Raw genomic sequence first — 122769 nt, forward strand, 5'->3', positions numbered from 1 at the left:
TTGAATTTAAACGTGCCCCATTTGTTGCAAAGTGTAAATCTATACAATTAATTGTGCAACCGCAAAAGGTTTTTACAGTGGGGAAAATTACCGGTAAAAACGATGTTGCAGAGTTTCACCCTTACCAAACCCCAACTCCCTGGAATTTTGACAATGCAATAATCTATTTGTCGCATTTGCATTGTCTGCATTGAATTACATTTTGCCCAAGTACGCAAAATGTATCGGCGTAACATTTGCGCGCATTTCAATTCCCACTGGCGCAATTCTACGCGTGCATTTTACACGTTAGAACTGGTTACAGTAATAATAATAATTGCGTTACTTGCTCTCAGTATTGAAAATACAGCGACACGTTCGCCGGCGTTGTTGGCGCTTTCAGCACCAGCTCCACGCCGTGGTTCTCACGGTGAAGTCGCACGGTGGGTAGAAACACAATAATAGATCACGTGACGTTTCCATCGCAACACGAGCAAGCGTCTTGTTCTTACCTGCTGTGCGACGACGTTGCCGAAAGAACCAGACGGCATGGATTCCTGCAGTCACGAAAGCTTAAAATCAAGAGTCATTACACGCTCGTTATGGAGACGCGTGCAATGATACTATTTTGTTCAATGTTTACTTTTCTAAGGCCGCCTTTCAGAACAAATTAACTATATGGATACCTCTAAATTAAGGGAATATATTTACGTGATCAATAACTTCCCCCCACCCCCCATAAAAAAACGGCGGCCCAAACAGATCCATAGAATGTGGCCAAATTCCCTTTCCAGTTTACTAGACGAACAAATCTTTAATTTTTCCCGGTAATGCCGACCGAGCTAAATGACCGCTTTTTCAGAAGTTGACCGGGCGATCACAAGCGACAGTCTCAGTTCTCATCCTCCTGCTTCACGGCGACTACATCCACCAGGAGGTCGCCACCTGGAGTCGAACCCTGACCTTCACGCTCCACCGTTATCTCCTCTTCACACTCCACCATCACTCTGGGCCACGTAGCGAAGTTGTCATTTTCTTCCGGTTCTTGTTTCATGAGAGATGGGCTCATGGCAGCGGCGCTGTGGCAATCGCTTTTTGTGTCAATGAGTGCCGTTCCGTCCACAGGACACCGACTGTTGGGGTACCTCGACACCAAATCGGGCCGCATCTACCGCTTGCCTGTAAATTCCCCGCTTATCTTTAACTAGAATTGTTTAAAAAGACCAGTGGATACCTTCTGCGAGCACAGGCAAAGGTTTGTTAGGTATTGTGTTTACATGATGGATGTATTTGCAATGTTATAATGTGCGCCAGGTGTAAAAGTAATGCACGTTGGGCAATTATTTTTAAAAGTGCATAATTCCGGTGGCTTATCGGAAGTCAGAGCGTTCCAGACGGCCGCAAGGGCCCGCCAGAAGCCGCTGATGTGAGGATGACCACCGAAGTTTGCGTGACGGTGGTTTTTTGCTCTTTGACGAGACCAGCGAGGTTACTGCGGCTAATTCGTGGCAAAGCGCTTTGCGTGTTAAATGAGTGCCGTTCCGTCCACGGGATACCGACTGTCGGGGTAACTCGACACCAAATCGGGTAGCAACTACAGCCCGCGAAACACGGAGGGGATGCCACGGAACCCCCACGCGGAGAGGCGCGCCGGCCGAGCGCTTGGTCCGGGGCCGTGCGAGCGTGGCGTGGCTGGAATCTGGGGTGACCGCTTTGTACCCACGGATAACGCTACGGGTCTTCTCGGTCGACGCTCGCATTCCAACATCTATTTAACTCTTTACGCGCAATCTCTGTAAACTTATTATATATGCAGGGCTTGGTTTCTTTAGAGCGTATATGCTGTCAGTTTCCTGCCAAGTCAACTGCATTTTCATAAGTTTAGAACGGCCAGGTATAATTGTATTGGTATTAGTTTTTTTACAGGATCTGATTGGTTGTCTGTATGCACGTGGTGGATTGTAGAGAAACCTTTCCTAAACCCACTTGCTCACCCTGTGCTTGGTTGACATCTAAATTTACACCAATAAAATATACATGCAGTAAAACCTTGGATTGCGAGCATAATTCGTTCCGGAAACGTGTTTGTAATCCATCAATAAAATATACATATACTCGTATATCAAAGCACTCGTATATCAGTTGTGATCACGTGACGCTCCGCAGACAAAGCGTGTACTGTACGTACTGCTCGTATTGCAAGACCTCGCTCGTTTATCAAATTATTTACTTAAAATTTTTGCTCGTCTTGCAGACCAAGTTACTCGCAATCCAAGGTTTTACTCTGCTGTATGCAAAGGGGAGATAAAGGAGACAGTTTCTCCAACGTCAATCAGTGAAATGAACACGTGTTGCAGAGACAGCAATTCATTTGGTGGCAGATCTGGAGCAACTCTAAAGCAGTGTCTGTTGTGTCAATCAGTGGCCCCTCGCAGATAGAAAAAACAACGAAATCCAGGCCCTCCATCGTTTCTCCAGGAATTGATCAGAGATCCCTCCAATCACAACTCAAAGCTTTTCATCACATAATAAACAAGGATCTATTTATATTCTTGGTTCTTTCGGTAAAGTCACGTATAAGGGAAACTTCTACGAGACTTTACCGAAAGACCAAGAATATGAATCCCTTCAGTCACGAAAGCTTTAAATCAAAATTTAAAGGCTCTATTTGACAATGTAAATCAAGTAGACGCCTTGTAGGTGCAATGGCCGAAGGGCTTTGTGAACCGATGTTTTTTCAGCAGCAAACTTTGGACCAATTTAGATTTTAGGATTCTCAACTGCAGGACGTGGCCCGTAAAAAAGGTCGCTGGGCTAATCAATGTTATGGGGTCAGCGGCATTCTCGAGCGAACCCCGCGGATGATCGCGGTCAGTGCTCGCTGCATGTCCTCGTGAAATGTTCTCAGGCACAAATCGCCTTGCTGCTCAATCCATCAGCGAGGCGGCGGCAGTAACAGGAGCACTTCACCCCCTACACTAACAAAGGCGGAACAAAGAAGTGGCGAGTAAACTTTGTTTAAATCAAGCCGACGCTTTATTTCTATCTCTCCACGCCATCGTCGTCGTCATCATCAAACAGCAGCAGCGGCCAACGCAAAGATCGTGATCGCAATCATCGCGATCATTTATCAGTCGCCGTATTTCACGTGCGACTGCGGCCTCTTCTGTCAACCCGTCTGCACCGATTTGAGCAACGCGATTTTTTTTGTTGCTCCGAAGTTTTCTGATGATTAAAAAAATGTCCCTGGCACCCCCACCCCCACCTGACAGCGTGAACCACCACCACCACGACAAGACTGCACGGGGAGCAACTCCTCAGTGCCCAGGGGCACCGTAGCACTGCGCCCTTTCACCCCGGCCGTTGTGGGCCACCCTCAGTCTGCGGGAGTGAGTAGAGACACTGGAGTGTTCTAGATTTAAAGCTTTCGTGACTGCAAGGATCCACACTCTTTGGTTCTATTGGGTAAAGTCACGTAGGTAACAAAAATAAAATAACAAAAATCACGACGTTTCGGCCACAACACAAGCAGTCTCGTCCCTTCACCTGATGAAGGCCGCTTGTGTTGTGGCCGAAACGTCGTGATTTTTGTTATTTTATTTTTTACCTACGTGACTTTACCCAATAGAACCAAAGAGTTTAGAGACAGAGTGGTTCGATGTTCAATTGCAAATGCGGCCGTCATTCCTGTACAAAGTGGTGGAATGTTGACCACAATCGAAAATGAATTGGACCTTTTAATCGTCTGATTATCTTTTTAATGTAAAACAATTACAATTTTGGCATGACATCATTCACGTGTCTACATTGCTATTGTAAATAAAAGGCTACTCATCTTGTTTCAGAACAATACAGACAAGATGCAAAAAAGTGTTACCAAAACGGAATGCCGAATTTATATTCGTCGCGTTGACAGATAACAAAATCCATTTAAGATGTTAGAGAAGTAAATTAACGTGTACAGCGGAAGAAATCTGGGATGCGAATCCCATGCGTGAAGATGAATTTCTAAATGATCTACCGTGTTCTTTCGTTGCTGTCATTCTGTCAATCGCAGGAAGCGCCTGCTACGTAAAATGAACGCGTTCGGTGGTTACACAAAACTAGTTAAACCCCACGTAAACTATTACAAACAAACTACATTCACGTCCATCACGCCGACTTTTGGTCAATGATGACCTGGACACAGGCCCAGGCACGGTCCACAAAACTACGATTCAGTTTAGCGGCAAGAGAAGCACGTGCGGGACGCGGCCTGCTCGGCATTCTGGGTAGCTGCGTGAAAAAACGAAGTTGTGCATGTCGTGCGGCGGTCTCTCCGGCACTGCGAGCTCGGCTCGTGATGGTGTCACTGTAGAGAGTGGAGCGTGATGGTGTCGCCGTGGAGGAGAGTGGAGCGTGATGGTGTCGCTGTAGAGAGTGGAGCGTGAGGGTGTCACTGTAGAGAGTGGAGCGTGATGGTGTCACTGTAGCGAGTGGAGCGTGATGGTGTCACTGTAGAGAGTGGAGCGTGAGGGTGTCACTGTAGAGAGTGGAGCGTGATGGTGTCACTGTAGAGAGTGGAGCGTGATGGTGTCACTGTAGAGAGTGGAGCGTGATGGTGTCGCTGTAGAGAGTGGAGCGTGATGGTGTCGCTGTAGGGAGTGGAGCGTGATGGTGTCACTGTAGAGAGTGGAGAGTGATGGTGTCACTGTAGAGAGTGGAGCGTGATGGTGTCGCTGTAGAGAGTGGAGCGTGAGGGTGTCGCTGTAGAGAGTGGAGCGTGATGGTGTCACTGTAGAGAGTGGAGCGTGATGGTGTCGCTGTAGAGAGTGGAGCGTGATGGTGTCACTGTAGAGAGTGGAGCGTGAGGGTGTCACTGTAGAGAGTGGAGCGTGATGGTGTCGCCGTGGAGGAGAGTGGAGCGTGATGGTGTCGCTGTAGAGAGTGGAGCGTGAGGGTGTCACTGTAGAGAGTGGAGCGTGATGGTGTCACTGTAGAGAGTGGAGCGTGATGGTGTCACTGTAGAGAGTGGAGCGTGAGGGTGTCACTGTAGAGAGTGGAGCGTGATGGTGTCACTGTAGAGAGTGGAGCGTGATGGTGTCACTGTAGAGAGTGGAGCGTGATGGTGTCGCTGTAGAGAGTGGAGCGTGATGGTGTCGCTGTAGGGAGTGGAGCGTGATGGTGTCACTGTAGAGAGTGGAGAGTGATGGTGTCACTGTAGAGAGTGGAGCATGATGGTGTCGCTGTAGAGAGTGGAGCGTGAGGGTGTCGCTGTAGAGAGTGGAGCGTGATGGTGTCACTGTAGAGAGTGGAGCGTGATGGTGTCGCTGTAGAGAGTGGAGCGTGATGGTGTCACTGTAGAGAGTGGAGCGTGATGGTGTCGCTGTAGAGAGTGGAGCGTGATGGTGTCGCTGTAGAGAGTGGAGCGTGATGGTGTCGCTGTAGAGAGTGGAGCGTGGTGGTGTCGCTGTAGAGAGTGGAGCGTGAGGGTGTCACTGTAGAGAGTGGAGCGTGATGGTGTCACTGTAGAGAGTGGAGCGTGATGGTGTCACTGTAGAGAGTGGAGCGTGATGGTGTCGCTGTAGAGAGTGGAGCGTGATGGTGTCACTGTAGAGAGTGGAGCGTGATGGTGTCACTGTAGAGAGTGGAGCGTGATGGTGTCACTGTAGAGAGTGGAGCGTGATGGTGTCGCCATGGAGGAGAGTGGAGCGTGATGGTGTCGCTGTAGAGAGTGGAGCGTGAGGGTGTCACTGTAGAGAGTGGAGCGTGATGGTGTCGCCGTGGAGGAGAGTGGAGCGCTCGTTGATCCCTGCACCGCGACACGCAGGAGATGCACTGTGCACGTTTTTCTCCGTTAGCCTGAATAACAAAAGCCAAACGCATTGGTCCGTACCAACCGTGGCCTTGAAATGCAAAATGTTATAAAGAACAGCTTTAAATTGGCATAGGAACTAGTTGCCTGTTGGTAAATATTAAGGTAACAGACAAACCCTTCAAAACGTACTAACACAAACTAATTTGTATTCAAATGTGAAATGTTGCAGGCACGTGGAATCCACGCACATTGCCTGGTCCGGAAGATGGTGTGTGTGTGTGTTGCGCTGGGGATGGTGTGTGTGTGTAGCTGGGGATAGTGAATGTGTGTAGATCTGGGGATGGTGTGTGTGTGTGTGTGTAGCAGGGGATAGTGAATGTGTGTAGATCTGGGGATGGTGTGTGTGTGTGTGTGTAGCAGGGGATAGTGAATGTGTGTAGATCTGGGGATGGTGTGTGTGTGTAGCTGGGGTTAGTGAATGTGTGTAGATCTGGGGATGGTGTGTGTGTGTGTGTAGCTGGGGATAGTGAATGTGTGTAGATCTGGGGATGGTGTGTGTGTGTGTGTGTAGCTGTGGATAGTGAATGTGTGTAGATCTGGGGATGGTGTTTGTGTGTGTGTAGCTGGGGCTAGTGAATGTGTGTAAATCTGGGGATGGTGTGTGTGTGTGTAGCTGGGGTTAGTGAATGTGTGTAGATCTGGGGATGGTGCGTGTGTGTAGCTGGGATTAGTGAATGTGTGTAGATCTGGGGATGGTGTGTGTGCGTGTGTAGCTGGGGTTAGTGAATGTGTGTAGATCTGGGGATGGTGTGTGTGTGTAGCAGGGGTTAGTGAATGTGTGTAGATCTGGGGATGGTGTGTGTGTGTGTAGCTGGGGATAGTGAATGTGTGTAGATCTGGGGATGGTGTTTGTGTGTGTGTAGCTGGGGCTAGTGAATGTGTGTAAATCTGGGGATGGTGTGTGTGTGTAGCTGGGGTTAGTGAATGTGTGTAGATCTGGGGATGGTGTGTGTGTGTAGCTGGGATTAGTGAATGTGTGTAGATCTGGGGATGGTGTGTGTGTGTGTGTAGCTGGGGTTAGTGAATGTGTGCAGATCTGGGGATGGTGTGTGTGTGTAGCAGGGGTTAGTGAATGTGTGTAGATCTGGGGATGGTGTGTGTGTGTGTGTAGCTGGGGTTAGTGAATGTGTGTAGATCTGGGGATGGTGTGTGTGTGTAGCAGGGGTTAGTGAATGTGTGTAGATCTGGGGATGGTGTGTGTGTGTGTGTAGCTGGGGTTAGTGAATGTGTGTAGATCTGGGGATGGTGTGTGTGTGTGTGTAGCTGGGGCTAGTGAATGTGTGTAAATCTGTGGGTGGTGTGTGTGTGTGTGTAGCTGGGGTTAGTGAATGTGTGTAGATCTGGGGATGGTGTGTGTGTGTGTAGCTGGGGATAGTGAATGTGTGTAGATCTGGGGATGGTGTGTGTGTGTAGCTGGGGTTAGTGAATGTGTGTAGATCTGGGAATGGTGTGTGTGTGTAGCTGGGGTTAGTGAATGTGTGTAGATCTGGGGATGGTGTGTGTGTGTAGCTGGGGTTAGTGAATGTGTGTAGATCTGGGGATGGTGTGTGTGTGTGTGTAGCAGGAGTTAGTGAATGTGTGTAGATCTGGGGATGGTGTGTGTGTGTGTAGCAGGGGTTAGTGAATGTGTGTAGATCTGGGGATGGTGTGTGTGTGTAGCTGGGGCTAGTGAATGTGTGTAGATCTGGGGATGGTGTGTGTGTGTAGATGGGGCTAGTGAATGTGTGTAGATCTGGGGGTGGTGTGTGTGTGTGTGTGTAGCTGGGGTTAGTGAATGTGTGTAGATCTGGTGGTGTGTGTGTGTGTGTGTAGCAGGGGCGGAGTCCCCGTTCAAAGCCTGAGTGCCGGAGCTTGGGGATAGTGAATGTGTGTAGATCTGGGGATGGTGTGTGTGTAGCTGGGGTTAGTGAATGTGTGTAGATCTGGGAATGGTGTGTGTGTGTAGCTGGGGTTAGTGAATGTGTGTAGATCTGGTGGTGTGTGTGTGTGTAGCTGGGGTTAGTGAATGTGTGTAGATCTGGTGGTGTGTGTGTGTAGCAGGGGTTAGTGAATGTGTGTAGATCTGGTGGTGTGTGTGTAGCTGGGGCTAGTGAATGTGTGTAGATCTGGTGGTGTGTGTGTGTAGCTGGGGTTAGTGAATGTGTGTAGATCTGGGGATGGTGTGTGTGTGTAGCTGGGGTTAGTGAATGTGTGTAGATCTGGGGATGCTGTGTGTGTGTAGCAGGGGTTAGTGAATGTGTGTAGATCTGGTGGTGTGTGTGTAGCAGGGGTTAGTGAATGTGTGTAGATATGGTGGTGTGTGTGTGTGTGTGTAGCTGGGGCTAGTGAATGTGTGTAGATCTGGTGGTGTGTGTGTGTGTGTAGCTGGGGCTAGTGAATGTGTGTAGATCTGGGGATGGTGTGTGTGTGTGTGTAGCTGGGGCTAGTGAATGTGTGTAGATCTGTGGGTGGTGTGTGTGTGTGTGTAGCTGGGGTTAGTGAATGTGTGTAGATCTGGGGATGGTGTGTGTGTGTGTGTGTAGCTGGGGATAGTGAATGTGTGTAGATCTGGGGATGGTGTGTGTGTGTAGCTGGGGTTAGTGAATGTGTGTAGATCTGGGGATGGTGTGTGTGTGTAGCTGGGGTTAGTGAATGTGTGTAGATCTGGGGATGGTGTGTGTGTGTGTGTAGCAGGAGTTAGTGAATGTGTGTAGATCTGGGGATGGTGTGTGTGTGTGTGTAGCAGGGGTTAGTGAATGTGTGTAGATCTGGTGGTGTGTGTGTAGCAGGGGTTAGTGAATGTGTGTAGATCTGGTGGTGTGTGTGTGTGTAGCTGGGGCTAGTGAATGTGTGTAGATCTGGTGGTGTGTGTGTGTGTGTAGCTGGGGCTAGTGAATGTGTGTAGATCTGGGGATGGTGTGTGTGTGTGTAGCAGGGGTTAGTGAATGTGTGTAGATCTGGTGGTGTGTGTGTAGCAGGGGTTAGTGAATGTGTGTAGATCTGGTGGTGTGTGTGTGTGTGTAGCTGGGGCTAGTGAATGTGTGTAGATCTGGTGGTGTGTGTGTGTGTAGCTGGGGCTAGTGAATGTGTGTAGATCTGGTGGTGTGTGTGTGTGTGTATAGCTGGGGTTAGTGAATGTGTGTAGATCTGGTGGTGTGTGTGTGTGTGTGTAGCAGGGGCGGAGTCCCCGTTCAAAGCCCGAGTGCCGGAGCCGGGACTCCTCGGCGTCGCCGCGGCCCCGGCCTGCGCTCCGTCTTGTGCAGCGGGTCGAGCTCCTTGAAGGTCGCCGCCCCCTCTGGCTCTCCTTCATCCTCATGCACCTCGTCTGATGAACACCACCAGGGCCCGGTCAACCGCCCGCAACGGGCAAAACCACAGAGCGCGTCCCGCCAACAACGCAGGGCCCGCCGATCGACGCGCCGCCGAGCACGGGGGGCCCCGCTCCTCCACCGGCCGCCTCCGCCGCGCACTCAAAATCCGACGCGGACGCCCCCGCGGGGCGGCCGAACACGAGACGGCGGAGCGAGGAATGTGGACTCAATGGGTCGTACACGGTCGCGCGTTGGCCATCTTTGTCCACGAGGGGTACGGGTGAAAGGAGAAACCCCCCCCCGTACGGCAAAACTGGTTCACGCGAGCTCACTTGGCCGACTCCAGCAGCAGACAGAGAGAGAGAGAGTTGACCGCCGTGAGCTCGTCACTCCGACCGGATGATTAAAGAAACGACCTCGGGGTAAAATCGAGCGACAAACCTGCGTCGGCCGCTCCGCGGGCCACGATCGACTCCAGCTCCGTGGTGCACCTGTCCAAATGCTCCACCGCCGATCGCAGCTTCTCGCCAACTGCACGGTGAAATTCCCGACACGCACGCCAACACGCAAACACGCCCAGGCGGGGGATCATCAGGGATGCTCGTGGAATCGTCCTCCGCGGAGCCTGGAAGCCCGGAACGCCGTTTTCCCATCGCGACAAACCACCAATGCACCGGAACGAGACGAATTATTTGGCGATGCTGCGCAGAGCACAGCCTAACAAAGAAAAACCTCGCGTTAGTCACGGCCTCAAAACGTATCTACGTAACGCGACGTTTCAGGCAACGGCCCTCCTTCACAGCGCTGAGAAAGCGCCGGTAGAGGTCGTGTTAACAATTGCACGTCACCCTGCTGCGCACCGTGGCAAACCGGCCGTGTGGCTCAGTGTTGGAGAGAGGGGGGGGAGGCTCGCGATGGCTGCGAGTTCAAATCCTGGTTGGCGTTTCCTCTCCTCTCCCCGCGTGAACCGCCACCTCAAGGTGCTTGCGCCGACCTCTAAGGCCTCATCATCGCAAGCCTCCTCCGCGGAGGCAGAGCCGCGCGCGATGCCCCGCTCGGTCAATCCGAGGCCTCTAAGGTTGCGTTCGCATAAGCGGAGGGGATTGCCGAGAGGCGTCAGGGTCGGGATATAACCCGCGACCTCCTGTATGCCGGGCGAGGTAGTTCACATCTCCTAGCCACCGAGGCGCCCCATCACGAGGCACCGTGACCGGGTCTGAGTGGCATCGCGGGTTTGGTGTTGCCCTGATGCGGTACTGGAGACCCGGCACCAAGGAGTCCGTGATCCGATGTGAAGATGCGGTGCTCTCACCGTCTTCGGATTAACGACCACACGGATTAATTTGCTCTGTAAGGTTCCATCTGCCACAAGATGGGACCGCAAATCGCATTTATGTTTAGGGAGTTAATCAAGTAAACGGTGTTCAAAGTAATCTCTTTAAAAAGGAGTTAGGAGCCTTCACTCTGACAGGATACAGTTTTGATTACAAAGCGACGCTTCTCCAAGATCCATCATCAGCGGATGCGATTAATTAATAAACCGCATCCGCACAGAGCGGGGGCAGAAGCAGATACCTGATGCAGAAATGGAATATTAAAAACTCTCCTGGATGCGACTGTGGACATGTAACGACGCAATTCCCGATCATCCAACAAATACGCAGAAGACATCGTTACAGCGATACACCCGGTGTTCCTGACGCGATTGTCCGGCTTGACCCCCCATGCACGTCAAATTGTGCACGTTGCTCTGCATCCATATCGGCAGCCGTACGAATGGAAAATAAAAGATCGCCGTGATCAATCCACCGCCGAGTGAAGGCCTCCCGGGGCCACTGCCACCGCCCGCGCAATCCCGCGGTGCAACAATCTCGATCTCGTCGCTCCGGTGGACGCGACCTCTCTCTCTCTCTCGGACGCAATGTCCCTTCGCCGCTTGCTCCGTTATCGGCGTCGACCATCGGGTAACCGTCGTTCCTCCCGGTCCGTTGACGACGCGTCCTGCCCAAGCCCCCCCAAGCTCGCTTCTCCTAGCAGCAGCACTTTGGATGTCTTTTGCTGGTGTTTTTTTAATACTTTGCCCAAGCTTTGATAAATACGAATACAAATTATCACTTTTGATTTAAAGCTTTTGTGATTGCAGGAATTCATATTCTTGGTTCTTTCGGTAAAGTCACCACGTAGAAGGGAAACAATAAAATAATAAAAATATATAAAAAAATTCTCACGACGTTTCGACTGCAACACAAGCAATCATCATCAGGTGTGAAAACCACAGCAAGAACATTTGAAAAAAAAAATTATTGCTGTGGTTTTCACACCTGATGATGATTGCTTCTTGTGTTGCAGTCGAAACGTCGGGAGAATTTTTTTTAAAAATATTTTTATTGTTTCCCTTCTATGTGGTGACTTTACCGAAAGAACCAATAATACAAATGATCACTAATTTATATTTAGTGAATTGCTTAACCATCTTCTCAGTGTTGCACTCCTATCGGTTTTTATTGCATTGATTGCTGTTGTAACTGGCTGACCCAGCCCCCCCCCCCCCATTCTGGACATCCGCGGGAAAGAGCTCCACAGCTCACCGGATTCCTCCTTGCAGTCTAAATTAAGATTCCGATCGGACGCGGCGAGCAGGAAACCGAGGAGGACATCTTGGTAAAACAAATCAAGGCGAGCGGATATTTAAACCCCCGATAGCCGTGCACGCGACGAGGAGGAGCAGCGACCCTTACCATCCCAAAGCACGCCGGTGCGCTGCTCGCGCTCCAGCAGCTCCACGCGCTTCATCGCCTCCCTCAGCTCCTCCCGACGCATCTCCAACCGCGCGCCGGCGCGCCCCTGGCGGCGCGGCCCTTCCGACCGCCGGAGCCCCGCCGCCGCCTTCCGCGTCGCCGGATCTACCAGGCGACGGAACTCGACGACGTAGGCGTGATACCGCTCCGTCCCGGACGCGTGGCCCCGGGACCCGTAGTGGCCGCTCGCCGAGACGCCGGACGCGCCGCCGGCGGCGGCGTCGGCGTTGGCGTCCCGCTCCTCGGCGAAGCTCACGCCGCACACGCCGCAGCGCCCCTGGGTCAGCCGCGCGGGTCTGAGGACCGTCTGTCCCGTGGCTTCCTCCCTCAGCCCGGCGCTCAGGGCCACGGCAAACTGCAGGGCCCGCCGTGCCGCTCTCCACCTGCGCCGAGCCTTCAGCCGCGTCCGCTCCTCCGTTTCCCGCCGCGCGGCCAGATGACGCAGCAAGAGCAGCTCGCTCCGCTCCTCGTCCTCGTCCTCCTCCTCCTCCTCCTCCCCCCTCTCCTCGCCGCCGTCGCCGTTCGGGAACCGCCCCGGGCTCGAAGCGGAAATCCCCGGCTCCCCCGGGTCGCGCTCAAATCGCTCGGGGAATCGGGAGGCCGACGACCCGCGGTGGAGAAAGAAGCCGCGCCTCCGCGAGCTCCACACGCAGTCGTAGAGACGATCGCCATCCCTCTGCCGCAGAAGCGCGTCCAGGGCAGCCGCCACGTCGCCGGGTCCTTTGGCCGCGTCGGCCGCTTCCAGGCAGCGCAGGAGACGCGGCGGCAGCCTGTCCCGCCTCTCGGGCGGGAGGCCCTCGCCGGCGTTCCTGACGGCCGCGCGGATGCGGGACTGGAGCTTCGCCCTCCTCAGGATGTGGACGTTAACGAGCATGACCAGGCACAGCACGACCAGGCGCTCCGCTGCCCCCGACTCCACGCAGGGGTCATCGCCGCAGGCGTCGAGCAGGAACTCGTTGCGCTCGCCGCACACCATGAGGGCCAAGTGGTCGACGTGCCTCAGCACTCTGTCGTGGCCGGAAGGTTGCTGCTGGCCTCTGCCGAACTCATTAATAGCCTCGAAGACGTCACGGTGATGTTTCGCCTGAAGGGGGGAACGATGAAACAATCTTGATTTTAAGCTTTCGTGGCTGCAGGAATCCACACTCCTTGATTCTTTCGGTAAAAGCCCACGTGGTAGGTAGAAAATAAGACGAAATAAAACGAATCGCGACAACAGGTGGGACAACCACAGCAAGAAAGAATTGCTGAAGTGGGCGAGAGGTCTTCCGTGACAAGAGGTCATATAGGTAAGAGAGGGGGGAGGAGAGAGAAGCGCTAGGGGAAGAGAGGACCTGAGACCGGGGGGGAAGTGGGCAGGGCTGGGAGTGGGAGGCTGGGGAAGCTGGAGATGCGGATATGAAGGCAACAACCATGAAGCAGTTAAGTTTTTTACCTGGTTAATAACATCCTTCCAATGATTGCTCAATTTGTATCCAAACCTTAACTGCTTTATGGTTGTTGCCTTCATATCCGCATCTCCAGCTTCGCCAGCCTCCCACTCCCAACCCCGCCCACTCACCCCCCCCTCTCTCTCCCCCCTTACTCCTCCCCCCTCTCTTACCTATATAACCTCTTGTCACGGCAGGCCTCTCGCCCACTTCAGCAATTATTTCTTGCTGTGGTTGTCCCACCTGCTGACGGACGCCTGTTGTTGTTGCGCACGAAACGTCGTGATTTAATTTATTTTATTTTCTAACCACCACGTGGACTTTACCGAAAGAGCCACAGAGTGACAATTAAACGGCGTGAGAGAGCGAGCGTCCGGAGCATCGCGCTCACGTGCTCCGTCAGCGTGTGTCACGTTGCGAGAGCCGTACGATGATACAATCGCACCAAAACGCGTCGCCAACTCTGCGCCTGAGTTGCCGTGGCCAATCTCCTCGTTGAGTTTTGGGCTCGGAGGCGGTTGCTGAATTTGGTTGTTGCGGATTGTCCGTCAGCTTACCGGTGAGCCGCAACTTTAAAAGTTTGCGTGCCGCGCCCGACGTTCAATTTGTTTGGCCGTGTGCGGCGGGTGCGGTGTTTCTAATGACACGCAGTTGGCCAGATCAACAATCGATTACGATTCAATACACGCCAAGACTCCGTCCACACACACACACATACACACACACACATACACACACACACGTACACACACGTACACACATACACACACACGCGCCTATCTGCTTGGTGCCGGCTGTTATAGCCACATCGTGGGCGCTTAAACTTTTCGATCAACGGGGACGGTTTTCTCACGATCAAATTCCGTTCGTGTCGGATCATTCTCAGCAGGAGAGAGCCACCGCAACCCCCGCGTTACAGAGAGACGGACGGACGGACGGCCGGACAGAGTTGACGCATGACTAACTTTCACTCTCCGTTGGAAAAGCCTCACGGAAAAACGTCCGGGAGGTAAATATCCGCGAGGCGCCCCCCCCGGTCCGCGCGTGGCGCACCCACCCGCGGGTTGGGCGGATGCATCCAGCTCCACAGGTTCAGCGTGGCGAGGTAGCCCTGCGGCAGGCAGACCGTGTTCACGTCGGGGCGCGCGCTCGCGTGGACCGCGCAGACCAGCACCAACTGCAGCTCCGCCATCGCCGCCGCGTTGGCCACGCTGGGCGCGAGGCCGCCGCCGCCGCCGCGACGCTGCCGCCGCGTCCCGATCAGCTTGCGGAAGCGGCAGAAGGCGTGGATCGAGCCCAGCACGTCTCCCCGCGCGAACGCCTTCTCCGCCGATTCCGCGAAGAGGTTGAAAAAGCTGGCGTAGCGTCCATTGGGCAGGACGAGCATGCCGGTGGCGCCGCCCGGCCCCGACCTCTTCCGCTCGACGCGCCGGCGAAACGCTTCTTCTTCTTCTTCTTCGGCGCGCAGGAGCCTGCCGGGCTCCGTCGGAGAATTGACGGCGCGCGCCGCGCGGTACGCCTCGAGCCAAAGGTCGGTCGATTCCCTCCGGCTCTCCTCGCCGCGGGAGGCGACTTCCCGCGCCACGAGCTCGCGCATCGCGGAGCCGACGTGAGGGTTGCTCCGTATCGGCGCCAGGATGTCCCCGCAGGACGCCGGGCTCTCCGACAGCCCTCGCGGGTGGAAACGGCTGGGGAACAGCAGGGCGAGGAGGTCCTCGCAGTCAGCCAGCTCTGGCTTGGGAAGGAGCGCCTCCACAAATTTTGCCGCTTCGGGGCTCCGGGACTCCAGTTGCGGGATCGCTTCCAGGAGAATTCCGGACAGCGTCACCAGGTGAACTTTGCTCGCCACCAACTTTTTCAATTCCGCCCCGCCGGCCGCGCCGCCGTGCGCGCCGCGGCAATCTCGGAGCGGGCACGCCCCTCCCGTCGGGTGGCGCCCGCAGACCCCCGGCGTCTGGCGCGCGCGGGACTCCGCCGCCCGGGCGAGGCGCTCGCAGCGACCCAGCAGGTGCCGCGCGAGGACGCGGTCCGCCTCGGGCGTGGGCACGCGCGGCGGCTCTCCGTCGCCGTGCCTCGGGCCGCCGGGCACGTCGAGGAACCTGGAGCCCTCCTGCGTCAACACCCTGCAGGACCCCTCGCTCCGGCTCAAGCCGTAAAACTCGCAGCTCTGCGCCAGCCACTGCTCCCGATGAGCCGCGGCCTCCCCTGATCTCGCGCCGCCGCCGAGGAAGCTCGCCACGAGCCGCAGCAGGGGCTGCAGCACCTCGAGTATGATGGGGACGACGTGCGGCGACCCCCCGCCCTCGACGTCCAGCAAAGCCGCGGTCGCTTCGGCAGCGCCCACGACCACGTCGGCCTCGAGGAAGAGCGTGATTGCTTCACGCAGGAGGTCTTCGTCGCTTTCCAACTTCCCAAGCATGTAGCAGGCTTCGGCCTTCCCGCTCACAAAGTTGTTATTCTCGCACGTTTCCCTCACGCTCTGGAGTTCTGCTTTTATTTCGCGCAAAGCTTCCTCCTCCTCCGCCTCGTCTCGTCGGCTGGCGCGTGCCCGCAACGCCCGCAACGCGGCACGGGCCTTCGCCAGGAGGCACTCGCCAGCGAATTGGCTCCCGGGCCTGGCGAGCCGCAACGCGTCGGTAATCATCCCGTGTTCTCGAAGCATCTTCCCGGCTTCTTCGACCCTGCCCCTCTGCTCGAGGAGGGCGACGGCCTGGGCCAAAAAGTCGTTCATCCTGAGGAAGGCGAGCTGCTCCTCGAAGGCGACGCGGGACAGCGAGCTCATCATCGCGCCCTCGTCGCCCCGCTCCACGTGACGCCTGGCGGCCACGAAGCGGAGCTCGCGCCACTTCCACGGGAAGTCCACGGGGGCGAGGCCTCCGTCGGGGCTCTGCTCGGCCTCACACCTGGGCGCACCGCACCGTGGCACGGGGGGGGGGGGGGTCCAGAGTGACGGTGGCACCACGCCGTTCAACACTTTTAAACGTATGGCCGATCACGTTTTGATTCCATACAGCCCCTTCGCTAAGGTGCCCAATGGAGAATTGGCAATGATACATACAAGTGTTTTTTTGGGTTAGGTCACTTAATTATAAACGTGTCCACGTTAAGCCGGCCACCACCTGACACAGCCAATTGGTAATGTTTGGCACGTGAACAGAACGTGGAAATTGGTTACTAGTACAGCACACCGGTGTGTTGGGAGAGTAAATCCAAAACAACATTCATTACAATTCGTCATCAGGCGACAGCCAGATTTATGGAAAAATCCTGCTGTTTCGCCTGATGATGCTAGTTGTAATTAATGGCGAAACGTCACTTGGATTGTAAATGTGGATTTACTCTCCAACACACCACCGGTGTGCTGTACTAGTAACGAATTGGCGTGTTCTGTTTAACGACACATTTATATTTACGCGATTTAACCCCAAAAAACCCCTGTATTATGAACGATATTGGTCGTGAAAGCCTACGTGTTGGAAATCGAACGGTGCGATGAGTAGCCCGTGAATATGATGAGTGCAATAAACGATGATGAAAGTGACAATCAGTAGTTGATGATGAATGAGTGTGATGAATGGGTAGGGAAGTTGGGAAGAGAGATCGTGTAAAAGATGGGGAATGGATGGGGAAGGGGAGTTGAGGGTAAGCAAGGGGATATTCGTGAGTTTTTAGAGAAGAGTGAAAAATAACGACGCTGATTGTTTGGCGATAATGCGCAAACCGTGGTTTCTCAATCATCCAGCTGTAAAAACACGCCAAACAATCTCTCAGAAACTTCACGAACTGTCTAACCGTTACAACAACTGATGCAGCGCCAAAATCGAAGCGTACCAGATTGCGCAGCGACACAAGAAGGACGACGACGACGGTGGGTTGTCGTACGACTTTAACATGCGAAGAGGGCAACCTGGTTGAGCGGATGAAAGTCGCGCGATTGAAATGCAACCCGGGGCACGGGCGGAGTACAAACCGTTCAATGAGCCTCGCGGCCTCGTCGTAGCACGAGCTCTTCATGTACCACCCGACTGCCTCTCGCACCTACTCGCACACCACGTGCAGCACGCGAGGTCAACACGAGGTCAACACGAGGTCAACGCCGGGTCAACACGAGGCAGTCCGACAGCGCTGCTGCTGCTGCTGCTGTCCTCGCATCGCGACGTCATCGTGCGGTCACTGGGCGACCCATCGGCTCGCTAACACTTGAGAACCCGCATTATTCACAGGTGGCTGCAGCCCGGATTCGAATCCGGTTCTTCTCAGGGGTGGCCATCGCAGCGTTTGGGAACTCTTTGAGCCACCCGGCCACTTGGCCCCTAGCCCTGTATCATTAACGAGGCTCCAGCTCGTGCCAGGCAGCTCGGGATAGGCAACACTCGGTGAGCACGTGACACAAAGCCACGCCGTCCTTCAGGACGTGCCTCCTGCGTCGCTTGGCAATTGTCGCGATATCAATAATGGGGCAGGATCCAATGTCGTGGCTTATAATAACGGGCGACGTACTTAAGATGATGAATAACTTTTGATTTAAAGCTTTCATGACTGCAGGGATTCATATTCTTGGTTCTTTCGGTAAAGTCACCACGTAGAAGGGAAAAAATAAAATAGTAAAAATATAAAACAATAAAATTCTCACGACGTTTCGACTGCAACACAAGCAATCATCATCAGGTGTGAAAACCACAGCAATAATTTTTTTCAAAATTTTCTTGCTGTGGTTTTCACACCTGATGACGATTGCTTGCGTTGCAGTCGAAACGTCGTGAGAATTTTATTGTTTTATATTTTTATCATTTTATTGTTTCCCTTCTACGTGGTGACTTTACCAAAAGAACCAAGAATATGATGAATAACGTTTACAGGCGTGGGATGAAAGATGGTAAGGGGGGGGGGGGGGGTGGTGGTGGTGATGATGCCGGAGGCTCACCTTGCCGAGACGCTCGCACAGCCTGCCGCAGAGGGGGTAGCTCTTTGCGTTCTGCAGGCACTTGAGCGCCATGTGGGGCAGGCCACACTCGAGGTACGTTTTGGCCAGGGCAAGGTAGTCCTGGGCCTTGCTGCTCGCAACACGCGGGCAGCAGCAACAGCAGCAGAGGGGGAGCGTCGTTGCATACCGAGAAGCGGCGACGTTCTGTGGTGCTCAAGCCTGGCTCGGTATCCTTTAAAGCAGACGTGGGAAAAGTACGGCCCCCGGGCCCTATACGGCCCGTTGGGCTTTTTAATCTGGCCCGCCGAACTTGTCCAAATATTATTATTAAATTAAATTTTACCTTTCTCCTGTAATGCCCCCAGTTTCCCCATTAGATGGCGCACTTTGACCGGGAGTGTGGTGTATAGGCCCTATGTTCGTGCAATTTGTTAAACTGCCTTGCAAATAAATGCTTTGCTACCTGTTAAAGGCCAAATCCTTTCACGTAATGATTTTTAACACGTAATTTTTATTCAGTTCACACAGACACTCCATCCATCTGTTCCTGGCCCGGCCCCTCTGTCAAATTTTAGAAACCATCGTGGCCCGCGAGTCAAAAAATTTGCCCACGCCCTGCTTTAAAGTCATGGGCAGTGACAAAGGCTCGTGAGTTAGAGTTACAGTGTTAATGTGCGTCCCATTGTTTAAACAAAACTAAATATCATCGCCGGCTGTGTTCTATCAACCGTTAAATGAAGGCCTCCCCGAGCCGCCGCCATTCCTCATTGTCTAACAATTCAGCAATTAAATCAGCTTCTAGCACAAAAAGCCGGTAATCGTGGCTCCGTCTCCCACGGCGGTCGCCCTTCACCGGCGTTGCGTTCTACCCGGGACAATTTACTCTTTTCCGGTCAACTTGACGTCTCTGATTTCTGTCTCTTCTCTGATCCATGCGTTTTACCTTTTAGTCTCTCAGTGTAATTCCCCCACCCCCCACCCCCATGCACCTCTGCACACTTCTTTGCGCCTTTCGTAACAAAAAACATTTGGAGGATTGGGAAGCGTGGAACCGACTCGCGGGTGGCACGGAACCGGCTTCCCCGGGCGCTCTTCCCCCCCAGGCGCCGCCGACGCCGGCTTCCTCGCTACCGAGCGCCGACCCCCCGCCTGGCCCTCCGCGAGGGAGCGGCGCAGGTGCGGCCGTACCCGGGGCTCCATCCGCTGCTCTGCGTGCGCAGCGCCGCGTCGTGAGCCAGCGCCAGCTTCTCCTTCGCCGCAACCCCACCCTTGCGGTAGCACTTGGCTGCCACCTGGACACAAAGACAAAAATCTGTCGGGGCGAGCGCTGGTTGCGAGCGCGCTACGAAGCTCCGGCACGGCGCACGAGAGGCCGGTTGCCATCGCGCCGCCGTTTCCTTATCCTGGAGGAAACTTCCTTGCGTGGAAGCAAGCGCTTCTGTTTGTTTGCCTGCGTCATCACACGTGCGTGTGTGTGTGTGCGTGCGATTCCTCGCGTCTTATTTTGCGTTGCAAAATATGAACGCCTCCGGTATAATGCCAGCAAGGGTAAAACCTTGTTTTTTATCATCTCAAAACTGGCAAAAGGGTCGCCGTGGAAATGTTTTAGCTCTGCTATGTTCTGAGTGGGCCACCTCTGCCAAAGGCCTTGGGTTACAAGATGTTAAATACCTCGCCTGGGATACAGGAAGTTGTGGGTTCAATCGCGACCCTGATGCCTGGAGTTTGCATGTCTCCCTCCCTCTATCTCTCTCTCTCTATTCGTGGACGCATGGAGTTTTCTCCGGGCACTCCGATTTTTCCCTCCACGTTGATCAATGTGCGTTAACAGGATTTGGCTGCTAGATTAGCCAGCGCATTGAGCTTTGATTTGTGGCCAGGTTGCTTCCGAAAAAGAGCTCTACAACTCAGTGGGCCTTGCCTGGTCAAATAAAAAAGCTCAGTTTAGTGAAATTGGTAACCGCGAATTCAATAACAAGCACTGGCAAGCGACGGCTGGACTGCCACGCTGAGGCCCAGGTGTCCAGACCGAGCTGTCTTGGCACTCACCTTCCAGCGACGATGCTTGAAAAAGAAATCTCCCTGAGCGTTCCACTCCTCCGGCGTGGAAGAGCGCACAAAGACACCATCATCCAGGCCTGCAGGGCATAAGACAAAGGTCTCCCGTATAGCCTTAACAGACTGTTGGGGAAAGTGCTGTTAAGCGAGCTAAATCTTACAATGAGAGGAGAGAGGCAGGAGAGAGCGTGGAGGGCGGTGGGGTGAGATGAGAGGGGAGAGGCGGGAGAGGACATGGAGGTGAGTATGGTGAGATGAGAGGGAGAGGCAGGAGAGGACATGGAGGTGAGTATGGTGAGATGAGAGGGAGAGGCAGGAGAGGACATGGAGGTGAGTATGGTGAGATGAGAGGGGAGAGGCAGGAGAGGACATGGAGGTGAGTATGGTAAGATGAGAGGCAGGAGAGGACATGGAGGTGAGTATGGTGAGATGAGAGGGGAGAGGCAGGAGAGGACATGGAGGTGAGTATGGTGAGATGAGAGGGGAGAGCAGGAGAATGGAGAGTGCCGTGGAGTGAGACGAGTGCTAGTCAGTGGCTGAATGGAGGCTCTTGGGACAAGCAGGATCGTGCGAGCGCAAGTTGGACGGCCGATCGGCTCGGGAGCCGGCGGAGCGTTATCGCCGAAGCGGCGACGCGACTCCGCCACCCACCCTCCTCTTCGCCCGGGGTGGCACGGACGAGCGTGACGAGGTTCCTCCCGACGAGGTAGCGGAACATGGGCGTGCGCTTCTCCTCGTGGTCATCGAACACCCACAGGTTGACCCGGGCGCGCGTCACCGCCGTGTACAGGCGCTTGAGCTCGCCGACAAGCACCTGGGGGAATGGATACGGCGCGGTGAGCCGGCGCGCCGGCGTCGCCGCGTGGCCTCGGTAAAACCCCCTTGGCAAGTGGAAACCCTGCCGCTCGGTGTAGCCGCCGCCCTCCGCAGCGTGTGTGTGCGTGTCTGTGTATGTGTGTCTGTGTGTGTGTGTGTCTGTGTGTGTGTCTGTGCGTGTGTCTGTGTGTGTCTGTGTGTCTGTGTGTGTGTGTCTGTGTGTCTGTGTGTGTGTGTCTGTGTGTGTGTGTCTGTGTGTCTGTGTGTGTGTGTGTCTGTGTGTGTGTGTGTGTCTGTGTGTGTGTGTGTCTGTGTGTGTGTGTGTCTGTGTGTCTGTGTGTGTGTGTCTGTGTGTGTGTGTCTGTGTGTGTGTGTCTGTGTGTCTGTGTGTGTGTGTCTGTGTGTGTGTGCGAGAGACGTGCCGAGCGTGCGGAGGCGCCCGGCGCGTAGCGTCGAACGTCTTTCACGCCGTACGTAGCCAACCGACCTTCGTAGGAGGCGCGTGGGATGAAGAACAACGAAACTGAACAACGCGAGAAGCGGTCCTGAAGAAGGAGGGGCGTTTCAGAGAGCTGTGAAAGCGCACCCTGAAGGCGCGCGATGCGGCGGCCGTCTTTGTTCAACGGGCCAGCCAAAGGCCGCTGCAAGAGTGGGGCGGAGTTTGCGGCGATGGTTTGCGCTCGGTGACGAGATCAGCGATGGTTTTGACACAAACCGTTCCAGCTTGCCAATTTTCACGAGGGTACAAAAAAATGAAACCCCCGCGCCAATTTTCACCCCGGGGGATTCTTCAAATGCCTTTTCATCGAACAATGTCGATGACGGCAACGGTTTGCGTTTGACAGAGTGCCACCTCCCTCCTGTACGCTGGGTCGTCCCAGAGTGCTGTACACCTTACATCTATCTATATTCTTGGTTCTTTCGGTAAAGTCACCACCACGTAGAAGGGAAACAATAAAATTATAAAAAAATAATTAAAATAAAATTCTCATGACGTTTCGACTGCAGCACAAGCAATCATCATCAGGTGTGAAAACCACAGCGAGAAAATTTGAAAAAAAGTGGTGCTAACGTTAAAAATAACCGCCACTTGTTTCAAATTTTCTTGCTGTGGTTTTCACACCTGATGGTGATTGCTTGTGTTGCAGTCGAAACGTCGTGAGAAATTTATTGTTTTATTTTTTTTATTGTTTCCCTTCTACGTGGTGACTTTACCGAAAGAACCAATAATATGAATCCCTGCAGTCACGAAAGCTTTAAATAAAAAATCTTACATCTAATCTCAGATGAGGTCAAGCGCCAATTCACAAGGTGACTCGGCACTTGACCCGCCAACAGGCATGAGTCTGCCAGTCGCGGGCGATGATTACTGCCACGTGTAATCGCCACTGAGTAATCGCCTGGAATATTTGCTCAATATGCTCATCAGTTCTAAGAAGCTAAGCTGGTATTTGGGCCTGGCTAGTGCTTCCACGCGTGACCGCCATGCATAACACGTGCTGGAGGCCGCAGAGCTCCGTGATGAGCAGCAGTGGGAGAGGTGTAGCAACATCAAATTGTTATACTGCGCTTCCATGCTCACACGTCTAAGCTCCCCGACTTCGTCAACTGACGTTGACCGGCGTGGTGAAGTATGGTCAAATCACCCCCCCCCCCACCACAGCCCGCCTGGCCAATGGGGAGGCCCTCATCCAGCAGCGGAGTGACGAGACGGCCGAATGTGCGCACGGGGTTCAAGCGCTGCTCCGAAGTCGACTCGGGTTTGTGAACGTCAGGTGGAGAGGCCCTGTGGGGGGGCGAACGCTCGGCACGGTCAGCGGTGTCGGTGGAGCCGGCTTTGTGTGCGGCGGCAACGACGTCAATAACCGGACGACGCGTCCCGTTCAACCAGATCTGTTGCCGCCGTGTGAAAAATAAAGTCGCTTTTAAAAACTTCCTGTCTACCGCAAGGCACTCTGGGAATGCGCGATCTGAGAAGCGTTGCGTGACGGGGAATGTGAGAAGTGCTTTCACGTGGAGGACAGGGATGTGCGGGTGCCACAGTGGCGAGATGTTAACTATCTCGCGTGGTACAGAGAAGGTCACTGGTTCCATCCCCAAGCCTGGCACCTGTGTATTTGGAGTTTGCCTGTTTCTCCCCCGTGGGCATGTGGATTTCTCTCCGTTTCCACATTTAGAAACATGCATTTGGAGTATTTGGCTGAGGAAAAATGAAATCCACATCATAAGCTAATTCACTGAGCTATGATTTGTGGCCAGGCCGCTTCTGAAAAAGAGCTGTGTAGCTCAGTGGGCCTTGCCTGGCATGATTTGCCACAAGTACTGTGTGTGGTGGTTAATGCAGACTTGATGCCTTGCAAAATGTTTCTATTTTTAAACCTCCTGTTTAATTTCCCAGAAAGGGTTAAAACCTTTTCTTATTTTTAATTATGTAAAAAAAACATCTTTAAAATATCAACAAAGGAGAGGTATCGTCCGCTTGCTTTGTGTTGTGCAGCGATAGCTGGCCAGACAAGCGAGCGACCGTTAGCGAGGAGCCGACCTTGTGGGCAATGGGGTCAAAGTTGAGAGGGCGGGAGCCGGGCAGCAGCACCTCCTCCTCCAGCAACGTCTCCTCCAGCGGCCGCGGCGAGGGCACGGTGCCGGCGTCGTCGCTGCGGGCAGGCGCCTCGTACGAGTTCACCACCCGCCACTCCTTGGTTGCCTGCGCACGGCCCCCCCCGCGGGCGTAAAGAACGCGGCCGGAGCGAGGAGGGTCGGCGGGGACGCGCGCACGCCAGACGCACGAGCGAGAGAACGAGACGAGCGGAAAGAGTTGAGCCGGCGTGACCAGAAGGAGGGCGAAGACGTGCCGCCAGGGCATGATGGCCGCACCGAGGAGTCCCCTGACAAGGAGGGAAAGGTGGCAATATCGGGGACACGTGCAACGGGCACCAAGCGGAGGCCGTGGGGGGGGGGGAAGCTCGCCTCCGAGTCGGAGAAGAAGTTGTAGAGGAGAACGTCGTCAAACTCCAGCCCCTTGGCCTCGTAGACGGTGAGCACCAGGCCCAGGCTCAGCTCCTCTGGGAGCTGCTCCTTGGCTTTCTCATTACAAACCAGGATCACCTGTCGCGCGCAAGAGGCAAAGGTACCCCCTGTAGCGGCACCACGCAAGACTATTGGGGCGAGTGGCTCTGCTGAGCACGAGGGGGGTGGTGGTGGTGGCCAGCACCACGCCCGGCCGCCTTTGTTTCCCAAGCGCTGAAGTTTACACGCTGCACAAGATGGTCCTTTAAGGCTGAATCGACCAGTAATGGAACCCAGGTTTCCGGCTGATATCCACTACACCATGCGTGTTTACCTGTGTAATGACTCGCGTGTAAGGGGGCATACGTGCACACTCACAAGCAGGCGATAACAATGCGCTACGTGTAGACGAGCCCTAACCTGCACCGAGCACTCCTTACGCTCGAGTACGGGCTCGGCTTGGAACTGCGAGGCTACATCTGAACACTAGCACGGTTGGTTACGTACGGAGGCGAAAGAAGTTCAACGTACGTTACATCCAGAGGTATCTCGGTAACAAATCGTTCGGGCCCATTTCTCAAACGAGGGTGCCATGCGCTTCGTACGCGAGTGGAAAGCTAAGACACGTACAAACCGCTGTTGCTAACTGGTAACTGATCCGATAACCGGCTTGAGCAACGATTACCGGTTATGAAAGTTTAGGAAACGGCAACCGATTCCAGTGGAACTTTTAAGTAACGAATGCACCGATTGGCGCACACGCGGACGTACAAACCTCACGGCGGCCTAGATCACCCCTCGGTTACATTTGTCCTAGTTACTGGGTCGAAAAGAGATAGAGGGGCAAGCCCTGCAATTGATTTATTGCTCATGCCACTTCCGGAAGAAGGGCTTCCAATAGAGGGTATCTGGCATTGTCTCCTAAGCTAACGTCTTGGAAGGAGGAGGCGTACCCTCACTTGATCCCACCACGCGTAACCTGCCAGTCGACTGCGGTGTGCCCGTGTGTATTGCAGAGTGGATAGTGGGGGAGGGGAGGGATTTGAAAAACCTGCTCCATTGTTGCAGCTGCTGTGCCCCGGAATCAACGACCGCTGGATTGCAAGTCCAGCGTGCTGCCTATGACACCCACCGCGGCAGGCAGCTCCCTTCGTTCCCGAGTTTAAAAGGTTACGTTTACTGCTGCAGATATCTACACGTGCCGAAAACCGGTTCAGACCGCTTTATACCGGTTTCATACCGGTTTCCACCAGGTTGTACACGGATTACAGATGACAAAAAAAACAAAGCCGACCTCCGCCGCCCAATGGCAAACAAACCTGGTGCGCCCCGAACTCTATGGGCTGGGCGCGGCGCTGGTGGCCTCGCAGCAGGATGGCCAGGTCCTCGGAGCTGCACGAGTCGAGCAGGACGGGCAGCGGCCCCGCGAACAGCCCCTGGTCCCGTGGCAGCCAGTCCAGCGACTCGGGGAAGAAGTGCTGGAGCAGGTCCACGACGCTGGAGGCGAACGCCAGGATGCCTGGCGCGAAGGGACGCAGGGGGCACGTGGGAGAGGAAGGACCGGCGGTGGTTACGTGGGGGGGGGGGATCGTGCGGAGGCCGCGTGTTAACGGACCAAGTGTTTAAACTCGTGGTCCCGACCTGAGAAGAAGGCGCGGCTTGACTTTGCGCCGAGGTTGTCGCGTTTTTAATAGCATTACGAGAACCGGCGATACTCAGCAGCAGTAACTAATTGGCACGTTTTGATTACGTGACAAACCTTACCAATTTGCTGTGTTGGGTGGTGGTGGGTTTAATGACGCATTTTCACATTTACGCAATCTAATAATGGTTGCGAAAAGCCTCCATGTTAAACTATCTGCTGCAGGCTTCACCGTTCAATGAGCCCGACTAGTTTTGCTCCCGGCTGCATTCACGGAAGGGCGGCGGTGTACGGCAAAAAAGGGCCCTTCCCCAATAACCACAGCGGATTCATTAGATGCCGGTTCAGAGCCCGAGTCCAACCAGCTCGCTCAAGCCGACTCTGCCACACGGAGCCAAGGAGAGTCACCGAACACGGGCGGACGCCCCCCCCAAGGGCGCGTACCTCGCGCCGGGGACATCCGCAGACCCGGACCTCGGTGGCAGCGACGGCGGCTCGGCGTGCCACCCGCCTGCCCCCCCCCCCCCCCGCCCAGGCGCAGGCCTGTACGTGTTCGCGAGCGCTCACCCGAGTGCGAGCGGTAGTTCTGGCAGAGCTCGTACAGACGCTTGGGCTTGCGCACGTCGATGCGCGAGCGACGCGCCGCGCCGCCGCCGCCGCCGCTTGGCGGGAGGCTGGCGAAGTGGAAGAGCGAACGCAGCTCGCTGAAACGGAACGCCACGCCGCGCACGATGCTCTGGGCCGTGTCCCCCGTGAGGAACATGGCGTTGGGGTCGGCGCAGCAGCGCATGAGCAACGCCAGCTCGGCCTGCGCACGGGACACGGTGGAGTGGTGGTGGGTGGAGGGGGCGAAGGGGGGGCGGCGGTCGCAGGTGACGGCGCTCGGTCAGTCGGCACCTACTTTGCCGTCGTCTCTCCACCGTCAACGTCCTCCCGCTGCTGGGCAAACGCCTCCCGGCGGTGTCGGCGGCTCTTCGCCGTCGCTTCTCCGAATCGCCGTCGTCTGTCTACACCGCTTTCTCCTTCCTTGGAACCTCTACTCCGCCGTTAGTCTCGCCCGTCAGTCCCCCGACGTCCTAGCCGGATGTCCCGGCCCAGGGTCTATCTCAGCGTTTTTATTTTGTGGGAGACGTTTGTTCCGCTCTTTTTGATTCCCAAGTGTTGCTTCACACTTTGGCCCGTCGCTCCTGGTTATTTTCACCAATGGCGTGCTGTACACCTCCCTAACCTTGCTATTTAGTTATGGACCCGGTTAATGCTCTGTGGGTCACCGTGGTGAAATACAAGAATCCACACGTGCGCAATGCAGTTTAACACGTCACGTAGGCTTTCGCGACCAATATCATCCGTAATAGAGGTTTTTGGGTTAAATCGCGTAAATATATAAATGTGTCGTCAAAACAGCCAACTAGTAAGGATTGTCACGTAAACAGAACGTGGCCAATTCATCACTAGTACAGCACTAGTGTGTAGTGTCATGTATAGTAGTGTAGTGTATAATGTAGTGTATAGTGTAGTGTATAGTAGTGTATAGTGTAGTGTATAGTGTAGTGTATAGTAGTGTAGTGTATAGTGTTGTGTACTAGTACAGCACACCGGTTGTGCGTTGGAGAGCCAAGCCACAACATTTACAGTCTGAGTACCGTGACGTTTCGCCAGTAATTACAATTAGCTTCATCAGGCAACAGCCAGATTTGTGGAAAAGTCTTACTGTTCCGTTCCTTATATAGAGGCATAGATGTGTTGACCACGCAGCTGGGCTCTTGCACAATTGACGGGGGGGGGGGGGGGGGATTACTGAGGCAACGTACATTATGCATGTGCATTATGCGAGGCCTTTGAACTTGTCCTTCCTCTTTATTATTCATTGTTTATTAAAATAGCCCTACCAATGGCAATCCCTATTGAAGTACGCTGCTCTTTGTAGGCACGCATTTAAATAACGTGTTATTTGATGATTCGCTAACCACGCAGCACTAAGGCGGTAGCGAATCATCAAGCTCGTCCCTTGGTGTGGACCAATCAGTTTCAAGGACAATGCCACATATATTATCATAGTGTGTGTTTTTTGTTTGCATTTTGACTGCAGGTATTGTGGTTAATGCAGTAACATTAATCCTTGTAAAAAGGTTTCAGTTTTGTTGCCAGAAAAAAAAGGGGAAAACCCTATTATTTTATTTTGGTACTGGCAAAGGAGGTCTAATGATGTAAATTCTGATCTCGTCCGAAATTCTTATCTAGGTACCAATTTTCATAATTTTTCAGATGCATCCAAAAATCAGGAACACATCTCCAAATGTGCCCTGAGATCTGGAGATCTGTAAAAAAAAGAGCTTTATAGTTCATATTCTTGGTTCTTTCGGTAAAGTCCTTTCATTTCGGGTCTTAATTGATTGTTCACGCTTACGGTGGCTTTCAGACCGCATCCATTATTTTCGTCTCCCCCCTCCTCTTTTCCAAACATAGATGGACTCGTCCATCTGAACAAACTTGTCAAATCGCTCTGCGTGGTGCTGACGTTAAGAAAAAAACGCCACTTTTTTCAAATTTTCTTGCTGTGGTTTTCACACCTGATGATGATTGCTTGTGTTGCAGTCGAAACGTCGTGATGGTTTTATTTTTATTATTTTATCGTTTCCCTTCAACGTGGTGACTTTATCGAAAGAACCAAGAATATGAATCCCTGCAGTCACGAAAGCTTTAAATCAAAATTTAGCTTCATAGCTCATCGGATTCCTCCAATGCAAATAAACGTTCCGATTCCGACCGACTTAACGCGTGCACCGGCACGGTTGATTTTGCACCTGCGTGAAGTCCTGGATCTCGTCCCCGTAGAGCTCATGTATTGACCAAGGCGTGACCTCGAGCCGGCAGAGGCGAGAGTAGATGTGGAACACCAGGTCCTCCTCGTCAAAGAAGCACCTCTGGGACTTGACGTGCTGGTAGGCGCGGAACAGCCGATGCACCTCGCCACGGTCCCCGGTGAAGTTTGGCGCCCGCTTCCGGCCCAGCTCCTCGTAGTGCTCCAAACCGAGGACCCCGTTGGGGCTCTGGAGGGCCTCCACGGAGCCCTTTACGAAAGACTTGATCTCCATCCACACCGTGGCAGGGTTATACGGGCTCTTCCCCTTCACCATGGCGGGCCAGATGTCGCTCGTGAACACTTCGTACGTCACGAACTTCCTGGGGTCCTCTTTTTTGGATTCGTGAAGTTTGCCGATGTCCGCCCGGTGGTCTTCCTCGTCGTCAGGATCCTCTTCCATCGCGTCTTCTGCGTCGCCGAGGCCCAAAATGTCGTCGTCCATGGACCACCCGCGGACGGCTTCCTTTAAGCTCCCGTCTCCGTTCCTGGCAAAGAACGGGTTCGCGAGCGACGCGTCGAGCAGCAGGAGGAGTTGTCGCGAGTTCAAGAAGAGCGGAAAGTTCTCGTCTTTGACGTCCTGGAGCCTGTACACGCCGCTGATGTCAACGGGCGAGTAGTGCCGGGTGCCGGTGGTAGATTTGGACAGTTCCACAAAGTTCCTTTGCGCCTCTCGAGACAGCACGTGGTTCTTGGTGACAAACAGCTGATGAAGATGTTCACAAATTGGAGCGGCGCCTCCCTCGGGCTGGTGACTTGCGAGCCGTGCGGCACCGAGCTCGGCCGCAGGTTCCAAGAAATCATTTCCTCGGTCGACGTCGAAAAGCTCTGAAGCATGGAGGCAAGCTTCTCGTTCCGGCTCGCGCGTTCCCTTTCGGCCGGTATCACCTACACAGCCGTTCTTCACGGGGCAGTCAAACGCAACGTCCTCCCCGACTCCCGCGTCGTCCGGCAACGGAGGCGGCGGAAGCGCGGCCTTCGGGATCCACGGCTCTCCCCGGAGCGCGGTCGTCTGCCAATACCTGTCGAACGTGTTCCACAGCCGGTACATCAGGCACGTGGTCTTGCCGGTGCCCGAGCGGCCAACGAGGATGATGGCTTCCGAGGGCGTGGGGTTCAGGTTGATGACCGAGTGCTCCAGCTCTCCCACGCGGAACGGGTATTCGATCGTCTGCTCGGGGCAGCGCAGGACGTTGAGCGCCACGGTCGTGCCGAAGGTGTGGAACTTCTCGATGTTGTACTCGTTCTCCATCGTGCTCGCCGGAGGAAAGTAATCCCGGGCTTCCGCCGACACGGGCCGGGCACCGGTGGAGCCGCCCGCCTTGACGAAGAGCAGCGGGTACCTCCGCCGCACGTTCTGCTGCGAGGGGAACGATGCTCGCTCGATGCCCTTCAGCTTGCGGCGGAGCGAGCAGGACGTCCCACGGTCGCAGGAGGAAATGATCCTCTTTATTCTGTGGTCGAGTTGCTTGTGATCAAGGACAATGTCCCAAATGCGGATGATCTCGCTGTAGACTTCTCCAGTCGTCTCTCCTCCCGAAGTAGACTCTTCGGAGCCGGTGATTTTCTCGGGCTTGGCACTGCAACGTGGCGAAAAGTCGATCGCCAATTCCCAAAGCAGCCTGGCGGCCCTGTCTACCCTGGCCTCAAACAGCCTGATCTCGCTGGACTCGGCGACGCCTTTCACTTTCTTGATGCGGTGAAGGTGCCAGTCACCGTTGCCCAGCGAGTAAATCACCCTCACGATATTCCTCCTCGCGGCGCGCGGGAGGCTCTTGTCGTTGAGGGTTCTGAGGGCGTCGCGAGTGCACTCGATCTCCCAGGTCAGCGATTCGAAGTCAGGGCCCGCCGTGCCATCGTCACCGTCGTCGTCGCCGCCGCCGTCCCCGACACCGTCCTCGTCGCGGGCGTCTTCGCCGTCGGACAAACCGTCCGCTTCGTCGGGCGCATCCGGAGGGCCGCCGCCGCCGCCGGCTTGGCGTTCGGCGACGCTCGGGGGCGGCTCGGCGGCCGTCGGCGCGGGAGACGCCGGCTCCGCGGATCTCGCCGCCCGCGTCTCCGCGGGGTCGTACTCCTCGATGAGCCCTTCGATTTCTCGGGCCAAGGCGTCTCGGGCCAAACTGACCGCATCCTCCTTCGCGGCGTCCACTTTTTCCACGTCGCCGTCGTCGTCGTCCTCCCCCGCCTCCTCGACCGTTTCGCCCACGGGATCGGAGGCGAGCGCCTCGGGCCCGGCCGCCCTCCTGCGCTCCGGCGGGCGCCTGCGTCTCCCGCCGTCGCGTCCGCTCCCGCCGCCGCCGCCGCCTTTCTGCTCGCGGGCGAGGCTGTTCCACGTCCGCACGCGGGGGTCTTTCGGCCCGACGCCCCAGAACGCGCGCCTCCCCGCCTTGTTGCGGCACGCGCCGTCGACGCGGCACGCGGCGAGCAGGCGCAGTATCTCGTCGTGGCGCTTCGAGGGCGGCGAAGAGAAGACGAGGTGCAGCAGGGAGTTGCCGCCCGCGTCCCTCGCGTTGACGTTCGGGGCTTTCTCCAAGAGCAGCTTCAGGACGCGCAGCCCCTCTTCGTCTGGCGACAGATAAAAAAACACGGCGCAAACCGATAAGCAGCTCCTGAGAAACGCGGTTCTCTGCGCCAATCGCCCGGAGGCGCGCCTCCCGACCCTGTCGGTTCTCGCGAGCTAAGCAGGCGCCGAGCCCGCGACGTGGCCCGGGTGGCGAACTGACGTGCCGGCCAGTTTGCCCGTAGACGGCCGCTCACCGCCACGTGGCGGAGTTAGACTGATGGCCTTAATCTTAGTTGTCTTGTGGTTGTTGTTGTTGTTGTTATTTGACTTGCATCCCACTGGGATTTTTGCACACAGCGTTGGTGTACGGTGCTATTTCAGGAATATTTTGATATTTTTGTTCCTGTATTTTCTGTTTGCACAGTCAACACAAAGTCACTTTAAGATGTTTTCTTGTTCATGTTTTTTGTTTGTTGCGGTTGCACCCGATTCAAGAGCCGAATGGCTCACAGGGCTATACCAAATAAATGAACTATGAACTATGTACTGTAATAAAGAAGTTGCCTATCCAAAGTGTCTCCAGAACCCACCACACATAACGGCGCAAAATTAATTAAACATACGTGCAATACAATAGCACCCCTGGGTTAACACACACTCTTACGCGTTTCCCACTTGCGCACCTCGAAGAATCACCGCGCACTTCTTGCTACTTACCATCAATGCCCTTGTAAAGGATGAGGATCATCGCGGCGTGCAAGGGGTTGGCGCCGATGGAGGCGGGCTTCGCGCCGTGGCTGAGGAGCCACGTGACCAAAACGGCGATCCACTTCTCTTGACCCGGGGCCAGCAGCTGTGGCAAGAGGACACTGGTCAAAAAGTACACGGGAGGGCCCTCCACACGCCAGTTCACCACGGGTCTCCTCCCTTGAAACCGTTCTCGCTTAGGTTAAGTCAAAAGTGATTTGCCTACCCCAAATTAGTTGAAGCGGTGCTCATCTGCTGTTTCACGGCCCTAGCCAGCGGTGTAAACTCTGCGTTTCTACGGTGGGAGGGCGAGTCGATCCACACGCCAACTGCCGCTGACATCCTCACAAAGTGGTTGCTCATTTTAAAGTTTTGATTTAAAGCTTTCGTGACTGCAGAGAGAGATTCATATTCTTGGTTCTTTCGGTAAAGTCACCACCACGTAGAAGGGAAACAATAAAATACGTGACTTTACCGAAAGAACCAAAGAAGATGAATCATTGCAGTCACGAAAGCTTTAAATCGAAATAAAATTCTCACGACGTTTCGACTGCAACACAAAAGCAATCATCATCAGGTGTGAAAACCACAGCAAGAATTTTTTTTTTTCAAATTTTCTTGCTGTGGTTTTCACAGCTGATGATGATTGCTTTGTTATCAAACGGTTGAGGGGTGATGATGATGGGTGAAGTGAACTCCCAACCAGGATTAGAACTCACAGCCCTCTAACTGGGAGCCGTTTGCTCTGCCACTGAGCCACCCGGCAGGTTGCTTAGATCACAATCACCGCCTAATAAGACACGGATGAGAAACGCAGAGAGCCGCTGGGAAAACACCGGAAAATAAAAGCTGGAAATTACGCAAAAAATCACAGCGAGACATCCGTTGGAATGCACCGAGAGACAGGGAGAGGGAACAACGTCGATTAGAGAATAATCACGCGTTAGAGGCTGCTGTATATTTGACTTTTCCAAAAAAGAATTAAAAAAATGCGATCTTGTCTGTCCCTTGTAGACATTTGTGTGTTATCTTTGAGTTCCAAGAGTTAAAAAAAACAGATGCAGCAAAAAATAAATTAGCACAGTAGTTGGAAATCGAACAGGCTTGGTGGCTTGGAATGATAACAAGTTCACGTGAACCTGGGAAACGCCTTCCTCGAGCACAGGCATCACCAGAGAGGCCATACCCTGCTGTTTGAACTGTGCCCAAGACAGGGAACTGGCCACACTCAGTATCTGAACATTAATTTAGAATACATCCTGGTGATTGGAGTCGAAACGTTGATAATGACAGCCACCGCATATGAATATTCTTGATCATGGTATTAAACTTAACTTTGATGAGGACATACGACTACATGGCAATGCAGCTCAGGGTAAAAAAGGTTTTGACTATTTTGCATGACCTTATGAACAATCACCGACAGGTTGAGTCAGCCTACAGTGCGAATGCACTAGTGGCCACGGAAGGTAATGACAAGGGTATCAGTTATGAGTGTGAAGGGACTGGTGGCTACAGGAGGTAATGACAGGGGTATCAGTTGTGAGTGTGAAGGGACTGGTGGCTACGGGAGGTAATGACAGTGGTATCAGTTATGAGTGTGAAGGGACTGGTGGCTACAGGAGGTAATGACAGGGGTATCAGTTGTGAGTGTGAAGGGACTGGTGGCTACGGGAGGTAATGACAGGGGTATCAGTTGTGAGTGTGAAGGGACTGGTGGCTACAGGAGGTAATGACAGGGGTATCAGTTGTGAGTGTGAAGGGACTGGTGGCTACGGGAGGTAATGACAGGGGTATCAGTTGTGAGTGTGAAGGGACTGGTGGCTACGGGAGGTAATGGCAGGGGTATCAGTTGTGAGTGTGAAGGGACTGGTGGCTACAGGAGGTAAGGACAGTGGTATCAGTTGTGAGTGTGAAGGGACTGGTGGCTACAGGAGGTAATGACAGGGGTATCAGTTGTGAGTGTGAAGGGACTGGTGGCTACGGGAGGTAATGACAGGGGTATCAGTTGTGAGTGTGAAGGGACTGGTGGCTACGGGAGGTAATGGCAGGGGTATCAGTTGTGAGTGTGAAGGGACTGGTGGCTACAGGAGGTAATGACAGGGGTATCAGTTGTGAGTGTGAAGGGACTGGTGGCTACGGGAGGTAATGACAGGGGTATCAGTTGTGAGTGTGAAGGGACTGGTGGCTACGGGAGGTAATGGCAGGGGTATCAGTTGTGAGTGTGAAGGGACTGGTGGCTACAGGAGGTAACGACAGTGGTATCAGTTGTGAGTGTGAAGGGACTGGTGGCTACAGGAGATAATGACAGGGGTATCAGTTATGAGTGTGAAGGGACTGGTGGCTACGGGAGGTAATGACAGGGGTATCAGTTGTGAGTGTGAAGGGACTGGTGGCTACGGGAGGTAACGACAGTGGTATCAGTTGTGAGTGTGAAGAGACTGGTGGCTACAGGAGATAATGACAGGGGTATCAGTTATGAGTGTGAAGGGACTGGTGGCTACGGGAGGTAACGACAGGGGTATCAGTTGTGAGTGTGAAGGGACTGGTGGCTACGGGAGGTAACGACAGGGGGAGTCAGCTGTGAGTGTGAAGGGACTGGTGGCTACGGGAGGTAATGACAGGGTTATCCGTTGTGAGTGTGAAGGGACTGGTGGCTACGGGAGGTAACGACAGGGGTATCAGTTATGAGTGTGAAGGGACTGGTGGCTACAGGAGATAATGACAGGGGTATCAGTTATGAGTGTGAAGGGACTGGTGGCTACGGGAGGTAATGACAGGGGTATCAGTTGTGAGTGTGAAGGGACTGGTGGCTACGGGAGGTAATGACAGGGGTATGACCAGAAACATTCTACGGCCACATCGCAAACTCATCGACCCACCTGAAAGAGGGAGTAGAGACTCACTAATGACGCCGGCTCCACTCCCACCACAGAATTTAGGGGTCGGAGGTCATCGGGCGTACACGCCACTATGTACATCTCCTGTTATTTGCACACCGGACACAAATAAAAACCAACATCACCCACACACGTTCCACGACAAGAGGGCTATCCCCCCCCCCCCCCCAAGCATTAACGTCGGCCAGGTTAAAACCAGCACGAGTCGTTGGAAAACACCGCCGTTAATTCGAACAGGGCACGATCACTACGGGAACTGGGCGTGCATCGAACGGATCGCGCAACATTAAAACGCCGCTCGTTGAGCGTTCGCGCGCGTCTAAGACGGCGCGAACGCTGCGCGTGCCAATTCACACGCGCCAAGCTGACGGCAGAACGGAGCGCCGTAAAACCCCCGTCGTTGTGCCGTACGATGCTCCAGGGTGCCCGCAAACGTCGCCTTGCTCTCAGCAGACGCGTGACACGATCCCACGAGGCCGAGCGGGAGATGCCGCCGCGCCCGTAGGGGCATCAGACACGACTGGCGTGCGCGACTCGCGGTCGGCCGCACGTGCCTTCCAGAGGCCCTGCTCTGCCATCTCGCGCAGCAGCTGTTGCCACACTTTCTCCGTGTGCAGCAGCGCTTCTTCTTGAAGCATGCGGAGAACCCCTACGAACAGGCTCTTGTTGTCGGTCTTGCCTGCGGCCAACACAGACAGAAAGGCCACCAAGTCAAGCGTGGGAGCATACGTAAAAGACAAAAACGTAGCAATGTCACACCGTAGGGTGTAAAAACGAAGGGAACATTTACGTGAAAAAAACTACCATTTGTGTGTGCGCGTGTGTGCGCGTGTGTAAACGTGCGTCAGCTGCTGGTGAGAAAAGTGGCGTTCGTGTGCGTGTTGATCATACGTCCATGTGTGTGTCAGCTTCGAGTGAGGAATGCGGTGTTCGTGTGTGTGCGTTCCCAATGTGTACAAAATAACAACGCGCACCGTCCACTTACAGCACCTTGAGATGAAATCACATTTAGATGCACGCTACACAGATCCACATTATCTAGGAGGTGACCTCTGTGTCTAAAACCACACGTGCCTAAGAGATCAAATCACATTTAGATGCACGCTACACAGATCCACATTATCTAGGAGGTGACCTCTGTGTCTAAAACCACACATGCCTAAGAGATCAAATCACATTTAGATGCACGCTACACAGATCCACATTATTTAGGAGGTGACCTCTGTATCTAAAACCACACGTGCCTAAGAGATCAAATCACATTTAGATGCACGCTACACAGATCCACATTATCTAGGAGGTGACCTCTCTGTGTCTAAAACCACACGTGCCTAAGAGATCAAATCACATTTAGATGCACGCTACACAGATCCACATTATCTAGAAGGTGACCTCTGTATATAAAACCACACGTGCCTAAGAGATCAAATCACATTTAGATGCACGCTACACAGATCCACATCATCTAGGAGGTGACCTCTGTATCTAAAACCACACGTGCCTGTGTTGCGGTGTGCCCACAAACCGTATGACATTGCGCCCAATGATCCCAAGGCATACTAACGGTTCATGGCCTTGAACATTTCCATGAGGAATTCAACGGTGAGGTTGACAGTGTGGCCAGAGGAGACAAGCAGGACAGCCAGGCCATGTTGCAGCGCAGCGACCGCTTCCTTTGCCTCGCCCAGCCCAGCGAGCGCCGTGCCCAGCTGATAGTAACCCTGCACACAAAGACAAAGATCCCCCCTTGGAGCCTCAACAGACTTTTGGGGAAAGTGCTGTTTTGCAAACCACCTATGAAGACCAGCGTGGCACACGAGGGGGTGGGTGGCCAGCACCATGCTGGGCTGCCCGTGTCTCCCTAAGTTGCGATTATTTACACAATGCACCAGGTACTCATTTGAGGTCGAATCGAACTCGGCGGAAGCCTAGGAACGGTTCGGATAATGGTCACTGGTGTTGGCAATGAGTGTGGGATTGTTTCCTGAAAAAAACTTTCTATGAAATTGCAGTTCATGTGGGTAGGCAAAGAATTTACCTTGTTTTTTACTTTAAATTTTACTGTGCAACACAGTATAGTAATTAATAAATACATACACTATATAGTTTATACAGTACGGTACTGTAAATTGCTCTGTTATGCTAAATTATCACCATTTCTTGAGACTCCTGGGTAGGGCTAGGCCATTTTTCGACTTACGATGGGGGGGGTCGTCGTAACGCATCTCCGTCGTGAGTCGGGGACTACCCTGTACACCGGGGCAAGGGCCCAGGACAAGTGTGGATATCTCTCACGACAGTTTTAACTGTGGGTGGACATTGAACACAGGTGGTGGGGTCGTTAAGAGCAACGCGCTAAACCGCTGAGACGCTTACTCCACACGTAACACGATCGCCTTCGCCGGGGCTGTGCCAGCCTTAGAGAAGGTGCTTGGTCGGAGCACGTGCACCAACAGCATATGCAGGTTATCTAGGAAATATTTGATACGTGTCTAGATTTGTGTCTGTCTCTGTGTGTCCCTCCCGTCTCTCTCTCTCTGTGTGTGTGTGTGTGGCTGTGTTTCCCTCAACTCCCCGTCTGCGTGACATCCCACATTGCTGTTGAGCGGGCCTATCTCTCCCTGGGGGCTGTAAAACAAATTCCGTTGGGGGGGGCCACATGATGGCACAACTTCCAAATGCATTTGAAAAGCAGTTGGCAATGCCAAAAGGATTATACCAAATATGAATTAACGTAGCATCTGACCAGCGTACATATTTACACAGACGACAATTCGCGTTGTTGACTATGATGATGACTCGTGCAAAGGTGTGGCTTGCCGCCTGCAATGAATACCTTGCACCATTGCCGGTCAGCGTCGATGGACTTGCACGACATGGTCACAGCATCTTCGAATCTCCCCAACTTGACGTAAGTCATGGCCATGTTGCAGAAGAGCAGGGAAACAACTCTGCCAGGAGTCACACGTCAGCTGTCGCTTAATGCCACGACTCGGGGTTTGTTTCACTGAAATCCACTCGCAGCGATTAATGAATGAATGTCATGATTTACAGCAAAGGTCTCTAGTTTTTTTTTTTTAAAGGGCATTTACTGCCAATGCAACAGTTCATCCCACGAAAGCACAAACACCTCCTGGCATAGGCCTGGCCTACAAGGGGGAGCATTATCACCCGTTATTACATCTCGGACCCAGCTGATGCCTGTCTCTATGTGTAGTGGTTGGTGGCACTGTGCCATGAACTCAGTTACCCGGGTTCGATTCCCAGTCACGGCCACCACCAGTGACGATTATCTGAACCGGTCCTGGGCCTCTCCTAGGTCGACTCAGCCTCAAATGAGTACCTGGTGTGGTGTGTAGTAAACATCGCCACTGGGGAGACAAAGGCGGTCGGGCGTGGTGCTGGCCACCCACCCCCTCTTGTGCGGTGCCGGCTTCGTAGGTGCTCGCTAACAGCACTTGCCACTACAGTCTGTTAAGGCTACACGGGGGATCTTTGCCTTTGTATTTTGTCTTGCTGTCTCTCCTGTATCTCTGTATTCCTTTGTCTACCCTCGGTGCCTGTCTCTATTGGTAGTTCTCTTCACTTTAAGTTAATTTCACGAGTTATTTACTGTGGGTACTTTATTTAATGCAATTACACTGATTGTTTTTGGTCTCAGCCAAGAATGATCGGTACAAGTCTAGGCCTAGCCTAATGCATGGTAAATAAACAGTCAAAAGTGACTACTTTCTGTTAAAACAATTACTATTAAAATGTTTCGTGGTATTCATAAACAAGACGGAAGCTTGTGTTGCCTCCGAAACGTCGCGATTTCATTTTTAGTCGTTTTCATTATTTTATTTTTTTACCTAACGTGGGACTTTACCGCAAAAAAACAAAGAGCACGAATCCTTGCAGTCACGGAAAGCTTCAAATCAAATTCTAGATTTGAAGCTTTCGTGACTGCAAGGATTCATAACTCTTTTGGTTTCATTCATGTGTCGGGAGCACAGTTCAGAGACGACCTGGATTATATATACACAGGTTAAGGGAGGGGCTGGGATAAGTTACCCCTTTGATAGCGATCAAAGGAGCACTTGCCCTGAAACGTGAAGCAGGCGTCTTCTTTGGTTCTATCGGTAAAGTCACGTAGAATGAGAATAAAATAATAAATTGATAAAATAAAATAACACAATAAAATTCTCACGACGTTTCGGCCACAACACAAGCGGCCTTCATCAGGTGAAGGGACGAGACTGTCTGGTAGGACAGCGCTGGAGTGAAAGAGCCACGTTCAGATCACGACTTTTAAGCTGTGTGAGAGGAAACAAAGCGCCCTCAACTTTAGCACCACGGATAGCTACGGGCCCCGTTCAGACGGACGAGTTCATTCATGGTCGGAACAGAGGAGGGGGAGAGAGACAGCTTAGAGTCGCGGCATCTCTTCAGAAAGGTGAGAGACTCGATTAGTTGAGCCTTCTTATCCCAGGCGGTTGAGGGAAGGGCGGGGGGGAGGAGTCAGCAAATCAAAGTTCAAATAAAATCCCGACTCGGGATGGTTGCGCAACAAGCGCCGAGTCTCCATCGCACAACGCACAGCAGCTGCTACCTCGCGACCGCGTTCCTTGACCCTGTAACAATCTCACGTTGTGACCTCCAGCCGATCAGCGCCACCACATTGATTATTCTTCTTTGGTTCTTTCGGTAAAGTCACCACCGTCACCACGTAGAATGAGAATGAAATAATAAATTGATAAAATAAAATAACACAATAATAATATTCTAACACGACGTTTCGGCCACAACACAAGCGGCCTTCATCAGGCGAAGGGGACGAGACTGTCTGGTAGGACAGCGCTGTAGTGAGAATATTATTATTGTGTTATTTTATTTTATCAATTTATTATTTTATTCTCATTCTACGTGGTGGTGGTGGTGACTTTACCGAAAGAACCAAAGAAGATGAATCCTTGCAGTCACGAAAGCTTCAAATCGAAATTTAACCACGTTGATTATTATTATTGTCAACGCCGGGGCAATCCCGTGACGACGTACGCGTGTGACCAAGCTGAGATGTCACAAATTCCATTTGGAACCTGCCCGTTAGATGTCACGATATGCGTCTGCATTTGACGATACCTGCCGACAGAGGCGGAGTGGCAGAGTTGCAGGGACAGAGCCTCCTCGTAGATTTTGAGGGCTTCAAGGTAGTAGCCCATGTGAAATAAATCCTTCCCCATCCGATTCATTACGATGGAGAGCGCATCCACTTCTTCTACAAATTCAGCCTGCACACATCACCCAACACAACATCAACACATCACCTGCACACATCACCCAACACTACATCAACACATCACCTGCACACAACATCAGCACATCACCGACAAACATCACCCAACACAACATCAACACATCACCTACACACATCACCTGCACACAACATCAGTACATCACCTGCACACATCACCCAACACTACATCCGCACATCACCTGCACACAACATCAACACATCACCTACACACATCACCTGCACACATCAGTACATCACCTGCACACATCACCTGCACACATCAGTACATCACCTGCACGCAACATCAACACATCACCTGCACACAACATCAGCACATCACCTACACACATCACCCAACACAACATCAACACATCACCTACACACATCACCTGCACACAACATCAGTACATCACCTGCACACATCACCCAACACTACATCAGTACATCACCTACACACATCACCTGCACACAACATCAACACATCACCTGCACACAACATCAGCACATCACCTACACACATCACTCAACACAACATCAACACATCACCAACACACATCACCTGCACACAACATCAGTACATCACCTGCACACATCACCCAACACTACATCAGTACATCACCTACACACATCACCTGCACACAACATCAACACATCACCTACACACATCACCTGCACACAACATCAGTACATCACCTACACACATCACCCAACACTACATCAGTACATCACCTACACACATCACCTGCACACAACATCAGCACATCACCTACACACATCACCTACACACAACATCACCTACACAACAACATCACCTACACACTACATCACCTACACACTACATCACCCACACAACATCACCTACACACTACATCACCTACACACTACATCACCTACACACAACATCACCTACACAACAACATCACCTACACACAACATCACCTACACTACATCACCTACACAACAACATCACCCACACACCACACCACCGTGTGAACCACGTGGTGCACCACCACCACCCCCTCTCCTCTCTCCCCGTGTGCGCCCTCCTACCTGGCTCATCGTTGCCTGCTGACGGGTTCCGCCGATGCCAGCCATTGGCGAGGTTACACGCGAAAAACTATTCCCTCGCGTGGCGGTGCCGGCGGGCTGATAGGAGGGGGAGGTCCGACGTTTCGCGCCGCCGGGCCCGGGGTGACGCGACCCCCAAGCTCGTTTGCGACCACGTGCGAGGCCTTAATAGGGCGCTTTTAGAAAACGTAGCGCGGATAAGGCGACCACGTGACAGCGAGGCTAGAATTCCGTAGAACTGATAAGTGCTGCCCCTCCCCCGTAGACTCCTGTTAATACGCACTGTACTTTAACACGCGCAAGAGTACTGTACCTGCCCCCCTGTTACAGTCGTCCACAAACCCCCCCCAGCTTATAACCAATTTGGTTTCGCCCTCCCCCCCAGCTTGTAACCAATTTGGTTTCGCCCACCCCCCCAGCTTGAAACCAATTTGGTTTCGCCCACCCCCTTAGCTAGTAACCAATTTGGTTTCGCCCACCCCCTTAGCTAGTAACCAATTTGGTTTCGCCCACCCCCTCAGCTTGTAACCAATTTGGTTTCGCCCACCCCCCCTCAGCTTGTAACCAATTTGGTTTCGCCCTCCCCCCCAGCTTGTAACCAATTTGGTTTCGCCCACCCCCTCAGCTAGTAACCAATTTGGTTTCGCCCACCCCCTCAGCTTGTAACCAATTTGGTTTCGCCCACCCCCCCCAGCTTGTAACCAATTTGGTTCCGCCCACCCCCCCCAGCTTATAACCAGAATCAGAATCAGAAAGGGTTTTATTCGCCATGTAAGTTCACACCGACACGGAATTTACTTTGGCAGGATGGTGCATACATTCAACATATAGGAATCTAAAATCTTAAATAAGTTTTAAACAAGTCTTACTATAATAAGGGTTAAAAGTCTAACACTAAGGGGCTGAAGTATATAAAATTAAATAAATATCGAATATAAAATAGCTTTAAGATATAATTTAAAAATACAAATAGGGAAACATAGTTAATATCAGCAACGTGTCGTTATGTAGATCAAATGTTAAAAACAGTGTTAGCCCTTGGCCTTGTTTAACAGGCCAGCAGCAGATGGGAAGAAACTGTTTTTATGGCGTGAGGTTTTGGTCCTGATGGACCGAAGCCTTCTGCCGGAGGGGAGTAGCTGAAACAGAGAGTGTCCAGGGTGGGAGAAATCGGCCATAATCTTCCTCGCTCGCCTCATAGACCTTGTCGTGTGCAGGTCCTCGAGGGTCGGTAGATTGCAGGCAATTACCTTCTCAGCCGTGTGGATGATACGCTGCAGTCTGCTCTTGTCCTTGGCAGTGGCAGCAGCGTACCAGACGGTTATGGAGGAGGTGAGGATGGATTCAATGATCGCTGTATATAACCAATTTGGTTTCGCCCACCCCCTCAGCTAGTAACCAATTTGGTTTCGCCCACCCCCTCAGCTTGTAACCAATTTGGTTTCGCCCACCCCCCCTCAGCTTGTAACCAATTTGGTTTCGCCCACCCCCCCTCAGCTTGTAACCAATTTGGTTTCGCCCACCCCCCCCCAGCTTGTAACCAATTTGGTTTCGCCCTCCCCCCCTCAGCTTGACACCAATTTGGTTTCGCCCGTCAGCGTCACGATTTTGGTTCCACTTCACTTTGTAAGATCTCGGCTGGCCTTGGGAGTTTGCGGCTGAGGGAGTTTGCGACTGAGTGAGTTTTTTTTTAAACTTCCATCTTAATCCACCCGCACTTTTAAACATTTAAAACAAACAAAATACAAAATGTACCGACCGAGATTAATCGATTAACCCCTCGTTTTAAAAAGCGATCGAAACTAAAAAAAAGCCGGCTTCGGGGCCTGCAAGTCTGGGGGCCTTTAGCCGATTTCTTCCCTTCAATCGATCGAATGATCGATCGATCGAACTCGTGGTGGTGGTGGTGTTTAACGTCGTTCGCGTGGACATCGTGAAACAACACGCCACGTGAACACAAAGACAAAGATCCCCCGTGTAGCCTTAGCAGGCTGTAGGGGGCAAGTGGTGTTAGTGACCCCCTTCACATTCTAAAGATAAACACGTGTACACACAGTGTACACACAGTGTACACACACAGTGTACACACACGTGTGTACACACACTCAGTGTACACACACTCAGTGTACACACACACACACGTGTATACACACACGTGTACACACACAGTGTACACACACACAGTGTACACACACACACACGTGTACACACACAGTGTACACACACACAGTGTACACACACACACAGTGTACACACACACACACACGTGTACACACACACGTGTACACACACACACAGTGTACACACAGTGTACACACACACACACGTGTACACACACACACGTGTACACACACACACAGTGTACACACACACAGTGTACACACACACACGTGTACACACAGTGTACACACACACAGTGTACACACACACACATGTAGCAAGAACAACAACAATAACAACAACACTTATTTGCCCTCTGCTCGTCTCGTTGTGATCGTGCATGTGTCCGATTTGCTTGTGTTCACCGCCTTTGTATTCCTCAACTGTGTTGCTTAATTTTATTTTACGGGAAGCATATTAAGATATATTCTTAGTTCTTTCGGTAAAGTCACGTTGAAGGGAAGCAATAAAATATATATATATAAAACAATAAAAATAATATGAATTACTGCAGTCACGAAAGCTTTAAATCTAAATTTAAGCATATTAAGAGTTTACATTTTAACGTAAAGTAACAAGAAAATGTTGACACTCGTGAGAACTTTCAACGAGAAATGTGTCTCTGGGGAAGGATTCCAGAGGCACGCGTTGACCAACGAAGGCGGACAAGTGGGGAGGAGAGATAATCTTTTTGACTTTGTGAAGATATTAACATCACGTTTGTTATCATGTTGCAAGTGTGTTAACCGTTCATTTATTTGGGTTGATAGTATTTCATTAAAAAGCATACTTAATTTTTTTTTGCTGTGAATCACATTTTAAATATATGTATACACAATGTTGGGCACGTTATTGTTAGAATGTTTAATAATTGCACCACACAGTGGAATTAAAACCTTTAATTTGTCAGTACGTAAAAAAATATTTGTTACAAGTTTAAACGGAATGCATTTAAGAAAAACACACGAATGTAGTTTGCTTGGAAATAATTAATGAATATTGATATATTTTTTATTTAAAGCTTTCGTGACTGCAGGGATTCATATTGTTGGTAATTCGGTAAAGTCACCTGCACGTAGAAGGGAAACAATAAAATAATAAAAATATAAAACAATAAAATTATTGTAAAACAATAAAGTTATTATTCTTGGTTCTTTCGGTAAAGTCACCACCACGTAGAAGGGAAACAATAAAATAATAAAAATATAAAACAATAAAATTATTGTAAAACAATAAAATTATTATTCTTGGTTCTTTCGGTAAAGTCACCACCACGTAGAAGGGAAACAATAAAATAATAAAAATAATAAAACAATAAAATTATTGTAAAACAAAATTATTATTCTTGGTTCTTTCGGTAAAGTCACCACCACGTAGAAGGGAAACAATAAAATAATAAAAAATATAAAACAATAAAATTATTGTAAAACAATACAATTATTTTTCTTGGTTCTTTTTGCAAAGTCACCTGCACGTAGAAGGGAACCAATAAAATAATACAAAATATAAAACAATAAAATTATTGTAAAACAATAAAATTATTATTCTTGGTTCTTTTTGTAAAGTCACCTGCACGTAGAAGGGAACCAATAAAATAATACAAAATATAAAACAATAAAATTCTCACGACGTTTCGACCGCAACACAAGCAATCATCATCAGATGATTTTATTGTTATTGTGTTATATTTTTATTATTTCATTGTTTCCCTTCTAACGTGGTGGTGACTTTACCAAAAGAACCAAGAATATGAATCCCTGCAGTCACGGAAGCTTTAAATCAAAATTCGTTCTTTTTTTTCTATTAAAAGCGACAGCCCCGTAATGTGTTAACATTTTTGTTGAAGCCCTCTATTGTATATTGTGTGCCGTTGTATTGATATGGGCAAGGATAACTTAGGCGACTATCTCTGCGAGTCTCGGTGAAATCCCCTAACCCCCTTCATCTCGTGAAACGTCGTGGGAATTGTATCGCGTGATTTTATTATTTTATTCTCATTCTCTCACGTGGTGGTGGTGACTTTACCGAGAGAAGCAAAGAAGACGAATCCTGTATCATTATCACTTAGGGGCCGCCCATAAATGACGTCACGCACCTATGGAGGGCGTCAGACGTTTGTGACGATGTGTGACGTAGGGGGGGAGGAGGGGTTGAGAAATGTGACGTCACATCAAAATGCGCAACTTTAAATATCTATATTCTTAGCTCTTTCGGTAAAGTCACGTTGAAGGGAAACAATAAAATAATAAAAATATATAAAACAATAAAAATTCTCACGACGTTTCGACCATAACACAAACGGTCGTCATCAGGCGTTATGGTCGAAACGTCGTGAGAATTTTTATTGTTTTATATATATTGTTATTTTATTGTTTCCCTTCAACGTGACTTTACCGAAAGAGCTAAGAATATGAATTACTGCAGTCACGAAAGCTTTAAATCAAAATTTAAATATCTACTTAATTAAATAGAATTGTTATAACGGCACTAATTTTGAATAATTTTCATTATTAACTATTTGATGTTTTAAATTTACTAAGGTCACCTTTTATTTATTCCATGAAGGAGCATTTCGCTTCTCCGTGGGAGAATGGTGATGCATACATTTAGTAAAAAACATTTTGAATGATTGTTATTAAACATTTTGATTTTAATGATTCTACCAGGGCTTTTCATTCTGTGGAATGAATATGTAATTGATATTATTGTACTCTCCATTTTGCTTCGTTCTACTGCAAAGTTTCAAGTATTTTTTTAATAGAATTACTTTTAATATTTTATAATTCTACAAATGTTTTCTCCTACAACATCAGAGTGCAGCGCCACATTAAATACGCACTACAATGACAATAGTGTAAAGCGATTTGAAGCGTGTTTCATTTTAAAATGGAAATATGGTTTGGGGGGTGTGGGGGGCAGAACTTTGTGACGTCATATTTCAGGGGCGTCTGACTTTGTGACGCTGTGTGACGAGGGGGGCAGGGGGGGGGGTCAAAAATCGGCCAAACTCGTGTGACGTCATTTATGGACGGCCCCTTATGGGAACATTGCTTTTGACATACACGATTTTGAGATAGGCGTGCTTTTCGCGTATGCCAAGGAGTGCCTGTGGGGAGCGGTTAGTGTAGCGGTTAGTGCGCCGAGCTACAAACCTGGCGACCCGGGTTCGATTCCCACTCACGGCCAACACCAGTGACGATTGTCTGAACTGCTCCCGGGCCTCCCCTAGGTCGACTCAGCCTCAAATGAGTACCTGGTGCGATGCGGAAACATTGCCACGAAGGAGACAAAGGGTGGCCGGGCGTGGTGTTGGCCACCCACCCCCCTTGTTTGCTGTGCCGGCCTTCATAGGTGCTTCCCTAACAGCACTTGCCCCGACAGTCTGTTACAGGCTACACGGGGAGGGGGTCTTTGTAATGCAGGGGTCGGGAACCTTTTTGACTAAGAGAGCCATGAAAGCAAAAAATTTGGAAATTTATTTCAGTGAGAGCCATATAATATATTTTAAAAGTGAATTCAACTAAATGTCAGTATAATAAGCCTCTGAATTTATTATTTTAAATAATGTTGTTATAACACTCACCATTAATGCGACTTCTGGTGCTGCATGGATTTGCTGATGTCTTTGTAGTCGGGTTGGTACTTGGTGAGGTTAAGCTTCATGCAAGCGTTGAGGCTTTCATCCGTTAAACGTGATCGTAGGTTGGACTTGATGTTTTTAAGATGTGAGAATGACTGCTCACATGCATACGTAGATCCAAACATGGTCAATACAGCAATACTCACACGCTGCAGTGTGTGGTATGTGACAGGAAGCGCGTTCCAAGTTTTGAGAATCAGCTGGTCTTCGGGTTGGAGTTTTTTCATTTCTGTCCACATGTGCTTGCTCGCTAACTCCGTTTTCTGTCGTGTGATTCTTTCCAAATCTTCATTCAGTGACTTGAACTTATTCACCCACATGTCTGAGGCCTTCAGGTCAGCCACTTCTGCTTCAAAATCTCTGACGGAGACACCAGGGATGTAATTCAGGTCGGCTGTGTTCAGTGAACACTCGTTTGGATGGGTGATGAACTTAAAAAGACGAGTGTGCTCACGAAATTCTCCAAAGCGTGCTTTGAAGGACTGTAGGAGACTGGACGTGCAGCCAGCTAGCTGGTGGAGATCAAGGTTTTGAATGGGCTCACTTGCTGTGCATGCATCTTTAAATTGGCTCAGTTTTTCAAAATGTAGTAAACGACCTGTTTCAAGATCCGTGATGAAAAGCTCCAGCTTGTTTTCAAAAGCAAATACAGCTTGTTGAAGGGATAACACTGTATTTCCAATGCCTTGCATTTTCACGTTGAGCTGGTTCAGATGTTCAGTCAGATCTACGAGATAGTAAAACTTGAGGAGCCACTCGGTGTCGGCTAGCTCAGGATGCCCGACGCCTTTCATTTCAAGGAAAGTCCGGATTTCGTTCAGGCAAGCCGCAAAACGGCTAAGCACCTTCCCTCTTGACAACCAACGCACATTGCTGTGCAAAAGCAGACCAGGATAGTTATTTACAACTTCATCCAGCAGTGTTTTAAACTGGCGATCATTTAAGGCTCGGGCAACAATAAAGTTGATCACACGAATGACCAGCGACATCACTTCGCCAAACTGCCTGTCACACATCTGAGCACAAAGTGCCTCCTGGTGTATAATGCAATGGAAACTTAGGATGGGTCTATTTTCATGTTCACGGAGAAGCGCCACAAATCCTTTGTTTTTCCCCACCATACACGGAGCACTATCAGTACACACTGAGAGAAGTTTATCCATAGGTAGACTTTTTTCTTGAGCAAACTCCATGAATTGAATAAATCCTCACCTCTTGTGGACCCTTTTAATGGCAGAACAGCAAGACTTTCTTCGCGCAGTGTGTCACCAACAGCATATCTTGCAATCACGCTGAACTGCGACAAATGGCTCACGTCTGTTGACTCATCCAAAGCCAGAGAAAAGAACGGCGCTGCATTTATGTCCTTCACTTGCGTTTCCTCCACTTTGTTTGCCATCACGATGGTACGATCATGAACAGTTCTTGCCGACAGAGGCATGTCTTGTATCCGTTTGATTATCTTGTCTTTGTTCGGAAGATCATCAAAAAGTTCATTGGCTACATCCAGCATGAACGTTTTAGCATACTCGCCATCTGTGAATGGTTTTCCGTTCCTCACTATTGCTAAAGAACCAGCAAAGCTAGCCGAATTATAGTCACCTTGCCGGGTCCATACGCGGAGTTGCTGCTGGCTAGCTTGCACCCTGCTCAGAAGCTCTTGGCACGCTTTCTTTCTGCTGTCTCCCGCAGGGTATTTTGATGCAAAGGTAGCGTGGCGCGTGTCGAAGTGCCGCTTTACATTCGACCGTTTCAACGATGTAATTTTGTCATTGCAAATTAGACACACCGCAGAACCCGCTCTCTCCACAAAGGCAAATTCTTCGGTCCATTCGTCCTGAAATGTACGATACTCGTCGTCTTTTTTTCTTTTCGCCATCTTCTTCGTCGAAGGGTTAGCTTTGAGCTAATGACCGAGCAGACGCAGTCTCAGACTGATTCAAAAGGGGGCGTTTACCTGTTTTACCCAGCAACGGCAAACGTAGGCCAGTATCATCCAATTAAAATAATGGACAATTGCTCCTGCAGCCCTGAACAGGACATGCGCAGTGGAAAATCGATGGATGGATTAAAACAAGTGAGAATATTTTGTTTTATCTGCGAGCCATATGCAATCATCAAAAGAGCCACATCTGGCTCGCGAGCCATAGGTTCCCGACCCCTGTTGTAATGGAACAAATTCTGAATTAAACTCTAAGAGACAGGGACAGGAGCGTGTGTATGTTGAGCGTCTTTCGCACCGTACGTAGCCAAACCGTGCTGACCAGAGGCGTGGGGGAAGGGCAACGAACTTCAACGCAAAATCAGCTTCAAAGAAGTTTGTTTTCGGCATAGAGAAAGCACATTGATTAGAGAACGTACGAAAAGGTAAGAGACACATTGTCAAGAGAGAGGCGAGCGGGATTGTGCAGGGCGTTGGCGTTCTAAGGCACGGCCAAGGGCAGTGTCAGAGAATGTAAGTGTGTGGGCACGTCTAGTAGAACCTCTTTTGCACTGCACGTAGCCACCCGTGCTAATCGGGACAGCGGCCCAGCCAAGAGGAGAAAACGTGCCTGAGACCATCCCACTGCCGAGTTGGGAGCGATGAAAATCGGCTCATTCATTGGTTACGTTTTTTTGAAGCCAGCTGGCCAGGCGTTAGGGCAAAACGGAGCCCAACCTTTCACCCAGGCAACTGGCGAGCACGGACTAAGCTTGTGATTCGCATGCACTAACCTACGTACCCGCTCACCTACCCACCCAACCTATACAAGACAAAGATCCCCCGTGTAGTCTTAACAGGCTGTTGGAGGAGGTGCCGTTAGCGAGCACCTATGAGGGCCGGCACGGGTGGGTGGCCGGCACCACGCCTGATCGCCTTCGTCTCCCGAGTGGCGATGTTTACATACTGCATTCGGTAATCATTTGAGGCTGAGTCGACCTAGGAGAGGCATATAATCGGTTCAGATAATTGTCACTGGTGTTGGCCGTCAGCGGGAATCGGGTTCGTAGCGCAGCAGCATGCTAACCGCTACAGTACCGCTCCCCATATCTACCTGTGCACCTCCCTGCCCACATGCATGTCCACCTACATGCCTACCTACCTGCCTGCCTGCCTCGTCACGCACTCGCAAACCCACTCATATACTTGCCCACCTACACGCCTACCCGTGCGCCTGCATGCACACCTATCCGTCTACCCGCTCGCCCACCCACCCACCCACACACCCACACGCCCACACACCCACCCACCCACCTAACCCGCCCGCCCACCGGTAAATTAACGCTGCCCCCCACGTTCCTCGCTGCGTTTCGGTAGCAAGGGGGGGGGCCGATGCAGCGCCTCACCGTGCGCAAGAAGGAGACAGCGGAGGTGGCGGGCGCCGAGATGTCATTTGCGCTGTTGCAACGGGCGCGCCACGCCGCCCGTGTGCTTCTGCAGCGCTTCCCCGACACTGGCTCTGACCCAGGTTCGTTCCCGCTTTGGAGTTGCCGGCGACGTTTTTTTTTTCTGTGGTGCTCCATTGGTGCCCTCTATCAACTAATCTATTCAGGCATTATTTTACCGGGTAAGGCTGCGCTGAGCTGCGTAGCCATTTATCAGCAGCGACCTGGCCACAAAATGATTGCTCGAATGAAGTGGCTTATCACGTGGACGTTCGCAGCAGCCAAATACGCTCAACGCACGTCGATTCGAGAGAGACACCGCAAACTCCAAATATACAGCAGCAGATGTCGTGGTTGGGATCGAACCCACGACCTCCTGTATACCAGGCGAGGGAGTTAACATCTCCTAGCCACCATGATGATGATGAGAGAGAGAGACACAGACTCCAAATATACAGCAGCAGATATCGGGGTTGGGATCGAACCCACGACCTCCTGTATACCAGGCGAGGGAGTTAACATCTAGCCACCATGATGATGACGAGGGAGAGAGACACAGACTCCAAATATACAGCAGATGTCGGGGTTGGGATCGAACCCACGACATCCTGTATACCAGGCGAGGGAGTTAACATCTAGCCACCATGATGATGATGAGGGAGAGAGACACAGACTCCAAATATACAGCAGCATATGTCGGGGTTGGGATCGAACCCACGACCTCCTGTACACCAGGCGAGGGAGTCAACATCTAGCCACCGTGGCACCCGTGACGCTGATGCAATTCGACGCGTGTCACTCACAGGGGCGAGACGCGAGGCGAGCAGGCCGAGCGGACGGCTCAACGACGGGATCGCTCAGGTCCCGCCACCGCGGGGGCGATCGGAGCTGGAGGCGTTCCGCCAGACCCTCCCCGTGGCCGCGTTCCGGGAGCAGTTGCTGGGCACCATCGCCAAGTCCAACATCCTGCTGGTGCTGGGCGAGACCGGCTCCGGCAAAACCACGCAGGTGCTCGCAGCACAGTCCTAGAACTCGGCGCTCCTTCATTCAGCATGTCGGGCTCATTTCCCCAGGACCACCACCACGACGAGCGGGGTGAACGTGGATTATTATTTTATTTTTTACCCCCGAATTGCGATCTTGAGGACTGCCTCCGATCACCGCTTAACACTCGGCGCGCGCCGCCGCCCGTGTCGTCCCCCACCCCCCCGGCAGATCCCTCAGTACATCCTGGACGAGGGCAGCCGCCTGGGGTCGCCGTGCCGCGTGATTTGCGCGCAGCCGCGCCGAATCTCTGCCGTCGCCGCGGCCGAGAGGGTGGCGGAGGAGCGAGGGGAGGGCGTCGGCCAGACCGTCGGCTACCAGATCCGGTTGGAGAGCAAGTGCGTGTACGCGTGTTGGCGCTTCCGTTGTGCGCGCGTGCGCGTGTGTGTGTGTTCTGTTGTTTTTGTTGTTGTTGTTGTGTTTTCCCTCTGGGCCGTGTGCTATTGTAATTTTTCTCGTCGTTTCATTCCAACTGTGCTAGTCGCGCCCCCACGATTAGCGCGGTCGGCTGCGTACGGTGTGAAAGACGTTCAACGTACACACGCGCACATGCACACATACGTTTGTTATTGTGTACTTTTACCGCTGTGTCCTGTCGTGTTTCTCCCTGCCCTGCGCCGTGTCCTTTCGTTGAGTTGTGTGATTTTTAGGGTTGTGTTCGGTTTGCGTTTCTCCGTCCTGTCTGAGCTCTGCAGTGACACAACTCTACGAAAACCGAGCCGGTGCAACAATATTTACGGCACATTTATTTTTGGTTAGGCAACGAAGAAATTATCTTGACAAAAACAGCTGTCGTGAAATCCTTCCTCTGCACGATGCAAGCCAAACAACAATTTGCCATGGGTATGGGTGGGGGTGCAGAACAATTGTCACAAGGAAATTTAGCATATCGCTTTATAGGCATTGTATACGATTGCTGAATTTGTGTTGATGGAATTGTTCTTCAACTCAACTGTCGGTGGTGAGCTGAAACAATCTTGTTGGGCGCACAGTGAAACACTTTTACCACCATGTGGTAATTTAATTGGTTTGGCTGTGTCGGCTGGTGGGGGGAGGACTTCACACACTTTGGACCATTGAGCACGGTTGGCTACGTACGGTGGTGCGAAAGAAGTTCAACTTGCATACCTACGTTAAATTTACGAATCGTAATATTGACTGACAACCTAGATGTTAGGTTAACAGGAAAACACCATGTATGTATTTGAGATCCCTTATACCTCAGCTTATCACTCAGCTATTTCAATGCTAAATTCTATGCTAATTCCTTTGTCAAGGGGTGCCTCTGCGGATGTGTATACTTTAACTTAGCTATTTCAATGAGCCATTTCAATGCTAAATTCTATGCTAATTCCTTTGTCAAGGGGTGCCTCTGCGGATGTGTATACTTTAACTTAGCTATTTCAATGAGCCATTTCAATGCTAAATTATATGCTAATTCCTTTGTCAAGGGGTGCCTCTGCGGATGTGTATACTTTAACTTAGCTATTTCAATGAGCCATTTCAATGCTAAATTATATGCTAATTCCTTTGTCAAGGGGTACCTCTGCGGATGTGTATACTTTAACTTAGCTATTTCAATGAGCCATTTCAATGCTAAATTCTATGCTAATTCCTTTGTCAAGGGGTGCCTCTGCGGATGTGTACACTTTAACTTAGCTATTTCAATGAGCCATTTCAATGCTAAATTCTATGCTAATTCCTTTGTCAAGGGGTGCCTCTAGCGGATGTGTATACTTTAACTTAGCTATTTCAATGAGCTATTTCAATGCTAAATTCTATGCTAATTCCTTTGTCAAGGGGTACCTCTGCAGATGTGTATACTTAAACTTAGCTATTTCAATGAGCCATTTCAATGCTAAATTATATGATAATTCCTTTGTCAAGGCGCTTAGTGTTTTTCTTCTCACACAGCTTAAAGGTCGTGATCTGAGCGTGGCTTTTTTCACTCCAGCGCTGTCCTACCAGACAGTCTCGTCCCTTCACCTGATGAAGGCCGCTTGTGTTGTGGCCGAAACGTCGTGATTTTTGTTATTTTATTTTTTACCTACGTGGTGACTTTACCCAATAGAACCAAAGAGTATCCCTCATTAAAGGTCGTGATCTCAGCGTGGCTTCTCTCACTCCAGCGCTGTCCTCCAGACAGTCTCGTCCCTTCACCTGATGAAGGCCGCTTGTGTTGTGGCCGAAACGTCGTGATTTTTGTTATTTTATTTTTAACCTGCTACGTGGTGACTTTACCCAATAGAACCAAAGAGTATCCCTCATACCGTCGCGTTCCGCACGCGGCGTTGCGCGCAGGGTCTCGCCAAAGACGCTCCTCACGTTCTGCACCAACGACGTGCTGCTGAGGACCCTCATGGCCGGAGACAGCGCCACGTCTACCGTCGTGACGCACATCATCGTGGTACGTGCCGAGCTACAGTCGATCCACCACACACCGGTGCTCAAAAGTTTTCTTTTCAGTCTAATCTAGATTTGAAGTTTTCGTGACTGCAGGGGTCCACGCCCCTGGGTTCTCTCGGTAAAGTCACCGTGGTAGGTAGAAAATGAAATGAATTAAATCACGGCGTTTCGGGCGCGCGCACACGCAAGCGTCAGTCAGCAGGTGGGACAACCACAGCAAGAAAGAATTGCTGAAGTGGGCAAAAGGGCTGCTGCTGCTGTCACAAGAGGCTATCGAGGCCTGTAGATGTGGTTGTCCCACCTGCTGACGGACCCTTGTGTGTGCGCTCGCTCGAAACGTCGTGATTTTAATTTATTTTATTTTATTCGGTCTAACCCAAGATGTGGCCAGTTCCGGTTTCTGAGTTTTTGTTCGGTTTTAGTGTCTCAATCATTGGATTGACAACGGACTGTATGTACATGGTGAAGTTTAATTATTGTTATGAAGCTGGTGCTGATGCTGTTGCTACTGGTTGGTTAAAGGTGATGATGGTGGTGATGCTGGTAGTGTTGTTGCTGCTGCTAAGGGTGGTGGTTATTGATGGTTCTGCTGGTGGTGGTGATGGTTAAGGGTGGTGATGATGGTAGTGATAATTGTGGTGGTGGTGGTGATTAGGGGTGGTGATGATGATGGTGGTAGTGCTGGTGTTGGTTCTGGTGGTGGTATTGGTGGTGGTTCTTAAAGAGTGGTGCTTGCCACCCACCCCCTTGTGTACCGTGCCTGCCTTCATAGGAGCTACTCGCTTACAGCACTTGCCCCAACGAGTCTGTTAAGGCTATACGGGGGATCTTTGTCTTGTCAGTTGGTCATGATAGATTTTTGTTAACTGGTGGTGGCGAAATTGACAATGGTGATGATGGCGGTGGTGGTGGTTACATTGACGATGATGATGATGATGGCAGCGTTGGCGGTGATGTATCCACTAGGACGAGATCCATGAACGCGACCGCTTCTGCGACATCCTGCTCATCAAGCTGCGCGACATTCTGGAGCGGCAGTGCAACCTCCGCGTCGTGCTGATGAGCGCCCCCCTCAACGTCTCACTCTTTTCAGAGTACTTCGGCGGCTGCCCCGTCGTCAGACGTGAGAGACGGCTAAATCCATCCGTCGGTTGAACACGTAGCGGTAGGCTTTCGCGACCAATATTATCGATAATGTTTTAGAGGTTTTTTTGGGTTTGATCGCGTCAATGTAAATGTGTTGTTAAACCCGAGGGCCAATTTGTAAGATTTTGTCACGTAAAACAAAATATCGTTACTAGCACGGCGCACCGTTGTGTTGGAGGAGTAAACCCACAACATTTACCATTGGAGTGCGACATTTGCCGGTTGTAATTACCGAACGGTAAATGTTGTGGGTTTACTCCTCCAGCACACCGGTGTGTGCCGAATTAGCAACTCGTTGGCCACGTTTTGTTTACTTGACAAACCTCGCTAACCTGCTGCTGCGTCGGGTGGTGGCGGGTTTAACGACACAACATTTATATTCACTCGATCTAACCGTGCGTCGGCGGCGGCGGCGGCGGTGGCGGCGGCGGGCCAAACGCAACGGCGATGTTGGACGTGGCGGTGTGCACGCCATGTTGCCTCTCGTCCGTGGGCCAGTGCCTGGGAGGCTTTTCGAGGTGAAGCGGTTCTTTCTGGAGGACATCCTGCCCACCACTGGTTACAAGTCTAAGGAGATGGAGAGACGCCAGAAGGAGAAAGATCAACGTACGTACAGCCGGCAAAAACCACCCCCCCCCACCACCCGCCCGCCCCCCGCATTGCTTGAGAGAGCCTCCCATTGTGTTGAGGCGGCGATCTCCAACTGTATCGGAATCAGGAGAATATTGATAGCGGTAGGAACCTCCTGGTTACACCACCAGCCCACACGGGGATTATTGTTGTTGTGTCCGTCCGTCGTGCATCCAAAAATGGGAGAGGTGGGGCTGGGTGGAGAGGGGAGGGTGGGGAGGGGCTGGGTAGGGAGGGAGGGGCTGGGTAGGGAGGGGAGGGTGGGGAGGGGCTGGGTGGGGAGGAAGGGGCTGGGTGGGGAGGGTGGGGAGGGTGGGGAGGGTGGGGCTGGGTGGGGAGGGGAGGGTGGGGCTGGGTGGGGAGGGGAGGGTGGGGAGGGGCTGGGTGGGGAGGGTGGGGCTGGGGGTGGGAGGGGTGGGGCCGGGGGGGCAGGGGCTGGTCACCCCGTGGTGCCCTTATAAAACTCAACGTTTAACCTACTCACGCCGGCTTGTGCCCGCCCTCACAGTCGGGCATATTTGCGGAATACACCACGGAGCCGCCGTTGACCCTGGTCGTTGACCAAGCAACCCAACGTTCCTACCGGCTCCCTCCGCAGGAGAATGTGTTTGTTCATATTGGAGGAATCCAATCAGCCAATGTCAACTGGGCTCTTCCGTCGCTCTTCTTCTTCATCATGATTGTGCAATCGCATCGCCACCGTAGCCGTGTTGTTATTATTAACACTGTGAATGTTGTCGTTATTGTTGTGTGTTGTTGTTGTTTTATAAACTGTCGTCCGTGTCGTTGTTATTATTATTAACACTGTGAATGTTGTCGTTATTGTTGTGTGTTGTTGTTGTTGTATAAACTGTCGTCCGTGTCGTTATTATTATTAACACTGTGAATGTTGTCGTTATTGTTGTGTGTTGTTGTTGTTTTATAAACTGTCGTCCGTGTCGTTATTATTATTAACACTGTGAATGTTGTCGTTATTGTTGTGTGTTGTTGTTTTATAAACTGTCGTCCGTGTTGTTATTATTATTAACACTGTGAATGTTGTCGTTATTGTTGTGTGTTGTTGTTTTATAAACTGTCGTCCGTGTTGTTATTATTATTAACACTGTGAATGTTATCGTTATTGTTGTGTGTTGTTGTTTTATAAACTGTCGTCCGTGTTGTTGTTATTATTATTAACACTGTGAATGTTGTCGTTATTGTTGTGTGTTGTTGTTGTTTTATAAACTGTCGTCCGTGTTGTTGTTATTATTATTAACACTGTGAATGTTGTCGTTATTGTTGTGTGTTGTTGTTTTATAAACTGTCGTCCGTGTTGTTGTTATTATTATTAACACTGTGAATGTTATCGTTATTGTTGTGTGTTGTTGTTGTTGTTTTATAAACTGTCGTCCGTGTTGTTGTTATTATTATTAACACTGTGAATGTTGTCGTTATTGTTGTGTGTTGTTGTTTTATAAACTGTCGTCCGTGTTGTTATTATTATTAACACTGTGAATGTTGTCGTTATTGTTGTGTGTTGTTGTTGTTTTATAAACTGTCGTCCGTGTTGTTGTTATTATTATTAACACTGTGAATGTTGTCGTTATTGTTGTGTGTTGTTTTATAAACTGTCGTCCGTGTTGTTGTTGTTATTATTATTAACACTGTGAATGTTATCGTTATTGTTGTGTGTTGTTGTTTTATAAACTGTCGTCCGTGTTGTTGTTATTATTATTAACACTGTGAATGTTGTCGTTATTGTTGTGTGTTGTTGTTTTATAAACTGTCGTCCGTGTTGTTATTATTATTAACACTGTGAATGTTGTCGTTATTGTTGTGTGTTGTTGTTGTTGTTGTTTTATAAACTGTCGTCCGTGTTGTTATTATTATTAACACTGTGAATGTTGTCGTTATTGTTGTGTGTTGTTGTTTTATAAACTGTCGTCCGTGTTGTTGTTATTATTATTAACACTGTGAATGTTATCGTTATTGTTGTGTGTTGTTGTTTTATAAACTGTCGTCCGTGTTGTTATTATTATTAACACCGTGAATGTTATCGTTATTGTTGTGTGTTGTTGTTTTATAAACTGTCGTCCGTGTTGTCGTTATTATTATTAACACTGTGAATGTTGTCGTTATTGTTGTGTGTTGTTGTTTTATAAACTGTCGTCCGTGTTGTTATTATTATTATTAACACTGTGAATGTTGTCGTTATTGTTGTGTGTTGTTGTTTTATAAACTATCGTCCGTGTTGTCGTTATTATTATTAACACTGTGAATGTTGTCGTTATTGTTGTGTGTTGTTGTTTTATAAACTATCGTCCGTGTTGTCGTTATTATTATTAACACTGTGAATGTTGTCGTTATTGTTGTGTGTTGTTGTTTTATAAACTATCGTCCGTGTTGTTGTTATTATTATTATTAACACTGTGAATGTTGTCGTTATTGTTGTGTGTTGTTGTTTTATAAACTGTCGTCCGTGTCGTTATTATTATTAACACTGTGAATGTTATCGTTATTGTTGTGTGTTGTTGTTTTATAAACTGTCGTCCGTGTCGTTATTATTATTAACACCGTGAATGTTGTCGTTATTGTTGTGTGTTGTTGTTGTTGTTTTATAAACTGTCGTCCGTGTTGTCGTTATTATTATTAACACTGTGAATGTTATCGTTATTGTTGTGTGTTGTTGTTTTATAAACTGTCGTCCGTGTTGTTATTATTATTATTAACACCGTGAATGTTATCGTTATTGTTGTGTGTTGTTGTTTTATAAACTGTCGTCCGTGTCGTTATTATTATTATCACTGTGAATGTTATCGTTATTGTTGTGTGTTGTTGTTTTATAAACTGTCGTCCGTGTCGTTATTATTATTATTAACACCGTGAATGTTGTCGTTATTGTTGTGTGTTGTTGTTGTTTTATAAACTGTCGTCCGTGTTGTTGTTATTATTATTAACACTGTGAATGTTGTCGTTATTGTTGCGTGTTGTTGTTGTTGTTGTTTTATAAACTGTCGTCCGTGTCGTTATCGCTAATGTCTGGTGGGGCCACGTGATGGCTTGTCAATTCCCACTGAAGTGTTGTGTTAGGCCATGTAACGATCTGGCCAAATCTGTGTCGTCAAGACCCCCTCCGCCACCCCGAAGCAGCCAAACTAATTAGACCGTCACGTGCTGCAACAGGCGCTTCACGATGTGTCTGTTGTCATTGTTTCAGTTGTCCCACCGGTGAGTTGAAGGACAATTCCCGTAGCCGGATTCAGCGATTTAGATACGCGGCGTTTCGCTTGAAGCTACGTCAGGCGTTGCCGGGACGGTACCCAGGAATTCATATTCTTAGCTCTTTCGGTAAAGTCACGTTGAAGGGAAACAATAAAATAATAAAATATATATGACAATAAAAATTCCCACGACGTTACGACCGTAACACAGGAAGTCCGAATAATCGCATCACCTGACCGGGCTTCTTCATAGCTGCCATGACCTGTGAAGGTGTAGCGCCATGGATGGAACGGTACCTCGAACAATCAGGGGAGGGACTGCAGCACCAGCCCAAGAGCGGAGGGGCTGCTGGGGGCTCAGGATCCCCAGATAGTTGTCGTTGTTGTTGGCTTGCACCACATTGTGATTTTTTTGCACGCAGCGTTTTAATAAGTTTTTTTTGTGCGCGTGGAATATTTGCTTTGTTGAATTCCAGGATGTTTGTGTTGCGCGTCGTCGCTTTGGGATGTTCCGCGTTCAAATTTAGTTTGTTGCGGTTGCACCCGACTTAAGAGCCGCATGGCTCACAGGGCTATACCCAATACATGAAAATGAAAAATGAAAAAAATTAAAAAGGGCCGGGACGCTGTGCGGGCCGGTGGTGGGACTCTGGGCCAGTGGTGGGACTCTCAGCCGGTGGTGGGACTCTAGGACTGCCGGGGCCAAGGAAGCCAGAGTCTAGACCCGCACCTTGGCTGGGTCGGGTCAGGCGTAGCCTCCCCTAGGGTCATCATAGCCGGAGGAGCCGAGAGCGTAGCCAGTGTCAAGGCACGCTAGGAGTAGGCCGTGTCCCCTAGGCTGTAGCAGTGTATCAGGAGGACTGCTGGGAGTACCGTGTTGTCATAAAGAAGTTGCCTCTCCGAAGTGTCTCCGGAACCCACTACAAAGGCGTGTACACTGCTGTGTGTGTGTGTCTCTGCCTGCGTCTCTGTTTGTGTGTGACCCTCGTGGTGGGGAGCGGCGGTGCAGCGGTCAGCGCGACGCTGCGCTACGAACCCGGCGACCCGGGTTCGATTCCCGCTCGCGGTGATTATCTGAACCGGTCCCGGGCCTCCCCTAGGTCGACTCAGCCTCAAATGAGTACCCTGGTGCGGTGTTTAGTAAACATCGCCGCTGGGGAGACAAAGGCGGTCGGGCGTGGTGCTGGCCACCCACCCCCTCGTGTACCGTTGCCGACCTTCATAGGTGCTGCTCGCTAACAGCACTTGCCCCTACAGTCTGCTAAGGCTACACGGGGGATCTGTGACCTTTGACCCTCGTAGCCAATATCAGTGGCGGTTATCCGAACCAGTCCTGCACCTGCCACAGGACCAGTCTTGCACGGTGGGCGCCACTGTGGCTAGGAGATGTTAGCTACCTCGCCTGGTATAGAGGAGGTTGTGGGTTCGATTCTGACCATAACACCTTTATATTTGGAGTTTACATTTTCTCTCTCTCTGTGCTCGTGTGGATTTTTCTCCGGGTCCTCTGGTTTTTACTCTCCGCATTTGTAATCAACGTGCATTTAGAGTGTTTAGCTGCCGCTATAAATGTCCACTTGGTGACAAGCCGCTTGCTTGAGCTGTCATTTTTATGTGGCCAGGTCACTTCTGAAAAAGCTACGTAGCTCAATGGGCCTTACCTGGTAAAAAAAAAAAAGTTTTTCCTTGTTATTTCGGTCGACTCAGCCTTAAAATGAGCACATGGTGCAGCATATAGACAACCACCACCTTCTCTTGCGCCGTGCCAGCCTTCACATGCGCTCGCGAACAGCACTTGCCCCAACAGTCTGTTGAGGCTTTATACCGGGGGGGTGGGGGGTGGATCTCTGTGTCTGCGTGTGCGCAGTGGAGAGCCAGCAGAACAATCTGAGCGAACGGTACGAGGAGGAGACCGGACCGAGCGTGCCAGTGCGCGGTGCCAGCGTCGCACTCCTCACGGATCAAACCAAGATTCTCAACATCGAAGGGGGGGAGAGCGCCTTCGAACAGGAGGTATGTCGTGTGGAACGCTGGGGTGGGGGCGGGAGATGTTAACTACCTCGCCTGGTATACGGGCGAGGTAGGTGCTCGCTAATGGCGCTTGCCCCGACAGTCTGTTGCAGGATATGTGACGATTATCTGAACCGCTCCTGTTCCTCGCCTAGATCGACTTAGCCCTCAAATAAGTACCTGGTACGGTGCGCCAGCATCGCCGCTCGGGAGACAAAGGCGTGGTGGTGCTGGCCACCTGCCCCCTCGTGCGCCGTGCCAGCCTTCGTATCGGTGCCACTGGCGAACAGCGCTTGCCCCCAACAGTCTGTTTCGGCTACACGACGGGGATCTTTTGTCTCTTGCGCGGACAGGCGGAGCGCGACGGCTCCAAGCTGGAGCCGTGGCTCGTCAAGGAGATGGACGCGTGCATCACCAACATGTGGCTGCACAGGGACGAGGACGCATCCACGCAGCTGCTGCACCTGCTGATCAGCGAGCGCGTCAGCGGTGCGTGCCGGGGCCAGCGTGCCAATGGAACAGGGTGGCCTGGGAAATACCCTCCCTCCCTCCCCCCCACCCCCCACCCCTTCCTCCCCTCCCAACTTCTTCCCCCATTAAACCGGTAGCCCTTTCCTGAATCGGTTACCACCTCGGTGGCTAGGAGACGTTAACCACCTCGCCTGGTGTGCAGGAGGTCGTGGGTTTAATCCCGACCCTGACGCCTGTTGCTGCTGCTGTATATTTGGAGTTTGCGTGTCTCTCTCCCCGTGGTCACGTGGATTTTTCTCCGGGTCCTCCGGCTTTTCCCTCCACATTTGGAATCAACGTGTGTTCAGGGTACTTGGCTGCTATAAATTTCCACGTCGTGATAAGTCACTTTTACCGAGATGTCATTTGCGACCAGGTCGCTTCTGAAAAAGTGCTGTGCATATATTGTTCCGTGTTTTGAGAGTCAGGAATCGGTAAACCGTTTTTTTTTTTATCGGTGGAACGGTTTGCGACGGGTTGCGTCGATTGGCCCACGTGCGCTGTGGCCCCGGTCGAAGTTTGGCCTTGTTTCTTATTTAACAGATTAAGGTGCAGCCCCGCTATTGCTGGCTTGCTTGCTTGTGCCACTGTTCTTGAAAGAGCCTACACTGAAGAGGGCTCTAGGGGGCGGGGGTGTTGTTTGGACAGGCGGTGGTGAAGGTGAGCGGTTGGGGAGGCTGGGCAGGGGCGGGGGGGGCTGTGATTTAATAAACTTGCTTCATCGTTTAAAATGCCGAATTGGAAGGCCAGTACTGCCAACCATTACAGCTCGGAATGCTCCCTACGTGTGAGCGTCAGAATTCGAATGGTCGAATAAATTTGTTGCTGCACACCTGCCGCTGAAGCTGCTTCTGCTGCCCCTGCCACCGCCGCTGCCGCCGCCGCTGCCGATGATGATGATGATCGTCTCTCTCCTGGGCAGTCGACTACAGGCACAGCGAGAAGACCGCCACGCCGCTGATGGTGGCCGCCGGCCGCGGCCTCATTGACATCGTGGAGCTGCTGCTCCGGATGGGGGCCGACGTCAACTTGAAGGACTCCAACGGCATGTGAGGGCACACCTGCACCCCCATCCCCGCTTGATCGCAATCGGGCGTTGACACAGCCCCGGTGGAAGGTTGTAGCGGGTTCTCGGAGACGACTTGTGGAGGCAACGCGTTTGTTCAATAAATGCTTTAACAGCAACGGTCTCAGCCTTCGCTAAGGCTGCAGCCATTTTTACTCATCACCTAGGGAGGTGCAGCCTCTGGACGATCGCGAATTTACACCGGACTACAGCCCTCAGCTCCTCCGGCTACGAGTGACCTAGGGGAGGCTCCTCTGACCACTGGCCCACTCGGACACGACCCTTAACAAGGACGTCGGGCCGCGGGTTGCCAGAGTCTCACACCACTGGCCCACAGAGTCCCCGCCCTTACAAGGACAGCGGGGCTAGGGGGTCCCCAGGGTCCTGGCCAGCTGCTGGTCTTCTGGCTTCTGTCTTGGACTGGCCCCGGACACGTTGAGAGATCCCGGCTTTTATACACCTCCCCTGTGTGTCAGCCTCTGGCCACGCCTCCCTTCCAGAGAGTTCCAAGGGGGGGGGGGGAGGTCCCGGGGGATCCTAGAACACCCCACAGCCCCCTCCTGCTTATGGGCTGTTAATAACCGGGGTGGCCTGCCAGATGCGAATCGACAAACCTTCAGCAAGCGGCGAGCGGACCTAACCGCTCGGCCGCGTCTCCGCCGTTTGTTCCCCCGTCGCCCGACATCCGGCCTCGTGGTGCCTGACGCCCATCTCGTCGCGAGCAACATCCGCCTCTCCCCCTGGTTTAGTGGTTTTTGGGTCCGACAGACGGTCAAGCGCTGGTGCGGCCTCCCCTCCGCAAGATGCGCCGCCCCGTGCTCGTTTTCCCGGTTCGGCGCAATCGCCCGGTGTCGCCACGGTCGAGACGACCCCCACCCCATCCCCCCCCACCACCCCCGCCCCCCAAATGCCCTTGCCGTAGTTTCTTTTTTTTCATTTCCGCAGGAACACTTTCGACTGGGCGAAGAAATTCCATGAATCGGACGTGGTGGAGCTCCTGGAATCGTCTGCGTACGTTATCGGCGATGGCACCGCCTTATTCGGGCAACCGGTTTAATGTAATTCATTGTAGAAAACGGGGGCCTGGATTCGATGCCTGACTCGGGATACTTTGTCCGTGTTGTTGAGTTTGTGCGCTCCCTCTCCACGGCTGTCGTGGATTTCCCCTCCAGCTTCTTTGGTTTCCTCTCAAAGCTTAAAAGCAACAAAAAATTAACATACCTCGTCATTAGCATTGGTCACGCATCCCAGTGCTGAGAAATGTATCCTGCACGTTACTCAATTGGGGGGTGTCGCGCGTGACGGCAATATTTCTTCCGTTTATTTTTGAATGAAATAACTCGGCGGCATCTTCATGGAAAAATTGCCTTGAGACTCAGTGAGGATTTCCTGGGTACTTAACAGTCGCAAAAAGAGATCGTCATGTTTCAATCCACTGGAAGAATGCCTCTCAAATACGTCTCGTCTCTCACAACCTCACGATGCAACAATCTACCCCAGAGACAAGTCTTTCACAACCTCACGATGCAACAATCTAGCCCAGAGACAAGTCTCTCACAACCTCACGATGCAACATTCTACCCCTGAGACAAGTCTCTCACAACCTCACGATGCAACATTCTACCCCATAGACAAGTCTCTCACAACCTCACGATGCAACATTCTACCCCGCAGACAAGTCTCTCACAACCTCACGATGCAACAATCTAACCCCGGAGACAAGTCTCTCACAACCTCACGATGCAACATTCTACCCCAGAGACAAGTCTCTCACAACCTCACGATGCAACATTCTACCCCGGAGACAAGTCTCTCACAACCTCACGATGCAACAATCTACCCCAGAGACAAGTCTCTCACAACCTCACGATGCAACATTATAACCCCTGAGACAAGTCTCTCACAACCTCACGATGCAACAATCTAGCCCGGAGACAAGTCTCTCACAGCCGCACGATGCAACATTCTACCCCAGAGACAAGTCTCTCACAACCTTACGATGCAACAATCTACCCCTGAGACAAGCCTCTCACAACCTCACGATGCAACAATCTACCCCAGAGACAAGTCTCTCACAACCTCACGATGCAACAATCTACCCCGGAGACAAGTCTCTCACAACCTCACGATGCAACAATCTACCCCAGAGACAAGTCTCTCACAACCTCACGATGCAACATTCTACCCCAGAGACAAGTCTCTCACAACCTCACGATGCAACAATCTACTCCAGAGACAAGTCTCTCACAACCTCACGATGCAACATTCTACCCCAGAGACAAGTCTCTCACAACCTCACGATGCAACAATCTGCCCCGGAGACAAGTCTCTCACAACCTCACGATGCAACATTCTACCCCTTAGACAAGTCTCTCACAACCTCACGATGCAACAATCTACCCCAGAGACAAGTCTCTCACAACCTCACGATGCAACAATCTACCCCGGAGACAAGTCTCTCACAACCTCACGATGCAACAATCTACCCCTGAGACAAGTCTCTCACAACCTCACGATGCAACAATCTACCCCAGAGACAAGTCTCTCACAACCTCACAATGCAACATTCTACCCCAGAGACAAGCCTCTCACAACCTCACGATGCAACATTCTACCCCGGACACAAGGCTCTCACAACCTCACGATGCAACATTCTACCCCAGAGACAAGTCTCTCACAACCTCACGATGCAACATTCTACCCCAGAGACAAGTCTCTCACAACCTCACGATGCAACATTCTACCCCAGAGACAAGTCTCTCAGAACCTCACGATGCAACATTCTACCCCAGAGACAAGTCTCTCACAACCTCACGATGCAACAATCTACCCTGAGGCAAGTCTCTCACAACCTCACGATGCAACAATCTACCCCAGAGACAAGTCTATCACAACCTCACGATGCAACAATCTACCCCAGAGACAAGCCTCTCAGAACCTCACGATGCAACATTCTACCCCAGAGACAAGTCTCTCACAACCTCACGATGCAACATTCTACCCCGGAGACAAGTCTCTCACAACCTCACGATGCAACAATCTACCCCAGAGACAAGTCTCTCACAACCTTATGATGCAACATTCTACCCGGGAGACAAGTCTCTCACAACCTCACGATGCAACATTATAACCCCTGAGACAAGTCTCTCACAACCTCACGATGCAACAATCTAGCCCGGAGACAAGTCTCTCACAGCCGCACGATGCAACATTCTACCCCAGAGACAAGTCTCTCACAACCTTACGATGCAACAATCTACCCCTGAGACAAGCCTCTCACAACCTCACGATGCAACAATCTACCCCAGAGACAAGTCTCTCACAACCTCACGATGCAACAATCTACCCCGGAGACAAGTCTCTCACAACCTCACGATGCAACAATCTACCCCAGAGACAAGTCTCTCAGAACCTCACGATGCAACAATCTACCCCAGAGACAAGTCTCTCACAACCTCACGATGCAACAATCTAACCCCATAGACAAGTCTCTCACAACCTCACGATGCAACAATCTGCCCCGGAGACAAGTCTCTCAGAACCTCACGATGCAACAATCTACCCCGGAGACAAGTCTCTCACAACCTCACGATGCAACAATCTACCCCAGAGACAAGTCTCTCACAACCTCACGATGCAACGATCTGCCCCGGAGACAAGTCTCTCACAACCTCACGATGCAACAATCTGCCCCGGAGACAAGTCTCTCAGAACCTCACGATGCAACAATCTACCCCTGAGACAAGTCTCTCACAACCTCACAATGCAACATTCTACCCCGAGGACAAGTCTCTCAGAACCTCACGATGCAACAATCTACCCCAGAGACAAGTCTCTCACAACCTCACGATGCAACAATCTAACCCCTGAGACAAGTCTCTCACAACCTCACGATGCAACAATCTGCCCCGGAGACAAGTCTCTCAGAACCTCACGATGCAACAATCTACCCCAGAGACAAGTCTCTCACAACCTCACGATGCAACATTCTACCCCTGAGACAAGTCTCTCACAACCTCACGATGCAACATTCTGCCCCAGAGACAAGTCTCTCACAACCTCACGATGCAACAATCTACCCCTGAGACAAGTCTCTCACAATCTCACGATGCAACAATCTACCCCAGAGACAAGTCTCTCACAACCTCACGATGCAACAATCTACCCCGGAGACAAGTCTCTCACAACCTCACGATGCAACAATCTAACCCCGGAGACAAGTCTCTCACAACTTCACGATGCAACAATCTACCCCTGAGACAAGTCTCTCACAACCTCACGATGCAACAATCTACCCCGGAGACAAGTCTCTCACAACCTCACGATGCAACAATCTAACCCCGGAGACAAGTCTCTCACAACCTCACGATGCAACAATCTACCCCGAGGACAAGTCTCTCACAACCTCACGATGCAACAATCTGCCCCGGAGACAAGTCTCTCACAACCTCACGATGCAACAATCTACCCCAGAGACAAGTCTCTCACAACCTCACGATGCAACGATCTGCCCCGGAGACAAGTCTCTCACAACCTCACGATGCAACAATCTGCCCCGGAGACAAGTCTCTCAGAACCTCACGATGCAACAATCTACCCCTGAGACAAGTCTCTCACAACCTCACAATGCAACATTCTACCCCGAGGACAAGTCTCTCAGAACCTCACGATGCAACAATCTACCCCAGAGACAAGTCTCTCACAACCTCACGATGCAACAATCTAACCCCTGAGACAAGTCTCTCACAACCTCACGATGCAACAATCTGCCCCGGAGACAAGTCTCTCAGAACCTCACGATGCAACAATCTACCCCAGAGACAAGTCTCTCACAACCTCACGATGCAACATTCTACCCCTGAGACAAGTCTCTCACAACCTCACGATGCAACATTCTGCCCCAGAGACAAGTCTCTCACAACCTCACGATGCAACAATCTACCCCTGAGACAAGTCTCTCACAATCTCACGATGCAACAATCTACCCCAGAGACAAGTCTCTCACAACCTCACGATGCAACAATCTACCCCGGAGACAAGTCTCTCACAACCTCACGATGCAACAATCTAACCCCGGAGACAAGTCTCTCACAACTTCACGATGCAACAATCTACCCCTGAGACAAGTCTCTCACAACCTCACGATGCAACAATCTACCCCGGAGACAAGTCTCTCACAACCTCACGATGCAACAATCTAACCCCGGAGACAAGTCTCTCACAACCTCACGATGCAACAATCTACCCCGAGGACAAGTCTCTCACAACCTCACGATGCAACAATCTGCCCCGGAGACAAGTCTCTCAGAACCTCACGATGTAACAATCTACCCCAGAGACAAGTCTCTCACAACCTCACGATGCAACATTCTACCCCTGAGACAAGTCTCTCAGAACCTCACGATGCAACAATCTACCCCGGAGACAAGTCTCTCACAACCTCACGATGCAACATTCTACCCCAGAGACAAGTCTCTCACAACCTCACGATGCAACATTCTACCCCAGAGACAAGTCTCTCACAACCTCACGATGCAACATTCTACCCCTGAGACAACTCTCTTACAACCTCACGATGCAACAATCTAATCCCGGAGACAAGTCTCTCACAACCTCACGATGCAACAATCTAACCCCAGAGACAAGTCTCTCACAACCTCACGATGCAACATTCTACCCCAGAGACAAGTCTCTCACAACCTCACGATGCAACAATCTACCCCTGAGACAAGTCTCTCACAAGCTCACGATGCAACAATCTACCCCGGAGACAAGTCTCTCACAACCTCACGATGCAACAATCTACCCTGGAGACAAGTCTCTCACAACCTCACGATGCAACAATCTACCCCTGAGACAAGTCTCTCACAATCTCACGATGCAACAATCTACCCCAGAGACAAGTCTCTCACAACCTCACGATGCAACTATCTACCCCGGAGACAAGTCTCTCACAATCTCACGATGCAACAATCTAACCCCGGAGACAAGTCTCTCACAACTTCACGATGCAACAATCTAACCCTGAGACAAGTCTCTCACAACCTCAAGATGCAACAATCTACCCCGAGGACAAGTCTCTCACAACCTCACGATGCAACATTCTACCCCGAGGACAAGTCTCTCAGAACCAAACGATGCAACAATCTGCCCCGGAGACAAGTCTCTCACAACCTCACGATGCAACAATCTACCCCAGAGACAAGTCTCTCACAACCTCACGATGCAACAATCTAACCCCAGAGACAAGTCTCTCACAACCTCACGATGCAACAATCTACCCCGGAGACAAGTCTCTCACAACCTCACGATGCAACAATCTACCCCAGAGACAAGTCTCTCAGAACCTCACGATGCAACAATCTAACCCCGGAGACAAGTCTCTCACAACCTCACGATGCAACAATCTACCCCAGAGACAAGTTTCTCACAACCTCACGATGCAACATTCTACCCCAGAGACAAGTCTCTCACAACCTCTCGATGCAACAATCTACCCCAGAGACAAGTCTCTCACAACCTCACGATGCAACAATCTACCCCGGACACAAGTGTCTCACAACCTCACGATGCAACAATCTACCCCAGAGACAAGTCTCTCACAACCTCACGATGCAACATTCTACCCCAGAGACAAGTCTTTTACAACGTCATGATGCAACAATCTACCCCTGAGACAAGTCTCTCACAACCTCACGATGCAACAATCTACCACAGAGACAAGTCTCTCACAACCTCACGATGCAACATTCTACCCCTGAGACAAGTCTCTCACAACCTCACGATGCAACATTCTACCCCAGAGACAAGTCTTTCACAACGTCATGATGCAACAATCTACCCCTGAGACAAGTCTCTCACAACCTCACGATGCAACAATCTACCACAGAGACAAGTCTCTCACAACCTCACGATGCAACATTCTACCCCTGAGACAAGTCTCTCACAACCTCACGATGCAACATTTTACCCCTGAGACAAGTCTCTCACAACCTCACGATGCAACATTCTACCGCGGAGACAAGTCTCTCACAACCTCACGATGCAACATTTTACCCCGGAGACAAATCTCTCACAACCTCACGATGCAACATTCTACCCCGAAGACAAGTCTCTCACAACCTCACGATGCAACATTTTACCCCGGAGACAAATCCACGCGACCACGGGGAGAACGTGTAGACTCCAAATATACAACGCGTCACGGTCGGGATTTACCTGGCACTTGCACAAGGGCTAATTTTCACCACACTGTCGCCATGTCAGATGTTCTGTCCGGCACTGAAAATCAATGTTAGAAATAGTTTTTATCGTTAAAAAGGTTTACACGAGTTTGAGACGTGATTTGACTACTTTTTTAATGAGTGGGCTTCGGCAGGATGAAGATGAGAACACGACCGGCCAAGACACACATTCACCGTGGAGATTAAATCAGTAATTTGCAGGTGCCTGGATAGATTCTTGCATTGCAGGACCATGAGGGATGGTGACAGCTTGGGATGTCCCTGATCCAGCTGTAGATCGATCATGGCTTATTATTAATATGTGGCCAACGCTCTTAAACCTCTTTCACTGCCTCTGTCCACCCAGCAGTGTGAGGCGCCACGGTGGCTAGGAGATGTTAACTACCTCGCCTGATATACAGGAGGTCGTGGATTCAATCCTGACCCTGACACCTGCTGTATATGCTCTCCCCGTGGTCACCTGGATTTTTCTCCGGGTCCTTCGGTGTTTCCCTCCACATTTTTAGAAGCACGCGTGTTAGAGTGTTCGTCTGCTGTACATTTCCATGTGATAAGCCGCTTCGTTGAGCTATCATTTGTGGCCGGGTCGCTATCGAAAAAGAGCAATGTAGCTCAGTGGGCCTTGCCTGGTAAAATACAAAAAATACTTTTAGTTGAATTCACCACCCTGTTTTTTCTCGCCCGGTCTCCCAGGGCTTCGGTAGGCGAGCCCGGGCCTGACCAGAGCAAGCTGGCGAACGCCAGCACCGAGCTTAGCCCCGAGTGCCGTGAGCTGCTCGGCGTCTACCACCACACCTTGGACGACGACGACAAGGTGGACCTCGATCTCATCCTGCACCTCCTCAACCAGATCTGCCAGAGCCCCAGCGATGGTGGGTGCCATCCACCGCGCCCCGGCCGGACGACGGCGGCGATGGTGATGGTGGTGGTGATGATGGTGGTGGTGATGGTGGTGGTGGTGATGGTGGTGGTGATGGTGGTGGTGATGGTGGTGGTGGTGGTGGTGACGGTGGTGACTGTGGTGATGGTGATGGTGATGATGGTGGTGGTGGTGGTGGTGATGATGGTGGTGGTGATGGTGGTGGTGATGATGGTGGTGATGGTGATGGTGATGATGGTGGTGGTGATGGTGGTGATGATGGTGGTGGTGGTGATGATGGTGGTGGTGATGGTGGTGGTGATGATGGTGGTGGTGATGATGGTGGTGATGGTGACGGTGGTGACAGTGGTGATGATGATGATGGCGGCGGCGATGATGATGATGATGGTGGTGGCGGTGATCGTTATTATTATGATGTGAATGATTTGCTGTTGACACAACTGCCCTCCATCACGCTGCGAGCGTCTCGGAGCGATTTGCGCTTTTCACTGGTGACATCTCAACAAGACTTTTGAAAGGGCAACCCCCCCCCCACCAGTGGCAGCTGTCCCTGTGCGCCACGAGGTGACACGGCACCTGGCCTGTAAGCGGGGCATTAGTCTGGCCAACAAGAGGCAATGATCACCGCTTTGTATAATCCCAGAGAAGCAATTTGCAAGGGTGTTTTTAAAGTCTACAAATAATCATCATAACACCGGCATGCAGTTGGAGAACATCTCTGCTGTATAGCTGGAGAAAGGAAGTGCTGTGGTTCCCCAGGCAGCGGCGGATCCAAGCCAGCACTTGGATCAATTCATGTTCACGTGTTATGAAGAAGAGCTGTTGCCCGAAACGTCGCCTATTTCATGTTTGATGGCCACGTACTGAATAGACTTTTCAAGAGTAATCACGCCTTCAAATGACAGACAGACAGAGAGAACTTGTGCATTGACTCTTTCAACCTCAGCTGATAGAGCTTTAAACAAATACCGTTGAGCTCTTTGCTGATGTTTGTTGTTGGTGCTGCTGGTGCTGCTGTTGTTCAGGAGCTGTGCTGATTTTTCTGCCGGGCTACGATGAGATCATCGCGCTGCGGGACCTCATTCTCTGGGACGACAAAAGATTTGCGTGGCAGAGCCACAAGTGAGTACGCTTTACCCACCTTCCCGACTCTGATGGGTGGCCTGCCGCTGCGGACGTGCGTGCGTACGCATCTGGGAGGAGGTACGGGCTCGTGTCCTACATACAGCTCGGCGGCGTTTTTTGGCCCTGTTAGCCGCCCGCCTGCACGCATGGCCATTGGCGCTCGTACCGTGCGTACGAGGGGCCCTTGACGACGGCGATCGTCATCATCGTCGTTTTCTGACTGTGAGCGCCTTGTGAAGGTTGCCACCTCGCACGCGGAAACATTTCTCTCAACTCTCTCGGCGACCGCGAGACCCTTCTTCCGTTCAGCTCCGTCCGTGATATTTTACCGAAGAACTCTGCTCGAGAACGCTCCTAGTTGCGTCCCATTGGTCAGATTGCTCGTGGACATTTTTTTTTTATCATCGAGGCAAAGGACGGGGCCCGTCGCGTCTCACTGCGACGCGCGTAGTACACACCGTCAACGTCAACTAAACCGGTTGTGAAAAGCAAGAGGGTAGAAAGTTGGGGAGCAGTCCCGCTGCCCCAAACCAGACTGGTCCCCACTGAAAGGGGTAAATTGTTCACTTGATTCGCTGCCTTGACCCGGCTTCTTGCATTTGCAAATTGCGCGTATTACGAAATAAGACGGAGCGGGTAGGAGGGTGCGACGTTCACCTCCCTGGCCTCGTGAATGCAGGAGGTCGTGGGTTCGATGCCGACCTTGTGACCCCTGCTGCGTATTTGGAGTCTGCGTGTGTCTCTTTCTTCCGCGTGGTCGCGTGGAATTTTCTCCGGGGTCCTCCGGTTTTTCCCTCCGCGTTTAAAATCACCGTCACGCGTTCGGAGCATTTGGCCGCAGCGTGTTCCCGCGCGATAAGCCACTTTGCCGAGCTGCCCTTTGCTTTTAAGTAAGAGCTGCATAAGCTCAGTGGGCCTTGCCTGGTGAAATAAAAAAAATAGTTTAGTTTAGACGTCGCCCAGCAGCTCACCGCTCGTTTGCAGAGGTTCACGTTTTGGGAATCCAGCGGCCCGCCCCGCTTGAGCCGCTACTCGTCGGCCGCCGGTCGGCGCTAAAGAGCTCTGTCGCTTGTTGTGGCAGGTACCACGTGTTCACCCTCCACTCCAACATGCAGACGTGTGACCAGAGGAGAGTTCTCAGGAGCGTGCCGCCGGGAACCCGCAAAATTGTGCGTATTTTATAATGTTGTCTCCTCTTCTAGCCTTGGTCGCTCCCATGTTGGTCCACCGGGGTGGGAGCAGGACGGCGGTAACGCGCGTGCCTCACAGCGAGAAGAGCCTGGGTTCGACTCCCGACTCAACCCCCCGTCGTGCATTGGGTTTCCTCCGGGTTGTCGGAGGCTTTTCTCCCGTAGCAAAAACAACAAAAAAACTTGCACACCAAACTCTTTGGTTCTATTCGGTAAAGCCACGTTAAAAAAAACAACAACAAAAAATAATAAAAAATTCACGACGTTTCGGCCCACAACACAAGTGGCCTTCATCAGGTGAAGGGAGCAGACTGTCTAGAGGTCAGCGGTGTCCTCTAGACAGTCTGCTCCCTTCACCTGATGAGGGCCACTTGTGTTGTGGCCCGAAACGTCGTGAATTTTTATTTTTATTTTTTGTTGTTGTTTTTTAACGCGACTTTACCGAATAGAACCAAAGAGTATGGATCCTTGCAGTCACGAAAGCTTTAAATCTAGAATCGATAACCTGCACACCGTGTTACCGGTATTGGGCAAACATCCAAACGCTTGCAACAAAAATTAACCTTGCGAACGATTCAGTTGGAATTGCGCACAGCGGCGGCGGCGACATCGCGCCCCTACTGCAGAAACGCTCACGAACGACAGTGGAGAAAGCCAGCGAGGCCTTTCCAGGGTAAAGCAGCGTAAATAATAATAATAACACATTGAGCTCGAATGTTCAAAGTCTGTTCAAAGTTTGTTGAACTGATTTGTTTTATTTGCGTGCGTGCAGTTGGGGTAGATTCATTAACTCACAGACTGCTTAATTTTGGAATGAAGAACGCGAAGCAACATCGCCGCTTAACTTGTATAGACAAATTTCCGTTTTTCGGTACGCCCCAGCGTACACCTTGAGCCACAAGTGGACAGCTGCCACCGGGGGGGGGGTCCCTTGGCTACATCTCAGCAGGACTTTGGAACGATTGAGATGAAATGCGATGTCGGCCGCTGTGAGTTGCTGAGGCTTCTAAGCAATGCCCTGTACGTGCAAATCCATGAAGTCTTCGTCAGAATAACCGAGTCACCTGACTCCTGACTTCTTAAGCAGGTGTTAGACCGCATCCATTATTTTTCATCTCCCCTCCTCTTTTCCGAACATAGATGGACTCGTCCATCTGAAGAAACTTGTCAAATCGCTCTCCGTGGTGCTAACGTTAAAAAATACGCCACTTTTTTCAAATTTTCTTGTTGTGGTTTTCACACCTGATGATGATTGCTTGTGTTGCAGTCGAAACGTCGTGAGAATTTTATCGTTTTATATTTTTATTATTCAATTGTTTCCCTTCTACATTACTTTACCGAAAGAACCAAGAATATGAATCCCTGCAGTCACGGAAGCTTTAAATCAAAATGTAGGTGTCATGGATGTTGAACTTCTTTCACGCCATACGTAGCAACCGCACTAATTGGACAACATGCGTTTGTAAAAAAAAAAACGAGAATTAAATTTAGATTTAAAACAACAGATACTGTGTATAACAACAGTTTGGTTAAAATGATAGTTTTTCATTACGGGCGGTCCTCGACCTACAAACATCCGCACTTAGGAACACCCCACATTGACGAATATCCGCACTTACGAACACCCGCACTTACGAACCGCATTCCGTGAAACATAAATGTTTCTAACATCGACTTCGAAACGTGAACTCGTGCTTGCAAACTGAACCACGGGACCATTTTGTTCGGCGGTGCGGCGATCCTGTCTAGATTTAGAAGATTGTTTTCACGGTGATGAACGTGTGCGTGTGTGTGCGTGTGTGTGTGTGTGTGCGTGTGTGTGCGTGTGTGTGTGTTTGTGCGTGTGCGTGTGTATGTGTGTGTGTATGTGTGTGTGTGTATGTGTGTGTATGTGTGTGTATGTATGTGTGTGTGTGTGCGTGTGTGTATGTGTGTATGTGTGTGTATGTGTGTATGTGTGTATGTGCGTGTGTGTATGTGTGTGTGTATGTGTGTGTATGTGTGTGTATGTGTGTGTATGTGTATGTGTGTGTGTATGTGTCTGCTTTATTGACCTGGTCAAGGCCTATGATACCATCAGTAGGCCTGGGCTCTGGGTCGTTCTTCGTGCTTTTGGAGTACCTGACCCTCTGCTCACGATCATTAAGGACCTTCATGATGGTGAGCGGGCCCGGGTAAAACTACGTGGCCGGGAGTCAGAGCCATTCCCTGTACACCTTGGGGTGCGACAGGGATGTCCTCTGGCTCCCACATTATTTAACATCTATTTTGACCACGTAGTTCGTGAAGCCTTCAATAGCTGTACCGGGGGAATCTCCATATGGTACAGATATAATGGGAGGCTAATCGATGCCCGGGTGCGGTCAAGGGATGGCTCCCTATTGCTCAACCACGTTATGTATGCTGATGACTTGGTAATAGCTGCTCAGTCAGAGGAGGAGTTGGAGACGCTGCTGCTGAGACTGGAGCGTGCCACTAAGAGGTGGGGCCTTACCATCAGCCCCACCAAAACTAAGCACCTGCCTGGGTATTTTGTACCATCGGACACTCCACCCCCACAACTCCCAATCGGTGATGGGGCAGTTGTGGAGAGAGTGGAGAGTTTCCCATACCTGGGCAGTGTGCTTATGACTGGCTCCAGTTTAACAGCTGAGGTCTCACTCCGAATCAGTCGAGCGGCAATATCTTTTCATCGGCTGCGTAACGCTGTGTGGAAGCTACCTGGTCTGTCGCTCCGCACTAAGCTTCAGGTCTTCTCGGCCACGGTCATTCCCTCCCTTCTCTACGCTTGCGAAACGTGGACCCCCCTAATGGAACATCTTCGCCGGTTAGAAACATTTAGGCTGGCCTGCCTACGTTCCATCCTGGGTTTAACCAGACTGGATTGTGTGAGGAGCTCACAAATCCTTGAAAGATCTGGGCAGGGTCCCATCGGTGAGCTCCTCCGGCAGGCAAGGCTGCGATGGCTGGGTCATGTAGCCCGCATGCCCAGCCACCGCATGCCGAAACAGCTTTTGTTTGGCCGGATTGAGGGGGCTAAGCGGGCGCGGCACGGGCTAGAGAAGAGATGGAGTGATGTGGTACAGGAGGACGTGGAGCTGAGTGGACTTGCCGATGACTGGTACCAGCGGTGTCAAGATCGGCCTCTGTGGAGGAGGCTCGTGAAGGATGCTACTGGGCAGTTGGAGGCAGTCGCCCTCCAACAACAACGGAGGGCGGAGGAGCGACGCTCACAACAGCGAGCGGAGCGCCGGGTGGCTAAAGCACAGCAGGTTGGCACAGTAGGGGGCACAGGTGGTGCATCAGCCAGTCATCTCAGTCAGTCGACCCGTGGCACCTGGGTCTGCCCCGTGACCTCCTGCCAGCGGGCGTTCGACACTTCACGTGGCCTCAGGGTGCACATAGCCTGGCACAAGCGTCGTGGTGACGTCACCGCCACTTAGTGGCGAATGGCGGTTGTTGTTGTTGTTGTGTATGTGTGTGTGTATGTGTGTGTGTGTATGTGTGTGTATGTGTGTGTATGTGTGTGTATGTGTGTGTGTATGTGTGTGTGTGTATGTGTGTGTGCGTGCGGGCTGGAGGCGGTCACAGCTCGCTCCGTCCCTTTTCATTTTCTGTTTTAACCCCCAAACCCCGTCGCAAGATCCTGTCGACGAATATAGCGGAGGGCGGCATCGCGTTGAACGACGTGGTGTTCGTGATCGACTCGGGGAAAGTGAAGGAGGTGCTGACACACGCGTGCAGAGAGCGCGTGCACGCACACACACGCGCACACACGCGCGCATCAGCGACGGAACGCTCTTCCTCGAGATATCAGGGATCCCTGAATCTGTGTACATTTTTTTAGATGCCCCTCAAGACCTATTTATACGCTTCCGCTTATTACATTTTTTGTTCATTTAGCTAATTATTTTAAAAAATGTATTTATAATATTCTGTTCATGCTGAGTGTCTGCTGCTGCTGCTGCTGCATCTTGTACAGCAGCAGCCTCAACATTTTTGGCACCAGGGACCGGTTTCGTGGAAGACAATTTTTTTTCACTTGGGGGGCGGTCACGCTGCCGTGCGCCGGCTAGCCCATTCGCCGCTAGCAGCAAGAGGTTCACGGTTCGAATCTGGCAGGCGCCACCCTGGCTATCGCCGCGAATGTTTTAACGATCCGATACGTTTCCACTGCGCGTGCGTCTGCTTCGGTGGAATGTTAAAGACCCCGTGACGTCATTCGAGATGAGTAGGCCATTGTGTACCGGCTTCACCGGCCATTTTTTTAATATCACCCCCCCCCTCCTCCTCCTCCCAGCCAGTGCAGATTATTACTCAATTGGGTTCATAATAAGGTTTTTTGGATTTAAATTTCGATTTAAAGCTTTCGTGACTGCAATGATTCATCTTCTTTGGTTCTTTCGGTAAAGTCACCACCACGTAGAATGAGAATAAAATAATAAATTGATAAAATAAAATAACACAATAATAATATTCTAACACGACGTTTCGGCCACAACACAAGCGGCCTTCATCAGGTGAAGGGGACGAGACTGTCTGGTAGGAAGTCTGATTTTTTCCGATATAACAAGGAAATAATATTGGTCGCGAAAGCCCACGTGTTAAACTACTCAAATTGGGGTAGCAATATCGTCCCACCCCCCCCCCCACCCCCCCCTATTGCGAATACTTAGCAGGACCCTCCTGAGACAAAGAGTTTTTTGAGACTGGGTGGCGATTCCCCCCCGGGTGAACAAGCAAAATAATAAATGATGGCTATAATTTTCGGAGAGATAAGCGGGGGTGGTAATGTTTTGCCGCTGGTTGGGTGACCGTGCGTCCGTCCTGCCCTGCAGAAATCGTACGACGCGCTCGCCTCGGCCACCATGCTCAAGACGGTCTGGATTTCCCAGGCCAGCAGCCTCCAGAGGAGCGGCAGGTATGGGTTTTCACGGGCGTGCATCAACACTGTTGGCACCTCCGATTAGCGAGAGAATGTCAACTATACACACGTACATAAATGCATCGTCTCTCGACGTCATCTCATCTGGTACAAGGTGACTCGTCACCGAGTGGGCTGTCGGTAGCTCCCAACACGACCGTTTGCATAGTTCCCCGGCTGTAAGCGCGTCGGGGCAAAAGAGATGATGGGAGCGTGAATTCTGTAGCGAAAAAGTGCAAGGGGAGAAGCAAAGTGGGTGAGCGTTGTTAGTGAGGTGAGTGGGTGAGTGAGTGAGTGAATGCATCGTAGTGTCGGGGTTTAGCACTACGCTGCGCTACGAACCCGGCCACCCTGGTTCGATTCCCGCTCGCGGTCAACCGCGGCGACGGTCATCTAAACCGTTCCTGCGCCGGGCGTGGCGTCGGCCACCCGCCTCCCCCTGAGCCGCAATGCCGGGCCCTTCGTAGGTGCCCGCTAGCGGCGCTTGTTCCCGCGGTCTGTAAAAGGCCGTACGGGGGGGGGCAGGATGTTTACATTTCTGTCACGAGGACACGACACGCCACGAACCGAGCGACCTGGGGTTTTTCATCGCCGTGCTTTGCGACTCAGTTGGGGAATCTTCGTGTTGGCGTGACCTGCTGCGCTCGCGAGCGGTGGGACACGGCGGCGTCGACAGAGACGGAGGCACCGGTCCCGTGGGACGCGTCCACGGCGCGATTTGTGGAAGAAACGACAACGAGTGCCTGGGATATAAACACACACGCGGGGGGAATTCTCTCTCTCTCTCTCGTCTTCTTTGCGTTTTTTGTGTCGGGGCAGGGCTGGGAGGTGTCGCCCCGGCATCTGCTTCCACCTGTTCAGCAAGGTGCGCTTCCGGAACATGCCGGAGTTCCAGGCCCCCGAGCTGCTTCGAGAGCCGCTGCAGGTACGGACGACGCGGGCCAACGGGCAGCCAGAAGGCGCGCGAGGGTAAGAGCGCGTTCCAGACGGCGCGGCGAGTCGCAGACCACCAACAAATACTCGCCCGGCGCAACTGATGAATACGAAGCGCTCGCAGCGCTCACAGCGAACACCCCCGGGGAGGGGGGGTGAGGGGGGCGCCGTCGCGTGCCGTCGAGGGCCTTCAGGCTGACGTTGGCCCCCGTTCTGAAGAGATTTTTCGACGATCCTCACGAAGCCACGGCCGGTGGACACCGTCAGCGGTGTGACGCTCTGGCTCACTGTGCCTCTCTTCAGTATCCCAGGGATAGACGTTCATCATCGTCAATATTCATCATCGTCAATATTTATTATCATCATCGCCATCTTCATCATCGCCAATATTTATCATCATCGCCATCTTCATCATCGCCAATATTTATCATCGCCATCTTCATCATCGCCAATATTTATCATCGCCATCTTCATCATCGCCAATATTTATCATCATCGCCAATATTTATCATCATCGCCAATATTTATCATCATCGCCAATATTTATCATCATCGCCATCTTCATCATCGCCAATATTTATTATCATCATCGCCATCTTCATCATCGCCAATATTTATCATCATCGCCATCTTCATAATCGCCAATATTTATCATCATCGCCATCTTCATCATCGCCAATATTTATAATCATCGCCATCTTCATCATCGCCAATATTTATCATCATCGCCAACTTCATCGTCGCCAACTTCATCATCGTCATCAGCAGCATCATAGCCCCTGACCAAGAGTGCCCCGGAATGCGCCACGTCTTGTGACGCGTGTGACGTGAGTGTAGGAAACGGCTTGCGTTGTGTACGGTGGGTGATGATCCATCATGAATGGTTCAGGTCGACACGTGAGCACAACAGCGACGCGTTGTCGTACAACCCCTCCAGCCAGCAAGGTTTTGTCACGTCAACAAAACGCGCCAATCAGTTTACTACTTCGGCACCACCGGCAGTGTTGGAGAGTGAATCCGCAACAATTACGATTTCAGCAGTACAACGTTTTGCCGGCAATTACGTCCCCGCATCATCGGGCAATTTTGCCGGAATAGATTTTTCCAGAATATAAAACATTCTCCTGCGGAGGGAGCTGGTAGGAACCTGTTGCGTTGCTCGGTCAATAGCCAGGGTCAACGGCGGCTCCGTGGTGTAGACCGCAAATATGTAGTGTTGTAAAGACGAGTAAACTTCTCAGGAGGCACACTCTGTTTATTGTAACTGTTCCTTACACAATCCTTAACACACACAGAGGGATATTCTGTCCCCTCACCCGATACCCTAGGGAGGTACAGCCTCCTAGCTTGGCGGGACTCGCACGTCTACCGCTAACCTCCTAGCTTGGCGGGACTTGCACGTCTACCGCTAACCTCCTTGATACCTAAGGAGGTACAGCCTCCGGACTTGGTGGGACTCACACGTCTACCGCTATCCTAGCCTAGAGTCCTCCGGCTTGGACCTAGGGGAGGCTATCTGACCCACCGCTGGCCCCGGTGGGTCCTGACCGCCGGGTATGGCGAGCCTTAGCCCTCAAAAGGGCTGGAAGGCTGGTCCAGGGTCCTGGCCTCTTGTTGCTGTGACAGCTCTCTCGCTGGTTCAGCTGTTCCACTGCTGGATTGTTTTTTTTCGCTTGCTGTGTTGCGATCGAAACATCGTGATGTTTTACCAAAAAAACCAAACACTGTGGATTCCTGCAGTCACGAAAGCCTCAAATCGAGAATCATTAATTCGTTTATTCATTTGAGATTTTTTTTCTTGGTAATCGGGTTTTCATTTTCTTGGTAGTGGCTGTAATAAGCGATTCGGTCCTCATAAATAACTAATGTGTAGCGTCATAGGATACTGTTGTTGTTGTTGTTATTATTATTACAACGCTTTTAAAGAATAGAAAAAGAGGATCAACGGGAGGGGGGGTGCCATCACGGTGATATTTATTTTGGGGGGGGGGGATCACCTGCACCACCTCTGCCGCTGCCGCTGCCGCTGCCGCTGCAGGAACTGTGCCTGCACACCAAGCTGCTGGCGCCGGCCTGCATGCCGGTCGCCGAGTTCCTGGCCAAGGCTCCGGATCCCCCGCCCAATCTCATCGTCCGCAACGCCCTGCAGATCCTCAAGGTGCGGTGCGGTGGTGTGCGTGCGTGTGCGTGCGCGTGTGTGCGCGTGCGTGTGTGCGTGTGTGTGTGCGTGTGTGTGTGCGCGCATGTGTGTGTGCGTGTGTGTGCGCGTGTGTGTGTGCGTGTGTGTGTGTGTGCGCGCGTGTGTGTGTGCGTGTGTGTGTGCGTGCGTGGAAATTCACGTGGCCTGACCCAAAAACCAATTGAGTCGCAACAATATACGTACGAAGGAGAAAAACAAAAACCCCGGGTCGCTGGGTTCGTAACGCAAAGCGAGCTCACGGCACAGAGACAAATATCCCCCACGTAGCCTTGTCAGACGTTTCGGGGGCAAGGTGCCGGTAGCAAGCGTGCACGAAGGCCGGCGCCGCACGCACCGGGGGTGGGTGGGTTGCCAGCACCGCAGCCGGCCATCATCTCTGTCTCCCCGAGTGGTAATGTTTACACACACCGCACCTGGTGGTACTCATTAAAGGCAGGCCATTTTAGGATCGGTTCAGATAATTGTCGGCGGCGTTGGCCTCGAGCGGGAATCAAAACTCGACGATGACCGCCGTTCGCCGCCGAGCGGCGGCGACATCACCGCGGCGCTCGCGCCGGTCCGCGTGCTCTCTAAGGCCGCGTGAAGCGTCACGGGGGCCAGACCCCCAAAGCGCCGTGGCTGACGACGACGCGAAGGCATCAACCCAGGAACGCGCGAGCGTGTTCGTGCTCGCAGGCGATCGACGCGATGGACGACCGGGAGGACCTGACGGAGCTGGGTCATCGCCTGCTGGACCTGCCCGCGGAGCCTCACCTGAGCAAGATGGTGCTGCACGGCGTCGTGCTCAAGTGCCTCGACCCGGTGCTCACCATCGCCTGCTCGCTCGCCTGCCGCGACCCCTTCGCGCCGCCCGGCCAGCCGGCGCACAGACGCGCTGCCGCCGCCTTCTCGCGCAGGAATCTCGCCGCCTTCACGTTCAGCGATCACATGGCCCTGCTCCGGGCATTCCAGGTGGGGTGACTGACGCAGGTTGCAGTTGTCACGTGGGTGGGTGGGAGGGAGGGAGGGGTGTGTTTGGCATGTCGGTCGGTCTGTGAGATTTGCATTTCATCGAGCGCCACTCCGTTACACTGTGGCATTTCGGAGAGCGCTTTCCACGTGATAAGCGACATCCATAATAAAGGTTTTTTGTTGTCGGTTATCGCCACCACCCGACGCAGCCAATTTGTGAGGTTTGTCACATCAACAGAATGAGTTTCGTCTTCAGCACACCGGTGTGTTGGGAGAGTAAACCCACCACATTTAAAATTCAAGCACAAACAAACCTTACTTATTGGCCGTGTCGGGCGGTGGCGGGTTTAACGACACATTTATATTTGCGTGATCTAACCCAAAAAAATATACATTTTTCTGGATATAATTTGTCGTCGAAGCCCACTGCGTTTTTTGGTTTTGGCCATGTTTGTTTGTTGTAGTACGGAGTTCGACTGATGGCCTTAAATCTAAGTTGTCTTGTGGTTGTTGTTGTTGTTTGACTTGCATCCCACTGGGATTTTTGCACACAGCGTTGGTGGTTTACACGGTGCTTTTTCTGGAATATTTTGCTGTTTTTTTCCTGGATTTTCTGTTTTTGCACAAAGTCACAGAGTCACACGTAGCAGTCACTTTAAGATGTTTTTCTCGTTCGCGTTTTGTTGCTTTGTTGCCGTGGCACCACGATTCAAGAGCCGAACGGCTCACAGGGCTCGCCTGCCTGCACCAAATAAATGAAACTGAAACCGATAGGCGACACGCATCATCACACCTCACCCTGGACGCGCTACGAAGGGGCACCCCCTGTGCGGCACCACGAGGTGGCTCAGCACCTGGGCCTGCACGCGGGAAATTCGTCCGTCTACAGCGGGCATCGATTTTTTTGCTCCTGAAAGTGCGATCCAAGCGGTGGTGTAATATTTTGAAAATGGCACGTTTTGGAGCGTGACGCATTTAAGGATCTGTAACATCCACTCTAAGGCATTTCTATTTAAAGCTTTCGTGACTGCAAGGATTCATCTTCTTTGGTTCTTTCGGTAAAGTCACCACGTAGAATGAGAATAAAATAATAAATTGATAAAATAAAATAACAATAAAATTCTCACGATGTTTCGGCCACTTGTGTTGTGGCCACTTGTGTTATGGCCGAAACGTCGTGAGAATATTATTGTGTTATACTGGTAGGAACGAAGTTGTAAACTGAGTGTACCAGCCTGCAATAGATTAATGTGTCCGTCCGTCCGTCCCCTTTCAATACTTTAACGAAGTGAAATCTCGTGCTGTTGGGTGTAAAATCAGCAATAGACAGCGCAGAGACTTGTCCTACCAGCCCACCCTGCAGGGACCTGTTATTTTTTTAATCAATGTATTGTTTTATTCTCATTCTACGTGACTTTACCGAAAGAACCAAAGAAGAACACTCTAAGGCAGTCAATTTTTTTTATTATTTTATCAAGCGAGGGCCATCGAGCTACGTGGCTCTTTTTCAGAAGCGACCTGGCCGACAGACGATAGCCCAATGAAGTGGCTTATTGCGTGGAAATTTAACGCAGCCAAATACTTCTGAAACGCACGTTTCTGAATGCGGAGAGAGAACAAAAAACGGAGAAACATCCACGCGACCACGGGGAGAATATGCAAACTCCACGTGTGCAGCGGGCATCAGGGGTCAGGATAAAACTCACGACATCCCGTATACCAGGCGAGGTAGTTAACATCCCGCAACCAAAAAAACCAGGGCCGGCCCGCCAGATTCGAACCGTGAACCTCTGCTGCATCTCCTGCCGGGCCACGTCACCGCCGCCTCTTTAAAAAGTTTATTTCCGTTGCGCTGTCTGCGTCTCCGTCCTGCCAGGCGTGGCAGAAGGCGTGCGCCGGAGGCTCGGAGCGCTCCTTCTGCGAGCGAAGCTTCCTGAGCCGGGGCACCATGGAGATGATCGTCGGCAAGAGGACGCAGCTGTTGGGTCATCTGCGCGCGTCCGGTAGGGCGAGCGGCCGGGTCGGCTCGGAAAGTTTCGGAGGGCGTCCAGCCGGCGGCCGCTGTGATCCTGGGGTACCAGGTTTCGGCTTCCCGTCTGCGATGAAACTGGGTTCTCAAGTGTAGCGACTTCTTGGTCTGAGCCCGGCTACTAATGACTAGCGTAGAGACCCATAGACTCACATAGAGACCCATAGACTCACATTGAGACCCATAGACTCACATAGAGACCCATAGACTCACATAAAGACCCATAGACTCACATAGAGACTCAAATACTCACATAAAGACCCATAGACTCACATAGAGACTCAACTACTCACATAGAGCCCCATAGACTCACATAGAGACCCATAGACTCACATAGAGACTCAAATACTCACATAGAGACCCATAGACTCACATAGAGACCCATAGACTCACATAGAGACACATAGACTCACATAGAGACCCATAGTCTCACATAGAGACCCATAGACTAACAAAGAGGCCCATAGACTCACATAGAGGCCCATAGACTCACATAGAGACCCATAGACTCACATAGAGACCCATAGACTCACATAGAGACCCATAGACTCACACAGAGACCCATAGACTCACATAGAGACCCATAGACTCACATAGGGACCCATAAACTCACACAGGGACCCATAGACTCACATTGAGACCCATAAACTCACACAGGGACCTATAGACTCACATAGAGACCCATAGACTCACATAGGGACCCATAGACTCACATAGAGACCCATAGACTCACATAGAGACCCATAGACTCACATAGGGACCCATAGATTCACAAAGAGACCCATAGACTCACATTGAGACCCATAGACTCACATAGAGACCCATAGACTCACATAGAGACCCATAGACTCACATAGAGACCCATAGACTCACATAGAGACCCATAGACTCACATAGACACCCATAGACTCACATAGGGACCCATAGACTCACATAGAGACCCATAGACTCACATTGAAACCCATAGACTCACATAGAGACCCATAGACTCACATAGAGACTCAAATACTCACATAGAGACCCATAGACTCACATAGAGACCCATAGACTCACATAGAGACCCATAGAATCACATAGGGACCCATAGACTCACATAGAGACCCATAGACTCACATAGAGACCCATAGACTCACATAGAGACCCATAGACTCACATAGAGACCCATGGACTCACATTGAGACCCATAGACTCACATAGAGACCCATATACTCACATAGAGACCCATAGACTCACATAGAGACCCATAGACTCACATAGAGACTCAAATACTCACATAGAGACCCATAGACTCACATAGAGACCCATAGACTCACATAGAGACCCATAGACTCACATAGAGACCCATAGACTCACATAGAGACTCAAATACTCACATAGAGACCCATAGACTCACATAGAGACCCATAGTCTCACATAGGGACCCATAGACTCACACAGTGACACATAGACTCACATAAAGACCCATAGACTCACATAGAGACTCAAATACTCACATAGAGACCCATAGACTCACATAGAGACCCATAGACTCACATAGAGACCCATAGACTCAGATAGAGACCCATAGACTCACATAGAGACCCATAGACTCACATAGAGACACATAGACTCACATAGTGACCCATAGACTCACACAGAGACCCACAGACTCACACAGAGACCAATAGACTCACATAGAGACCCATAAATGTACGGAGACCCTGCAGACATTAGATTGAGATCCATAGTGTCACAGGGACTGAGCTGTAACAATGCCGGGTGCTCAAGTGTAAGGTAGCTGAAGGTCTCATCCCGGCTACTCATGACTCGCATCGAGACCCATAGATTTACAGAGACCCATAGACATTACAAAGAGATCCCTAGCCTCACAGACACTGAGTTATGATTAAACCGGCTTCTTAAGTGTAGCAAGTTTACGGTCTCGGCCAGGTCACCAAATGACCGCACACAAAATAAATCCTATTAAATTTGCTTCTTCACTTAATTTGGCTAAGATTCCAGCTCTGAGAATTTAACATTTTTCAGTTTGACCGTCATGCAACTGATATTAGTCTCATACAACAGAGCGACGTGTCAACTGGAGGTCACTTGAACGGGAGCTCTGTAGTAGCTCTACGATATCCGCCTCCGTTGGTCGCTCTCCATCACGGATGGTTGAGAGACCTCTGAAAGGATGACGCATCTCACGTCACGATGCTTGTGGCACGATGGGAATGATATTGAGGATTGATTTAAGGGAAAAAAAAAACTCGGAATATATATTGTGGTCCGTCTCTTCTTATTGTTGAGAATTCTGCACTAACTCTCCCGGCAGGTTGGCAGCCTTACACACACTGCAGTGTCAACACTTGTGCATCACAGCAAACAGGGTCTGGGTTCGATTTCTGATTTTGGCGACTTTCTGTGTGCAGTTTATTTGTTTGTACAGTTTCCTCTGGTTTCTCTGATTTCATCCCATAGTAAGCACTGGCGGAGCCAGTAGGGGGGGGGGGGGTGGCACGTGCCCAGCCAATGATCCGATCGAAATCCCTAATTTCGATCGGATCATTGGGGTTTATTGGTAATAAATCGGCATTTTGCAACCCCCATATTATTACTACGTGCCAGGGACTCTATGAGATGATAGGTTAATAGTCTGAGTCCACAATTGGCAATAAGTAACGGCAAAGCGGTTATAAGCGACTCACAGAATTGTGCGCAGTTGCGTATATACAGGACACGACTTCGCTGAAGGCATCAACACCTTCAGCGAGCGCGATGCTGATCACAAAACGGGGTTCAAATTCACCCCTCGATCACCGCACACGCGTCGAATAAAGAGCAAGGGACAATTTTTAATTGCTGGAGGGGTTGCCCCCACCTTCCTGAAAAGCCTGGCTCTGCCATTGATAGTAAGTAAATAAATATTAGCATAAAATGTAACTGATATTGGTCAAACATCCCAATGCTGTAAAACAATTATCTATAAATTACTCAATTGGGATCACACACACGGAGCGGCAACATCATCGCACCTCTACCACAAAAACTAGGCAGGACCCTTCTGTGCCATGGTGGGAAAATGTTAACGACCTCGCTTGGTACACAGGAGGTCGTGGGTTCGATCCCGACCCTGACGCCTGCTGCTGCTGTATATTTGGAGTTTGCGTGTCTCTCTCTCCGTGGTCACGTGGATTTTTCTCCGGGTCCTCCCTCCACATTGAGAATCAATGTCACACGTGTCAGAATTTGTTTTCCCATTTTTTCTGGCAACAACAACAGGTGTTAAGATCATTGGTGAAGCCATGTTTCTCGCAAAAGTGCGGAGTTGGCCTGATAACTTTAATCTAAATTGTCTTATGGTTGATCATTGTTTTTTTACCCTTTTATCTGGCAACAAAACTGACACCTTTTTTAAGACAAGGAGTCATGGTTGCGTTGACCACAATACCTGCAGTCAAAACGCAAACAAAAAACACACTCTGATAATATATGCATTAAATTTCGATTTAAAGCTTTCGTGACTGCAATGATTCATCTTCTTTGGTTCTTTCGGTGAAGTCACGTAGAATGAGAATAAAATAATAAATTGATAAAATAAAATAACACAATAATATTCTCACGACGTTTCGGCCACAACACAAGCGGCCTTCATCAGGTGAACGGACGAGACTGTCTGGTAGGACAGCGCTGGAGTGAAAGAGCCACGTTCAGATCACGACCTTTAAGCTGTGTGAGAGGAAACAAAGCGCCTTGACAAAGGAATTAGCATATAATTTAGCATTGAAAAGGCTGAGTGATTAGCTTGTGACTGGTCACAGAAATAGCTATGTTAAAAGTTAAAGCATACACATCCGCAGAGGCACCCCTTGACAAAGGAATTAGCATAGAATTTAGCATTGAAATAGCTAAGTTAAAGCATACATATCCGCAGAGGCACCCCTTGACAAAGGAATTAGCATATAATTTAGCATTGAAATAGCTGAGTGATTAGCTTGTAACTGGTCACAGAAATAGCTACGTTAAAGTCAGAGCATACACATTCACCGAGGCACTTAGTACAAATCAAACAGGAGAATTTAGCATTGAAATAACTAGGCGAATTTAGCATTGAAATAACTGAGTAATTAGCTAGTGACTGGTCACAGAAATGACTATGTTGAAGTCAAGGCCTACACATCTGAGCTATTCACAGTACTATATAGTGAACCAATAAAAAACTAAAATATAAATTACCTTAATGTTATCAATAAACTCTATATTCTCCAATCAGCTAAGCTACCAACAATAAGTCGTTATATATCACAATGCTATATGGCGAAAAAATGGGTGGATTCTTACCCTCAACTTTAGCAACACGAATAGCTACGGGCCCCGTTCAGATGTACGAGTTCATCCATAGTCGGAACAGAGGAGGGAGAGAGAGACAGCTGCGAGGCGCTATTATACTCCATGTTGTAAACCATACCATTAACCGTGGTGTGAGAGGTATTAAGAGTCAATGCTGGCGAAAGAGCTGCGGTCTGAAGGTCATTGTAAAATAAATTAATTAAGAACAGAAATGATTTAAAACATCTTTCCAATGGTTACTAAGCCAGAATCCATCTTCTCGGTTGAAATTGTCTCTGTGCTTGTATATGTGAATGGCCTCATGAACGAATCTCTCATGGTAGCCGGTTGGTTTGCAAAGAACCTCCGTCTTGGAGAAGTCAATGTCATGTGAGCCCACTGAATTATAACAGTGATCTGCCACGGCAGAGGAGTTCGTCCTACCGTGTTTCAAGTCTGCTTTATGTTCGCGGATGCGGTCCGAGATATGTCGTTTGGTTTCTCCAATGTAGCTACTACCACAGAGGCACTTTAGTTTGTAAACGCCCGGGTACTGTATGTCTGGAACAGCATCTTTTACAGATGGAACTAAATCACGGATTTTATGTACTGTCTTGAATCGGACCTGGATCTTGTGTTTATTCAGGATTTTGGAGATCTTTTTAGTGACCCCTGCAATGTAGGGTTAGGTGATGGTTTTGAGTGGCTCCACAAGAGGATCCTTCTTCATGACTGGAGTAATGGCTTTGCGGATTGTGTAGTCAGAGTAACCATTAGCCCTGAGAGCCTGGTGTACGTGCTTGAGTTCACTGGTAATGTGTTCCTGGTCGGATATGCATTGGGCTCTATGGTACAGAGTCTTGATGAGAGAATTCTTCTGGGATGGATGGTGGTGGGAATCCGGTTTCTAGTAAGCATCTGTATGGGTAGCTTTCCTGTAGACAGAGTGGCTCATTGAACCATCATGTCTCCTTTTAATTAAGACATCCAAAAAAGGTAGCTTGCCATCTTTTTCGACCTCCATGGTAAATCTGATGGCTGGGTGTATGGAATTGATGTGGTCGAAGAATATATGCATTGTCCTAGAAACCGATTGGTCCACACCAATGTTTGCATTCTGACCACAAGCATTGTGGTTAATGCAGTGACATGATTAAAAAAACCTCTTCTCATATTTTAGTACTGCCAAAGGATGTCCCATGAAATGGCACACGTTTAGAGTATTTTTGCTACTGCTTTAAATCTCCGCGTGATGATTAGCCACTGTTGCGCTATCATTTGTGTCCAGGTTGCCTCTGAAAAATAGCTACGTGGTTCAGTGGGGCCTCAACTGGTAAAATGTAAATTATTTTACAGTTACGTTTTAAAACACGGTTATCTTTCCTGTGTAAACCAGTGTCACTGACAGTCACACCACTAACAACAACAACAACAATAATAATAATAATCGTGCGCCAGGTTTCGTGCGGCCGAGAGGCGTGGGCGACATCCGCGACCTCAACACGAACTCGGAGAAGTGGCCGGCGGTAAAGGCGGCGCTGGTGGCGGGGCTCTACCCCAACGTGATCCACGTGGATCGCACCACTCAAACGCTCACCACGAGGCTGGAGCGTAAGGTGCACCTCCACCCTTCCTCCTGCGTGCCCGACCAGTGCGTCTTCAATAAGGTACCACCGTGCGTGCACGTGTCCGTATGTGCGCGTGTGTGTGCGTGTGCGTGCGTGCGTGTGTCTGTGATGATTGCTTGTGTTGCAGTCGAAACGTCGTGATAATTTTATTGTTTTACATTTTTATTATTTTATCGTTTCCCTTCTGTAGGAAAATGCATTAGAAAGATATTAACTCGTAATTAAAACTCAATATCTCATTTAATTGATTGTTCACGCTTACGGTGGCTTTCAGACCGCATCCATTATTTTCGTCTCCCCCCCTCCTCTTTTCCGAACATAGATGGACTCGTCCATCTGAATAACTGACAAATTGCTCTCCGTGGTGCTAACGTTAAAAACAAAACGCCACTTAATAAAATGTCTTGCTGTGGTTTTCACACCTGATGATGATTGCTTGTGTTGCAGTCGAAACGTCGTGAGAATTTTATTGTTTTACATTTTTATTATTTTATCGTTTCCCTTCTAACGCGGTGGTGATTTTACCGAAAGAACCAAGAATATGAATCGCTGCAGTTGCGAAAGCTTTAAATCAAAATGAAACTGAAACAGTCACCGTAAGCGGGGGGGGTATCATCATTCAGTCAAATGGCACGCAAAGTTGACGAGAGCCAATTGGAAGCATTGTTTGCAAGGGATGCTGCTTCACAAAGGTCAACAGGCGGGTGAGACGGTATCGGAGTAACCGATGAGACGTCGCCGTTCGCGAACACACGACGTCTTAAACATCGGCCGTCTCTGCTTTCCCACACCCCCTGCCCGCTCTCACCTCCCCGTGTCTCCCTTATCGTGCGCGGTCCTCCCCCCTCGCAGCAGGAGGGCGTTCCACAGGGGGTGGCGGCGCTTCCCACCGACTGGCTCGTGTTCGGCGAGATGACGCGAGTGCACCGCCTGCCAATTGCTCGCTGCGTCACGGCCGTGAGCCCCGTGGCGGTGGCTCTGTTCGCCGGGGCCCCCCCTCGCCTCACCGCCTCCGCCGCCGCTACCAACGATGTCGGCCGCCAAATGCCACCACCATCGATAGACACCGCCACCGATCGCCACTGCCAACAACAGCCGCCGCCGCTCCACCTTCACCGTAAACACTTTGCACCGCCAGACTAAGGCAGATATACCCCGTGTAGACCTCAAGATAGCTTTGGGGCAAGTGTTGTTAGCAAGCGGCGATGAAGGCCGCCAGGGTGGGTGGCCAGCGCCACGTGAGGCCACCTTTCTGTCCCCAGTGGTGATGTTTGCACACTGCGCCTGGTGCTCCTTTGAGGCTGAGTCGACCTAGGGTCGACATAGGGGAGGCCCGGGAGCGGTTCAGATAATTGTCACCGGTGGCCGTGAGCCAGAATCGAACTCGGGTCGCCGGGTTTTGCAGTGCAGCCTGCTGACCGCTACACTGCCGCTCCTCGCTAATACCACCTAAGACAAATTTCTCCTGTGTTCTACAGAAACTTTTTAATAGTAGGGTTTTTCCCCTTTTTTTCTGGCAAAAAAAACTGAAACCTTTTAACAAGGATTCATGTTACTGCATTAACCGCAATACCTGCAGTCGAAATGCAAACAAAAAAACTACTATGATAATATGATGCATTGTCCTTGAAACTGATTGGTCCACACCAAGGGACGGCTTTCTTTTGAGCCTCGACCCAATTGGTGCTCGACCAGATGACACCACAAGGCGTTCAGCTCAAAGACAATGCCACTATCAAATTAATGAGGGCTCGGGGTGAGCATCTACATCATTAGACCTCCTTTGTCAGTACCAAAATATTATAATAGGGTTTTTACCCTGTTTTCTGGCAGCAAAACTGAAACCTTTTTTGACAAAAAAAAGGGGAAAAACCCTATTATTACATTTTGGTACTGGCAAAGGAGGTATAGTGATGTAGAAACAATTTTAATCAACATTTTTTTTACGTTACTTTACCGAAAGAACCAAGAATATGAATCTCTGCGAGTCACGAAAGTTTCAAGTCAAAAATTCTAAGAGAAACTGTTGTGGAGAGTGCTCTCAGCGATCGTCGATTGTGGTTGACGTGGCTCAAGAAGGGGAGGTGTGGGCACCACCGCACCCCGATGATGTTTGCACACGGCACAAGGCGCTCATTTCAGGCTGAGTCGACCCAACGGGAGTCCGGGGGATTGGTTCAGAATATTCATCACCGATGTTTAGCGGCCAAATACTCGACACAAATCTTTGTGACAGGGCTATCCTGTTTGATGTTGTTACAGACGAGGGTCAAGTTGTTTTGAAATGTTACCAGCCAGAAAGAACCCCTACGTGGTGACTTTACCGAAAGAACCAAGAATATGAATCCCTGCAGTCACGAAAGCTTTAAATCAAAATTTTTTTTTCGCTGCTGTAAATGTCCACATGTCAAGCCACTGTTGAGCTATCATTTGCCGCAGGTTGCATCTGAAAAAGAGCTACACAGCTCAGTGGGCCTTATACCGGCTAAAATAAAAGTAGTGTATAGGTATGTTGAACTTATTTCACACTGTACCTAGCGTAGCCAACCGTGCTTAATCGGAGGTGCGGAGGAACAACAATAAACTAAAACACAAAAAGCAGTTCTAAAGAAATGAGTTTTAAATTTATAGTGTTTACATCGATGATGCCGATGAATTTGGCTCGTGTGCAGGTCACGGCTCGGTGTTTATGAGCCGGTGGTCTCGGGCCGGTGGTCACGGCTCATTGGTCACGGGCCAGTGGTCACGGCTGCTACGGTGACCGCGTCTTGCGTGAACTTGCGCGTGTGCGTGTGCAGTGGAGGGGATTCTACCCGATAGCGGCGACAACGAGATTGAGGAGGAGGTGAACACGGCCGTTCTGCATCTAGACGAGTGGATCAACTTCAAGTTGGACCCCGAGGTGAGTGACGCCGCCACCGCCACCATCGTCGTCGTCGTCGTCATCAGCCATGGTCGTATCCACTGCTGGATGGTGAATGTGTAGAGTTGGCTTTTGTCACTGCTGGATGAAAGCCTCCCCATGCCGCCGCCGCCGCCGCCACCACCTCTCTCAATCGTGCAGTGCAACAAGAACAACAACAACAAGAACAACAACAACAACCCGTTCCGCAGCTGGACGCAAACTCTCATCGCTCCGTCTGCACGGTGGACGTGCTCTCGGACACGTCCGCGTCCCTTGGCTCCCGCTCCGTTATCATTCCTGACCGTTCATCTTCGCTTCTTGACCGTGGCAACGCTCCTGCCCCAAGCCCTCCCTCTGCTTTCTGAACAGTTTAGTATGATGTCATGAACCTCACAATAATGGTTTTTGTTTGGGGTCAGATTGTGTTCAATGTCAATCCGCCGTTAACCCACCACCACCACCACCCGACAGCCAATTTTAGTGAGGTTTGTCACGTCGAACAATACGTGCAAATTAGTTACGACTTCAGCCCACCGGTGTGTCGGAGAGTGAATCCACAACATTCACAATTTGACTACTGTGACGACATTTTGCCAGAAAGTGGCCCAAAGGTGTAACTGATTGGCACGTTTACGTGACACGTGACACATCTTCCTAATTTGCCTCGTCGGGTGGTGCTGGGTTAACGACACATTTATATTTACGCGATCTAACCCATAAAAAAAACCTTTTATCTGTAATATTGGTCGCGAAAGCACGATTACTACTACTGCTGCTGCTGCTGCGTGTGAAACTGTCATTAACCTTTTGATTTAAAGCTTTCGTGACTGCAGTAATTCATATTCTTAGCTCTTTCGGTAAAGTCACGTTGAAGGGAAACAATAAAATAATAAAATAAATATAAGACAATAAAAATTATCACGACGTTTCGACCATAACACAAACGGTCGTCATCAGGTGTGTTGGTCTGCATTAATTAATTTATTTTTAAATGGTGTATTTATTTATAAAAACACGTCAGCGCCACGCGCAGCGATTCGGCAGTTTATTTAGAAGGACTAGTCCATCTATGTTCAAGGGGGGTACCTCTGTTTAGTCCTTGATGAACCAAGTCTTCAATGATTGCGATTACCTGACACCATCGCAATCATTGAAGACTTGGTTCATCAAGGACTAAACACTGAGGTACCCCCCCTGAACATAGATGGACTAGTCCTTCTAAATAAACTGCCAAATCGCTGCGCGTGGCGCTGACGTGTTTTTATAAATAAACAAATACACCGTTTAAAAATAAATAAATTAATGCGAACCGACACACCTGATGACGACCGTTTGTGTTATGGTCGAAACGTCGTGATAATTTTTATTGTCTTATATTTATTTTATTGTTTCCCTTCAACGTGGTGACTTTACCGAAAGAGCTAAGAATATGTCATTAGCCCGTGCGTGTTTTCTCGTGCACGTGTGCGTCGCTCTGTCTCACGGTGCACATTCCCAGCATGAGTGAGGCTGTGAACACGCAAAATACCCGACAAGAAGCCAACAGTCGGATGAGGCTGTCGCGTTGTTCTTAAGAGCCGGCTGCGTGGAGCGCTTCGCCGAGACGGCTGAGAATCCTGGGTTTCACGACCCGATTTTTTTGACCGCCTGCGATTACACCGCGGTGCGCACAGCTGTGGCGACTTGATGGTTTCGACCCCGGCTACCGATGGCCGTACAAACACACCCCATCACATTTACCCTGGTGCGCGTTTTGTTTGTATGTAATTACATCCCGGCTTAATTACAACCGACCTCTGTTGCTAGTCTATGGGTCTCCGTGTGAAGGTGCGTGTGTCTCTGTGGGGCCCCACGGTTACGAGATGTTAACTACGTCGCCTGGTATGAAGGGAGCGCGTGGGTTCAATCCCGACCCTGACGCCTGCTCTATGTTTGCAGTTTGCGTGTTTCCCCCCTTGGTCGTGTGGATTTTTCCCTGGGATCTCCGGTTTTTCCCTCCGCGTTTAGAATGAGCACGCATGCCGAGTATTTGGCCGCTATTAGTGTCCACGTGATAAGCCGCTTTGTTGAGATATTATTTGTGGCCAGGTTCTGAAAAATATCTCTCTAGCTCAGTGGGCCTTACCCGGTGAAATAGAAAGTTTAGTTTTAGTTTGCAGAAGAGTGGACGAGGCTTTCCTGGGGAAACAAGGATCTACGTATCACTACAAATGTAAATTTTTATTTAAAGCTTTCGTGACTGCAGGGATTCATATTCTTGGTTCTTTCGGTAAAGTCACCATGTAGAAGGCAACCAATAAAATAATAAAAATATAAAACAAAATTCTCACGACGTTTCGACTGCAACACAAGCAATCATCATCAGGTGTGAAAACCACAGCAAGAAAATTAAAAAAAAAATTATTGCTGTGGTTTTCACACATGATGATGATTGCTTCTGTTGCAGTTGAAACGTCGTGAGAATTTTATTGCTTCATTTTTTTATTATTTTATTGTTTCCCTTCTATGTGACTTTACCGAAAGAACCAAGAATATAATACAAATGTACTTATAGTAATTTACTTGTTTATCCAGGAGCTGTAGGACTCTTTTTCGGGAGGGTCCTGTAATTGAGTTTTTATTTCAAGATATTTTTTTAGCAAATCGGCGATGAGTCGTGTTTATTATTCACGTGTGAGAGGAAACGGGAGCACCCGAAGAAAACCCACGCCTTGCGCGAGGGGGCAACGCTCTATCCCCGCACAGATGGAAACAGATGGAGATCAGTCCACTTTGCTCTACTGCCTTGTGGCGTACCAGGGGTACGGCTCCCCCTCGACTCTTGCGGCCGGGGAGTTTTAGAACATTGGCGCCGCAATCAACTTCTTTCTTTAAAACTGCTTTTTGTTTTGAGTTTTTTCCCTTTCCTTCACCCTTCACCTCCAATTAGCAAGGTTGGCTACGTACAGTGCGAAAGAAGTTCAACATGCACACATAAAGGGACTCCTCTGCTTACGAATGTTCGACTTACGAACAAACCCGGTCCGTATGTCCAGTTGCCTATTCGGACCGAGAGTCGCGAGCTCAACTGCTGTGCAATAGACGGCGGTGGTGGCTTCTGCATCTGTAGAACGCGAAGAGCCCAGTGGCACCCACATCTGACGGGAGGTTACACAACTTTTAAAGCCATTCCCGGTGCTCAGCGCGCAGTGCCGTACGACGCCGTTAGGAATCGACAGGGGTACAGTTGGCACTTACGGACAAATCGACTTTTACGAACAGACCCCCGGAGCCTATAACTCGTCCCTTAAGTAGAGGAGTCACCGCCCACAACCCTCGCCGCTGCTGCCTCAAAAACGCCGGGCGATTGATCCTCGTCCACGCCCTCCGCTCCGCTCCCCTACCCCCCCGCCAGGCGGCGAACCTGCTGCTGCGGCTGCGGCAGAAGTGGCGCGCGCTGTTCGCGCGCCGCATGCGGGAGCCGTCGCGCGCCCCGTCGCAGGCGGACGAGGCGACGGTGAGCGCCGTCGTCGCGGCGCTGGCCCGCGAGGACGAGGCCCTCGGCCTGCGGCGGCCCGCCGGCATCGGCCGGCGGCCGACGATGCCGATCGCTCCCGCGGCGAGGTTTTCGCCCCCGGCGGCGGCCGCGGCGGCGGCTTCGTGGATGGCCGATCGTTGCCGGATGAGTGGCGGTGGTGGTGGTGGTGGTGGAGCCGGTGGTGGTGGAGCCGGTGGTGGTGGTGGTGGTGGAGGTGGGGCCGAGACAAACCGAGGAGTTGCTTGTGACCAAGATGTGAGGCCATGATCGTTTTCACGTTATTTATCGGGCAGGGAGGTCGGTGGCAGTTGTGTAGATAGCAACGATCTGTGGGTCTCTGTGTGAATGTAGAGGTCTGTAGGTCTCTAGGTGAGTGTAAATAGACCTCTATATACATCATTGGCTTAGATCGTCAATTCGCTATACTTGCAACGTGGATGTGAGAGGTCGTGTCACGTCCGTGGCTTGACAGGAGAAATAAAAACACGATTACATATCACTCTGAAACCAGTTCAACACGTAGTCAGTAGGCGTCCGCAACCATTATTATCCGTAATGATGATTTTAAGGTTAAATCGCATCAATATAAATGTGCCGTTAAATCCGCCACCACCCGACACAGCCAATTAGTAGGGTTATTCATGTAAACAAAGCGTGCCAATTCGTTACTGGTACTGCACGCCGGTGGTGTGTTGGAGAGTAAACCCACTACAACATTTACAATCCGTTACTGATACTGCACTCCGGTGGTGTGTTGGAGAGTAAACCCACTACAACATTTACAATTCGTTACTGGTACATCACACCGGTGGTGTGTTGGAGAGTAAACCCACAACAACATTTACAATTCGTTATTGGTACTGCACACGGGTGGTGTGTTGGAGAGTAAACCCACTACAACATTTACAATTCGTTACTGGTACATCACACCGGTGGTGTGTTGGAGAGTAAACCCACTACAACATTTACAATTCGTTATTGGTACTGCACACCGGTGGTGTGTTGGAGAGTAAACCCACTACAACATTTACAATTCGTTATTGGTACTGCACACCGGTGGTGTGTTGGAGAGTAAACCCACTACAACATGTACAATTCGTTACTGGTACTGCACACCGGTGGTGTGTTGGAGAGTAAACCCACTACAACATTTACAATTCGTTACTAGTACTGCACACCGGTGGTGTGTTGGAGAGTAAACCCACTACAACATTTACAATTCGTTACTGGTACATCACACCGGTGGTGTGTTGGAGAGTAAACCCACTACAACATTTACAATTCATTACTGGTACTGCACACCGGTGGGTGTTGGAGAGTAAACCCACTACAACATTTACAATTCGTTACTGGTACTGCACACCGGTGGTGTGTTGGAGAGTAAACCCACTACAACATTTACAATTCGTTACTGGTACATCACACCGGTGGTGTATTGGAGAGTAAACCCACTACAACATTTACAATTTGTTACTGGTACTGCACACCGGTGGTGTGTTGGAGAGTAAACCCACTACAACATTTACAATTCGTTACTGGTACTGCACTCCGGTGGTGTGTTGGAGAGTAAACCCACTACAACATTTACAATCCGTTACTGGTACATCACACCACGGGTGGTGTGTTGGAGAGTAAACCCACTACAACATTTACAATTCGTTACTAGTACTGCACTATGGTGGTGTGTTGGAGAGTAAACCCACTACAACATTTAAAATTCGTTATTGATACAGCACACCGGTGGTGTGTTGGAGAGTAAACCCACTACAACATTTACAATTCATTACTGGTACTGCACACCGGTGGTGTGTTGGAGAGTAAACCCACTACAACATTTACAATTCGTTACTGGTACTGCACACGGGTGGTGTGTTGGAGAGTAAACCCACTACAACATTTACAATTCGTTACTGGTACATCACACCGGTGGTGGTGTGTTGGAGAGTGAACCCACTACAACATTTACAATTCGTTACTGGTACTGCACACCGGTGGTGTGTTGGAGAGTAAACCCACTACAACATTTACAATTCGTTACTGGTACTGCACTCCGGTGGTGTGTTGGAGAGTAAACCCACTACAACATTTACAATTCGTTACTGGTACATCACACCGGTGGTGGTGTGCAGTTCGGGGCTTTGTGTGTGTAAGTTTGTCCGTGCGCGGAGATGAGCCGCGTCAGCTCCTCGCACTGCAAACCCTCTCTTGAGTCCTCTGCCCAGCGGTGGGAAATCACGGCCGCCTTATATCTTGTCGGATCCATCAACTTTCTTCCTCCCTGCCTGGTGCCTTCCAATTCTTCATGCAGCAGACTTCTCTCAGTGCCTCTTTCCCCAACATCCCCCAAACCCTTCGAGAATTTTGAAAAACTTTAAAATTTTATTTCGAACTGTTTGTCGTGTTTAGTTTGCTTGTCCTTCACCCGCACTTACGATTTGCGTGGTTTGGCTGCGAACGGTTGCGAAATAAATTTTGATTTAAAGCTTTCGTGACTGCGGGGATACATATTCTTGGTTCTTTCGGTAAAGTCACCACCACGTAGAAGGGAAACAATAAAATAATACAAATATAGAACAATACAATTCTCACGACGTTTCGACTGCAACACAAGCATGATGATGATTGATGATGATTGATGATGATTGCTTGTGTTGCGGTGCGAAAGAAGCTCAGCGTGCACACAGCTTCCTTTCGTCCAGCTGTCACCTCTGAGAATGTGCCCAATGCACGTGCGTAGCCCTTCCTGGATCGTCGGCGTCACACACACACACACAAAGCGTCGCCTGTTTCATCGCACAGCGCATCGTGACACAGCGTCGTCATGTGCAGCAGCATCAACAGCAACCCTTCTAGAACTTCCTATCACGTGGTTTGTGTCCATACCACGTGTTTAGCCCCTCTTCTGTATTGTCGTCGTCACACGCACGGCATCACGGCACGCGGCAACATCACCAGATCGCGTAAACTATAAATGCGTGTTGTTACACCCACCACCACCACCCGACACAGCCAATTAGTAAGGTTTGTGACGTAAACAGAACGTAGATTTAAAGCTTTCGTGACTGCTAGGATCCATACTCTTTGGTTCTATTGGGTAAAGTCACCACGTAGGTATAAAAAATAAAATAACAAAAATCATGACGAGGCTGTCCTCCAGACAGTCTCGTCCCTTCACCTGATGAAGGCCGCTTGTGTTGTGGCCGAAACGTCGTGACTTTTGTTATTTTATTTTTTACCTACTACGTGACTTTACCCAATAGAACCAAAGAGTATGTAAACAGAACGTGCCAATTCGTCACCAGTACAGTCTCACACCGGGCGCTGTGTGCCGGAGAGCAAAGGCCACGACATTTACAATCCACACCGCGACGTCGTTTCGCCGGCAATTGCAACCGGCGTCATCGGGCGACGGCCAGATTCGCGGAGGAAACTTTTCCCAAAGGACTTCCTCCACGCAGCGCCGCACCGCTGAGAACGTGCCCCAATCCACGTCCTCCTCGCCCTCGCCCAGATCGGCTGCTGCTGCTGGCTGGCTGCTACGCCCCACGAACGAACCCCTTCGGCCGACGCGAACCCCCTCGCGGTGTGCCGTTCACTCGTTTGCCTGCCCGTCCGCTCTCGCCGGTTTCGCCGCCCACCGGCTGAAGCCTCCGTCTCTCCGCGAGCGAGCGCCGCTTCGTCGCGAAGAGCAGCAACGTGCGCAGCCTGGAGCTGTCGCAGCAGAGGGCCGTCTGGCCGACGAAACTGAACGGGAGCGTTTTCCCGTTCGTGCGCCGTCGTCCACCTCGTCTTCTCCGTGCGGGGCTCCGGACGCTTCCAGGTTTGGCAGGGGTGGTGGTGGTGGTGGTGATGGTGGTGATGGTGGTGGTGGTGATGATAGTGGTGATGGTGGTGGTGATGGTGGTGATGGTGGTGGTGGTGATGGTGGTGGTGATGGTGGTGATGGTGGTGATGGTAGTGGTGATGGTGGTAGTGATGGAGGTGGTGGTGATGGTGGTGGTGATGGTGGTGGTGATGGTGGTGATGGTAGTGGTGATGGTGGTAGTGATGGAGGTGATGGTGGTGGTGGTGATGGTGGTGGTGGTGATGATAGTGGTGATTGTGGTGGTGATGGTTGAAGTGGTGATGGTGGTGGTGATGGTGGTAGTGGTGATGGTGGTGGTGATGGTGGTGGTGATGGAGGTGATGGTGGTGGTGATGGTGGTGGTGATGGAGGTGGTTGGAGGGGCGGCGGAGGTGGATCGTAACGACCCGGACCAAACTGGACATATCTGTCAAACGGATCTTCGTAGATCTCATCGGAATCCTCCCGCAATTTAAATAAAGATTCTGGATTGTGAATTGTTCGGTACGTTTGGTGTTGTTGGCGCTGTTGTCGCAGTGCAGGGCCATCACGAACGAAGGCAACATGTTAACTACCTCGCCTGCTACGCGGGAGGTCGTGGGTTCGATCCCGACCCTGACGCCTGCTGCTGTTTATTTGGAGTCTGTGTCTCTCTCATCATCATGGTGGCTAGGAGATGTCAACTTCCTCGCCTGGTCTACAGGAGGTCGTGGGTTCGATCCCGACCCTGACGCCTGCTGCTGCTGCTGTATATTTGGAGTCTGTGTCTCTCTCATCATCATGGTGGCTAGGAGATGTCAACTTCCTCGCCTGGTCTACAGGAGGTCGTGGGTTCGATCCCGACCTTGACGCCTGCTGCTGCTGCTGTATATTTGGAGTTTTCGTGTCTCTCATCATCATGGTGGCCAGGAGATGTTAACTACCTTGCCTGCTACGCGGGAGGTCGTGGGTTCGATCCCGACCGTGACGCCTGCTGCTGCTGCTGTATATTTGGAGTTTGCGTGTCTCTTCTATCTCTTCCCGCGATCGTGCGGATTACTCTCCCGGGTCCTCCGGTTTTTCCCTTCCACATTTAGAAAAAGCTTAGAGCATTTGGCTGCCGCAAATTCCCACACGACGAGTCGTTTCGTTGAGCGGCGCTAACTCGTTGGCCGGGTCGCTTTCTGAAAAAGCGCCGTGTGGCTCAGCGGGCCTCTAAACCTGGTAAGTAAAAAATAAAAAAATCCGTTAAAAACCACAAAAAACACGACGCGCCGTAGGGCCGACGCACGACGAGCCGAGCGGCCCCGGGTTGGGGCGTGGCGGCGGCCGTGTTGCCAGGGCTACGCACGGACGGTGTCGGAGATCGGCAAGGAGCGGTGTCGGAGACCGGGGGCTCCCCCGCGCTGGGCGGAGCCGTTTCGGGTGCTGCGGCTGTACCTGGGGCAGAATCCCCTTCCGGCAGGTGCAGCACCCTGCTCAACCCGTAGTGTAACAACAACAACAACAAGAGGGTGCAGGTGAGCCGTGACGGGCAGGTGAGCGCCCGTCCCCCCCCCTTCCCCCCATGTAGTTCGAGAAGCTTTCCACGGCTGAAGCCATTCCACAACACACAGAGCTCTTTGCAGCGCACGTCTGGCTCATTCGTTCTCTGTCTTCCCTCCACTCTCATCATCGTCATCACCCTCTCGTCATTCCTTCTCCCCCTCCTCCTCTCTCCCTGCCTTTCTCCCTCATCTCTTCCCGCTGTCCGTCTTGAGCCATGCCCCTCCTCTTGGCGAACCTCCGTCCTGACATCGCTTCCCTTTTCGCGCACCGCTTGATCCTTGACCGTACACACCCCGCACATGCTATCCTTGACTCTGCATCCTTTCCCGGTAGTGTGCCCTGGGTCAAATCCATTCCGAACGGAAACATCAATACGGGCTAAAAAAAATAGGTATTTGGGGCGGCATATGTCACTCGGATCGCCGGCTGCAGACATTTGAGAAAATTACGGCCGTCCCAAAAATTGTCGCCTCTAGGCGAGTGCTAATTGCATTTCCACAGAGTGTCGGGGTACAAGTTTCTCCGTGCAGGGTTCTCCCGGGGGAATATGGCAGCAGCGAACAATGATTGCTGGTGCGCTGATGATTCCTCATGCCGACGAAACCGGCCTACTGTTGCGTCCTCGTTTCACCGCCGTCTGTCAGAACGGCCACATTTTCTCAGCTCTCTTTGAGTCGGTGATTTTAAACGGAAAGTTGGCACACGTTCAGTTACCACCTTTTGTGTGGTTACATCTGCGCATGACGGTGGTGGTTGTGATGGCGGTGCCCGTGATACAGTCGGTGGTGGCACGTGTGGGGAGCGATACTGTAGCGGTTAGCTATACGGGGGGTGAGGGTCTTTGTTGTCTTTGTTTGTGGCACGTGTGTGACGGTGATGATGGGTAGCGGTGCTTGTGACGGTAGTTGCGGTGCGTGCGGTCGTGGGTTTATTTCTGCGATTGCGATGATGTCGTGGGAGGGCACGTGGCGGCGGTGACGTTGGCATGACGTGGCGTCGTTGCTGAGGCCGACTATTTACCACTCTGGGAATGTCCATCACAGGAGCTCGAGACTCGGGTTGGAGAACAGCTGCTCAAATTGTGGGACAGATGGCCCCATGTCGCCGGTGATGGTGGTGGCGGCGGCGGCGATGGCGGCGGTGTCGTGGGTGCCTCTGGCGCCGCTGGCGGCGCCGACGACGACACGGCGAAGCTAATTGGAAGCAGAGCAACACGCACCCCGACGGCGGATGGGACCCCCCCTCTCCTCGAGGGCTGTGGTAATTTTTGTATTTTTATTCCCGTGAAAATAAGCAGCGACGGAAACCGATAAAAAACACCCCCCATTTTAATTCCCTTTACGAGTTGTGGCACGTGGCGGGGAGAGACACCGGAGAACCCGGAGACAACCCATTCGTACGAGAGAGTCACACTCACAGATGTCAGCGGCAAGGTTTGTGTGTGTGTGTTTTTTTTAAATGCACCGCTGTCCTGTCACCTCCCGAATGCTTCTCAGGCACAAGCCCACAGCACCACCTCCTCCTGGCATCCCCCGGTATTAAGCAAGCCCTGAAACCTGCCTCGCTTTGGAGAATCGCACGCCAAAAAATGACCTCATGTAAACATCCAAACTACGAGTGGCATTGTAAATGCTCCCTCGTATTCATTCGCACGTTCTGCCTCCCTTGAAACAATCCGCGCTGGGCTGCACGCGGGTCCCTGCGCCGTGTTCACGGGCTGTGCCCGCCGTGCATCTGCCCCGCACGGCGATGCCCGACGTTTCGCCGCCGCGTGGCGGGAGCTTCCCCCGGCGGTGCGTAAATTTTTGCACCGTATGTACGTTGGGCTCCTTTCGCACCGCACGTAGCCAACCGTCGCCAATCGGACGCGAGGAGATTTCGTTCGCTGTGTTTTATTTGTTTTTTTTTTTTCCCAGCGAAGGCCGCAGCAAGTCAGTCCCCTCTGCAGATGCCGAGGTGCTAACCGGCGGCCCCGCCAAACGGACGCGCCGCTCTCGCTGTGTGCGCGTGGGCGAGTCCTGCGGCACGAGGGGGAGCGATGGCCAACAAGCAAGCGATGATTTATCCGGACCGGTGCTAGGCCCCCCTCCCCAGGAGTTCCTGGTGCCGTGCGTAAAAAGATCGCCGCGAGGGAGACAAAGGCGGTCGGGCGCGTGGCGCCGGCCACCCACCTCCCCCCTACTCGTGTAGCCTTGACGACTTTCGCAGGCGCCGCTCGCGAAACCGCGCTCGCCCCGACGGCCCGCGGAGGTCCACGCGGGGGACCTTTGTCTTGGGGGGTGCCGGCGGAGGGACGGCGGGTGGCTCTTTGTTAGTGGGACTAAAATAACAAAAGTGCGGATTCCCGCGAGATGGACACGTGGGCGTCCCGCGCGGTCTGCTCGCTGAATCGTGAAGATGCGCCGAATGACCTCCGTCGGATTGTGCGCGTTTACATTGTGGTCGGCGAGCGTCTCGCCGGTTGCGCTGCTGCTGCTGCTGCTGCCGCACGGCTTGCCCGTTGCTTTTGCCGAGTTGTGTGATTGTCCGACGTTTCGCTCCGCGTGCTCCAAATGTTGGGCATCGAATGCGTGTGTTGTGCTTTGCGCGAGTAGCGTGGAGGGGGAGGAGGAGGCGGAGGCGGGTTAGGCTCTGTTGCCGTGACTGCGGTGCGTCTGTGAGCGAGGCTGATCGCCTCGAGGAGCCAAATCGGTCTATCCTCTTGGGAGCTGTTTATTTTTGCCGCTTTTGAAAATGTGCGAAAAATGTAAATGAGCAAGAAAACGTTCGTGAAGTATCAGTCGCGTGACAAGCCAAGAATGTGTGTCCCGTGTGTGACGTCACTCCACGTGCCGCACCCCTCCCCAATAACCATGAGGGGGTGACGTCACTCCACGTGCCGCACCCCTCCCCAATAACCAATGAGGGGGTGACGTCACTCCACACGGGGCAACCCCCCCCCTCATTAATAATCATGAGCTGAACAATTTTTCTCTTGAATATGTCAGATTTACTGTCCTTGGGACGGACAAATAAGCTCGTTAACAATATGAGCCGGTACACGGTAAGCCCTCGCTCGGCACGTGTTCACACCGCGACGCGTTTTCTCTGTAGCGCCGTGCTTCCACGAGATGCTCTCTGGAGGCCCTGAAGCCAGCTGCATCAAGTGCAGCGCTGCATCAAGCGACGTCACTCCACGTGCCTCGCCACAACACAGCCGTCGCCTTAACAACATTCAGTCGCCCCGTTGAGAACAAGAGGGGGGGGCCCAACACAGGCATCGGTGGCTCATCTATCGACGGATCTCTCCTCGCGACGCCAGGCGCGTTGGTGGTGTAGCTGTCTCACGCCGGACTCGCGGGGTGTCACGTGCGGTGTCACGTGCGGTCTCACGTGCGGTGTCACGTGCGGTGTCACGTGCGGTGTCACGCACGGCGTCACGCGCTGTGTCACGTGCGGTGTCACGTGCGGTGTCACGTGCGGTGTCAACGTGCGGTGTCACGTGCGGTGTCACGTGCGGGGTGTCACGTTCAGTGTGTCACGTGCGGTGTCACGTGCGGTGTCACGTGCGGTGTGTCACGTGCGGTGTCACGTGCGGTGTCACGCGGCGAGCGGAGTGCGCCGGGGAGCACAGGCGGAGCGTCCATTGTCCGTCCCGGTCTGCGAACCCCTAACGCCTGGTGTCTGCGCGCCTTCGCGCGCTCCGCGCGGGGCCTCGCGGCGCACCTAGCCTGGCACGGGTAAGGGTAGTGTGAAAAAAAATGCGACGGCCGTTATTCGGTTCCCTTCTACGTGACTTTACCCAAAGAACCGAGTCTATGAATCGCTTGCAGTCACGAAATCTTTAAATCAAAAGTGCCACATTGCCAAGCCAGTTGAACTCAATCATGCCCCGCGTCAATAATCATGAATTAGGTCAATGTTGAGAATCCCAGACCCCATCCTCCACGCTCGCCCGAGAAAACTGGCTGAGCGTGTCTGGCAGGGGATGGCAAGCCGTCACCCGTCTCTTAGGGGCTAGCGATGCAACAACCATGGGGGGTGGGGGGTATGGAACTTGATGATCGCGAGTATTTGTAGGGATCCGCGACCCACGACCTCCTGCGTACCAGGCGAGGTAGCTAACATCTCGTCAACCATGGCGCTCCCACACTGCTGAGATGTCTGGGAGTAGCCATACTTTTACCCCACCGAACGTCACCTGCCGATCGACTTAACTGCGTGGACAGAGGTCGAGAGCGGTGGGGGTGGGGGAGGGAGATTTATAATCCCTGCCCGATGATTTCAGCTGCCGCACCGGGAGGTCAAATCTAAGCGACGACCTCTCTGGACTGCCAGTCCAGCTGCTGGCCACTGGCACACTGGCACAGTGGCCAGCAGCTGGACTGGCAGTCCAGAGAGGTCGTCGCTTAGATTTGACCTCCCGGTGCGGCAGCTGGCCAGCAGCCCCCGTGACTCAGTGCTGTCAACGTCACGTTTCAAACCCGGAATGCAATGACATTGGCGAACATCAATTCGTGGCTAATGTTTATTCCTTAAAATGGCACAGGGGAAGTCAAATCGAGGAAATATTCAAATCAAGATGTTATGCATCGTGTGTGTGTGCGTGTGTCGGGTTCCACATCTGACTTTGCATTTTGAAGTTGGCCTGGTCTGTGAGTTGTCTGGAGTGTCAGCACAGCACGGGCTGTCCACGTCTCCAATGACAATGTCTGGGAAGGCAACCCAATTTCTGATAAGCAAACATTCCTGCCGTCAAAACAGATTTGAAAAAGGGAATCTGTAGGAAAATGCATTAGAAAGATATTAACTTATAATTAAAACTCAATATCTCATTTAATTGATTGTTCACGCTTACGGTGGCTTTCAGACCGCATCCATTATTTTCGTCTCGCCCTTCCTCTTTTCCGAACATAGATGGACTCGTCTATCTAAATAACTGCCAAATCGCTCTCCATGGTGCTAACGTAAAAAAAAAACGCCACTTAAAAAAATGTCTTGCTGTGGTTTTCACACCTGATGATGATTGCTTGTGTTGCAGTCGAAACGTCGTGAGAATTGTATTGTTTTATATTTGTATTATTTTATTGTTTCCCTTCTACGTGGTGACTTTACCAAACGAACCAAGAATATGAATCCCTGCAGTCACGGAAGCTTTAAATCAACATTTAAGAAGAATATGACAATATTGTTGTTTCTAGATTTAAAGCTTTCGTGACTGCTAGGATCCATACTCTTTGGTTCTATTGGGTAAAGTCACGTAGGTGAAAATAAAATAACAAAATTTTCACCTACGTGACTTTACCCAATAGAACCAAAGAGTAATATTGTTGTTGCGGATTCCTCGTGCTTGCAAGGAAAACACAAAACATTCGTGCAGGAGTGCCAGCTTCGTTATGATTTTGCTCCTCACTCGTCGAGTCGGTGACTCACTCCCACCACGTGGCCAGAAATAAAGCTGTAAAATAAACGGATTACTTTAAGAAGAGACAATAAAGTCCGATGGCCCCTTCTCTCGGGCATCACCACCCCCACCCCCCACATTCTAGACAGGTCGTTGCATCGCCAGACAGCGTGATGGGAACGGCTTGTGGGAGGCCTCTGACCCCGCAGCAGATAGGTCATGGCTCACAATGAGCAACAGCTGCACGTGCTCCCATGAAGCGTACGTGACAATTCTTCGTGGGTTCTAAACTTCCGTGAGTAGTAACAATACCAATACGTTATGAGACGTCCTTTGCCAGAAACAAGATATAGGAATAGGTTTTACCCTTTTTAACTGGCACAAAAACTGACACCTTTATTCAAGGCGTCATGTTTGCAATGACCACAACACAAGCAGTCAAAATGCAAACAAAAAAGACAACTCTGATAATAATATGCACTGTCCTTGAATTTGATTGGTCCACACCCGAGACAGCTTTTCTTAGAGCCTAGTCTCCATTGGTGTTTTGTGCCAGTTAAAAGGGTAAAACCTATTCCTATATTCCAATACCAATAGGCCCGCCATGAGAAGACTCGCACGCGACAAATTGTACGCGCCCTACGAATATTTAAAAGGCTATACAGCACAGGGCAGTGTGGGCATTTCATTGCATTGCAGCGTGTGGCCAGCAACACCTGGTGCCGGTGTCTGGCTCACGAAGATGTTCGAGGAGCAGGAGACTCACTGCCACGTAGAGATATTTATGTTTTTAGATGAAGCCCTGTGCCATTGATTACGAGGGCGATTAGACGGAGGGCATCGAAGCCTCCTCCTTGTTTGCACAGTCACACAAAGTCACTTTAAGATGTTTTCCTGTTCATGTTTTTTTGTTTGTTGCGGTTGCACCCGATTCAAGAGCCGAATGGCTCACAGGGCTATACCAAATAAATGAACTATGAACTAAAAAAACACGGGGGTTTCTGGCACGTTATTACGTCTCACGGAGTCTATCTCGTGACCAAAATCGTGTTTATCAAGCAGTGTTTGCACCTGCTGTTTATCCCACTATTGGAATAACCTGAGAAACGTGTTCAAACCTTTGTAGAGTATTAATTAATGACGTCACGATCACCCCTCCGGTGCAGTGACGTCAGAGAGTGACGTCACTGCACGGCGGGCGGGGACGGTGACATCATGTCCCCCTGGGGTATTCAAGGTTGGGCACCCGTGACGTGAACGAGGTGGTCGCGAGGAGCCAGAAAAGTGTGAAGTTGGAAGCTGTGACCCAGGCTTAGGGGGAGATTGGCACCAGGCTAGGGTAGCCTGCAGGTGTGCTAGGGACCTCCCCAGTACCCTACCCCTGGGGGAGCGATGGCACCCAGGCTTAGGGGGAAATGAGCACCAGGCTAGGGTAGCCTGCGGGTGTGCTAGGGACCTCCCCAATACCCTACCCCTGGGGGAGCGATGGGACCCCGGGGTAGGGGGAGATTGGCACCAGGCTAGGGTAGCCTGTGGGTGTGCTAGGGACCTCCCCAGTACCCTACCCCTGGGGGAGCGATGGGACCCGGGCTTAGGGGGAAATGAGCACCAGGCTAGGGTAGCCTGCGGGTGTGCTAGGGACCTCCCCAGTACCCTACCCCTGGGGGAGCGATGGGACCCAGGCTTAGGGGGAAATGAGCACCAGGCTAGGGTAGCCTGCGGATGTGCTAGGGACCTCCCCAGTACCCTTCCCCTAGGGGAGCGATGGGACCCCGGGGTAGGGGGAAATTGAGTCATTGAGCCATCGGGCTACCATGAGAGATTCGTTCATGAGGCTATCCACATATACAAACACAGAGACAATTTCAACCGAGAAGATGGATTCTGGCTTAGCAATCATTGGAAGGATTTGATAAACCATTTCGGATCATAATTGATTGTTCACGCTTACGGTGGCTTTCAGACAGCATACATTAAATTTTCGTCTCCCCCCCTCCTCTTTTCTGAACATAGATGGACTCGTCCTTCTAAACAAACTGTCAAATCGCTATCCGTGGTGCTAACGTTTAAAAATAAATAAATACAAACCGCCACTTCTTTCAAATGTTTCTTGCCGTTGGTTTTCACACCTGATGATGACTGTTTGTGTTACAGTCGAAACGTCGTGAGAATTTTATTGTTTTATATATATTTTATTGTTTCCCTTCAACGTGACTTTACCGAAAGAACCAAGAATATGAATCCCCGCAGTCACGAAAGCTTTAAATCAAAAGTACAGTAAAACCTTAGGATCGCGAGCACAATTCGTTCCGTAAACGTGTTTGTAATCCAAAGCACTCGTACATCAAAGCACTCGAATATCAGTTGTGATCACGTGATGCTCGGCAGTACAAAGCGTGTAAACGTGCTGCTCGTATTGGAAGACCCTCGCTCGTTTATCAAATTAAGATTTACTTACAATTGTTGCTCGTCTTGCAAAACACTCGCAGACCCAGTAAACTCGCAATCCAAGGTTTCACTCTATCCGTTTGATATCCATGCATTTTTAAGTGAAGGCAAGTGTACAAAAGGGTGCAAAACAATAATAATGGGCTTTATTTAGATGTTCCGATAAGAAAAACATATATACTGTGGTATATCAAGTGCTGTAATGAATGCTTTTACAGCTGCTAAGCCCGCTTTCAGCTACACGCCAACTGCAAAAGACCAAGTTTATTAGCCATGCAAAGTAAGCAAGAAAACCCCACGTTTTAAGGACATTCATAAAAGGTTACTAAATATAACTTGTGCACTTATTGACATGTACAACTTTGTACAAAAAGTTACTCGTGCTAAATCTTACAAAAACCCTGGGTAATTATATAGCAACTTTTTGGTGCCTACATTTTCCATGTTATATGGAAAATGTAGGCAAAATATATATGAAAATATATAACAAAAACAACGATTTTTTTTTTAAATAACATGAATAACGCCATGAAACAGCATTAATGGCAGTCTTTGCAAAATTGAGGCATCATTTGTGCAGAAATGTCTATTGAGGTATAACAACCATTCCCATCAACTCAAACCTTGGCAGTCAAATATTCAAAGGCATCATGTTGCGAACGAGGTCACAGTGGATACAAAATCACGAAATAGCAAAGTGGCTACCGGCTCAGTGCGGCCTGGAAGCGTATTATTAAATAATACACATTACATTTTGATTGAAAGAATTACTAATCTACAACTCATTACTAATCATAACCAATGACTGATTACTAATCGATTATATAATTACATTACCCCCCCCTCCGCCTCTAATCGCTGCACCTGATGAGTTAAGTGATGACGTCACTCTTCTGCTCTATATAAAACCGGGAGCAAGCGAGGGCTTTACCATTCTGGCGAATTGCCCGATGATGCTGGAAGTATTTACCAGCGAAACGTCGTACTCAAACTGTAAATGTGGATTAACTCTTCAACACACCGGTGGGCTGAAGTAGTGAATTATTTGTCTTTTGTCAACGTGACACTTTTCTTTGCTGATTGGCCGTGTCGGGTGGTGGAGGGTTACGACACATTTATAAATAAACGCGATCTAACCCAAAAACCTTTATTATGGCTAAACTGTGCTGGTTGCCAGAGGTTTTAGTCCAATATCAAAACAAAAGTTACCTTTGGTTTAAACTCTTTAAACAAGACGCAAATCAAGACCGCTTGGCCTGTGAGTTCCTCGCGCTTTCCAGCCTCTTCAGTAGCTCCCGCTGTCGAATTTTCAGCTGCCGTTTCGTCTCCTCGAGTTGCTCCTCCTGACGCCGCAGGGTGCGCGAGTATTCCGTCGCTTTCTGCAGGATCTGCAGCGTGCCCGCCTTGCCGTTGTGCGCCAGCTCCGGGACGTGATCACGCAGCCGCAGGAAGCCGTTCCTGATGTCGCGACGCCGCTGCCGCTCGAGGTGGTTGTGTGTGCGCCACCACGCCCGGTACGACAGGGGCGGCACGGCGGCACCAGCGGGGCGCGGGTCGGGGCCGAAGCGTTTGGCGGCCGGGGGATTCTCCGGCGGGGGAGCGGCGTGGTTGTGGTGCTGGTGCACGAGCGGGATGTGGCCGCGCGATGCGTAGGCCGGGGCGGATCGCTGCTGCTGCTGCTGCTGGTTGTACTGGCGGACCGTGTTTGTGTTGTACACGGCGCGTACCGCCACGCTCTCCACGGTCACCACGTCAATCTCTCCATCTTCCTCATCGTCGTCGTCGTCGTCTGCAGAAGGGAAACGTGTACACGTCAGCAACGCAACGTAGAAGAATTCAACATTATAAACCTAAACTTGCACAGGTGCACGACCTGTTGAAATGGTGCAAGGACACACGCAACATTCGTGTAAGTTAACTTGACAACTTTAAGTTTATATCCTTAGTTCTTTCGGTAAAGTCACGTTGAAGGGAAACAACAAAATAATAAAATATATATAAAACAATAAAAATTCTCACGACGTTTCGACCATAACACAAACGACCGTTTGACTTTACCGAAAGAACTAAGAATATGAATTACTGCAGTCACGAAAGCTTTAAATCAAAACTTTAAGTTTATTGCAAACGAAGATGAACAAGCTAACACACGACCCAATAAAAAAACACACAACACAAAGCACCGTGCAAGTCCGCAGGGTCCACCACGGCCGAGGTCGCCACGAGCGGGACGGAGCAGGGCCCCGCTCCGCCGACCCCCGCGCGGCCGCCCTCCCCGGGGCTCCCGCCGCCGGGACCCGGCTCCGGGGGCACGGCGCGGGAGGCCGCGGGCAGGCGCGCGGAGGGCAGAGACGCGCCGCCGGCGAGGCCCCCCAACTTCTCGGCGGCCGGCTTCTCGGTCGCCGACTTATCCGGCGTGGCTCCGGCCGAGTCCAAGCCGCTCCACATGCAGTCCCGCAGCACCACGGCTTCCGCGCCGTGGATGGGGTCCGATAGGGCGCCGGGGCCCTCGGCGTCGTCGTCGTCCGGCGAGCCGGCGGTGCCGCCGTGGCACGGGCCGCCCGAGGGCAGCAACGGCGTCGGGCGCGCCCAGTTCGGCGGCAGGGGCGGCGTGGGCAGGAGCTCGAACTTTTTCCAAATGTCCTCGCCGGGCGCCGTGGACTGGTTGAAGTCCCAGGCGCGGTCATCGTCGTCGTCGTCGTAGAAGAAGAAGTAGAAGAAGGGCTGGCAGCGGTCGAAGTCGCGATCCCCGCCGGCAGCCATCGCGTGCGGGGCCGCGGCCGCACCCGGCGCCGAAGTTTATTGGCAGCAGCAGCCCCGCGGCCGCCCTTCTACGTCCACATGTGCCGCCGCTACTTTCGTCACGCGACACGCCGGGGAGGGGGTTTGTATTACACCCTCCTTGTTGATGTGGCGCTTAAAAGTATTCAGCAGGGGGCCGGTCTCGCCTGTAAATAAGCAACAAACAATAAAGAATGCAGCAGCGTCGTTAACAAAGCGAGCAAACATTTCACTCAATACGTCATCTCCATATATGTAAAAGGCAAAGTTGTGATTGTGTGTGTCTGTTCAAAATGTTTAGCGTACTTCCCCACATGCAACAAACTTGAAATTTGCCATGTGGGTACCTTCCAGACTGTACACCATGCAAACATTATAAAAATACACTTTATTTTTTTTTAGGGGAGCTCAATAATGCTTGTTTGTTTGCACGGCAAGTGAGCTGTAACGTCAAATCTGTCACGTGACCCGCGCATGTGGAAGCCTAACGCATTGTAGCGTAGTGGTTAGCGCTACGCCGCGCTACGAACCCGGCAACTCGAGTTCGATTCCCGCTCACGGCCACCACCGGTGACGATTATTTGTACCGGTCCTGGGCCTCCCCTAGGTCGACTCAGCCTCAAACGAGTAATTGTTGTGGTGTGTGAACATCGCCACTGGGGAGACAAAGGCCGGCCGGGTGTGGTGAATCCAAGTCCCGGGCGAAGCCGGGTAGTAACAGCTACTAGTGCTGTTAATAATTCACATTTCAATTTCATTAAGTGGGTTTACAAAATAAACCACGTGCCTACGCGGTCGTGCCAGATTTTAGGAAAGTGAACAACAGTTCAAAATTAATTCCAGCGTTTTACACAACTATTTTTTTTAAAAGGGGGTATTCGTTGAAAAGTCAAAAGTTGCCTCGATCGGAGGAGTGCAAGCGAGAAGGTCACAGACTGCCCAAAAATTCAGCGAGCCGCGTCTCGCACGCCGCAAATGCAGCGCAGCATTTAAGAATAAAGGGCACAGTAGAGTTGGGAAACAGGGCCGCGAGAAATGGATTAATCTCACCACAACAACACTATCCTGTAATTGGCGGAGAGTTCAGTTTTTCAGTTTCATTTATATTGCTAGAGCCCTGTGAGCCATTCGGCTCTTGAATTCGGGTGCAACTTTGGTGCCACCGCCAGCGGAGCAACTCGGGCCGGCGCTACCCTCTCCTCGCACCACCCCCCCCCACCCCCCCCCCCCACGAACTCACGCACGCCCCACTAAACACCCGCATGCACCCCCGTAGGGTCGCGAGGAGGGATCGCCTGGTGCGATGGGTTTTCACCCGAGGACGCCCCAGCAGGGACGTCCCGCGGTTTCCCCGGACCGGGAGATTGGCCGAGCCCCCCAGAACCGGATTACACGGGCCCCCCCCCCCCCAAAAGGGGGGGTAGAGCTTTACAGGCCGGCCGCGATGAAGCACGCGCAGCACGGGGGACGGTGCCCAAAGGCGAGCACCCTGCGGCGGTGTAAACAGTGGGGTGGGAGGGAACAGCCCCTAGGCATATAGGAGGATTCAAGAGAAAGGATTTGATTGGACGCGCGCAGGATGGCATCACGTGACCCGGGGACTAACGGGCTGTGAGGACATAAGGGGGGAAGGAGGGCGAATTGGGTTGACGCGTTGTGCATGAAGAGGGTGTAGGCGCAGCTTCCTTGTACCGAAAAAACAAGCTACGCCTTAACTTGTCGGAGCAAAAGAGTCTTGGCGCATGTTTGAGGCGTCTTGAATCAAACCGTTTCTTTATTTCTCAGTTGCACAAAAATGGGCGTTTTCTAAAGTTATATCATCGCCTGTTCACGTGCTGTATCATCCCTGTCGCACGGTCAAACGACTGTATCCACTCGCTCCCCACCGGCTCTTCCCGTAGCCCCCCGTTTATGCTGTGAAAACCGGAAGTGACGTCATGGGTTCAACCAAAGGAGCGTCTAACCACAGGGGGGATTTCTACACAGTTGGGGATATTCCAAATCAAAATATAACCAGACACACCTGATGACGACCGTTTGCGTTATGGTCGAAACGTCGTGAGAATTTTTATTGTTTTATATATATATTTTGTTATTTTATTGTTTCCCTTCAACATGACTTTACCGAAAGAGCTAAGAATATGAATATAACCAGTCCGTCAACAAATGTGTGACGGACGTACATCAAATGTATATACGGAAACAATAATACACTCGCTTTCTGTCTCATGGCTCTTACAGAGGGGTAAAGAGCGGTGGGACAGCGATCGGGCGCACTGCTGTGTTGTGTGGGTGACTCCGATCAGTGTGGGTACGGCGCGCGCACTTACAAATAAATAATTAAATTGATCATTAATTGATTCTGAGCGCCTGCTGCTTGTTGACACAACGGCTTAGTGCAATAATTAATTAATTACAAACAGCTGCGAGCGGGCGAGTTAACAACATTACGTCATCTGCGTGGGTAGGACGCGTGAGTGGGTGGGAGGGCTGTGGCTTTTACACCTGATGATGATTGCTGTGGCTTTCACACCTGATGATGATTGCTGTGGTTTTCACACCTGATGATGATTGCTGTGGTTTTCACACCTGATGATGATTGCTGTGGTTTTCACACCTGATGATGATTGCTGTGGTTTTCACACCTGATGATGATTGCTGTGGTTTTCACACCTGATGATGATTGCTGTGGTTTTCACACCTGATGATGATTGCTTCTTGTGTTGCAGTCGAAACGTCGTGATTTAATTGTATTGTTTTATATTTTTATTTTTTTATCGTTTCCCTTCTACGTGGTGGTGACTTTACCGAAAGAACCAAGAATATGAATCCCTGCAGTCACAAAAGCTTTAAATTAATGTCATTATTATTCTTAGCTCTTTCCGTAAAGTCACGTTGAAGGGAACACAATAAAATAATAAAATATATATAAAACAATAAAAAATGGTTTCCCTTCAACGTGACTTCACCGAAAGAGCTAAAAATATGAATTACTGCAGTCACGAAAGCTTTAAATCAGTAAAAATGTGTTGTTATTATTATATTTTGGTACTGGCAAAGGAGGTCTAATGATGGTCACTGCATCTTACGCGCTTCTGCGGCGGTCTGCAACACCCTTCCGATATTAGGAAGCAACTGGAGCTATATTCACTTTTTAAATCTAGATTGAAAACTTTATTTGGCTAGAACCGCTTTGTGTGCCGTGTTAGTTTGTTGTTGTCCTTGCCCGCCCGCTGCCCACACCTCCGATGAGCACGGTTGGCTACGTACGGTGCGAAAGTAGCAGCAGCGATCCGCCCCGGCCTACACATCGCGCGGCCACATCCCGCCCGTGCACCAGCAGCACCACCAGCAGCAGCACCACCAGCACCACCAGCAGCAGCACCACCAGCAGCAGCAGCAGCAGCACCAGCAGCAGCAGCAGCACCAGCAGCACCAGCACCACCACCAGCACCACCAGCAGCAGCAGCAGCACCACCACCAGCAGCACCACCACCAGCACCAGCAGCAGCAACAGCACCACCAGCAGCAGCAGCAGCACCAGCAGCACCACCACCAGCACCACCACCACCAGCAGCAACAGCAGCACCACCAGCAGCACCACCACCACCAGCACCACCACCAGCACCACCAGCAGCAGCACCACCACCAGCACCACCAGCAGCACCACCACCAGCACCACCAGCACCACCAGCAGCAGCACCAACACCAGCACCACCACCAGCACCACCACCACCAGCACCAGCAGCACCACCACCAGCACCAGCAGCAGCAGCAGCAGCACCACCACCAGCACCACCACCACCAGCACCAGCAGCACCACCACCAGCAGCACCAGCAGCAGCACCACCAGCAGCAGCAGCAGCACCACCACCAGCACCACCAGCAGCAGCACCACCACCAGCACCACCACCAGCACCACCACCAGCACCACCACCACCAGCACCAGCAGCACCACCACCAGCACCAGCAGCAGCACCACCACCAGCAGCAACAACAGCACCAGCAGCAGCACCACCAGCACCAGCAGCACCACCACCAGCACCAGCAGCAGCAGCAGCACCACCACCAGCACCACCACCACCAGCACCAGCAGCACCACCACCAGCAGCACCAGCAGCAGCACCACCAGCAGCAGCACCACCACCAGCACCACCAGCAGCAGCACCACCACCAGCACCACCACCAGCACCACCACCAGCACCACCACCAGCACCACCACCACCAGCACCAGCAGCACCACCACCAGCACCAGCAGCAGCAGCACCACCACCAGCAGCAACAGCAGCACCAGCAGCAGCACCACCAGCACCAGCAGCACCACCACCAGCACCAGCAGCAGCAGCACCAGCAGCAGCACCAGCAGCAGCACCACCACCAGCACCACCACCACCAGCACCAGCAGCACCACCACCAGCACCACCAGCACCAGCAGCAGCACAACTACGCCGCTCCCTCGCCGGAGAATCCCCCGGCTGCCAAACGCCTCCGCCCCGACGTGCACACCGCTGGTGCCCCCACGCCGCCCCCGTCGGCACGCGGGGCCCTCACGCAGAGCCGGGGCGGTGTTGGTTGGGCCACCTCGTCTCGTGCCAAGTCGACGGGCTGCCGCAGCCCTCGGAGCTCCGACTCGGGGAGTAACCACCACCATCACCATTACCACCACAATCACCACCATCACCATTACCACCACAATCACCACCATCACCATTACCACCATTACCACCACAATCACCATTACCACCACAATCACCACCATCACCATTACCACCATTACCACCACAATCACCATTACCACCACAATCACCATCACCACCACCATCACCACCACCACCATTACCACCACAATCACCACCACCACCATCATCACCACCACCACCACCATCACCACCATCACCATTACCACCACCATCACCATCACCACCACCACCACCATCACCACCACCATCACCACCACCACCACCACCATTACCACCACAATCACCACCACCACCATCACCACCATCACCATTACCAACACAATCACCATCACCACCACCACCATCACCACCATTACCACCACTATCACCACCACCATCACCACCACCATCACCACCACCTCCATCACCACCACCTCCATCACCATCACCACCACCATCACTACCACAATCACCATCACCACCACCATTACCACCACAATCACCACCACCATCACCACCACCTCCTCCATCACCACCACCACCATCACCACCACCATTACCACCACAATCACCATCACCACCACAATCACCATCACCACCACCATCACCACCACCACCATTACCACCACAATCACCACCATCACCACCACCACCATCACCGCCATCACCATTACCACCACAATCACCATCACTACCACAATCACCATCACCACCACCACCATTACCACCACAATCACCATCACCACCACCATCATAACCACCTCCTCCATCTCCACCACCACCACCATCACCACCACCATTACCACCACAATCACCATCACCACCACCACCATTACCACCACAATCACCATCACCACCACCATCATAACCACCTCCTCCATCTCCACCACCACCACCACCATCACCACCACCATCACCATCACCACCACCACCACCACCATTACCACCACAATCACCACCACCACCATCATCACCACCACGACCATCACCACCATCACCATTACCACCACAATCACCACCACCACCACCATCACCATCACCACCACCATTACCACCACAATCACCACCACCACCATCACCACCACCATCACCACCATTACCACCACAATCACCATCACCACCACCATCACCACCATTACCACCACTATCACCACCACCACCATCACCACCACCATCACCACCACCTCTATCACCACTACCTCCATCACCACCACCACCATCACCACCACCACCATCACCACCACCATCACTACCACAATCACCATCAACACCACCACCATTACCACCACAATCACTACCACCACCATCACCACCACCTCCTCCATCACAACCACCATCACCACCACCATTACCACCACAATCACCACCACCACCATCACCACCACCATCACCACCATCACCATTACCACCACAATCACCACCATCACCACCACCACCATCACCACCATCACCATTACCACCACAATCACCATTACCACCACCATCACCACCACCATCACCACCACCACCATTACCACCACAATGACAACCACCACCATCACCACCACCATCACCACCATCACCATTACCACCACAATCACCACCACCACCATCACCACCACCATCACCACCATCACCATTACCACCACAATCACCATTACCACCACCATCACCACCACCACCATCACCACCATCACCACCACCTCCATCACCACCACCTCGATCACCACCACCATCACCACCACCACCATCACCACCACCATCACGACGACAATCACCATCACCACCACCACCACCATTACCACCACAATCACCACCATCACCATTACCACCACAATCACCATTACCACCACCATCACCACCACCACCATCACCACCATCACCACCACCATCACCACCACCTCCATCACCACCACCTCGATCACCACCACCATCACCACCACCACCATCACCACCACCATCACTACCACAATCACCACCACCACCACCATTACCACCACAATCACCACCACCACCATCACCACCACCTCCTCCATCACCACCACCACCATCACCACCACCATTACCACCACAATCACCATCACCACCACAATCACCATCACCACCACCATCACCACCACCATCACCACCACCACCACCATTACCACCACAATCACCACCACCACCATCACCACCACCATCACCACCATCACCATTACCACCACATCACCATTACCACCACAATCACCATCACCACCACCATCACCACCACCACCACAATCACCACCATCAACACCACCACCACCATCACCACCATCACCATTACCACCACAATCACCATCACCACCATCACCACCACCATCACCACCACCACCATTACCACCACAATCACCACCACCACCATCACCACCACCACCATCACCACCATCACCATACCACCACAATCGCCATCACCACCACCACCATCACCACCATTACCACCACTATCACCATCACCACCACCACCATCACCACCACCATCACCACCACCTTCATCACCACCACCTCCATCACCACCACCATCACCACCATCACCACCACCACCATCACCACCTCCATCACCACCACCACCATCACCACCACCACCACCACCATCACCACCACCATCACCACCACCATTACCACCACAATCACCACTACCAGCACCATCACCACCATTACCACCACTATCACCATCACCACCACCATCACCACCACCATCACCACCATCGCCACCACCATCACCACCACCACCACCACCATCACCACCACCATCACCACCACCTCCATCACCACCATCACCACCACCATCACCACCTCCATCACCACCACCATCACCACCACCATCACCACCACCTCCATCACCACCACCATCACCACCACCACCATCACCACCATCACCACTACCATCACCACCATCACCACAACCTTCATCACCACCACCATCACCACCTCCACCACCACCTCCATCACCACCACCTCCATCACCACCACCATCACCACCATCACCACCACCATCACCACCACCATCACCACTACCATCACCACCACCATCACCACCACCACAACCTCCATCACCACCATCACCACCTCCACCACCACCTCCATCACCACCACCTCCATCACCACCACCTCCATCACCACCATCACCACCACCACCATGACCACCACCATCACCACTACCATCACCACCACCATCACCACCATCACCACCACCATCACCACCACCATCACCACTACCATCACCATTACCACCACCATCACCACCACCACAACCTCCACCACCACCTCCATCACACCACCTCCATCACCACCACCTCCATCACCACCATCACCACCACCATCACCACCACCATCACCACCACGATCACCACCACCATCACCACCACCGTCACCACCACTACCATCACCACCACCACCACCTCCATCACCACCACCATCACCACCACCATCACCACCACCATCACCACCACCTCCATCACCACCACCATCACCACCACCACCATCACCACCACCTCCATCACCACCACCCCCATCACCACCACCATCACCACCACCTCCATCACCACAACCATCACCACCACCACCATCACCACCACCACCACCATCACCACCACCACCACCATTACCACCACAATCACCACCACCACCATCACCACCATCACCATTACCACCACAATCACCATCACCACCACCATCACCACCATTACCACCACTATCACCATCACGACCACCACCACCACCATCACCATTACCATCACCACCACCACCATCACCACCACCATCACCACCATCACCACCACCACCATGACCACCACCATCACCACCACTACCATCACCACCACCATCACCATCATCACCACCATCACCACCACCATCATCACCACCATCACCACCACCACCATCACCACCACCATCACCACCACTACCATCACCACCATCACCACCACCACCACCACCACCATCACCACCACTACCATCACCATCACCACCACCATCACCATCATCACCACCACCACCATCACCACCATCACCACCACCACCACCATCACCACCACCACCACCATCACCACTACCACCACAATCACCATCACCACCACCATCACCACCACCATCACCACCACCATCACCACCATCACCACCACCATCACCACCACCACCATCACCACCACCACCATCACCACCACCATCACCACCACCATCACCACCACCTCCATCACCATCACCACCACCACCACCGCCATCACCACCACCATCACCACCACCATCACCACCACCTCCATCACCACCACCATCACCACCACCATCACCACCACCTCCATCACCATCACCACCACCATTACCACCACTATCACCACCACCATCACCACCACCATCACCACCACCATCACCACCATTACCACCACTATCACCACCACCACCATCACCACCACAATCACCACTGACCTGAGTGTTCCTGCGTGACTTCTGCATGACCTTGAGTCTCTGGTGGAGGTCGTAGACGTCACTGGATCCCACGGACTTCCCCTTCGCTTCCAGACGGCAAACTCTGCCACTTTCTCCTGCAACATCATCAACATCATCATTGTCGTCAACATCTTCAACATCAACATTGTCAACATCATCACTGTCGTCAACATCGTCAACATCATCATTGTCGTCAACATCGTCAACATCTTCAACATCAATCAACATTGTCAACATCATCAACATCATCATTGTCGTCAACATCGTCAACATCTTCAACATCAACATTGTCAACATCATCATTGAGATTGACACGGGGAGACAGAGAGAGACACGGTGAGACAGAGAGAGACACGGGGAGACAGAGAGAGACACGGTGAGACACAGAGAGAGAGACACGAGGAGACAGAGACACGGGGAAACAGAGAGAGATACGGGGAGACAGAGAGAGACACGGGGAGACAGAGACACGGGGAGACAGAGACACGGGGAGAGAGACACGTGGAGAGAGACACGGGGAGACACGGGGAGAGACACGGGGAGAGAGACACGTGGAGAGAGACACGTGGAGAGACACGGGGAGAGAGACACAGGGAGCGAGACACGGGGAGAGACACGGGGAGAGAGACACGTGGAGAGAGACACGTGGAGACGGAGAGAGACACTGTGAGAGAGACACGGGGAGAGACACGGAGAGACACGTGGAGAGAGACACGTGGAGAGAGAGACAGGGAGACACGTGGAGAGAGACACGTGGAGAGACACGGGGAGAGAGACACGGGGAGAGAGAGAGAGACACGGGGAGAGAGACACGGGGAGAGGGAGACACGGAGAGAGAGAGACACGTGGAGAGAGACACGGGGAGAGAGAGACACGTGGAGAGAGACACGGAGAGAGAGACACGTGGAGAGAGACACGGGGAGAGAGAGACACGTGGAGAGAGACACGTGGAGAGAGACACGGGGAGAGAGAGACACGTGGAGAGAGACACGGAGAGAAAGACACGTGGAGAGAGACACGGGGAGAGAGAGACACGTGGAGAGAGACACGTGGAGAGAGACACGGGGAGAGAGAGACACGTGGAGAGAGGCACGGGGAGAGAGACACGTGGAGAGAAAGACACGTGGAGAGAGACACGTGGAGAGACACGTGGAGAGAGACACGTGGAGAGAGACACGTGGAGAGAGACACGTGGAGACACGGGGAGAGAGACACGTGGAGACACGGGGAGAGAGACACGTGGAGAGAGACACGTGGAGAGAGACACGGGGAGAGAGAGACACGGGGAGAGAGAGACACGTGGAGAGAGACACGGAGAGAGAGACACGTGGAGAGAGACACGTGGAGAGAAAGACACGTGGAGAGAGACACGTGGAGAGAGACACGGAGAGAGAGACGTGGAGAGAGAGACACGTGGAGAGACACACGTGGAGAGAGACACGTGGAGAGAGACAGGGATGTGTGTACTTCAGGTGTACCGCACACACTGTATGCACTGT

At 51.4% G+C, this 122769-nt stretch overlaps 3 protein-coding genes across 3 annotated transcripts; 1 reads left to right on the plus strand and 2 right to left on the minus strand.

The window, feature by feature from the left end:
- Positions 1-8098: 8098 nt before the first annotated feature.
- On the minus strand, positions 8099-41422 carry LOC142909683 (TPR and ankyrin repeat-containing protein 1-like). Its single transcript, XM_076059818.1, has 21 exons — positions 41136-41422; positions 39932-40080; positions 37647-37761; positions 36375-36531; positions 35365-35489; positions 34793-34894; positions 31881-32016; positions 28605-31225; positions 26368-26608; positions 25478-25677; positions 24120-24257; positions 23695-23856; positions 20988-21150; positions 20328-20416; positions 19467-19570; positions 18279-18408; positions 17325-17392; positions 14412-16257; positions 11865-13008; positions 9568-9657; positions 8099-9140 (listed from the first exon to the last, which is right to left on the minus strand). The coding sequence occupies exons 1-21, from the start codon at positions 41178-41180 to the stop codon at positions 9007-9009; spliced, it is 7959 nt and encodes a 2652-aa protein (XP_075915933.1). The 5' UTR covers positions 41181-41422; the 3' UTR covers positions 8099-9006.
- Positions 41423-42742: 1320 nt separating this feature from the next.
- Positions 42743-98652, plus strand: LOC116937281 (3'-5' RNA helicase YTHDC2-like). Its single transcript, XM_076059819.1, has 24 exons — positions 42743-42831; positions 50252-50402; positions 51125-51327; positions 51535-51701; positions 53665-53770; positions 54736-54892; positions 55414-55521; positions 60613-60758; positions 61109-61244; positions 62188-62314; positions 63277-63342; positions 70269-70447; positions 71481-71577; positions 72662-72749; positions 76414-76494; positions 77609-77691; positions 78514-78619; positions 80666-80785; positions 81503-81778; positions 83655-83781; positions 89574-89782; positions 90596-90860; positions 92542-92645; positions 96043-98652. Exons 2-24 carry the CDS (start codon positions 50267-50269, stop codon positions 96430-96432), a joined length of 3477 nt encoding a protein of 1158 aa, XP_075915934.1. The 5' UTR covers positions 42743-42831; positions 50252-50266; the 3' UTR covers positions 96433-98652.
- An 11875-nt stretch (positions 98653-110527) lies between these two features.
- LOC116937279 (N-myc proto-oncogene protein-like) lies at positions 110528-121392 on the minus strand. Its single transcript, XM_032944347.2, has 3 exons — positions 121250-121392; positions 111551-112315; positions 110528-111156 (listed from the first exon to the last, which is right to left on the minus strand). Exons 2-3 carry the CDS (start codon positions 112128-112130, stop codon positions 110609-110611), a joined length of 1128 nt encoding a protein of 375 aa, XP_032800238.1. The 5' UTR covers positions 112131-112315; positions 121250-121392; the 3' UTR covers positions 110528-110608.
- Between the last annotated feature and the right edge of the window lie 1377 nt (positions 121393-122769).

Source organism: Petromyzon marinus, unplaced genomic scaffold, assembly GCF_048934315.1.
Source record: "Petromyzon marinus isolate PM22_M1 ecotype Great Lakes invasive population unplaced genomic scaffold, UKy_Petmar_22M1.pri1.0 PM_G_Scaffold_131, whole genome shotgun sequence".
In the NCBI taxonomy this organism is placed as follows: Eukaryota; Metazoa; Chordata; class Hyperoartia; order Petromyzontiformes; family Petromyzontidae; genus Petromyzon; species Petromyzon marinus.

Bases quoted from the DNA above. Each gene is read 5' to 3' on its own strand.
- LOC142909683 (XM_076059818.1), bottom strand. From the start codon at position 41,180: ATGGCTGGCATCGGCGGAACCCGTCAGCAGGCAACGATGAGCCAG. The intron at 32,017-34,792 runs GTGGGTCGATGA...CTCTTGCCACAG, and splicing joins GTCTCTACTCCCTCTTTCAG to CTGCTGGCCCCGGGTCAAGA. The intron at 20,417-20,987 runs GTGGGTGGCGGA...TATGCCCTGCAG, and splicing joins CACCCCGGGCGAAGAGGAGG to GCCTGGATGATGGTGTCTTT.
- LOC116937281 (XM_076059819.1), top strand. From the start codon at position 50,267: ATGCAGCGCCTCACCGTGCGCAAGAAGGAGACAGCGGAGGTGGCGGGC. The intron at 55,522-60,612 runs GTACGTACAGCC...GCGTGTGCGCAG, and splicing joins CCAGAAGGAGAAAGATCAAC to TGGAGAGCCAGCAGAACAAT. The intron at 89,783-90,595 runs GTACCACCGTGC...CCCCCCTCGCAG, and splicing joins ACCAGTGCGTCTTCAATAAG to CAGGAGGGCGTTCCACAGGG.
- LOC116937279 (XM_032944347.2), bottom strand. From the start codon at position 112,130: ATGGCTGCCGGCGGGGATCGCGACTTCGACCGCTGCCAGCCCTTCTTC. The intron at 111,157-111,550 runs GTGCTTTGTGTT...TCCCTTCTGCAG, and splicing joins GGACCCTGCGGACTTGCACG to ACGACGACGACGACGATGAG.